The sequence below is a fragment of the Nelumbo nucifera genome, chromosome 4 (assembly GCF_055504915.1).
Source record: "Nelumbo nucifera cultivar China Antique chromosome 4, China Antique-T2T, whole genome shotgun sequence".
Classification (NCBI taxonomy): domain Eukaryota; kingdom Viridiplantae; phylum Streptophyta; class Magnoliopsida; order Proteales; family Nelumbonaceae; genus Nelumbo; species Nelumbo nucifera.
This window is the reverse complement of record NC_142652.1, coordinates 78,219,746-78,363,924: the sequence shown is the minus strand read 5'-3', so window position 1 is coordinate 78,363,924 and position 144,179 is coordinate 78,219,746. Positions and strand designations below refer to the sequence as shown.

General features: G+C 39.8%; 3 protein-coding genes across 5 annotated transcripts in view; 1 reads left to right on the top strand and 2 right to left on the bottom strand.

Moving 5' to 3' along the window:
• LOC104605105 (uncharacterized) overlaps positions 1–13,372 on the bottom strand; it is a 20,973-nt gene extending 7,601 nt beyond the window's left edge. Inside the window, exons 1-3 of the mRNA XM_010269724.3 lie at positions 12,918–13,372; positions 12,737–12,813; positions 8,939–9,006 (exon numbers count right to left, since the gene is read on the bottom strand). Of these exons, the coding sequence (XP_010268026.1) occupies positions 8,939–9,006; positions 12,737–12,791 (123 nt within the window). The 5' untranslated portion in view covers positions 12,792–12,813; positions 12,918–13,372. The remainder of the gene's footprint in view (positions 1–8,938; positions 9,007–12,736; positions 12,814–12,917) is intronic.
• A 26,533-nt stretch (positions 13,373–39,905) lies between these two features.
• LOC104605104 (calmodulin-binding transcription activator 5-like) lies at positions 39,906–124,616 on the top strand. Of its 3 annotated transcripts, none has more exons than XM_010269720.3 (15): positions 39,906–40,112; positions 40,256–40,354; positions 40,436–40,517; positions 41,528–41,653; positions 42,919–43,034; positions 76,012–76,100; positions 76,253–76,298; positions 116,813–116,933; positions 117,302–117,436; positions 117,515–117,573; positions 117,751–118,167; positions 121,364–122,061; positions 122,585–123,131; positions 123,895–124,206; positions 124,280–124,616. In XM_010269720.3, exons 2-15 carry the CDS (start codon positions 40,286–40,288, stop codon positions 124,334–124,336), a joined length of 2,874 nt encoding a protein of 957 aa, XP_010268022.1. In that variant the 5' UTR covers positions 39,906–40,112; positions 40,256–40,285; the 3' UTR covers positions 124,337–124,616. The 3 variants fall into 3 exon arrangements, with proteins under 3 accessions (XP_010268022.1, XP_088759331.1, XP_010268023.1); XM_010269721.3 differs by having other exon boundaries at positions 39,908–40,112; positions 124,289–124,616; XM_088903205.1 differs by lacking the exons at positions 76,012–76,100; positions 76,253–76,298.
• Positions 124,617–140,254: 15,638 nt separating this feature from the next.
• On the bottom strand, positions 140,255–143,748 carry LOC104605101 (small COPII coat GTPase SAR1A). Its single transcript, XM_010269717.3, has 3 exons — positions 143,305–143,748; positions 143,043–143,174; positions 140,255–141,012 (listed from the first exon to the last, which is right to left on the bottom strand). The coding sequence occupies exons 1-3, from the start codon at positions 143,431–143,433 to the stop codon at positions 140,692–140,694; spliced, it is 582 nt and encodes a 193-aa protein (XP_010268019.1). The 5' UTR covers positions 143,434–143,748; the 3' UTR covers positions 140,255–140,691.
• Positions 143,749–144,179: the final 431 nt, after the last annotated feature.

Sequence of the window (144,179 nt, the reverse complement as noted above, 5' to 3'; positions counted from 1 at the left end):
ATCAGCCAAAGTATTTGCCGACCTGCAAACCCATTTAACATCCACTCTCGTATTACTAGTTAGCCACTTCACTTTTTTGAGGTCTCTGTATCCTCAAATGACAGCATCCGGGTTTGAGAGCCAGCCTATTACCACCTGAGAATCCCCTTCAATTAGCAAATATTCCACCCCAAGCTGGTTGGCGATCTAGATACCTTGTACAGCCGCTAGTAGTTCTGCCCTTGTAGAATCTCCCACTCCCACTGGCCCTGAGAATAAGGATACAATGTTGCTTTCCTTATCCCTCAGCACACCTCCTATGCCTAAAGGCCCGGGGTTACCTTGGCTGCTCCCATCAAAGTTTAGTTTGATGACACCTTCCAGGGGAGGTTTCCATTCTATAACTCTTTTATTCTTCTTAGTAGAGGTATTAGCAACTGCTGACCAATTCTTCCATAGGTCATCAAAAGAAAAATCAGCAAACATATGAACATATCCAAGGTTTTCAACCAATGGATTGCTCTTGTCAAAACACAGTCCTTCGACTCAGCCAAGCTTCTTTCCTTTTCTAGGAATATTCTAGCATTCCTTTCCTCCCAAACAGTCCATAAGGTAGCTGCCTTAAGACATTTCCACATGATTTTACCTCTCCTCATATGCCACCCAAAAATAGAACGATTAAATAGCAACCTTACATCTGATGGCTGGACCCACCTATAACCAAATAAACTAAAGTTCCAATTCCATAACTCTGCAGCAAGAGAACAAGATATCAGTAAATGGAAGCAGTCCTCACTTTGGGCCTTACATAGGGAACACCAATTTAGGGCAAGACAAAGAAGAGGTCTCTTTTTTCTGCAGGTTTTCCAAAGTATTGATTTTCCCACAGTAAACTTCCCAACGGAAAACAATTTGGAGGGAATAGGTCTTGCCCAAACTTCTTTAACAGGAAATTCTCGGGGGTTTGGGCTAAAACTTAAGGATTTTAAAAATGAAGAACAAGTAAAGGTACCTTTAGGTAAGGGAGTCCAAACTCTTCCATCAGGTTTTGTGGGGTCCAAACAAACTAATTCAAGTAAATGAAGCAACTCAGTAACACAAGTAAACTCACCATCCCTTAGACCCCTTCGAACCCCAAAGTCCCAGTTTAAGGATAAGGGAACCAACGGTTCCAGTAGACACTTTGAAATTTGCTCATTTTTGTAAAGGGAAAGGGAGTATAAGGAAGGGAACCGATCCTTGAGGAGTTGGTTACCCACCCAAATATCCTCTAAGAACCGAATAGAATTACCAAAACAAGCATCATACTAACAAACCTGAAGAAACGAGGGAGAATACCATGTATGGCTTTCCAAGGTGTTGTGAGGGTAGCCCGACGAGATATCCCGGCATCCCAACCATTTCCTGAGTAGTCATGTGTTAATGTCGACTGTGTAGGGGTATTTTAGTCTTTATATTTATGTTTGAAGCTGCTGATGTGTAATGTTTCTGTTAGATGATGTGTCCCATACTTACGTGGGGACAAAGTAGTCTTTTGTTATTATGGATAGAAACATATAAATTTAATTTGGCCAACTAGAGAGTATTTTAGTTCTCTAGTTCGAACTAGAATTTTCTTCTCTATTCTCCCCTCTTCTTCTTCTACTTCTTCTAGACTCTCTAATATTTCTTCAACCCTAATTCTAACAGAATTGTAGTGCAGATTAGGTTTATAATATGGTATCAGGGCTACTGTGACAAAATCGAATCTGCCCAGAATTCTGGCTTTCTTGCATTCAGCCTAGGGTTTTTTTATTTTTTCTTCATCATCGGTTGAAGATAGGGGAAGGGGCTGAAAAGGAGTGGTCGCCCTCTTCCCTTGGAGGTTTCTATGCCTCCGGTCAGTAGGTTTGTGGGTGTTTGCAATGGTTTGTAGGAAGCCCCCCCAATCGATGGTGAGAAGTGTTAGACAGTGTATGCCCTTAGCTCCAATCAGAACGATGTACATTATGACATTTAATGTAAATGAATAAAGTACATATTTGATTCGTGTTATCATGGTGTGTTTCTGTGTAATACCCTTAAACTGGACACATATGAGACTCGTGTTAGTTTAGAATCTTCACAGTCATTTGATAGATCTGGGGAGATTTATCCTGCCAAGGCTGACACTAATGTGCCGCCAAGTTGGTTGGGGTGGCTTGTCTCAGCTGCCAGGGTGAGACCTGAGGTACATGCAGTGTGGGTTTTCTTGAAATCCTGAATCGGACAGAAATCCAGTATTGCCCTGGACCTTGGAGATAGATGGGCAAAACTAGAATGTTACACCTGACCCCTAGACTCGATTATGATACTGCACTAGGTGTCAGATTGGGATGTCTTTGATATGCCAATCAGTGAGATCCTTAGAGGGGGTCAAAACTTGGGTATGTTGAGACAGTCCGAGAATTCATCTGAGTGGGTGATCATAGTGACAGGATCAGCCCCTTTGTCGGACAAAGTGAATGATCGGGGATGCACTCTCTCTTATGGAAACCAAAACTGCCGGTAGTTGATTTCAACCGTTGAAATTTGTTTTGCAAAATATATTTATATAGAGATATACATATTATATATATATATATATATATATATATATTATGGTTTCAAAATGTTTGCAAAAGGTTTTAATTCCCGGGATCCATGTGAGTAGAGAGTGCAGCACTGTACCTTGCAGCCGATGGAGAGGTCCTCTCTTGTCGAGTAGTGTTTGATCATTATGGGCTGAGAGGTTAAGTGTAAGACCATTGAGGGTAATACCTGATGGGCTAATCTTGCATCTGCCCACAGTCCTTGGGTTTTTATAAGGTGGCTTGACCCAGGGACCATTTAGTGTAAATGTTGGGCCCATTAAGAGCCCATGGTGATGGACTCAGGGGTTCACTGTCTCCTACAGTGAATTCGGCCAAGCCTTGTAACAGAGGCTGGGCTAAACCCATGTGGCTGATGTGTAGATCAATGTTTGGGTCCCACGCCATACAAGGATATCCAACTGGGCAGCAGTTTGGAGGATAAGTGAGCACATGAACTTAATGGGCCTAAAGCCCAATTTGAACTGGCTTAATTAGATTAATTAAGGAGGGGCGGTTCTGAGATTTAGATCAGCAGATAAGATAAGGGATTGTCCCTATCCACTCAGAGAGTCCAGATCCAAATAAAGATCTGGATCAGGAAACTCCTAATTGGATTAGGAGGGCTGATCTTTATTTGCAGATAAGATAGGGGTTTATCCTTATCTCTTAAAGAGAGTCCAGATCCAAATACAAGATTTGGATTAGGAAACTCCTAATGGGATTAGGAGATGTTCTCTTTAAGGCTATAAATAGAGGAGCAGGGCGAACCTCCAGTTCATCCTTCAGTCTTACTGATTCAAGAGAGAAGACAGCATACAGTTGAACTGACGCCATCTTATGTTCTTGCCTTTTCCTGCTATTGCCGCCATTACCAGTTCGATCTCCACTTGTAGGAGCGATCAAGAAAGGGTTCTTGATATCACCTTTTGGCAGAAAAGGTGATCTAAAGTCATGCTCACTCACCCTCCATTAGATTCTTGGTGAAGAATCAGGTTCTTGTTGAAGAGCCATCCTACTGATTCTACTCCACCCTATGCTATGTCATCTTCAGTGGGAGCAGTCTTTGGTAATCTCCTTGGGCGTGAACACCTTCGTTGGGGGTTACTCCTACTCCGTATCAGGTATATCCCTCTCCTACCTTTTGATTTCAGATCTGGTCTGATTCTGGTTCAAGATTGATCCTTGAAAATGCAGTTTTCTAAAATAGGAAATGTGATTCCCACATGGGAGAGAGAAATTTTTTCAAATTTCGCCCAACCTACCTGTAGGGTTTGGCCATCCATATGATGGATCTCTCATCCTTTCAAGAAGAGGGCTGGTTCGAGTGATGCAGTGAACTGTCGAGTGCATGTCGATTGTTTGGTGATTAGATAGGTGGGTTTTGTGCAGATTTCAGTATGGATCAAATGGTTGGTGAGTTCCAAGTAGTGTGGTGAGAATTCAGGTAGTCGTGTAGTAGGGTTGTGGTGTGGAAAGTGAAGAATTCGCAACAAGTGGTGTTGAGTGTAGTGTGGTGTAGTGTGCAGTGTGGTGAGAGGTGAATTAGAAAGAAAAAAAAAATCAGATATGAGAGATAACAGTGAAAACAAAACTAGTGTGATGGTTCCCACCGACTACCTGAATGTTCAGATGACTTCTATCAAATTGAATGGGGAAAACTATGTGCCTTGGGCGAAATCTTTAGAGGTCTTTCTTAAAGCTAAGAAGAAAGTGAAGCATATAAAGGAAGAAAAACCCTCTACTGAGTCTCATGAGTATGGTGATTGGGAACAAGAAGATGCACAGATTATAACCTGGTTATGAAATAGTATGGAATCCAAGATCAATATGAATTTCATGTTCCCTGATACAGCCAAGGAGGTTTGGGACCATGCCAAGAAGCTGTGTTCGGGACAAAACAACACAACTAGAGTGTATCAGCTTTATCAGGAATACTTTAATCTACAACAGGGTAATCAGAGTCTTGAGGAGTATTATGCTAGCATGAGAAACCTTCACAATGAGCTGAATGTGTACCATCCCCTCACCTCTGATGTTAAAATTCAACAACAGTAGAGAGAACAACTACATGTGACCAAATATTTGGTAGGACTGAAACCTGAATATGAACCAGTGAGGGCACAGATACTAGGAGGGTCAGCTCTTCCATCTTTAGAAGAGGTGTTTGCTCGTCTTCGGAGGATCTCTATTGAACCTACAGAGAATTCTAGTATCTCTAACAGGTCAGCCTTTGCAGTGTCAAGAGGGGGAGGCCGTGGTGTTAAAGGTGGAGCTCGGAGAGCTCAATCTGGCCGTAGTGGTAGCAGTGGACCGGTGTATGGTCGTAGTGGTGGTGGTGGACTTATGTATAGTCGTGGTGGTGGACATATTGGAGGTCAAGATTCAGGAGGATTTCGTGGTAGAGGACGTATTTCTGGTCTAAGAAAATGTACGCACTGTGGTATGGAAGGACATACCATCAATTGTTGTTATGATTTGCATGGCCCACATTCAACTTGGGCAAATCATGCGGTGACCAGTGATAGTAGTTCTAGATAGGAGGGTCATCCAACTGATCAGATGCCCTCTATATCTACAGATGTTCCCATGAAGGAGATGATGAGTGTTCCATGTGATGAGTATGAGAGGTTTGTTCAGGCCACATCTCAACAGAATACAGTCACTCTTGCACACTCAAGTATGGCTTGTTTGGCATCCAAACCCAACCCCTAGATTATTGACTCTAGAGCCTCCGATCACATGACTAGAACTCCAATTGTTTTTTCCTCCCTTTCTCAGTGCCCAACATCACACTCTATTACCCTTGCTAATGTTTGTGGTGTTGGTAATGTTAACATAGACCCTTTATCTTTATCTTCAATTTTGTATGTACCCAACTTTCCTTTTAACCTTGTGTCTGTTAGCAAGTTAACCAAGTCCCTTAATTGCTCTATCACTTTTTACCCTTCTTCTTGTGTTTTTTAGGATCTCGAGACGATAATGAAGATTGGTGGAGGGCATGAAGCTAGTGGACTGTATTATCTTGATGGTGGTGGCAGTGCGTCAACAACTCTTCAGACATCTCTTTCTCCCCTTCAGTGAAATTGTAGATTTGGTCATCCATCACTTAAAGTTTTGAAGTCTCTTGTTTCGTCGTTGAGTCATCTTTCTGTTTTGGATTGTGAGTCATTTAGTTGGGGAAACATCATTGTGTTCCCTTTAGTCCTAGGGTTGATAATCGTATGTCGAGTCCTTTTTCTTTAGTCCATTTAGATGTTTAGGGTCCAAATAAAATAATGTCATACAATGGTTATAGATACTTTGTTATTTTTGTTGATGATTATTCAAGGATGACGTGGCTTTACCTAATGAAAGAAAGGAGTGAATTGTTTTCCATTTTCCATAAAATTTTGTGCTAAAATTCACAACCAATTTTGTGTACACATTAAGATTCTCCATACTAATAATGGCCGTGAATACTTTTATATACCATTTCAGGAGTATTTGGAACAACATGGCATTATCCATCAAACTTCATGTACCTACACCCCACAACAAAATGGGGTAGTTGAGAGAAAGAACCGTCACCTTTTGGAAACTACTTGATCCCTTATGCACCATATGAATGTACCCAAACCTTTTTTGGAGTGATATGCTTACATCTTGCTTTCTGATTAACCGGATGCCCACGCCCATCCTTGAAGGTCATTCTCCCTTCACCACTTTGTTTCCTACCTTGTCTCTATTTCCCCTTACTTGGGTTTTTGGGTGTGTCTGTCTTGCTCATAATCTTGGACCGATAAGGAACAAGTTAGATGCACGATCCATTAAGTGTATTTTCCTTGGCTATCCTTAGACATAGAAAGGGTATAAGTGTTATAACCCTAGCTCATGATGTTCCTTTGTATGTGTTGATGTTACTTTCTTTGAGTCCACTCCGTTTTTCTCGAGGTTAGGTGATGTTTCTTCTTCCTCACCACCTCCTCCTCTTCCAATCCTAGTTGAGGACCCCATTCCACTTGTTCCGGTTGTGACCAAGTCTTTGCCTCCAGTGCAACTTCCTGTTGAACGGCCACCTATTCGTCAAGTGTATACACATCAACAACATGTACCGGCTCCTCCTCCATCTCCATCACCATCGATAGATCGGCAATTGTTCCCACACCAGCTATAACCCCAGTTTCTAATCTTGATCTTTCGATTGCCTTGCGGAGAGGTAAACTCAGTTGCACTCTTCATCCTATTTCTAATTATGTTTTTGTCACTCATCTTTCTGCTTCCCATCGCCAATTTATCTCTTTGTTATCTTCTATTTCTGTTCCTACGGATGTCTAGGAAGCCCTTGCCTCTCCAGGGTGGTGCCATGCAATGGAAGAAGAACTCTCTGCCTTAACTCATAATCATATGTGGGATCTCACCACACTTCCTCTTAGTAAGCAAGTTGTCAGTTGTAAGTGGATGGATATGCACTATTAAGTATTTACCTAATGGTAGTGTAGAGTAATTAAAAGCTAGACTGGTTGCCAAAGGGTATTCCCAGACATATGGTATTGACTACACGGAGACCTTCTCTCCTGTTACTAAAATTGGTTCAGTTCGTGTTGTGATATCTCCTCTCTAGTTGTTATGTATGATTGGCCTCTCTTTTAGGTTGACATCAAAAATACTTTCTTACATGGTGATCTACTCGAGGAAGTCTATATGGAGCAACCACTGGGGTTTGTTGCTTAGGGGGAGGATGGTAAGGTGTGCAAACTAAAGAAGTCCATTTATGGACTTAAACAGTCTCCTCGTGCATGGTTTGGTAGGTTCAATGAAGTGGTAAAGAAGTTTGGTATGAAACAGTGTTAGGTTGACCACTCAGTCTTCAGTCATGATTCGCAAGATGGAAAGATCTTATTGGTGGTATATGTAGATGATATTGTCATTACCAGGAGTGATAGATTGGGAATTGATAGGTTGAAGATCTTTCTGTAGGAATACTTTCAAACAAAGGACCTTGGTAAACTAAAATACTTCTTGGGAATAGAAGTAGAAAGGTCTAAACATGGCATTAATTTGTGTCAAAAGAAATATGTTCTTGATTTGTTGGAAGAAACAAGATTATTAGGTGTCAAACCAGCTGAAACACCTATGGAATCAAATACCAAGATGAGCAGTGATATGGGTGAAGAGTTTGAAGATCCTGGAAGGTACAGGCGGTTGGTGGGTAAACTAAACTACCTAACCATTACCCGGCCAGATATTTCATTTGTAGTTAGTGGCATGAAATAGTGTAAAAGCCGAATATAGAGCTATGGCACATACCACTTGTGAATTAGTGTGGCTGAGAAATCTTCTACATGAGATGGGATATTTGATTGACACTCCAATGGAGCTTTATTGTGACAACCAACTGCAATCCACATCTCTTCTAATTTGGTGTTTCATGAGAGAACAAAGCATATAGAAGTTGATTGTCACTTTGTGAGAGAGAAGGTGCTGAGTGGAGTGATAGATACTGCACATGTTAACACAGGAAATCGATGGGTAGACCCGTTCACCAAAGGGTTGAGTCGGGGGAGAGCGGACTACATATGTAACAAGCTGGGACTATATGATATATACTCACCAGCTTGAGGGGGAGTGTTAATGTCAACTGTGTAGGGGTATTTTAGTCTTTATATTTATGTTTAGAGCTACTGATGGGTAATGTTTCTGTTAGATGATGCGTTCCATACTTAAGTGGGGACAAAGTAGTCTTCTGTTATTATGGATAAACATATAAATTCAATCTAGCTAACTAAAGAGTATTTTAGTTCTCTAGTTCGAACCAGAATTTTCTTCTTCTCTATTCTCCTCTCTTCTTCTACTTCTTCTAGCCTCTCTATTATTTCTTCAACCCTAATTCTAATAGAGCTCTAGTGCAGATTAGGTTTATAATACCATGAATACTTGACACCACCTTATGCCAAAGCATCTCTCCCGAAGCCATCTCCATAACCACTTTCCTAGGAAGGCTTCATTCTTTTGCACTAAGTTTCCTATCCCTAGGCCCCCTTCTTCCTTAGATTTGGTCACTATCTCCCATCTAATTATGTGATCCTTCTTCACCTCCCCTGGTTGCCACAGGAAATCCCTCATGATCTTCTCTAGTTTCTTAGCTTCCCATAACACAACCCAATGAATTTCTTCACTTCTTTTTGTTTTTACTGTTTAAAAACAGAACTCTCAATTCTTAGATGTAGGATCAGTCCAGTAGGACCAACAAGCCTTTGTTTTAGACTTTTGGGTTTGGTTCAGACTGCTCAGTCTGACCTAGCCCAAGTTACACCCTAAAATCTAGGATGATAAGGTATCTGTATGAAAATAAACATATCTATTCAATCAGGGAGAAAAGAACAGCTAACCAGAGGCTGCATATGACGACTGCATGGTCCTTGCAAATACGCTGTTCTAGTTACAGATGTGTATTGACCTGGCAAAAGAAAATCCTTGGTGTTAAAGAAAACAAATAAGTCAAAATGTCTACATTACACATTGGTAGCAAATTCATTAAGTTTCTTTCTAAAGCACAAACAACATGGATGAGCTGGCTTCAAGTTTCTTTTTACTTGGTCTTATCCCCTCCTTGGGTTGTAGATAGGGATGTAAACAGGTTTGGTTAAAAAGCAAGCCTTCCTTGATCCAACCTTATCAGATGGGTTCAGGTCAGTCTTATTTGGGTTCAGGTTGGGTAAACCTGCACCCAATCAGTGCTGAACCTGATCTATTGAACTCACTAAATCATAGTTTTTTCTTTCCTTTCCATACTGTTCTAGGTATTCTGGTGTTGTTGATTTACTTAGTAAGAGTCACAGAGATAATTTGGTGATGTTATGTAACTCGATATAAATCTCTCTCCCTCCCTCTTGTTAGAAGATGACTTGAAATTATGTTTTTTCTTTAAATGAAACCTGAATCTGTTTATCATATTGACGAGTACAGAACAAGTGACATATTCACAATGAAATATTCACAAAACTCTTATAACAGGCAACATAATTGTATTGAAATCTTGTAAATATAATTATAGCCTTCACTTCACTAAGAGTCATTTTTGCCCAGGGCCCCCAATAGGGTTTGGTTGGGTTCAGCAATTTTATTCTATTTAGTTTGATTGTTTTCAGGTTGAGGCAAATCTGTACTAAACCCAACCCATTGACATCCCTATTTGCAGATGACATGTACCTTCTTTCTTCATTCTTCTCCTTTTGTTCAAATAAAACTTTTTTAAGTCATTAATCCAAAAAATAAAATAAAATAAAATCCTTCCAAAGCCGTTGGAAATATGGGTTAAAAACACTATAATTGCAAGCCCATGATAATTACATTAAAAAAAAGAATGGGAACCTAAAAAATATGAGACTTTTCTCTCCAAGGCCACAATAAATACATGTTATTAGAAAACATCTTCCCAAATAGAATCCAGATTACCATATCTTATAAAACAAAAAATCATATAACCACCCACTTCCCATGGATACAATGAACAAGGCCTTCAAAAGAATACGGCATGATATTTTAGCTTCAGGACTCAAAAATAAGTTCAGACCCTCCTGCAAAAGAACATCTGAAAGCCTTGGTCCTCACCCTCTTCCTCCTAATTTCTGTCAGACAGAGAAAGTTTGAAGAATGGTGGTTAAATGGATGAGCAACAACCAGAGGCATGTGAGGCTTCAGTGACTTGAATGATTGATGACTCTACAGCAATGATGGAGAGGGGTGAATAGAGGGTGGAGGGTTTGGAGCCTCTAAATATTGTTACCACTGCTGCTTGTTGTTTGATGCATGGTATGGGTTTTTGAGGGCTCAGTTGGGTTCTGAATCCTCCCTTGGTGTATACCATTTCTTATTTAGTTATCATTTACAAGTAAAACAAAATGTAATATAAAATTATGAGTCAACACCAAACCAATGCTTGGGCATCAAAAAGTATGGGCAATTTTAATAAAGCATTTATTGCCAAAGTTAACTTGGAAATTATTTGAGGGCAAAAACACCCTCTAGGTATAGGTTCTACAAGCTACTTATTATGCAACAAAAAAAAGAAAAGAAACTTTTGGGGAAGCCACATGTTCTCCTTCAACCTCATGGTGATGGAAAGTATAGCCTAAATGAAGAGTTCTAACTAATCATCTGCTGGCTAATTGATAATGAAGCAAGGCATCTAGACTCAACCATGGGTTCCCAATTCAGCCATAAAACTCTATTTCCTAGAACAACAGACCTGAAACTATTTCTGCCCTTCCAACAAATCAACTTCTGCAATTCCAGCTATAAAGTCACTAGAAAAACCAAGTCAACTCTCAAGATCTTCCCTTCCAACAAATTATCATCTTCTCTCAGCCTTCTATAGTTGCTCCTTCTAATGTCTTTGAATGCACAAAAGGCCAGCCAGATCTCATAAGAATTAAACTTGCCTCCAAACATCACAAGTAAATCAGAGACACTCCATAGTCGAGTCATAAAGAATGCCATCAGCACGTATCCACTCTATTATTGAAAATGTGTCCAAAAGGTGAAAAGTTTTTTTTTTTTTATCAGTAAAAAAGATGAAAAGATTGAGAACATAACTTAATAATCTTTTGCTAGCTTATCTATTCTGATAAAATCTGTCGTTTCCTAACTCTGCCTAGCACCATGCAGACCATTGGATATTCCTAAAAGCCTTTTGAAATAACGGAGTTAGACCAATAAGAACAAATGCCAGAAAATGCAAAGGGTGAACTGCAAAACCCTGCATTGCATTCTTGGTTTCTTACTAAATTTTCTTGGAGAAATTCTCCTAATCCTGAATCTCTTTCCACCACAAATTCTCCAAGCCATCCATTATATTAACACCAGTCTAATTGTATAGTTGATTGTTCATAAGAATGTAAAAGTCTTCTGAAAGGCAGGCTCTGACGCTCTGTCATATTAAAGGAGTCCAATGGTGTCTTGAAAAAAAGAAACCAAGTTGAGGAGAGGGGGAAAAAAGACGGGCAGTGGGTAGGGGTGTCAACGGTATTTGAAAATCCGATTTCGAATTCGATATTCGACATAATCGAATCAAATTCAGATAATTCAAATATCTAATCGGTCGAATTCGGATATCCTATTCTTACCGAATAGTTAATCGGATTCGAATTCAGATATGACCTGATTCGATTCGATAAATATCCAAATTCGACCGATTATTTAATTCTTATATAGAATATTTTATATAATATATAATAATTAAGTTATATAAATAATTTATATACTTTATATCAATAAAATATTTATTTTATATATTTATTAATTATCTAAAACAATTAATTAATTGAATCGAATATTTAATCGGATTCGAATTCGGATACTAATTTTCAATATCCGTCGGATATCAAATCGAATTCGGGTATCGGATTTTCTAATTGGATTCGAATTTGGATATTGCCTGATCCGATTTGAATTCGATCCGTTTACACACCTAGCAGTGGGGAAGGGCTCCTCACATAGACTTCAATTACCTTTGGCAACCCATAATCCCTGCAGGCTGTACCCTAACAAAAAAGATCAAGTTGCGTAGGAGACTAATCACTCTATTAAGTATTTCATGAAACCTGAAAAACATGTCCTCACTCATCAGATGTTTGTCCTTACAACCCTATAGTTAATTTGCCCGTAAACTTTCCAAAAAACAATTTAGTGTAAACTCACTTTCTATGCCGTGTTCTTGCAAGCCTATGGTTATTACGTCCAACTCAGCTCAAACTCAAACTTAATCCGAAGTACTATTTGGAATCGGATGTATAGTTGCTAAACCCAAATGCTGAAAAGACGATCCAGTCTGCACTACCTAAATTGGAAGCTTGTTTTGCTTACTAGCATAGAATCACTTCATAATACAATGAAGAGGTAAGGGCATCTCTACCACCTCTCTGCCATGTGAACGGCGTTCCGGTCGGGGATGCCACTCTGCAAGTTTTCTAGTTTAATAAAACGAATTGTCTTTTATCTTTCACCGTAAAACATATCGATGACTCTTCATTTGGCGTCAAAATGAAGAAGGGTTCATTCATTGACAGAAAGCTTGTAATAATTCCGCAAATGTTGGCATCAGTAGTTGACCGAATTTTCAATTTTCAAAACAAAAAAGGGGAAAACAAGAACAAAGATTGAAGAAATAAAGAATAACAGTACCATACCTCTTCTGAGCTCCTTAACTATCCATCCAAGCTGTGAGACTTTAGATATGAACATGATTGTCGCAGCTGCCTGATACCTGATACGTATACAAGCATTGCTTACAAGTTACAGCATTAAAATAAAGCTTACAATTTAAAAAGAGAAAAGGGAGAATAATAATCAAGTCCAAAGACTCCTCACCTAACTGTTCTTTTTACCGATTAACAGTACAGGGTTTTCTTCCTAGCGAGAGAGAGAGAGAGAGAGAGAGGGAGCCGAGGAGGGAGACTCAGAGAGACTGAGAGAGTGGGGGCAGCGGAACCCTTCCTAACTTCCAAGTTTCAACCTAAGTGGGTCAGGGCCGCCGGCCGGCACGGCCCGTTTACCGTAGAAAGCGGACAGTCAAAGGCCCGGCCCCAACCCCTGTAGCTTGGCCCAGCACGGCACGGGCCCACTAGGGTTCGGGCCTTGGGCTATGGCTGGCTCTGTGGGGGATTTGTGATGAACAAACACAGCCCGCTAAGACCTACATTCTGACACAGCACAGCCAGCTTACACCTCCACTTCAATCCTTTAATCCTTTATAAAGGAAGAGATGCAAATTGGTTGGATCCAGATCAAATCTACATAAAATTGAACATCTTTATCACAGAATAAGACACTAATAAGAGGTGGATGGAGTACATGGCTTATATCGACTCGAGGATAGAATAGAAAGCTCTCTACTTGGCCTGATTGAAGAATTGAAGAATCTTTTTCCTAGCTTTAAAGATTTAATCAACATTGAAATTCATTTTCTTGCAAAAAAAAAGGCTGCATTTGGCATTCCTTATTTTAAGGACTTCATTTTCTTTTTGCAGTTAAAATGCCCCTATGAACATTGAGTTTTTAATGCAAAAAGGAGATAAATCCTTAAAATAAGGAATGTCAAATGCAGCTTAAGAAATGAATCAATAGAGATTTGTCATGTTTCTCAAATAAAAAAATTATTAATAATTAAGGTCCTGTTTGGTTCATGGGAATAGGGGTCTAGAATCAGAATCGGAATGGATTATTCCAATTCCAACTGTTTGGATGGCCAGAATCAGAATCCCATTCCCATTCCTTCTGGAATGGCATTCCTCATTTGAGGGAATGACCATTCTCTGCCCCTTCTTTGGGAATGAAGCTTCATTCCTTCTGATTCCAATTCACATTCTCATTCCTGTTTGAACTAAACAGACTGTGGGAATAAACCATTCCAATTCTGATTCCGATTCCAACTGTGAACCAAATAGACCCTAAATTCAAACTAGAAAGAAAACCTGCATTAGCAAAGCATAATAGTGAAAAGGAGGAAGAAATGGACGATGATATGAAGAACTTCATCAAGGTATATTGATATCACTTTACAACCCTACCCCAAATAATAGTTTTCTTGATGTTTCCACCGGTATAATCGGTGCAAAATGTGCAAAATATGGTGTGGTCATATTCAATTAAATCAACGATGGTGATGTGCCCATATCAGATTAGGTAGGTATTTGGCATCCCTGCTGGGAACATGGCACCATTTTTCTCAAAAAACAGTGTTGCGCATGTGAAGTTGTAAACATTATTTTTTGCTTGGAATCGGTGCTGCCACATAGGTTTTTTCTGAAAAAAAAAAAAAAAAAAAAAAAAAAAACAGCACTGATTTGTTTGGTATTAGTGTTGGTAGCAATGTTTTCAACATGATTTATATTATCCAACACCCAAGATGATGCCACATCATTGTACCACTGTCAGCAATTCACCGTTTTCTCAAAAAATACTGAATCTGGTGTTGCTCCAGACCACACATTCCCGATTTCTAAGGCATGATTTGACGCAACATTTTTTTCTAGAAAAATGGTCCCAAACAAGAAGGCAATATTTGAAGCACTGCTTTCTCCAATGCAATGCCTACATGGTGCCATTTTCTCAAAAAACAACATCAATGCCAAACACCCACTAGATCAGCCATGGTGGTATGTCCATATCAAATTAGATGAACTGTAATGTGTCTCATTCAAGGTTCAAAATATCAAAACAGGCCATACCGGCGTATCAAGTATCAACCTATATCGGTACTGTTTTTTATGTTTTTTTTATTTTTTCCGAAACTGATTCAGAGGGGCCAGTTTAAGGCCGGTCTACGCCTTGAACCACTCACTGACCCGAAATACCCCCTATAGGAGTGTATCAAGAAGACTCTCTGATACAATACGTATTGAACAATACAAACCGATACATAACGAAATTTGGATCCTTGATCTCATGGTTAAGCAACAAATCCCCCACTTTCTAACTTTCTAGGTAGATTACTTTATTCGGCCACAACAGCATCAGAATCTACCCCAATCACCATGAAGTTGGGATTCAATCCCTACTTCCCAAGTCTCTAAACCAACCAGCTAGAGAACTTGCGAGCAAATTAACTGGTAACTTCTATGATGCCAGAAGGATATATGAATTATGGCAACTGGACCCAAGAGAAGCTCTAGCTAAAGGACTATCCTTTTCTTTTATCTCTTCATGGGGCTACACAGGGTAGCCCATCCTCTATACCCATAATCTCCCCAACTATCATGACAAGTTAGGGTCCATTATTTAGAGTTGGTCTTGGCCACTTGAATTGGTCCTTAGCCTAACCTAATCCATCTAGCTTATACCAATACTTTATTATTGAGAGCGAAAAAGGGTTAAAACTGATTTAAAAGGAAAGGATGGCACTTCAAAAAAAAAAAAAGATTTAAGAGGAAAGGATAAATTTAATGAGAAAACAAACCGTCAATGATTAATAAAAGGGATTATAGCTGAGGGGCAACTTTTGGGCCCTAATATCAATAAAAGTAATATTTTTAATACTTTTTTTTAAATATATTAACTTTTAAAAATAATATCAAATAAGGGCAAAAATATTGTTCATCTTCTTCCTCTTGCAAGCCATTCATTAGCATCGCCGCCTCCGACAATGCCTCCGCCCACCTCTGGCTCTACCTCTGCCCAACGCCGCCACATCCGCCTTCGTCAAAAGCTATGTTGGATGGTGGAGTTGCGGTGGTGCTAAATGGTGGTAGAGTGGCGGTGGTGGTGGAACAAGTCAACCCAATCATGAAGGTCTTCCCAAAAGCCCAGGTATGCAATAGAACCACCTAGAGGGACAAGCCAACCCAAACTGTCTCCGACCACATAAGTTACTAGTGATCTGGAAGGGGTGGGAGCCGGAGCCGTAGCGGCAGTGACGTTAATGGCTAACTTTTGGCGAAATGCACAGTGCTGGATGAAGGTGCAGATGTAGAAGTACTCGCTTGTGGAGTTGAGGATGATTCTCATAGGGCTGGTCGATTGAACGAAGCCGATACGGCTGCTGCTATTGCAGGAATTGAATGCTTCCTTTGTCACTTGGGCCACGTCGTGCACTCCAATGGTGAAGTTGAATTCTACAACAAATGATTGCAGAAGATTTTAAGTACAGAGTCAAAAACGTATTTGATCAAACGTTGCCGAAGGTGGGCAGAGGTAGGCGTGTTGCTGGAGGCGGCGGCGCTGATGAATGGTTTGCAAGAGGAAGAAGGTGAGTAGTGTTTGTGCCCTTATTTGATATTAATTTTAAAAAAGTTAACATATTTTAGAAATTTTATTAAAAGTATTACTGTTATTGATATTAAGGCCCAAAAGTTGCCCTTATCAGCTAGAATCCCTTAATAAAACCACGAAATATAATGGTCATTTACTAGGACACCCTTTATAGTTTCATAGATTTACTTAAACCTTCTATATATAGTTTGCATTTTAATTACTAAAACACCCCTCATAGTTTTCAATGTACTTAATTAATTGATCTTTCATTAAGAAATACTTTTTTTGCCATCTAAAAATAGTAATATGATCATCTAAACTAAGTGGATAATGTTTAAGGGTATGGATACATGGTTATTTATTCCAAAAAGTACCCCTAAACTGAGTGGAAAATGTTCAAGGGCATGGACCCATGGTTGTTTATTACAAAAATATCCCTACATTGAGTGGAAAATGTTCAAGGGTATGGATCCATGGTTGTTTAATCCAGAAGTACCCCTAACACTTTTTTGTATAGAAAACAAAATTGACCAAATAGAAAAATAAAAAATAAAATAGAGTGGTTGTCCATGTTTTACTAGGGGAAAATGACATTTTTGTTTTTAGTTTCTTTTCATTAAATTTATTTAAATGGATGCTAGGGTTAAAACTGCCATTTTCCACTTTCATTTAGGCAGTGTTTAGTTTGAAGGAAAAGGTAGGGAAAGGAAGAGAAAGGTAAGGAAACCTTTACAAACCTTGTATAGGTTTCTTTGTCTTTCCCTTCCGGTCCTTATCTTTTCCTTCAAACCAAACATTACCTTAATGGAAGGCATGTTAAGTAAATTGATTACAAGCTGTAGGGGATGTTTTAGTAAAACACAAACTATAGGATAGGTTTTAGTAAATTCATGAAACTATGGGTGTTTTAGTAAATGGCCCTTATTAATTTAGTAAAACCACATGATATATTTAAGTAATTAATTTGTTTTTATCATACTCATATTCGATACAATTATGTATCTCTCTCTCAAAAGAAGCAAAGATAAACCTTGTGACATGTACCATTTAATGTCAAAAATAAAATAGTTGACATCACTGATGACATCATCTTACTTCATTTTATTTGCATAAAACCTTGTGTGAAATAATGGATATAGCAGTAGACAGGAATTCGATCCATTTGTCTAGACTAGTAAGTGTGCACATGCTTTTGCATGTGACAATTTTTTTATGATGATGATTATAGTAAATATTATATTTGCAAAATTTTCTACATTTTTTTATACTTATATATCTATAAAAATCATTCTTATTTGTCACACTTTTTTTGTTTAATATGATAAATGTATGATACTAGAGATGTGTCTAAATGCTTTTAACATTTTTTTATATTTTTTATACTTTTGTGTGCTTTCATCTTTTTTAAATTTTATTATAGTTTAACTATGATATCAATGGTTGACACTTTTTGACCTAAAAGGTTGAATTGTTGACTTGTTACCAAACATGGAAACAATTTCATTTTTTCGATCTGTTTTACATTTGTATTTTATTTATATCATCAATAAAAATAATTATTCTTTCTCATACTTATTTTTCTTTAATATGGATAATTAATATAGGGTTTAATGAAAGAATGAGAGTTAATACCCTAAATATAAAACTTAATGAAAGGGAAATGAATGAGGATATTAAAATACATTTAGTGTCCTCAATTAGAGAGGAATCAAATTCAAATAGGGTATTCTAATGAAGAGTAGGATTCAATGAATTTTAATAGGAATCAAAGATAAGGATAAATTCTCTTTAATACCAAGAGAGGGAGAAATAAAGATAAATTTTGATGCTCCACGTAACGACTTAGGGAATTGCTCAATTTGCAGTATTGCAAGGAATCATCTTGGTCATTTTCTTGATGTTAAAGCCTTTAATGTGGGGATGACAACTATTAACATGGCCAAGGCCTGGGCTGCTTTAGAAGCCCATAACATGGCTCTTAATTTTAGGAGTTCTCCCATCACTATTGAGGGAGACTCCAAACTAGTTATTCTTTGCCTTCAACAGGTTTTAGACCTACCTTGGAGATTGAAGAAACATCATTAAGATGTGCAAGGTTGGAGTCATCTACAACTAAGATTATCAAGAAGCCAGTTCACGAGCTGGGCTTTGGGCCTAACTTTCCATTATGTTGGGCTCGGGCTGAGCCCATTCAAATTTTGATAAAAGCCAAGCCCAAGTCCATGCCTGAACAAGTCTAATCAAGATGCAGACTAGCTAGCAAACGAGGTGCAAAGGAGCGAGGACAGTCTTGTTGTTTATGGGGTTCTCCCTTAAGACCTTAGTGTTATTCTTTTCGGAGACCTTTGGGGACATGCTACCCCCTGTCGTGTGTAGCCCCTTTAAACCTTATAAAAAAAGAATTAATACCTTAAATAAAAGATTTAATTAGGATTTGAACGAGGAGTAAAGTGGTTGCTCAAACTACATTTCTGTCCTTATAATTAGAGAGGGACCAAATTAAACAAAAAAAAATAGGGTATTTTAGTCAAACAAAAGTTTCACACTTTTAATAACAGTATATATTTTCTTTTTTTTTTTAGTATTAATCAACTCTTGGTGTTTACTCATAACTTTGCTTTCAAAGACAATTGTAGGACGACTCAAAACTGCATCTCCACTAGGATAAATCATCCAAAATACCAATTGAGCTACTCGTCATTTGTTAGACTAACTTGCATTGGAGAGCCCCTCAAACTACATTGACTGGACTTACCGTGCCCCTCGAACTACATGACTACAATCCCCTTCATTCTATAAAATCATAAAATAAAGAAACATGATTGTACCTAGGGATGCAATTGGATCAGATCCCGATCTGAATTATAATCCGATCTTATTTTACCATATTTACACATCCTCTATCGAATTTTGAATTGTATCAAATTGGATAATAGGATCGTAAAAATTGCATCAAATTTGAATCATCCCCATCCTCTCTCTCTATTATTTATTTATATATAAACATGTGTATATTATATTTTTATAAGTTTTTATATTATTTGTTTTTTTATAAAAAGATATATATATATATCATAAAAATAATAGAAAATGCTTGTATTTTTATTTTTCTTTATTTAGACCGTTGTGTTTTTCTTTTAATAATTTATTAAAATTTTCAGAAATTGACTTTTATGATATTCGATAAAATCATTGAACCCGATTAGATATAAAATTTAGGGTAAAATATAAAAACCTCCCTTGAGATTTAACTTTAACAAAAACCTCCATTGCATTAGACCTGTTCACAAGCCGGGTCGGGCTGGGTTTGGTCTGGGCTTTGCCTCTACATTAATAGAAGCCTGACCCGACCATCGGGCCTAGGTCTTGAGCCCGAGCCTGACCCTCATATAAAGCCCGAAGCCTAGGCTTGAACCTGATCACAGTTAGAAATTTGGAAAAAAAAGATTTTTTCCTTTTTAATTCAATTAAAAGCTGTTTTATTTATACTAAAAGACCTCAAAACCCAAAAAAATAATGAAAAGTCTCATTATTACTTGAAAAAAGAGAAGAAAAATAATATATATATATGCTTCTTTATTATATAAAATATATTTTTATTAATATAATACATTATCAAGTTTGACTCGGGCTCGGGCCGGGTTTTTTTGAGAAAGCCCGAACCCAACCCAAAAAAAAGTTGGGCCCGATATTTTAGGCCCAAGCCCGAGCCCGCGAGCCTGAAATCTTGTCCAATCTCGACTTAGATCAGATTAGACCGGGTCAGCCCGTCAGACTACCCCGGCCCATGAACATGTCTACCTTGCATTTTTTAAAAACCCTACACCACTTAAAATGCCCATTATACCCTTTTGTATATTGTTTTACATATGGAATTTTATTAAAATAATCCGAAAAGCAATTTTACCTTGAATCACGCATTCAACAGCATATTTGACTTTAGTCATTCACTCGATCATTATTGACATATTCCCACATTTTTAAGTTACAAGCTCTTTTCAGGAGGTGTCCCGGCATGGATGCCGGCAAGAACCATTGCTTTGTCGTCTGTTTCCTCGAGTTAAAAGAGAAAGTGAAGGGGATACTAGAAGTTGGAGAAGAGATGAAGTCGGTACCATCGGTGGTGTATCATCAGTCAACCCCAGAATAACACATAAAGGGGAGGACAGGTCAGTACTGTGCGAATGTACAAGATGAGCATTATTCGGTTAAAATTGAAATATGGAATCAAAAATTTTGATTTCATTTTTTTTTTTGTTTTTGGGTAATTCAATTTTTAAGAATTTTACTTTTCAGTTTCGGTTTTCAGAGTTAGAAATTTGATTAATCGAAAAAAATTGAATTCACTGAAATTCATTATATAATATATAATATACAATATATAACATTTAATATGTAATATGCTATATATTTATATATTAATATATTATATATAATGTATTATAATGAAATTTAATTTCATAATATATATAAGTTGTAATATAATATTTTATATATTAATTAAATTTGGTTTTTAACCGAAAATCAAATAAAAAATTTTGGTTTCAATTATTTTGATTTTTTTATAATTTAATTTAAGTTCAGTTTTTATTTTTTATTTTAAATTTTAAAATTTCGATTTATTCAACTCGATTTTTAATCGAATAAACTGAATGTTTACCCGTAATTGGAAGATGTGGTGGAAGAACCAGTTTAGCAACAATAAATACAATGTGAAAATCCATGACGCAGGATGATGATGTACATCTCCACGCCTAAGCGCTCATGTACATGGATGATGTATATAGATGTGGATGAGTTTGTCTTCTCTCCATCAAGACTGACGTCGTTGTATCCATTGAACCATATACTAAGGTCTCTCCCTGCCAAGACCATCATCATTAGAGGTGGCAGACCATCATCATTAGAGGTTTGTATTGCATCGGAGTCAACTCTCCGGTTGGAGTACGTCGTCGATTGGACACAAGAGGTGAACCCTATGCCCAAGAATAGAACCCCAGACTACGGTTTGCAACCACCGAGCTGAAAGGGTGAGTTAAGAAGTTCTGTGAGGTGATTCAATTCTCCAGCTGTCAGGTGGTTGCAAACCAGTTGGAGAATTGATGGTTTGATTTCGATTCTCCAACTGGATACAAGATGATTTGGCAAGATCATTGATGAAAGTAGTTCAGTACAGTACAGCGATAGGAAGGTGATTCTTAATTATGGTTCAAAGTTGAACCGATATGGAGGCCATTCGTTGCGGCACACATCAGCTCTAGATATTGGATGAACATAGATTAATAGATTAATGTGACAATAGAACGACCTGCGGATGCCTCGGAAGGTATACAACGTGGCAGGCAACCTACTTTACGAGCCCGCGGAATCCGCTTTTGGGCGTGAAACTATCAGACATCTTGGATGCTATATAAAGGTGTTTCATTCCTCATAAAAGATACACGCAATTTAATTCTAAAGTACATAAGCTATCTCACTTTTTAGCTATTCAAGAACTTATTGCTGATTTAAGCATAGGAATGCCCACCCCGGGTATAGCAACATGGATATTATAATCTTTCTCTCTCTCACTCTTGCGATCTCACCAGTTCAGCGTCCAAACTTACCACCAATAGGAAGCACCAGATCGTGCATCATTAGATATAAAAATGATGAATTGTAGAAATAAAATTTTGATTTTTTTGTTTGGTTGGTAGATGCCTTTTAGTTAACTTTAAAATTACATTCTTTTCTTGTAATTTGTAAAGGAAAATGATACATTATTTGAGTGAATGACTAAAGTCGAATACGTTGTTTAGTACTCAGGATTTACTACCCACTCTCTATCAGCCATGAATTAAAGCCACACATCTCTATTACGAATTGAGAGATGTGTGGCTCTAATTCATGGCAAAGAGTGGGGAGGAAAAGTGAGTAGGAAATTTGGACTAGTTGTTTAATGGGTAATTCAAGTTAAAATTGCTTTCCGGATTAGTTTAATACAACTGTGTATATAAAATAATATACAAAAGGGTAGAATAGGCATTTTAAATAAATTAATTCATTAGCCCAGCGTTTTCCGTCCGGAACAATGACTGAAGGGAGATAAGTGTAAGTTTTTCAAAAAATTCAGGAGAGGTGTTTGTTAAAGTTAAACCAAAGAGACTTTTATGATTATCAAAAACCTTAGGCTCAGTTTGGAAGGAGTATAAATACAAATTTATAAAATATAAAACCTTATATTTTATATTATTTTCTATATATTTATACTGTATACATTTATATTTATACAATACAAATACAAATATGTACAATAAAAATACATACAAAACAATACAATATATAAAGTTTTACACTCTACGTAATCTTGCCTTAGGAAAGTTTTTATATTTTACTCTAAAATTTATATTAGTGAATCATATTCAAATATTATCCTAATTAAAATTCGATCCAATCTGTTTGCATTATTAAGCATAGCTGCCGCCAAATGACAAAATGAGGTTCATTGCAATAATGCAGTCATCCTGGGTACTTATGTATTTGGTAGTTTGTACGTGTAAGGCAGGTATTAATATATGTCGGGAGCATTCTTATCTTGCTCAATTCCACGTGGACGGGACCACCCTTTCAAATGCCATCATTTGATGGATGATGGTTAGTACGAGGAAAGACTCGTGTACATGTTGGCAACCAAATTATCGAATCGAGATGCTGCTGCTCAAAGAGCACACCTCACATCATTTGAATTGGAAATATCTCTGTATTTATGTGTTTTATTTCATGGGAAGACATTTCCAATTGTAAAAGGCTGTTCGAATGGTATGAGCACGGATGTGCATTGATTAAAACCGAACTTGTATTGGGAACATCTTCGTATGAATAACAATACAAATTATGAGAGATGTTCCTGATGTGTGGCAGGGAGGTATTATGAGACTGGTGTAAGGAGCACTCTGTGAGCACTCCTAATCGAGCCAGAATCTGCTGCACAATTGTGTGAGAAGAGTGTAACCATTTCTTGAGCAAACAATGTTTCGCATATATGACTGTTGGAACAAAACGTGTTTTTATTCATGATTGATTATGACACAGTGTGGTGAACAACAAATCCCAAGTTTAAGTCACGTGCCCAATTTGGTAGAGGTGTTTATTATAAGGCCCAGACTGCAAAGATAAATTGAACCAATTTGAAATTTGAGGTTTGGTTCGGTTTGTACATAGAAATGATTTGGTTTCATTTGGGATTCTTATACAAGCATATATGTTGTTTGGGCTTTCTAATTGAGTTAAGCCCAATGAACCGATCATATTAGAAATTGCACCAAATTATAATAAAATGGTTTTGGTTTGATTTGATTTGATTTGAGAAATTCTTATATTAGACCGTATTTTACTAGTTTGGTTTAAAATTTTCTCCAAACCACATCAAATTGAACTATAAATACCCCTACTAATTGGATTACTAGAAAAAGTTGGATACCCAATTTGAAGAATTTATACTACATTAGGCTGGGCCATTGAAACTTTAGGCTCAATTTAAAGAAAGTGCAATACAAATATGTACAGTACATTGCCTTATAATTTGTATTTCTAAATCTGTTTTTACACCAAACATATTTGTATTTGTATTCTTTCCTAACTGAGCCAATAATTTATCAATACGAGTCCATCCAAGTTGCACCCTATCTCTAATATGATTTGTTTTTCTTGTTGCCAGATTCAGAAATAAAACAAAACTAAATCAACGAGTTGCAGAAATAAAACAAAACTAACTGATTTGAAGACAGATTGATTCTCAAAACAAAATCCCATAAAACATGTTATGGATGTGTCCTTTAAAAAATCTGAAACAAAAATGTGCTATTAAATTTCAGGTTTGAAGAAAATGTTCTCATCCGATCATTTAATATCGTTTTCATAAATCATATAGCCTGTTTACGAAAATTTTGTGTTTTTTAAACCATTATTTTGGGGGTTTAAAAACATGTGTTTTTTAAAAGAAAGCCAACTTCTTTTGTGGACAATTCCATAACTCATTTTTGCTGATGTGACAATCACATAAATAATGTAATTCTATATTTATTAATTTAGGTTTGAGTCTCATAAAAAGTTATTTTCAAGACATTTTACTTTTGATGTACAATTTCAAATTCATTTTGGTTTATTTTATTAATGACATTTTATACCCAAATTCAATCTCATGGATAAGATTTAATTCAAATCCATATATATATATATATATATATATATATATATATATATATATATATATATATATATATATATACTTATCCCATTTGATCTATTTATGTATGGCCAGCTAGAGAGAATTGATAATGTCCCATGGCCAAAAAGATTAACCTTTGAGGTTGAGAGGACAAGTTATGTATTTACACTATTGTAGCTAGTGGAAAGGTTCAAAATATCAGTATTGTATATTATATCGAGAAGCTTGGATAAGGATACAAATACATTTGGATGCATTAGAAAAATTTTTACAAATCTTACAATTATATCAATAATAATAAATTTAAATTTGAAATAACTATTAATAAATGTAAAACACATAAAAATGTATATTTTAATAGTCTATACAATATTAGGAGGTTATAACATGTAGATATCATACAATAATTTTATTAGTAAACATCAAATAACGTTTGAGCTTTCAATCTATTAAAAACTGATTACACATGATACATCAAATTATTTTAATATGTTAGATCAACGAATTTGATAAATCATTGATATTTGATAGACCCATCCTATAGTTCTCTCTTACCATAACAATCATTTAGAATATATATTGCTACAAGTCTTTTGCATTGTGACATTACCCATGTCATATTCCCAAACCTTTAGATATAGATACAATATGCCAAAAATGAAGTGTTATGTGTAATACAATGTTTTTGAACTACTGTTGATTCAAATGGTTGGACTGTTCGGCCCAGGAACTGTTTAGACAATGGTTCCGCTTTATCTCAAACCTGGTCCTTGGACAAAAATCATTGAATTGGTCAATGATCCATTGACTCGGGCAGTTGAATCGTCGACCCGTTTAATGTTTTTTTGGCCATTTTTATTTTTATTTTTTTGTCAAAAATGACCATCCATTCGAATTGGACGATCGAACCTTCAACCCGAAAACCAGTGGCCAAAACAGTTACAATTTCAAGTCATTTTTTAAAATATTGGCTCAACATATGGACTCTATCAAATTGATCAATTGTATAGAGAAAGGATTAACTAAACTTGATAGCAATTTTATAGTCTATGAGACCAAATTATTTTGCTCCATACCAACCATAAAGTGCATACGACCCACAACCACTCATTTGCATTTATAGCTGTCATGAAGCAAAATGATTGGTCCCACGACAAGTAATACAACTATTAAGTTCAACTAATCTGATCTTATGTTTATATCGCCCATGTGTTGGACCCTAACATTTCACATATTTTTTAGGGTGTGGTATTTCTATATAATCACTAGACATAAATGAATAGTTCATTATCATCTTCTAATGGACTTGGCTATAAGAATCCTGTTTAATTTTGAAATCATACTAATTTGATGCAACCCTCTCTCCATTATCTGGGCTTGGAAGTGGGGATCACTTTGGCTATTTGGAAGAAACGGTCTGGGCTGTTTAGGGAGACTCTGCTTAGTTCTCATTTGTTTTTTCAATTAAAAAAATATTGAGTGTAAATAATATTTTACCCATACTTATTATAAGATGTCATTCACATAGGCTACCAGAACAGCCCAGGCTATTTTTTACAAACAACTAATGATATTCTTCAAAATCCATGAGTTCTAATTAAAAAAAAAGTTTTTTTAGACACCAAACATTTTAGGCATCATAGAAATTGTCAATATATAATTTTAAAATTAAAGAGGAGTGATGGTGTGCGATATAGATACTCCTAGCTGGAAGACGACCCGAACTCCAGTTGTGCGGCGAGTTGGATCAATCTGTAAAATAGTAGATCAAAGAACCCAGGGTAGCTAACCCGACGAGGTCGCTCCGATGCTTAAGTTAGTACTATACTGTGGATGTGAGCTGAATACTTGAGTTCTTGAATGCTAGTGAGTAAAATAATCACGCGTACCTTTGCCTTGGGGTTTTATGTCCTTATATAATGGAGTAGTCGTGGGCCTTACAAAAGAGTTCCAGAATCTCCGAGCTGTGCGGATAAGATCTGTTCCGTTTTTTAAGGAGAGAAATGTGTTAATAAGGTTTATCATCTACCTCCGATTCAGGCGGAGATAGGATGAGTCTCGTCGTGATTCGGGAAATTCGGGGTCCGTTGGGGAGGCCTTTTGAGTCGATTACGTGGCGTTTCAACTCTTTAGCTCTAAACTGGTACTTTGGTTCTTTAGTCCCGAACCAAATTGGATGTCGAGGTGTCTCTACGCCGAGGTGGTTTTTGGGCAGAGGTGGTTGAACATCCGAGCTCCGAATGCTACGGGCCGGGTTCGTTTGGTTGAGTTATCACCCCTCGAGCAGATCGCATTTACGTGTCCCCTTCTTACTAGGTCATGCCAAATCACCCTTCATCAATTGCCCCCACTTCCCGTACCAGGGATCCTGACCCGGTGCGGGGAGTCCGTGACGAGTCCAGGTGGGCTTGGCACGAAGTCTAGGCAACTTGAAGGGCAAACCGCTGGTCGGACCTGTTCAATCATCTGACTCAACCACAAAATGACTCAGATCGCGTCTCGGTCACGCGCGGATGTCACACTATTTATAAATTCCGCGGACGTCAAAGGGCGTGCTCAATCGATTTCGTCCTTGGGTAGCGTGCAACCAGTTTTCATGGGATCCGTCGGATTGTATAGATCTCAACCGTTGATTGCCGAATGTGGTGGACTATAAATAGGGGCCAAAGGTCCCATTTCCTTCGCCATAAGTCGTATAACTAAGCTCTCTTGAGATCGCGTTGGAGTCTTTCAGCTTGCCATTCTTTCCCTTGTGTCCGAGGTCGTTATCGTCTTCTTTGGTGAGTTCGTCTTCTTTCACTAGTTGTTCCCTTTTCCTTTTCCTGTCCAATATGTCTAGTGCTAGCATAGATAGGTTACTTAGTGACTCTAGTGAGCCCGGGGGTGCCGAGCTGCGGTCCTCAGCTCCCATCGGTGAGGCTAGCTCTTCGCTAGAGAGCTCCTCTTTAAACCTTTTAGGAGAAATGCCTTTAACCGTCGTCGGGCCATCTTGGCTTGAGGAACCCGAACCCCAGGTAGAGCGGCCGACCGTCGGAGAGGGGGTCTCATCTTCTACTCGAGGTCGAGATCCAGACAACTTTGGCCCTTCCACGATGACCTCAGACAGGTTGTTGTCCTTGATAGCTCATTACCGTCTCCTCGACACTTTTGTTTTCAGCATTCCTTTGGGTCAGTACCCTTGGGTTCACGATCATTACGCGATTTTTGAGGAGCAGCTTGTAGCTGGGCTGCACTTCCCGCTCCACCCCTTCATCGTAGAAATCATTAAGTTTTTTAACGTCACCATTGACCAGCTACACCCGAACTCCATTCGTACCATTGTTGGTACGATCTCACTTTTCCACGAGTATAACCGACCACTTACTTTAGACATCTTTAGCTCGATTTGTTCCATTAAAAAGAACTCTTCTTGCCTGCATGGGGACACTCGGCAAAACTACTATATCTCACCTCGCCCCAGGTACAAGGTCCTGTTCGGTAACCCGAACAAGGTATCGGCCTGGAAGAGAAGGTACTTCTTTGTTTGGAACCTTGAAGGATGGCCATTCCCGACTCACTAGCGAGTGGCCATTAAGGACCCTAGGGTGAGGCTGGATGCAGAGACTAGGGCGATCATCCACTCTTGAAGGGACCTCGGCCTTGAGATGGAAGATTTCCTAGCCAAGGAGAATCTTGTACGAGCTGGGCTGAGTCCTCCTAGTAGGCCTCCACCTCGACACACACATTACCTCTCATTTTTCCTTTCCACACTTACTTCAGTTCGCAACTAACTCTTTTTCTTGTCTCTTGTAGAAGCTATGACAGGTTTTGATGCCGCTAACCTTTTGAGAAGTGTTCAAAGGGGGAAGAAGAGAAAGGCTTCAAAGAGGTCCCGTCGAGAGGAGGCCACCTCTTCGGTTCCTGCCGATCCCGAGGTCACAACACTAGAGCCACCCTCTACCAAGCTCCTAGGGGAGGAGGTCCGTCCCAAGCCCCCGGTTGTTGAATTGGACAAGGATCAGGATGAGGGGACCCCACTTCGCGAGCCTGAAGGTACTTCGGTGCCCAAGCCTCAGCCCCCTTCAACAAAGGAAAGCATAATGACTCTGAGGCTCGGACTCCTTAAGAGCAAGGATGTCGTGTTTCCTGCGGAGGTCGCGGAGTGGGCAGACATGCCAACAAGCCAGCTCGGAGGGAGGGCAGCCTCCTACTATATGGTGGTAAGTAATCTGCCCCTTCATTTACTTTTTTATTTTTTGGTCAATGACACTTACACTTGCTTTCTATTTTTTAGGTGAACTCTGCTATCCACTCGCTCGTCTACCAATCTGAGATCCGCTTGAAGCGAGCTCGGGAAGCCGAAGAGAATGCTCAGAAGCTTTACCGCGAGTTGGATTTAGCTCGGGGTGAAGTTCTTAGAGTCAAGAATGGAGCTTGGAGCTAGGAGGAGCTGATCCTAGTGCTAACGGAGGAGAAGAAGAAGCTCAAGGGGGAGAAGGAAGCTCTCCTCTGGGAGAATGAAAACCTTGAGGCGATAATCAAGGAGCGCACTGAGATCTTCGACACCGCCATTTAGGAGGCAAGGGTTCAAGAAAGAGATCGCGCCATCAAGGAGTTCAAGGAGTCCCCTGAGTTTCACAACCTCCAGATCGAGTATAGCTCTGGCTCATACCGGTTGGGCTTCAAGCACTGCAAGTGGTTGATGCGGCAGAAGTTTCCCAAGCTCGACTTTGGATCTATCTCCTTGTCCACCATTACTCCTGAGATAGCGGAGGAGGCTGACAAGGAACCTGACTCCTCCGAGGAAGAAAGCGATAACGAACTTCTCGAGGTGAGACCGTCAGAAGAGGCAGGCTGAGATGACATAGAGGAGGACCACATGGAGACTGACCTACCTGCTGGAGGGGATTCTAGCAGCTAATGTTTAAACATGCCTCTTTTCTTGGACCCCCCAATATAGTGTATGTTCCAAGCCTGGTTATAGTAAGCATGTACTCGGAACCTTTATATTAATGAAATATAATTATTCAAAAGATCTTGTGCAAAAATTTTTCTACAAATTTTCTAAGTGTTGGTTATCCCGAAGTGCCAGACTAACGAGCTGGACTCCACGTGGGATTAACCTTACGTTGTTGTACGCCGAGGCGGATAGACACTGTAGGGTATGCACCCGACCTGTCTATGCACGGGCAACTTAAAGGCAATTGGTTATCCCGAAGTACCAGTCTAGCAAGCTGGACTCTAGGTAGGAACATTCCTTGTGTTTGTTGTACGCCGAGGTGGATAGACACTGTAGGGTATATACACAGTGTCTATGCACAGGCTACGTACCTGCTCAAGCTGAGGAGGCGATTGGGGATCATTGCGCCTATTCCCAGGAGGCGACTAGGACTTGTTTGCCTATGCCGAACAGGCGACTAGGACTTGTCTGCTTATGCTGAAGAGGTAACTAGGACTTTCTGCCTATGCCGAAGAGGCGATTAGGACTTGTCTGCCTATGCCAAAGAGACGACTAGGACTTATTGTAGTGTCAAGATCTTTTGTCAACTCGGTGCCATAGCCCTTAGGCTTTTGGGAGTGACTCCCAGTCCTCTCTCCAGTCAGTCATCTTTTTTTATCAGTTCGGGGTCGCATAGACTTAGAGAAATTTTGCCTTGGAGTCACGGGCTCATAAGTAGTACATTCTTAGGTTATTGATATTCCATGCTCGAGGTACCTGCTTCCCTTCTAAAGTCTCGAGCTCATATGTACCCTCCCCGAATACTCAATTTACATGGTATGAACCTTCCCAATTTGGTCCGAGCTTACATACGCTGGGGTCAAGTACCATAATTTTTTGAAGAACCAGGTCGCCGATACAGAACTATCGCTTTCTGACCAGGGCGTTATAGTACCGAGCTACTCTCTGCTAGTAGGTTGCGGTCTGAATATAGGCCAGGTTTCACACCTCCTCTACCAGGTCCAGGTTGGTATGGAGCTCGTCACTGTTTGTTTCCTCATCATAAGCCTCCAATCGTAACGTGGGTACCTCGATTTTGCCGGAGTCACTGTCTTTGTGCCATACATGAGGTTGAAGGGGGTCTCACCTGTCGCAGTCTTGATAGTAGTTCGGTAGACCCAAAGGACACTGGGCAGTTCGTCTACCCACAGTTCCTTGGCTCGAGTTAAGTGAGCTTTCAGTCCGCAAAGTATCGCCTTGTTAGTGACTTCTGCTTGTCCATTCGCTTGGGTGTGTGCCACCAAGGTAAAGTTTTGCTGAATTCTCATCTCGACACACCAGTTTTGAAACTTAACATCTTCGAATTGTTTCCCATTGTTGGAAATCAGCACTCGGGGTAGTCCAAAGCGGCATACTATGCTTTTCTAGAAGAAATTCTGTATGTTACGGGCTATGATCGTTACCAAGGGTTCGGCTTCCACCCACTTCGTAAAATAATCTATTGCTACAACCAAGAACCTCTTCTACCATGTTGCTGGCGGGAAAGGACCAAGGATGTCGATTCCCCACTACGCAAAGGGCCATGGTTAGTGAGGTATTTCAAATCAACAACAGGTTGGTGGTGGATGTTGGCATGCCTCTAACACCTGTCACACATTTTGACGAGCTCGATTGCATCTGCCTTCATTGTTGGCCAACAATAGTTTTGCCTTAACACTTTCTGTGTGAGGGCTCTGCCCCCCAAGTGTCCACCGCATAAGCCTTCATGGGTGTCGTGAAGTATATGCTTAGCTTTTGAGGGTCGCAAGCAGCGTAGGTAAGGGAGCGTGAAGGATTTTCTGTACAGCTACCCGTCTATGAGGACGTACTTGGCTGACTGGCGCTCTACCCTTTGAGCCGCATTGCGTTCTGTAGGTAGGGTCTCGTGGAGCATATAACTCACGAGTGGGTCGATCCAGCTCGGTTCCGCTTGTGACATAGGAGCGACCTCTTCTGCCCCCCCGAGAATGTTGGGCCGAGGTAAGTCCTCTATGTACACAGTTTGCATAGTGTTGCTACTCGTGCTAGCTAGACGTGACAAGGTGTTGGCCTCAGCGTTCTCGGACATCGGAATTTGTCTGATAAAGCAGGAGACGAAGCTGCATAGGATCTCCCTAACTTTGGCCAAGTAAGCTGCCATAGTGGGTCACGGGCATCGTACTCACCAGTGACATAGTGACATGGTTGACCACTACTTGTGAGTCGCTGCATACGATGATGTGCTTTGCTTTCATTTCCCTTGCTAAGGTTAACCCTACGATCAACACTTCATATTCTGCCTCGTTGTTCGATGCCTCGAATCCAAACCGGAGAGCAAATTCCAGCTTCACCTCGCTTGAGCCGCACAGTATCAGTCCTGCATCGCTTCCCTGCTAGTTGGACGAGTTGTCGACGTAGAGGATCTAGGGCTCCTCGTCCCAGGTCAGTTCCACTTTGACTGGGCTGGCGCCACACCGGTTGATGCTCCCGCCGTGTGAGCGAGCTCGGTCAACTCAAGGGTCGCTACGCCGAACGTGCACTCTGCTACAAAATCTGCCAATACCTGAGCTTTAACTGCTGGTCGAGGCTCATACCGAATATCGTATTCGCTCAGCTCGATGGACCACTTCGTTAATCTTCCAGACACCTCGGGCTTGAGCAGAATCTGCTTCAAGGGTTTATTGGTGAGAACAACGATAGTATGGGCCTGGAAGTACGGGCGAAGTTTTTGGGCTGATATGATCAGTGCGCATGCTAGTTTCTCGATCTCCAGATATCTAGTATCTGCATCCTGCAAAATTTTTCTAACATAGTAGATGTCGGGTTGAGTTAAAACTGGGGCGGTACCTAAGTACCTTTTCAGCTTGTCCAAAGCGAGCTGGCATTCTTTAGTCCACTCGAAGTCCTTACTCTTTTTTATAGCTTTAAAAAGGGTAGGCACTGGTCTGCCGATTTAGACATGAAGCGACTCAGGGAAGCTATCCGGACGGTCAGCCTCTGGACCTCTTTTATTTTTTGGGGTGGTCTCATATCTAGAATCGCTTTTATTTTGTCCGGGTTGGCCTCGATGCCGCATTGGTTGACTATATAGCCTAGAAATTTCCCCGAAGCGACTCCGAAGACACATTTATTCGGATTTAACTTCATGTTGTATCTTCATAAAATTTGAAAAACATCTTTTAAATCATTCAACAAAGAAATTGAAAATTGGGTCTTCACGACCATGTCATCAACATAGCATTCTATTTTGTTGCCGATTAATGGCTCAAAAATTTTATTTACAAGGCGCTAGAATGTTGCCCCATCATTTTTAAATCCGAAGGGTATGACCTTGTAACAAAATAACCCAAGCTCAATTATGAAAGCGATCTTATTTTCGTTAGCGGGATCCATCCTAATCGGGTTGTAACCGGAATAGGCATCTAGGAAGCTCAACAACTCATGCCCTGAGGTTGCGTCCACTGGGCGGTCAATGTTGGGCAGCGGGAAGTAATTTTTCGGGCAAGCTCTGTTCAGGTCGGTGTATTCGACGCGCATGCGCCATTTTCCATTGTCTTTTTTCACCAGAACTGGGTTAGCCACCCAGTTTGGGTAATGGACTTCCCCAATGAAGTCTGCCGCGAGGAGCTTCCCAACCTCTTCATCGACTACCCTCCAACGTTCTGGGGCGAGGTTGCGCTTATTTTGCCTTACTGACCTGACTAAAGGGTCGGTATTAAGTTTGCGAGTTATAATTTTTGGATCAATCCCGGGCATCTCTACTGCGTACCAAGAAAAAATATCTAAATTTTCAAGTAAAAAGGTTATTAGCTGGGTTCGAAGTAGTTCGTTGATCAAGGCACCGATCTGAAGAGTTTTGGCCGGTTCGATGGCAGAGACTGGTATGTGGACCGTCTCTTCTTTTGGGGCAGCTTGTTCGTTGGTATACTCCACTGGTCGCTCGAGCTCGACATCCTCTGCCAATTTTGCTTTTCCTTTTAAGGCAGCCACGTAGCATTTGCGGGATTCGAGCTAGTCACCTCGCACGACTCCCACTCTGTAATCAGTTGGGAATTTCATTTGCTAAGTAGTAGGTGGATACTATCGCACATAAAACATGCGTGATAGGCCGACCCATTATTGTGTTGTAGGGGGAGGGAGTCAAGACTACCAGGAACGTGTGCTCAAATCGCACAATGTTTGGCCACATGCCGGCTTCCATGGGTACTGTGATTCGACCGAAGGTCTGACCTCCTCGCCGCTGAACCCTTTCAAAGGCGTATCTACCGGTTTCAGTTCGCTTTTCTGTAATTGTAATTTGTCAAAAGTCTCCTTGAAGAGTATGTTAGTTGAGCTGCCTGAGTCCACCAATATGCGTTTTACCTCGAAGTCGTTAATCCTTAGCTTCACCACTAAAGCATCATCGTGAGGGTACTGGATCCCGCGCGCATCATCCTCAGTGAAGTAGATCGGTTCTTTGAGCTGAGGTCGCTTTGGCGAGTTTTCATCTTTGTTCTCTAATTCGCGGACTGAGGTCCTCCCAGTTGCCGATGTACATCCGGCGATGATAGACTCGCCGATGATCATGTTAATCACCCCGCAGATTGGTCTTTCCTCTGGCAAATGTCGTGATGGTTGCTCATTCTGCTTTCTAACCTCGGGACCATTCCTCCTGTGGTCTCCCTGTCGATCTGCCTGTCGGCCTGTCGGTCTACTTGCCTCCTCTCTCCTCGCAATATTTAATTCTTCAGGTACCCGCGGCGAATAAGTTCCTCATCTCGTCGTGGAGATTCTTGCAATTCTTCGTGTTGTGTCCATGGTCTCAATGGAAATGGCAGTAGACATTCGGGTTTCTTGTTGCCGGATACCCCCTTAACCTAGGAGGCCATTTGATGAAGGAGGAATCCTTAATATCCATTAAGATCTCTCCTCGCTTAGCATTCAAAGTCGTATACCTCGTTCTCTCCACAAGTGAGGTCTTGGAGCACCAACCTAGCTTGTGGGTGCGCGATGGGGACTAGCTTCTTGACTTTCTTCTTCCCCTACTCAGGGATTTGCTTTTCTTTCTTTTTTTTTTCCTACCATTGCTCGTTCCTTCATTCTCTCTCTTCCTCTTTTCCGGCGGTGGGTTGTCAATCTTTTGGTTGATCTCCTCCTCGGTATCGATGAATTGATCTGCCAACTTGAGGAATTCGGTGATATCTTTTGGTTTGCTAGCTATCACGTGCCACTTGAACTCTTTATGGGTGATTCCTTTCTTCGCCGCAGTGAGTCGCACCGCTGGATCGATGTCCGATATCTGCAAGCAAGTATTATTGAAGCGCTTCATATAGATTCTAATTGATTCTCCTTCCCTCTAAACCACGTTCAGAAGGCTTTCTTGCGACTTCAGGCACTTCTTGCTGGTAATGAAGTGCGTAGTAAACAGGTCGGCAAATTGGGACCTGCTTTTGATGGAGCTCGACGTGAGGTTCCGATACCAAGTTTGGATTACCCCCCTAAACGCAGTGGAGAAGGCCACACACATGTAGGACTCGTCAGCCCCAGCTAGGTGCATCTGAGACTGGAAGGAATCCACATGATCGTTGAGGTCAAACGACTCGTCATACTTGTCTAATGGGGGCACCTTGAAATCTTTCGGCATCAGAGTTGCCAAGAGCTCGGGAGACAGAGGAGATGATCGACAAAGTAATGGAGGCACCTTGAAATCTTTCGGCATCTAATGGGGGCACCTTGAAATCTTTCGGCACCTTGAAATCTTTCGTAGCCACTGAGCTCACTTCTTCCTTTTCTTTGGCTTGCTCTGCTTGCTGGCCTGGCTTCGTCGGCAGATTGTTTTTGGACGAGGTGCGGCGTGTCTTACGACGTAGCCGCTGTTGCTTCTTCACCGGCTTGACATTGGTACTGCTGATTTCAGTCTGGTCTGGTATTTCGGCATCACTATGGACATTATCACGAGGTAGATTCTGGTTCCTTCTTGCTAGGTTCTCTTGGTTGTGGGGTTCGCACTGCCTATCGCGAGGGACGGAGGGGTCCTGCCTCGAGTTCGCACCTCGAACTTTGGGCTGGTTATTATCTCCTCGCGAGCCATCATTTTCCTGCTGGGAGTGCCAAGGCAGATTGGCCCTGTTGAGTTGACTATCCCCAGACTTGTTTCTAAAATTTCCTTGCGAGACTGAAGGGTGTGTGCTGATCGCCTCTCCTCCCACAAGGCGAAACCTGACCCCTGGGAGGAATCGGTACTTGCGAGGTCCCCTCACCCCGGTGGGGGGATCGATTGACGTTTTGGCTGGTTCCAGGCTGATTCGGGTTCTGGCCCTGATGCAACCCTGGGTGCCGAGGTGGAATCGGCTGCTGGTTCGGCTATAGTGGTGGGAACTGCTGTTGATACTGCTGGTATAGATAGTACTATTGATACTGTTGGAATTGTTGGACCTACTGCATGTGGATCTGTATTGTCCGGACGCATTGAACGAGGTCATGGAATTGGGAGTGCCCAATTCTAGGAGGGACCACAACTGGCTCGGAGAAAGTTGTGCCCACTGGGGGAAGCGAGACGCTCACTTGCGTAGTGCCCTGCGGTACGGGCAGTGACGGGACTCCTGACACTGTAAGAGGAATAGTAAACTAGCCAATGCATACCATAGGACCTTGGGGGAAGGTTGATTGTTGATCTTGCCCCCCAGTGACGTTCATCTCGACACTTTTTCCGGTGCTGCTGGAAGAGTCCATTGGGATAATTTGAAAAATAAAATCGCAACTAAAGTTGGGATAACCTTTCGATTGTTACCACAGACGGTGCCAATTGATGGTGTGCAATATAGATACTCCTAGCTAGAAGACGACCCGAACTCCAGTTGCACGGCGAGCTGGATCAATCTGCAAAATAGTAGATCAGAGAACCCGGGGTAGCTAACCCAGCGAGGTCGCTCCGATGCTTAAGTCAGTACTATACTGTGGATGCGAGTTGAATACTTGAGTTCTTGAATGCTAGTGAGTAAAATAATCACGCGTACCTTTGCCTTGAGGTTTTATGTCCTTATATAATGGAGTAGTCATGGGCCTTACGAAAGAGCTCTGGGATCTCCGGTCTGTGCGGATAAGATTTATTCCGTTTTTTAAGGAGAGCAATGTGTTGATAAGGTTTATCGTCTACCTCCGATTCAGGCAGAGCTAGGATGAGTCTCGTCGTGATCCGAGAAATTTGGGGTCCATCGGGGAGGCTTTTTGAGTCGATTATATGGCATTTCGGCTCTTTAACTCCAAACTAGTACTTCGGTTCTTTAGTCCCGAACCGGATTGGATGTCGAGGTGTCTCTACGCCGGGGTGGTTTTTGGGCGAAGGTGGCTGAACATCTGAGCTTTGAATGCTACAGGCCGGGTTTGTTTGGCTGAGTTATCACCCATCGCGCAGATCACGTTTACGTATCCCCTTCTTACTACGTCATGCCAAATCATCAAGGAGTGAATTATTTTAATAATTTATACTTTTCCTGTCCATTAACCATTGTCTTTAAAATCAAAATCTGTGTGATCTACTGAGCCATATGCTTACAACGCTGGCTCCGACCCACAGTTTTGTTGTCACTGTTTCTGCTTTCAACGTCCTCATGCACAAACCAGCGGTCGCTAGTTCCTCCGTTATGCGCATACCACATGTGAGGAAATCGAATTCAATTAATGCAAAACCATTGAAAATATTTCCCCATCAAATAAAGCACAAAGCACAGAAATACGGAAATATTTCCGATTCAAGGCGCCGCAAAGGCTGTTCGAACAGTATGCGGACGGGAGAAAGGGTGGCGGGGGGGCATTATGTTCGATTGTATCCCATCTTATCATATCAGTGTAAATTCGAAGGCGACCGAGCAAAAGCGATGTCAGACAGAAATATTGTGTTTAGTCGTCTCCAAAGAAAAGGACTTGGCAGTAAAGCGCTGCTGGTGGGTTGGTTGGAAGGACCGAAGGAGTAGTATTCAGACTTTGTGGATAAATGATGCTCTCTTGAGAGCTCAAACGTGGCCGAGGGGTAGTCGAGTTGGTGAGCGTCAGCAGTTTATTGATCAAAATCAACGGTTTTTATGGAAAATTCGGTTTTGGGGAAAACTGGAATCCGGTTTTTTTAGTCCGATCGTTTGGTCTGATCCAGTTTTAAAAACGATAATATACATAATACATGCTTCATGAACCAACAAAACAATATTTTTTAAAATAAAATTACAAATTTAGAAATATATGATTCATAGAACATGCCAGATAAAAACATGTTTTTAAAACCAAAAATTCAAAAGCATGGTTTTGGTTTCAGTTTTAAAAACAAAAAGTACATCCACAATCAAAATTCAAAAACATGTTTTTTTTTTGTGTTCTTGTTTTATATGTTTTCAAAAACAAATGATTTTGATTTATTTTGAACCAGCAATAAGAAAAAATTATTCATGTAATAATAACAGCATGGATATCCACGATCAGTCAAATAAAAAAAGTTAAAAAAAATAACAATATTGGTTTCATCAGGCCAAATTTGAATGAGGAGAAGATAATCAAAAATAGAGTTCACCTTGCTTCCTTTGCCATATATTCTCACTTGAAAGTGAACAACACAACTCAAGTGATATACAGGAATACAGAAATAGATCACAATATATTTTGAATTTTAATAAAGGGCAAATCTGTCCATGCTTGATTGGGGGTTGCAAGTAAGTTATGTGACCGTGGTCAATTTTGTCTTTTAAAGAAATAAACCAAGTATAATAACCCCAAATGGAATGGTCAAAATTGTCTTTAAAATAGAAGATGCAACTTTTTATCTCATCCAACAAGGCTATGATTGGTGTATATAAAGCATATACCCGATGGAAAGAAGAGCGCACACATAAAAATCTAAACATACCTGATCTTTTATCTTTTTCCGTCCATCATTAGCATTATCATATGAGTTGCACACGGTTTACTTCTTTTGTTATTGGAAAATTGCATATTAGTATCCTATATTTTGAGTTTAATCTCATTTTGGTCCTTGAACTTTAAAATATGTCAATTCGTTATTTAAATTTTCAAAATGTATCAATTTAGTGCCTACCATCAACTAGTTGCCTACCAATAACCAGCCATTAAATGGTGTGTAAAAGGACATAAATGTCATTCGGTGTCATCTAATATTCTTTATAAACCAGTTCTTAGTGCTCGTTCTAAAATGCGGAATATGATACTAAAAAAGGAAATATCGCTGAAAAATTGTCCAAATAATGTTGTACTCAAAATTATTATAAAAGGCAGCTTTGCCATTTTGTAAATATTTAAGTTGCACATTATGTCACATGATACACATAACCGGCAGTTGGTTAACAATAGGTACTAATTAGCATGTTTTGAAATTTTGGTTACTAAATTAATATGTTTTAAAGTTTGGGGACCAAAGTGAGACTAGCCCAAAAGTATAAAATATTGATTTGCAATTTTTCCTTTCTTTTATATTGACATTGTTTGAGATTTACTATTCACATTATAAGTTTAAAAACATTTAGTTAGCTTTTATTTGAGTTAGAAAAATTAAGATTTAGGGGAGTGCTCAACAAAGTGAATATTTTGTTTTTTAAAACAAAAATAATTGCCATGTCAGCAAAAAACAATACATTTTTCTGATATTTTCATTATAAAAAGCAAAATTATTTGCATCGTTAAAACCCCTACCCTAACCCTTTGAATTAAAATTCATGTAACCAATCCTATATAGTTGAGAGAGAACACTTGCTCAAATAAGTTCCATAGTGTTCATGTGTGATATAAATTACCTAGGTAATATAAATTATCTAGGTAGAGAGATGAGAGAGAGATATTGCCCCACTAAATACCAACAAACAGACAAGGCCTTAAAGGATCATAATGACAATAGTGAAAATATGAAACTTTATTTTGAAAGGTATTTGTAAGGACTGAATGTTTATTTATACTATTATTTACTTTAATCTATACTTGCATTTGGTGTTGGTTGTAAAAATTAAAATGATTTTATAATGTCAACTTATATTTTTATCCTTTAATTGTATTTCCTCGTCACAAGATTGGTTCATAGCACTTGATAACTTGGACTGGCCATGTCATAACTTCCACGTGGCAAATGAATGTGAATATTTGGAAAACACGTTAATAAGTTCACATAACCTGTAGGCTGTAACTATCAGCTCAAGATACATAAATGAAAGGCCCCACTTACCGGTTTGGATGAACTATTAAGAGATGGCGATGGCCGTGGGCCCAACCCAAATTTAGGTATTAATTATAAATGCAACATGCTCTATCAACGGTCGAGTTCAAGTTTGTTTTTTGTTAAGCTCCAGCGGCACGGTAAATGATCATTTTATCCCTGTTATAGTGTTATTGCATAAAGGCAAATCTTAATCTTCGAACATTTTCAGAGGTCAAAGTCGTCAGAAAGATATTTCACCAAACGTTCCCGTTCTTTTTTGTTTAGTTTAGACATTCTATTAGAGCTATCCGACGTCCGATCTGAACTGTGAAGACGGCGAAGACCTGTCTGCAGAAAAAAGAAAAAAGAAACTGAAAAGAAATTCCCGGTCGAATTCAAGCCTAAACACAGAGAGAGAGAGAGAGAGAGAGAGAGTTTCTTGGTTTCGTCTTTGACCGGGTACGCCTCTTTGGTCTAACCTTTTGATGGACCTTCATGTCGTAGGTACGAAACTATCTTTGGAGTTCTGCTTCGTACATGCTTATTCACTGGTTTCTTCTAAGTTTTCAAGCTTCTTGGAATTGTTTCTTTTGAATTGAAGCTACAACGAATTGTGTGTATTACGAGTATTGCTGATTACTCTGCAGATGATAAACATAGTTCCATGAAGGACATCAATGATGAAGACTTCAGATGATATTAGGACTCTTTTGTTACCGGAATCAGAGATGTATTCTTATCAATCGGTTGTAACCTGTATACCTACATATAAATACAAAGTTCTGTAGAGTTCTGTTTGAGAGCTCTGATAGTTAGGTTTCTTAAAGGTTGAAGAGGCATCCGCGATGGACGGCAGTGCCTGCGGCCGACTTTCAGGGTCAGAAATTCATGGGTTTCATACAATGGAAGGTAAAAATCTCAGGTTTCTCTTCTTTGGATCTATCTTTCTCTTTTTGTCTCTATTTCTTTCTGTTTGGACTTGATTAATTTGGGATGAGTTTCTTGTTTATTTCTGTGGTGTTTCTTGGATTGCTTTTTTTTTTTTTTTTCCATGGGAAAGCAGTAATCGAGTTTGTATTTTGGTCTTATTTTCCTTTAACCTATCGGGTTTAGCTTGGATTCATGCATTATAGAGATGAGAGTAGCACTGATGGGTTCAGACTGTATTATGTTAATGCTCCTTTTTGATAGTTTCGTCCATAAAGTATATTTCAATTTGAATTGGTTGTTCCCAAATGTGTGTTATATTTTGCTCTTTATGATTGATCTATGTTTAGTGCCATTGGCTGTTCACTGACGTAAAGTTTTTTTTCTTCAATACCGGATTTTATTTGGTTTCTCCCTTCAATAGATCCTCAACGAAGTATAGCATCTCTGTCAGAGAATAAAAACCTATTCAGGAACCTCACCTAAGAGCTTAAGCTTTTAAGTTGAATGGTTCTTTGAGATGGTATGAGAGGCTGTTTGACCATATAGTCTAGTGTTCAATCCTTGCCATCCCCATTATAATTAATTAAATTTCAGCACAAGGTACGGGTGGGCCTGTGGCTGTGCTTCTCCATGCTTCAAGCCCAGGGGGTGTAGAATAAAAACCTGTTCAGGAATCTCACCTAACAGCTTAAGCTTTTAAGTTAAACGTTTATTTGAGAACCTCTAGTCCACCTCCACCACTTGAGTTGTTTGTGAATTCATGTGAGTTGCTTTATCTTTTTTTTTTTTTTTTTAATTTCCTTGAAGAAGCACTTTGTTTGGTTCTTCTTGTCATCTCAAGTCTAATTTCTTTTCTTCATCCTTTTATAAATCATTGCTTGGTAATGCATCTTCAATATAGATCTAACTTTGATAAGCAGGTATTATCTTGGATTCATGTAATCTCAAATCGTGATGTTTAATAATTCTTTGCTTCCCTGACTATGCAGATTTGGATGTCCCAACTATAATGGAGGAAGCCGGGACGAGATGGTTGCGTCCAAATGAAATTCATGCCATACTCTGTAACTACATGTATTTCCCTGTCAGTGTCAAGCCAGTCAACTTGCCCCAGAGTAATATAGCCTTCTTAAATATTTTTCTTTATCCTGAAATCTGTATTTTTGTGTAAAGAACTTTGATATTCATAAAAAAAAAGAACTTCAATAATGTTTTTGATTATATAATAATGTAAAGGTTATGCTTATACCATGAATCCTTTACATTTTAATACAATACTTTACTATTTCTAAAAGAAAATCCTTGTACAACCCTTCTCTTTTGCTTTTTTTTCTTATGATATTTTGATTGAGTGTGGAATCTCCATTTGTTATCCTACCAGATAACTGGTCTCCAATACTACCTGTGTAGACTAAGCGATCCATAACATACTTGAAAAAATCTGTGACACAATTTTAACTACCTTTTTGCATTTATACTGAAATTGGTGTAAAATGAACTTAAAGTGTCTTATTGTGTGGGAATAATTAAAGCTTTCATCTCTAATAAAGGAGAAGAAGATAGAAATTGGTATTTCCTTCATGATTCAGTACAATTTGGTTAGAAGAAAAAGAAGCCACCTCTTTTTGTCATGGTCAAACCAAGAAAAGAAGCCACCCCTCTCTCTCTCCCTTCCCCCACCCACAAACTGCACACATGAAAACCCAACTCATTAAAACAGAACTTCACATAATGAACCACAAGCACTTCAATAATCGTACTCTATTAACAAACTCATAAATCCTATACCATAGAAATTTTGGCATCAGATGTTTAAGTAACCTAACCGACAGATTGATGAAATTATAGCTAACTTTGAGGTGTAAAATCTATGTGGTCATGGAATCTGCATGCCCTCTCACAAGGATGATTCTTCCTCACGTACTGATCTTACAACATATTGCTTCTTTCGACCTCAACTCAGTTCAACAAAGCCTTATGCCCTTATCTCAACTGTTCTATGTAAGTTCTGTCATGCTATTCCTTTTTAGTGTGTCAGCCTGGAATATTCATTCTCAATCTCCTTCTTCATTCCACTCACAAGTAAACATGATGAAATCAGTGCTAATGATCAGAGGATTGAGAACAAAAATCTAAAGGTTTTCTTTTGAATGCAATGTTCTGTGAAGTTGCTGTTTCTTTTATGTGTCAGGAAATAACTGCTGTGTATGTGCTTTTGGTAATGGAAATGATCTTGTGATTCTTGTTCCTTGCTTTTTAAGGTGGATTAAAATGACATTTTGAGGTCTGGAAATTATGCAGTTTATTACTGCTTTTCAACAAAAGCATTTTTTTATAATGCTTTTATTGTTCTGACTTTTGCTTTTGGAATTTCACCCAGGTGGCACAATTGTCTTGTTTGACCGAAAAATGTTGAGGAACTTTCGGAAAGATGGGCACAACTGGAAGAAGAAAAAGGATGGGAAGACTGTTAAAGAAGCACATGAACACTTAAAAGTGAGATGCTTCCCTTTGGTCAACATGTTAATTTGTGTTATTCCATACACCTTGTGAAGTTTTAAATTTTGTTAGTCAAATGAACTAATGCTACTGCAGACTATGCACTTCAGACTTTCATTTTAGAATACAATTCGGATGGGAGTAAGTGTTGTTTATCTCTAAATTTATGTCAAGCATGTAAAGCTACCCAATGCCTAGTTCACAACAGTTGAAAACAGTTCACTTGATGTATGGAACTGTTTGAGATTAAATGCAAAACAGAAACTAAACAAACAAGAGAGGAAGAGAAGAGAGAGAGCTGGCGGCAATGAGTGTTAGAGAGTGAGAGTTTCGAACTTAACCTCACTCTAACACTCTAAACATTTTATTAAGGTGTTAATCTTTGATAAATTACAGAGAGGCCCTTGAGTGGGCAGAAAAATACAAAAAACAGAACATTACAGAGTATGGGCCCAGAATAAGGCCCATAACAAAGAGAAACATAACATAACATGAAATGACAGTCTATGGACCATTCGGCCCATCTCCTCTACACTCCCTGTTAATCATGCCCAGCTTGCCAGTGTCATGTTGAAACCTTGCCTTGGAAATGCCCTTGGTGAGAAAATCTGCCAATTGTCCTTCAGAAGTAATGAATGGAAGACACACTTCACCGGAGGAGACTCTTTCTCGAATAAAGTGTCGATCAACCTCAATATGTTTGATTCGACCATGTTGTACCGGGTTGTGAGCAATGTTGATGGCACCTGATTATCACAGTACAACATCATGGGTTTGTCATGATCAATCCCAAGTTCTTCCATTAAGGACCTTAGCCACAACAATTCTGAGACTTCATGTGACATGGCTCTATACTCTGCTTCTGTGGAGGATCGGGCCACAACAGATTGTTTCTTACTCCTCCAAGAGACAACATTACCAGCCACCAGATTGCAATACCCTGAAGTAGATCTTCTATCATCAATATTTTCAGCCCAATCAGCATTAGTATAGGCTTCAAGTTTTAGGTGACCATGCTTGGTAAATAGAATTCCTTTTCCTGGAGAACCTTTCAGATAGCACAAAATCCGTTATGCTGCTGCCATATGAGTATCTCTAGGAGCATGCATGAACTAGCTAATGCAACTGACAACATACACAATATCTGGCCTAGTCATGCACAGATACAGAAGCTTCCCAAGAAGTCTCTGAAAGACCCCTTTGTCTTCCAACAAAGTTCCATCCGAAGCTGAAAGTTTGTGACTCATATCAATGGGAGTTGCAGCTGGTCTTGCACCCAGTTTTCCAATTTCAGACAACAAATCAAGGACATATTTCCTTTGGGAAATAAAAATCCCATCCTTGGATCTGGCAACTTCTATGCCAAGGAAGTATCTCAACTCCCCCAGATCCTTAATCTCAAATTCTGTACGGAGGAAAGACTTAAGAGCCAGAATGCCTGAGGCATCATCACCAGTCACTATAATGTCATCAACATACACAATGAGATACACTGCTAGAGATCCACTTTTCTTTACAAACAGAGTATGATCTGACTGTGTTTGAACATAGCCGAATTTAACAAGTGCAGCTCTAAATCTCTCAAACCAGGCTCTAGGAGATTGTTTAAGACCATAAAGTGATTTCTTCAATTTCATACCTTTCCTTGCATATCTTTCCCATACATTCCTGGAGAAAGACACATGTAGACCTCCTCATGTAAGTCACCATTTAGAAATGCATTTTTTACATCAAATTGATAGAGAGGCCAATCAAAGTGAACTGCTAGAGATAAAAGAACCCTCCCAGATGTCATCTTGGCAATAGGGGGAAAAGTCTCCAGGTAGTCAATCCCATATGTCTGTGTGTAGCCTTTTGCAACAAGTCTGGCCTTGTACCTCTCAATAGTTCCATCAGCCCTGTATTTAATGGTAAAGACCCACTTGTACCCAACTGGATTCTTCCCTTCAGGCAAATCTACCACCTCCCAAGTACCATTTGCATGTAGAGCATCAATTTCAGTCTTCATGGCATCTCTCCATTCTGGAATCCCAAGAGCTTCTGAGACAGACCTAGGAATGGGGTTAGAAGCAACAGTAGAGAGGTAGGCAAAGTATGAAGGAGAAAGCAGGTCATAAGAAAGGTGTTTGGAAATGCAATGTGTAGTCACTTCTGCTTCCCTTTCCTAATAGCAATGGGGACATCAAGGTCTGGGAAGGATGATTCCAAAAGAGCTGAAGCTTTCCTAAAGCAGGTCATCTGTGATTGGGAATGTATGAGCCTCATCTGTTGTAAGGGAAACTACTTGCTCGATCTCTGCCTTTGATACACTTTGGGATTGTTAGAATTCAGGTCTGCCTTAGAGTTCGGCCTGATTGAGTTCAGTTATGTAGAAGAAGAAAAAGTGATACAGAAAGAGAGAAAGAGAGAAAGAGAGAAGAGAGAATTCTGGTTCGAACTGAAAGAGTCAACTTGACTTCTCCCAGTCGGCCAATAAGTATTTATACTATTATTAAAACATAACTGAAAAGACCTATGTGCCCTTACTTAAGTTAAGAGCACATGTTCCAACACAACATTACAGATCAACAACATCAATCAAGGTATAAAGACAAAAATACCCCTACGCTAACACTCATCATATACTCCCAGCTTGTTACATATGTAGTCCACTCTTCCCCGACTCAAGCCTTTTGTAAATAAGTCAGCCCATTGATTTCCTGTATTAACACGTGTAGTGTCTAGCTCTCCATTCAGCACCTTCTCCCTCACAAAGTGACAGTCAACCTCAATGTGCTTGCTTCTTTCATGAAACACTGGATTAGAGGAGATATGAACTGCAGCCTGATTATCACAAGCTTCATTGGAGTGTTAATGTTGTACCCTACTTCCTGTAGAAGGTTCCTTAGCCATACTAATTCACAAGCGGTATGCGCCATAGCCCTATATTCTGCTTCTGCACTGCTTCTTGCCACAACCGTCCGCTTCTTACTTTTCGACGTCACCAGGTTACCTCCCAGAAACGTGCAATAGCTTGTAGTAGACCGCCTATCAGACATAGAACCGGCCCAATCAGCATCAGAATACCCTTCTATTTCAAGTTTTCCCCCACTCTTGTATATCAGACCTCGACCCGGGGCCCCTTTTAGATGCTTCACAATTCTCAGAACCGCATTCCAATGAGGAATCAGAGGTTTTTGCATGAACTGGCTTACCACACTAACTGCAAATGAGATGTCTGGTCTGGTAATGGTTAGGTAGTTCAGTTTGCCCACAAGCCGTCGGTTTCTGCCAGGGTCTTCAAACACTTCACCCATATCACTGCTTAGCTTGGCATTTGTGTCCATGGGTGTTTCAGCTGGTTTGGCACCCAACAAGCCTGTTTCTTCCAGCAAATCAAGCACATACTTCCTCTGGCACAGGTTAATCCCATACTTGGATCTCGTTACCTCTATCCCCAAGAAGTATTTCAGTTTACCCAGATCCTTTGTCTGAAAGTGATTCTGCAGATAAGTCTTCAGCCTGTCAATACCAATGTTATCATTCCCAGTAATAACAATATCATCTACATACACCACCAACAATATTTTTCCTCCCGGAGAGTCATGACTAAATACAGAATGGTCAGCTTTGCACTGTTTCATGCCAAACTTCTTTACCACCTCACTGAACCTACCAAACCATGCTCGAGGAGACTGTTTAAGCCCATATATAGCCTTCCTTAGTCTGCACACCTTACTATCCTCCCCCTAAGCAACAAACCCTGGAGGTTGCTCCATGTAGACCTTCTCGAGTAAGTCACCATGCAAAAAGGCATTCTTGATATCAAGCTGATATAGTGGCCACTCATACATGGCTGCAAGAGAGATCACAACACGAACATACCCTATCTTAGCAACCGGTGAGGTGGTCTCTATGTAGTCAATGCCATAGGTTTGGGAGTACCCTTTTGCAACTAATCGCGCTTTCAGGCATTCAACACTACCATCAGGCAGATACTTAACCGTATAAACCCACTTACAACCAACAGCTTGCTTCCCAGGAGGAAGAGCAGTGAGGTCCCAAGTATGATTATGATGAAGGGCTGAGAGTTCTTCTTCCATGGCACGGCACCACCCTGGAGAGGCAAGGGCTTCCTGGACATCTTTAGGAACAATAACTGATGATAACAAGGTAACAAACTGGCGATGGGAAGCGGAAAGGTGAGTAAGAGAAACATAATTAGAAATGGGATGAAGGGTGCAAGTACGTTTACATTTCCGCAAAGCAATGGGTAGATCAATCTCAGATGCTAAGTGGGGGTCTGGTGCCGGATCCGTCGACGGAGATGTAGCCGGAGGAGTAGGTAGTGCACGTGGGCGATGTGTATACACATGACGGATAGGTGGGCGTTCAACAGGTGGTGGCACCGGAGGCAAGGATTTGGTCACGACTGGAACAAAGGGAGGAGGATTGACAACGGGAAGTGGAAGAGGAGGAGGTGATGAGGAGGAATAAGCATCACCAGACCCCAAAAAGAACGGAGTAGACTCAAAGAAACTGACATCAGCACACACAAAGGACCGTCGAGAACCATGATGGTAACATCTATACCCTTTCTGGGTCCGAGAATAGCCAAGGAAGATGCACTTGAGAGAACGGGCATCAAACTTGTCGTTCCCGGGACCCAGATTATGGACAAAACAGACACACCCAAAAACTCTCGGCGTAGGAGGAAACAGAGACAAAGTGGGAAACAAGACCTGAAACGGAGACTGACCATCAAGGATGAACGTGGGCATCCGATTAATCAGAAAACAAGAGGTAAGCACTACATCACTCCAAAAAGGTTTGGGAACATGCATGTGATGCATTAGGGATCTTGCTGTTTCAAGGAGATGGCGATTCTTTCTCTCAGCCACCCTGTTTTGTTGTGGGGTGTAGGTACACGAGGTCTGATGTATAATGCCGTGTTGGTCCAGGTATTCCTGAAATGATGAGGATAAATATTCGCGGCCATTATCAGAACGGAAAACTTTGATGTGGGTACCAAATTGGTTACGAATCTCGGCATAAAATTTCTGAAAAATGGTAAACAATTCACTTCTTTCTTTCATTAGATAGAGCCACATCATCTTTGAAAAATCATCTTCAAAAATGACAAAATATCTGTATCCATTATATGACATCACTTTATAAGGACCCCAAACATCTGAATGAATTAAAGAAAAAGGACTCGACACACGGTTATCAACCCTAGAACTAAAGGGAACACGATGGTGTTTCCCAAACTGACACGACTCAATCCAAAACAGAAAGCTGACTCAAAGATGGGACCAAAGACTTCAAGACTTGTAGCGACGGATGACCAAATCGGAAGTGCCACTGGAGAGGAGAAAGGGATGACTGGAGAGATGTTGAAGTTCTACCACCAACACCGTCAAGATAATACAGTCCACCTGCTTCATGCCCTCCACCAATCTTCATCCCCATCTTGAGATCCTGAAAAACACACATAGAGAAGGAAAAAAGGTAATGGAGCAGTTAAGTGATTTGGTCAGCTTACTAACATACATAAGATTAAAAGGCAATTTAAGAACATACAAAACTGAGGAGAGGGATACAGGGTCTAGGTCAACATTACCAACACCACAAATTGAGGATGTGGAACCATTAGCAAGGGTGACAGCTTGTGATGTTGAGCAATGAGATAAGGAAGAAAACACACTTGAAGTTCCAGTCATTTGATCGAAGGCTCCAGAGTCAATGATCTAGGGATTGGGTGTGGATTTCAGACAAGCCATACCTGAGTGAGCGAAAGTCGCCGTGTTCTGCTGTGATTGGATAAACCTCTCATATTCATCATGGGGAACACTCACCATCTCCTTCACGGGACCATCTGTGGATGTAGGAGTTATCTGATCAGATGAATGATTCTCCTGTCTAAAGCTGGAATTTGAGTCACTGGTCGCGACATGATTGGCCCAGGTTGAGGGTGGACCAAGTAGATCATAACAATAGTTAATGGTATGTCCATCCATACCACAATGAGTGCACTTCCTCGGGCCTGAGCCATGTCCTCTACCACGGGCTCCCCCTGAATCTCTGCTCCCAGTACGACCACCACCACGATTATAAGTAGACCCACCATTGCCACTTCGGCCATATGCAGAACCACTACCAACACCACGGCCTCTCGATGCAGCAAAGGCAGATCTATTTGAGATATTAGAGTTCTCTGTAGATCCGATAGAAATCCTCCGAAGTCTAGCAAATACCTCTTCTAGGGACGGAAGTGCTGATCCCCCTAATATCTGAGCCCGTACTGGTTCATATTCATATTCAAGCTGCTCTCTCTGTTGTTGCTGAATCTTGACATCAGAAGTGAGAGGATGATAGACATTCAACTCATTACGTATGTTCCTCATGTTGGCATAGTACTCTTCAAGACTCTGATTGCCCTGTTGCAGATTAAAGTACTCTTGATAAAGCTGATAAACTCTGGTTGTATTGTCTTGCCCCGAATACAATTTCTTCGCATGGTCCCACACATCTTTGGCAGTATCAAGGTACATGAAGTTCACACTAATCCTGGGTTCCATACTGTTCCACAACCATGTGATGATCTGAGCATCCTCTTGCTCCCAGTCTTCATACTCGTGAGAGTCTGAGGAGGGTTTCTCCTCTCTGATGTGTTTTACCTTCTTCTTTGCCTTCAGAAAGATTTCAACGGATTTAGCCCAAGGCACATAATTCTCTCCATTTAACTTAATGGAGGTCATCTGAACATTCAGGTAGTCTGTAGGCACCATCACACTAGGTTTATAATCATTATTGTCTCCCATTATGTTATCACCAATTCTGCACACTTGCTGAATTTTATTATCACTGAGATCTGCACACTCCACACCACTAGGTCACACCTGTCACACTGATTGCAGCACTAATTGTTCCTGGAATGTGTGCTCTTTACACCACAAACCCTACTCCTACAACTACCTGAAATCTCACCACTATATGATCATACATCTTCCTTCAAAATGCACAAAGAAACCAGCATAAACCCTAGCCCTTACTGGCCGAAACCCTAGCAAATGGTCTGAAACACACCTCCTATTTAATCCATAACAGATATCATGCACTGAAATCTCTTACCTTATCATTGAAGTAACACCCATGCGAGCAGGAGAGCAGTCCACACACAACAGCCGCTTCACACACAACAGCTACACACAGTTCGGCCCTCTATTCTTCCTCTACTAGGAGAGGGCGATCTCAGAAATCACAGCAATCGACCACATACGACCTGACTGTAGGCATAGAGACCCCCAAGGGAAGAGGGCGATCACTCCTTTTCAGCCCTTAACCTTATCTCTAATCGAACACAGAAAAAAAAAAAGAAAACCCTAGATAGGGTGCGCAGAGAATGAACCCTAGGCAAGCAGAAATCTAGGCAGATTTAACCTAGCTCTGATACCATGTTAGAATTCAGGTCTGCCTTAGAGTTCAGCCTGACTGAGTTTAGTTATGTAGAAGAAGAAAAAGTGATACAGAAAGAGAGAAAGAGAGAAAAAGAGAAGAGAGAATTCTGGTTCGAACTGAAAGAGTCAACTTGACTTTTCCCAGTCGGCCAATAAGTATTTATACTATTATTAAAACATAACTGAAAAGACCTATGTGCCCTTACTTAAGTTAAGAGCACATGTTTCAACACAACATTACAGATCAACAACATCAATCAAGGTATAAAGATAGAAATACCCCTACGCTAACAGGGATTATGGGTAGGACGAGGAGGTAAAGAAATAGGGGCACTAGGACAAGAGGTATGAAGTGATTGATCCTCCTTTGATTCATTTGGTGAGGATACAGGTTTGTCAAGAGGCTCAACTGGGACAGGAAGAGGAAGAGCAAAAACTTGTGACAGACTCTCCCCCTGTGGACAATGTCCTTCCTGAGAGGAACCATAAAAAGGAGAAAGTTCATCAAAGGTAACATCCATAGAAACATGTCGGGTGCCAGTCTTTGGATCAAAACAATAATAACCCTTTTGTGTGGGGGAGTAACCAAGGAAGATACATTTGTGGGCTTTCGGTTCAAACTTATGTCTCTGCACACTTGGAATGTGAACATAGCAGGTACAACCAAACACACGAAGAGGAATTGGGAAGAGATCCTTGTCTGGATGAAGAAGACAGAAGGGGGATTTAAACCCTAAAACCCTGGATGACATACATGTTTATGAGATAGGTAGCAGTAAGTACAACATCACCCCAAAATCTTGTGGGAACATGTGAGGCAAACAAAAGGCTCCTTGCAACTTCAACAATATGCCTATTTTTCCTCTCAGCAACTCCATTTTGTTCAGGGGTTCTAACACAGGAGCTTTGATGGATAACCCCCATGTCAGAGAGATACAAGGATAAACTCTTCTCAAAATACTCTTTTGCATTGTCAAATCTGAAAACCTTAATTTTGGTATCAAATTGAGTTAAAACAAGCTCATGAAATTGCCTCACAAGTCTTGGGACTTTATCCCGGGATTTCATTAAGTATATCCATGTGAATCTAGAAAAGTCATCAATAAACAGGATAAAATATCTGTAACCCCCCATAGAGGATAAGTGGTAAGGCCCCCACACATCAGAGTGCATAATATGAAAAGGAAAAGAGGATCTTTTATTGCTCACATGATAATTTTTTCTACAATGCTTTGACAACTGACAGGACTCACAATTGAGACTGGACACACTGACTCCCATAAACAGTTTGGGAAACAAATGACTCAAAGCAGAAAAAGGTAAATGACCCAACCGACAATGACTTAACATAATTTGACTGACAGACTCTGGAAAAGTAGAACCAAAAGCAACATTCTTGGGATGATCAAAGCATTGGCCAGGGGTGTTGAGCAAGTATATTCCATTCGCTTCATGGCCACTCCCAATCACCTTCTGAGACTTCAGGTCCTGAAACACACAGTGAGAAGGGAAAAAGGTTACACAACAATTCAATGACTTGGTCAAACTACTTACAGATAATAAGTTGGTATTTAATTTAGGTACATGAAGAATGGAAGATAAGAGTAAGGAGTCTGTAGCCTTGACAGTTCCCTTGACAGTTCCCTTGCCAGAAATAGGGGCAAGAGAACCATCAGCTAAGGTGATTTTGTCACGACCAGGAAGTAAATCATATGAAACAAACAAAGTGGAAAGGTTGGTCATGTGATCAGAAGCACCTGAGTCTATGATCCATGGGGTTTTGAGATTACCTGAGGTGGATGCATGGTTAGCAGAAGCCCTTATACTTGAGTGAGCAAATGCGGTGGTGGTTGGTCTTTCAGAAGGGTTGGATGATGAAGTTACACCTTCAAGCTGGCTGATCATCTTTCCAAACTTTTCATATTCAGCTTTCATGGCTGCCAATTGTGCACTGGTAGATTCAACCTCTGTATCTGTGCTTGTGGCTGCATGTGCACTTCCTGTCTTTCTACTATCATTCTTTTTCTGGAATCTGATAGGAACAAGATTGGGATGCAATTTCCAGCACTTGTCCTTTGTGTGTTTCGGCTTCTTATAATATTCACACACCACCTCCTTCTTTCCTGTGCCACTGTGAGCTCCTGTAACCCCTTTGTGTTTAATTCCCATATTTGCAAAATGATCATTGATACTGACTCTTTGAACCTGCACTTGCCTCCTACTTTCTTCACTGCTGACCAAAGCATATGCTTGTGACAATGAAGCATCTTCCTTGGACAAGATGTTTTGCTTTGTAATATCATATTCAGAGTTCAGCCCTGTCAAGAACTCAAAGACCCTATTCCTTTCAACCAATTTCCTGTATGTTTCAGCATCCTTGAGGGTATCCCATGTCACAGCCTCTATCAAATCAATCTCTTGCCATAGAGATTTTAGGGTTGAGAAGTATGTTGCAAGTGACTTCTCCCTCTGCCATAGATTCTTCACATCACTTCTCAGTTTGTAGGCTCTGGCAACATTCAACTTCTAGGAGTAAGTTTCTGCAACACTATCAAAGATTTCTTTAGCCGAGTTCATCCACAGATAATGTTGGCTAATCTGTGGCTGCATTGAGTTCACAAGCCACCCAATCACTGTGTAATTCTCCTGCACCCATTTCTCATAAGAGGGATCCTCCTCTGGGGGAGCTTTCTTGCTCCCAGAGATAAACCCCCACTTTCCTCTACTGCAAATATGAATTTTTACGGATTGTGACCAGGCCAAATAATTGGTTCCATCCAGTTTAACTATAGTTACAGCCAACAAGGAATCAGTTGTAGTTCCTGAATTATGTCCATATTCAACAATGCTCTTGTTCTCAATTTCTGAGAAGTCCATTATGTAATAGCTTCAATTAGGGTTTCGGCAAGCCTTCCAAAAGTGACCTGATTTCAAAGAACTCAGATTGGGTTGAAACAATAGCAAATACAGCAACACACAAACTCAGTTCAGATCTGACAGCCGTAAGAACCAAGTTCAGTGGCAGCACTTTCAAGGAAAAGAAACCCTGATTCAGCCTTCAAGGAACAATCAGCAGGCCTCCAAACAGTATGTATCCTTGGTTCCCAACAATAATTTCCCAAAGAGAACAAAAAATACAGTCCACAGTACCTAAGAGAACTTTTTACAAACACTATGTATGCAACAGTCAACACTTCACTGTTAACCCAACAGAAATCACTTCAAGAACACTCCGTCTAGGTCCAAGAAGTAGCTGAACTAAAGTAGAAGCTTGTACCACTTAGTTTAGATCAGTTTTGGAAGTCCAATAACAGCTGAACCACACTTCCAGAATAACCCAGAAATTTCTGAGTAGAATCAGTCCAGCAACAGTGGGCCGAATGGAGGTGTGCTTTGAATGCTTTAACAGTCCTCCCAAATAACAAAATAACTCAGCAAAGAACTGAGAAAACAACTTACAGTATCTCTGGTTTGAACTTCAAACCAGGCCGAACACTTTGCTCTCTGAGCTAGCTTCGAAATCCCCTTTTTCTGATTTCAAATCAGGCTAAAAACTTGCTCTCAGATTCTTCCTGGTCACCGAACCCTTCTCCAAGTGTATAGAAACTTGGGCACCCTCCAATGACCTCCAAGAACTAGGCGAATGACTGTAAACATTCAGCCCTAGAACCTCCTCATGCAGTTGGCTGAACTAGAACCACATGAGGGACACACCAAGCAATGACCCGCTCTGATACCAAGTTGAAAACAGTTCACTTGATGTATGGAACTGTTTGAGATTAAATGCAAAACAGAAACTAAACAAACAAGAGAGAGAGAAAAGAGAGAGCTGGCGGCAATGAGTGTTAGAGAGTGAGAGTTTCGAACTTAACCTCACTCTAACACTCTAAACATTTTATTAAGGTGTTAATCTTTGATAAATTACAGAGAGGCCCTTGAGTGGGCAGAAAAATACAAAAAATAGAACATTACAGAGTATGGGCCCAGAATAAGGCCCATAACAAAGAGAAACATAACATAACATGAAATGACAGTCTATGGGCCATTCGGCCCATCTCCTCTACAACAACATATATCTTTTTAGGATCGCGGTACTCCATTTGCTACAACCTTATCATAGCAGAATGAATTTTTACACCTTTTCGTAGGTCAATGACAAATAGATTCTCACATGTGAATGACTTTCTTGCAATGTAGAATAATCTCAAAAGGGGAAATGAATATCTACAACTCCAAACGAGAACGAACAAAGAACATTAATCATAGACCAATAAAAGAAGAGTGTTAATCATGTCATGAACTAAAATTGAAAGAATTAGCATGGATGTTTGTTAAGGGCCCGGGAATAGGATCTCGTCACGGGTTGGTCCACGGGAAAACCCTCTTATTTCCCCTTGTCCCTTCCTTTTCTTGAGGTACCTATCTTGGCGCTTTGATGGTGATTTGTTCAAGAGATCACCAACTCTCCTTACTCTCTTCTTGACTGAATATTCAATGCCTTTATTGAATAATAGCAGCTCCTTAAATAGGAGATTACAAGAGGTAAGAGTCCTGCTCTTAGGGAGACTCTATCTTGATAAGATAAGACTGATAAGATAAGATAAGCTAAGCCTCTCTTAATTCTAATCTAATAGGATAAGACAATCTATTCTATCTTGATAAGATAAGTCTCTCTTAATTCTAATTTAATAAGATAAGGCAATCTAATCTACTAAACTAATAAGAAAAGATAATAATCTGCCGAATTGATAAGAATACTGTTGCTGCCGAATTGGATAGGATGAGAACACCGGATCACTGTTGCTGCCGGCGGTGGTATTTCCTCCCGATAAACGCGTCCATATCATTACTCCCCTCCTGGACTAAGAGCTTGTCCTCAAGCTCGAACTCAGGATATGTGGCTTGGAACTCGGTCAAGGGGATCCAGGTGGCTTCGGTTGACGGTAGACTGTCCCATTCTACCAGAACTTCAAGAATACCTCGATTGATACGGGAGCGAACAAGAGTCCTAGGTTGGGGAATGAGTTTGCCCTCTTTCAAGGGTGGCAGGGAGGCAACTTGTTCCGGGGGAGCATCCGTAAATGGTTTTAGCAAGGAGATGTGAAAAGCATCATGAATCTGACTGCTCTCCGACAATTCCAGCTGGTATGCAATTGTGCCGATCCGCCGCAAAACCCTGAAGGGGCCATAGAATTTAGGGGCAGCCCTGTGGCGCAAGGAGCGTTGCTGGTAGGGCTGAAGCTTCAACCAAACAAACTGGCTCGGTTCGAACGACAATTCTTGATGGTGCTGGTCATAGGTATGCTTCATGCGGAGCTGGGCCTGCTGTAAGCGAAGGTATATGTCAGCTAGAAGGGCATCGCGCTCTTGTAAGGAACGATCAATCTCCTCCAAACGAGTAGAATGGGTTCATAGGATAACAAGCGGGGAGGGTCTCGGCCATAGACGACACGAAAAGGGGTCATGTCGAGGGAAGAATGATAGGCAGTGTTGTAACAGTACTTGACCCAAGGAAGCCAATCCACCCACCGTCGCGGTTGGTCACCCACAAAACAACGAAGATACATCTCGATCGTGCGGTTGACCACCTCCGTTTGACCATCGAACTGAGGATGATACGCGGAGGAAAAAGCTAAGGTGGTGCCATGGAGCCGAAACAGTTCCTTCCAGAAGGCACTAGTGAAAACCGGGTCTCTGTCGCTGACAATGGATTCCGGTAACCCATGTAAGCGGAAAACATGTGTAAAGAAGGCGTGGGCAACTGAAATGGCGTTGTACGAGTGCGATAGAGGAATGAAGTGGGCATATTTAGAGAAGTGATTCACCACCACGAACAGAACTGATTTGCCGCCTACCTTGGGTAGTCCCTCGATGAAGTCCATGGAGATGTCGGCCCAGATTTGTGTTGGGATCGAAAGGGGCTGAAGGAGGCCAGCCGGGTGCAGGTTTTCCCATTTATGCTGTTGGCATGTGGAGCAATTTTGGACAAAGTCCCGAATAGAAGCCTTCATACCTTGCCAATGGAAATCAGCCCGGACGCGATGCAGCGTTTCTGAATGCCTTCGTGGGTGGAGTTATGAATACCGGAGATGATGGAGGGAATCAAAGAGGAGTCTGGTGGGAGATGTACTTGACCCTTATACAGTACCAACCCGTCATGAAGGGACCAATTGGAGTCGGCGGCCCGAGACTGAATTTTTTGTACAAGGAGCGACCAGTCTGGTGATTGCGGTATTGCCTTCCTGATGTCGTCTAATAGAGTGATCCGGGGTTGGGAAATTCCGCACAGAAGCATAGTGTCCTCATCGCGTCTAGACAGAGCATCAGCGGCGCGATTCAAGGATCCCACCTTGTAATCCACCCGAAAATCGAAGCCAAGAAGTTTGCTAACCCAATGCTGCTGAGGAGGAGTGGTGAGTCGTTGCTCCAACAAGTACTTGAGGCTGTAGTGATCGGTTTTGACGACGAATGACCGCCCCCACAAGTACGGTCTCCAGTGTTGGACGGCTCTAGCTAGCCCGATTAGTTCGCGCTCATAGGCTGGTAGTTTTAAATGGCGGTCGGCCAGTTTGCGGCTGAAGAAGGCAATCGGGTGCCCTTGCTGCTGTAGTACGGCCCCGATACCCATTCCGGATGTATCACACTCGACTGTAAACTCGAGAGCGAAGTTCGGTAATTGCAGAACTGGGGTGGAGGACAGGACATCTCTTAAATTCGCAAAAGCTGTATCGGCTGCGTCGTCCCAACGGAAGGAATTTTTCTTTAGTAGGTTGGTTAACGGGGCAGCCGACAGACCATAATTCTGCACAAATTTGCGGTAGTAACCTGTTAAACCTAGGAACCCGCGTAAAGCCTTGGCGGATTGAGGCTTGGGCCATTCCTTGATAGCTTGAATTTTGGAACTATCTACCGTCACACCCTGCCCGTGGATGACGTGACCCAAATAAAGAACCTGTCGCTCCCCAAAGGAGCACTTGGATCGTTTAAGGGAAGAGTTTGTGTTGGCGCAGGAGCTCGAAAACGGTCCACAGATGGTGCATATGTTCTACCCATGATTTACTGTAAACTAAAATGTCGTCAAAGAACACCAAAACAAATTTGCGCAGATGGGACTGAAATACCTCATTCATCAGAGACTGGAATGTGGATGGGGCTTTTGTGAGACCGAACGACATGACTAAAAATTCAAAGTGGTCGTGGTGAGTTCGAAAGGTAGTTTTCTCAACGTCCCCGGGAGCCATTCAGACCTGGAAATACCTGGACCTGAGGTCTAGCTTGGAGAAGTACTAGGCACCATGCAGTTTGTCCAACAGCTCGTCCACAACGGGAATGGGAAACTTATCCTTGATAGCTTGAATTTTGGAACTGTCTACCGTCACACCCTGCCCGTGGATGACGTGACCCAAATAAAGAACCTGTCGCTCCCCAAAGGAGCACTTGGATCGTTTAAGGAAGAGTTTGTGTTGGCGCAGGAGCTTGAAAACGGTCCGCAGATGGTGCATATGTTCTACCCATGATTTACTGTAAACTAAAATGTCGTCAAAGAACACCAAAACAAATTTGCGCAGATGGGACTGAAATACCTCATTCATCAGAGATTGGAATGTGGATGGGGCGTTTGTGAGACCGAACGGCATGACTAAAAATTCAAAGTGGCCGTGGTGAGTTCGAAAGGCAGTTTTCTCAACGTCTCCGGGAGCCATTCGGACCTGGAAATACCTGGACCTGAGGTCTAGCTTGGAGAAGTACTGGGCACCATGCAGTTCGTCCAACAGCTCGTCCACAACGGGAATGGGAAACTTATCCTTGATCGTCCGGCTATTGAGCTCTCTGTAGTCGACACAGAACCTCCAAGTTCCATCCTGTTTTGCTACCAACAGGACTGGTGAAGAGAAGGGGGAGCGGCTATTACGTATGATCCCCTGTTTCAGCATTTCAGCACATTGCTTTTCTATTTCGTCCTTCTGTAGATGCGGGTAGCGGTAAGGCCGGACGGTGACTGGTTCTGAACCCGTCACCAGAGGGATTCGATGATCGCATGCTCGGGGAGGAGGGAGTCCCTTGGGTTCCTTGAACACATCTGAAAATTCGGCGAGGAGTCTTTCCATGGCTGCCGTATGCATCGTTTCTCCCTGGAGTGCAAGAACCTGTGGTTTTCTCGCTTTTACCCGGCTACCCTGCCAAGAGACTTGCTTTCCATTCAAGTGGAATGTCATTGTTAGGGCGCTGAAATCCCATAAAATTGGGCCTAGGGTGATCAACCATTTAACCCCAAGAACAATATCGAATCCATCCAAGGAAAGTACGAATAAATCAACAAAAAATAGTTCAGATTCGACCTGTATCTGGACGTCCTTACAGATTCCCGGACTGTGAACCCTCTCACCGTTTGCGACGGCTACCTGTAGTCGTGGCCTGAATTTCATTGGAAGTTTTAACTGAAGGGCAGCTTGCTCACTTATGAAGTTGTGTGTGCTTCCTGAATCAACGAGTATGGGCACCGGTCTTCCTGCTATTCGTGCCTGCAACTGCATGGTCTGAGTGGTTTTTATCCCGGTGATTGCGTGGAGAGAGATCTCCGGCTCGAACACTGAGGGTTCTTCTTCGTCCTCCTCTTGCTCATCCACTAGGAGGCAGAAAAGCCTCTTGCACCGATGTCATGCCGAGTAGAGATCGTCGTAGTTGAAACATTGGCCCTGCGCTTGGCGTTCTGCCATCTTGGCTCTAGTCAAACGCTTAATGGGGGGAGCCACTACGCTGCTCCCTACACTCACTGTCGATCTAGGAATGTAGCTCGTATGAGACTTCTATTCTCGGCTCATTGCAGAAGGAGTCGCTACAGATGATTTCGGGGGTACCCATGATGACGACGGTCGTCCCATATTGAAGGTCCTGCGACTGAGTTGCAGTTTGCGTTCAAACGCGCGGGCTAGGTTCATGGCCGTAACCAGGTTTGGGGGATTCTGCATTTCCACGTCCACCCTCAGGGGTTTTGCTAACCTTGCGGTGAACATGCCTACCTGTTGATCCGGTCGCACTAATGATGCCCTGGCGAGGAGGGTCTGAAACTGGCGTTGATATTCTGCCACCGTTCTAGTTTGTTTAAGTTTGATCAGCTCGCCTAAGGGGTTGCTTGTTAGTGGGGGCCCAAACCTAAGAAGGCAGTAGGATTTGAACTAGGTTCAACTGAGCCCGGGTTCTTCTTGTTCCAATCGATAGAACCAGAGTTGTGCTTCCTCCGTCAGGTGAAAAGCGGCTAGGCTTACCTTGTCTCGGTCGTCCGTCCGTTGATTGCGAAAAAACTGCTCGCATCGGTACAGCCAACCCAAGGGATCTCCGGTGCCGTTGTACGACGGAAATTCCAACCTGCTGTACTTGGGAATGACCGCGGCCCCCTGGGTGACGATTTGTTGCTCACCGGATGACTCTGACAAATCCGGTCGGCGGCTGCTAGTGGCTGCCGCTTCTTCTGTGTTACTCTCCTTGCTAGAAAGGAATAACTCCATCAGACGCTGTAACTCCCTGACTTCGTCCTTGATTTCCCGTACTTCCGAGCTGGACTCAACGAGCCGGTGCTCTAGTTCGTGGACCCTGGACGGCAGCTGCTCCAGATCACCCATGACGCCTTGCTCTGATACCAAATTGTTAAGGGCCCGGGAATAGGATCTCGTCATGGGTCGGTCCACGGGAAAACCCTCTTGTTTCCCCTTGTCCCTTCCTTTTCTTGAGGTACCTATCTTGGCACCTTGATGGTGATTTGTTCAAGAGATCACCAACTCTCCTTACTCTCTTCTTGACTGAATATTCGATGCCTTTATTGAATAATAGCAGCTCATTAAATAGGAGATTACAAGAGGTAAGAGTCCTGCTCTTAGGGAAACTCCTTGCTGATTAGGGAGACTCTATCTTGATAAGATAAGACTGATAAGATAAGATAAGCTAAGCTTCTTTTAATTCTAATCTAATAGGATAAGGAAATCTATTCTATCTTGATAAGATAAGTCTCTCTTAATTCTAATCTAATAAGATAAGGCAATCTAATCTACTAAACTAATAAGATAAGATAATAATCTGCCGAATTGATAAGAATACTGTTGCTGCCGAATTGGATAGGATGAGAACACTGGATCACTGTTGCTGCTGGCGGTGGTATTTCCTCCCGATAAACGCGTCCATATCAATGTTTCATTCTGCTGGTTTGGATGACAACCTACTATGTGACAGATAACTTGACTAGAGGAGGGGTGGAGAGAGATTGCTAGTACTCTTATGCTAGATCATTTTTCTAACTAAAAAGAAAAAGAAAAGAAGAAGATGATGATAGACAAAACAATAAGAAATTTGGAGAGCAGGATATTCAGGGCCAATTGACAATACAAACTTTGTGAAGGCTGAATTGTTGGCATTACTACATGGGCTCCGATTGACAAAGCAACTGGGCTTTAGACAGGTGGAGGAGGAAGGGGATTCAAGAGTAGTTATTACATGGGCTACTTGTAAGAGACATATTCCTTGGACTCTCAAACATATTTTCAGGGAAGTTGAAAGGGTAGAAAACGATTTAATGCTGACTTAAAGTGGGTTAGAAGGAGTGCAAATGGGCTAGCTGACGCCTTAGCAAAACAAGGGGTAGCAAAGCAACAATTCTATTGGAGAGATTGATGAGATTTCCTTTGGGAGCCGGGAGAGGAGAAGAGGGATCATAGGGTTAGCTGGAAGGTGGTGACTAGAAGTAAAAACTATGGGGGTTTGGGGCTTGGGAACATTGGGATAAGGAATTCGGCCCTTCTAGGGAAATGGTTGTGGAGGTTCCCTCTGGAGCAGGAGAAGCTATGGGCTAGAATAGTGGCAAGCATACATGGGTTGGAGCAAGATGGATGGGATGCTGGAATCAGAGCAAGGACCACAAGCACTTCACCTTGGAAAGCCATTCATGATTTGCTTCCAGTCTTCTCCCCTCATGTCAGGTATGATTTGAATTCAGGTAATTCCATAAAATTCTGGGAACATATTTGGGTGGGGAATGTTCCTCTTAAGGAATAGTTTCCTTCTTTGTTTGCTCTTTCTGAATTTAAAAATGAGCCAGTTTCTTCTTTCATCACCCCTTCTTCTTCCAGTTCGGGGTTTGGGTGGAACCTAGGTTTGAGGAGGGCTGTGAGGGATTCAGACCTTGATAGTATTTCAAGCCTCTTTGAACTTCTTGATAATGTTTTCTTGGACCCTTCTAAGGTGGACTCTAGAATTTGGACCCCTACCCCCACGGGCTCTTTTTCTTGCGCTTCCTTCTTCAAAGTCCTTTGCCAGTCCACCAGTCCTGCAACCTCCCCTTTCCCGGTTAGCGAGGTTTGATGCAGATCGATTCCTCCTAGGGCTAGTAGTTTTTGTTGGGAAGCCTATTTGGAAAGATTCAACACTGAGGATTTGCTCAAAAAGAAGAGACCCAATACTTGTTTGTCACCTCATTGGTGTGTTCTTTGCAAAGCAGACGGGGAGACTGGTTTTCACTTACTGGTGTCTTGCCAATTTGCAAAGTCAATCTGGGAGTGGGCTTTTTCTCTCTTTGGGTGTAGGTGGAACCCTCCATCAAACTTGCAGAGCCTATTTTCCCCTTCCTTTTTCAGGTGGCACATGAAAAGGGGAAGGACTATGTGGAGAGGTCTGAGGGCTGCAGTATGCTGGACATTATGGGAAGAAAGAAATACTAGGATCTTCTTAGAAAATGAGAGAGGGGCTGAAGAATTGAGGGCTGTATTCATAAAAAAAAAAAGAATTGAGGGCTGTGATCCACATAAGGGTAGTACAGTGGCTGAAATCACTAGAACTATTTATAGATTACACAGTGGAAGACATGTTGAGAAAGTGGGGTGAGATTGCAAACTGCACTCAGGTCAAACCAATAATAAGGGTGTCCTGGACTCCCCCACCTGCTGGCTTCTTAAAGTTAAATTTTGATGGGAGTTGTAGGGGGAAGCCGGGACAATTAGGGATTGGAGGTGTTTTTAGGGATGAGAACGGGGTCATTTATGCCTTGTTCTTAGGCCCAATTGGTGTGGGGGGATTCCCTTAGAGCTGAGATGAGCTGAGATCTTGGCAGTTATGGAAGGAGTTCAGAAAGCCAAGGAGATGAATGTCAGGAAACTCATAATTGAAGGGGACTTGGAGGTGGTGATAGGGTGGCTGATTAAAGACGACTACGGTTTATGGAAATACAGAAATGAGAAGAGGAAATTCAGGTGGCTGGTGCGGGAGATGGAAATCAGGATGAGTTGGGTTAAGAGACCAGCTTACTCTTTAGCTGATGGATTAACAATCAGTAAAGATTCATGTTTGTAGTAGAGGAAAGTGGGGATTCATTTCCGGGAGTAAGAAGGCTCCCCCAGAAGATGATCCATCCTACGAGAAGTGGATGCAAGAAAATTACACTATCATTGAGTGGCTTGTGAACTCAATGCAGCCGCAAATCAGCCAACACTACCTATGGATGAATTCAGCAAATGAAATTTGGGACAGTGTTGCGGAAACCTATTCATAAAAGCTCAATGTGGCCCGGGCATATAAATTGAGAAGTGATGTAAAGAATTTAAGACAAGGGGAGAAACCTCTTGCTGTATATTTCTCAACCCTGAAGTCCTTATGGCAAGAGATTGACCTAATAGAAGCTGTACCTTGGGACATCACCAATGATGTAGAGACCTACAGAAAATTGGTTGAAAGGAACAGGGTATTTGAGTTCTTAACTGGACTAAACCCAGAATATGACATCACAAAACAGAATATTCTTTCCAAGGAGTGTGTCTCTTTGTCACAAGCCTATGCATTGGTGAGTAGTGAAGAGAGCAGAAGGGCTGTTCAGGTTCAAGGGGCTGATATGAATGATCACTTTGCCAATATGGGGATTAAACCCAAAGGGAATGCTGGAACTTCTGGTGGCATAGGAAAGAAAGAAATATGTGAGTACTGCAAGAAGTCAAAGCACACCAAAGATAAGTGCTGGAAACTACATCCTAATCTTGTTTCCAGTCGGTTTCAGAAAAAAGTATGATAGTAAAAGATCAGGAAGTGCAAATGTAGCTGCCGGGCTAGATAGTGAAGAAATGTCTGCTTCTGCACAGTTGGCAGCCATGAGAGCAGAATATGAAAAGTTTGGGAAGATGATCAGTCAGCTGAGTGATGTGACCTCTTCTTCCAACCCTTCAGGCAATTCTTCTACTGCTTCAGCATTTGCTCATTTAGGTATAAGGACTTTTGCCAATCATGCTACCACTTCAGGTAATCTCAAGATCCCTTGGATTATTGACTCAGGTGCTTCTGACCATATGACCAATCTTTCTACCCTATTTGTTTCATATGACTTGCTCCCTGGACGTGATAAAATCACTTTAGCTGATGGTTCACTTGCCCCTATCTCTGGTAAGGGAACCAACAAGGCTACGGATTCCTTGTTCCTACCTTCTGCCCTTCATGTACCTAAACTAAATACAAATTTGTTGTCTGTAAGCAGTTTAACCAAGTCATTAAATTGTTGTGTAACCTTCTTTCCTTCCTACTGTGTTTTTCAGGATCTGGAGTCTCAGAAGGTGATTGGGAGTGGCCATGAGGCGAACGGAATATACCTGCTTGATACCTCGAAACAATGCACTGATCATCTTGGGAATGCTGCTCTTGGATCTGTTTCTTCAGAGTCTGTTAGTCGGATTATGTTGTGTCATCGTCGTTTTGGTCATCTGTCTTTTTCTGCCTTGAGTCATCTTTTCCCTGAACTGTTTAAGGGAATTAGTTTGTCTAGTCTTCATTGTGAGTCTTGTGAATTGTCAAAGCATTGTAGAAACAATTATCCTTTGAGTAATAAAAGATCTTCTTTTCCTTTTAATATTGTGCACTCTGATGTGTGGGGGCCTTACCACTTACCTTCCATGGGTGGCTATAAATATTTTATCCTGTTTATTGATGATTTTTCTCGGTTCACTTGGATATTCCTGATGAAATCCCGTGATGAAGTTCCAAGACTTGTAAGACGATTCCATGAATTTGTTTTAACCCAATTTGGTACCAGGATTAAAATCTTCAGATCTGACAATGCAAAAGAATACTTTGAGAAAAACCTATCCTGCTATCTCTCTGACATGGGGGTTATTCATCAAAGCTCATGTGCTAGGACCCCAGAACAGAATGGGGTTGCTGAGAGGAAAAATAGGCATATTGTTGAAGTTGCAAGAAGCATCTTATTTGCCTCGCATGTTCCTACCAGGTTTTGGGGTGATGCTGTTCTTACTGCTACCTATCTTATAAACCGTATGCCATCCAGGGTTTTGGGGTTTAAGTCTCCCTTCAATTTTCTTCATCCAGACAAGGACCTTTTTCCTGTTCCTATTCGTGTCTTTGGCTGCACCTGTTATGTACATGTTCCAAGTGTCCAAAGGCATAAATTTGAACCCAAAGCTCAAAAGTGTATCTTCCTTGGTTATTCCCCCACACAGAAGGGTTATTGTTGTTTTGATCCAAAGTCTGGCAATCTGTATGTCTCAATGGATGTCACATTTGATGAGCTTTCCCCCTTTTATGGTTCCTCTCCAGAAGGACATTGTCCACAGGGGGAGGATTTGTCACAGGTGTTTGCCCTTCCTCTTCCTGTCCCTGTTGAGTCTCTTGATGTGTCTGCTTCTCCTTCCAATGCATCAAGGGTGGATCAATCGTTCCTTTCTCCTTGTCCCAGTACTCTACCTCCTCGTCCTATCCTCAATCCCAAGGTGTACCAAAGGCAAAGATCCAGAAATGTGCAGGTTGTTTCTCCTACAACACATGGGCCTCATACACTTCCAATCACAGAAGAGACAACAGGTACTGTTTCAGCATCTTTGGATTCATCCTCCCCTGACCTTGATATTCCCATTGCTGTTAGGAAAGGAAAACGGAAGTGCACTGCACACTGCATTTCCAAGCACCTTTCTTACAGTTTGCTTTCACCTCCATACTTTGCCTATTTATCTTCTGTTGCTTCTCATCCTATTCCCAGGTCTGTGTCAGAAGCTCTTAAGATTCCAGAGTGGAGGGATGTTATGAGATCTGAAATCGATGCCCTATACAAGAATGACACATGGGAAGTGGTGGATTTGCCTGAAGGGAAGGATCTAGTCGGTTGCAAGTGGGTCTTTACTATCAAATACCAAGCTGATGGCACTATTGAAAGGTACAAGGCCAGGCTGGTTGCAAAAGGCTATACACAGACATATGGGATTGATTATTTAGAGACCTTTGCACTTGTTGCCAAGATGACATCTGTGAGGGTTCTTCTATCTTTAGCTGCTCACTTTGACTGGCCCCTTGATCAATTGGATGTGAAGAATGCATTTCTGAATGGTGAATTACATGAGGAGGTTTATATGTCTCTTCCTCCAGGGATGTATGGAACTGATATGAAAGGGAAGGTATGCAGGCTGAAGAAATCTCTTTATGGACTAAAACAGTTCCCTAGAGCATGGTTTGAGAGATTTAGAACAACACTTGTTAACTTTGGTTATGTGCAGACACAGTCCGATCATACTCTTTTTGTGAAGAGGAGTGGACCTCTGGCAGTATACCTCATTGTGTATGTAGATGATATTGTAGTGACTGGTAATGATGTTTTAGGAATTCATGATTTAAAATCTTTTCTCCATACAGAGTTTGAGATTAAAGATTTGGGGGACTTGAGATACTTTCTTGGTATAGAAGTGGCTCGATCCAAGGATGAGATTCTTATCTCCCAAAGGAAGTATGTTCTTGACTTGCTCTCCGAGACTGGAAAGATGGGTGCTAGACCAGTTGCTACTCCTATTGATATGAGTCATAAACTCTCAGCCTCAGAAGGGACATTGTTAGAAGACAAAGGAATCTTTCAGAGATTTCTTGGGAAACTTTTGTATCTATGCATGACTCGGCCAGATATTGCATATGCAGTCAGTTGCATTAGCCAATTCATGCATGCTCCCCGAGACACTCATATGGCAGCAGCAGAGAGAATCCTATGTTATTTGAAGGGCTCCCTAGGAAAAGGTATTCCGTTTTCCAAGCATGGTCATATGAAACTTGAAGCCTACACCGATGCTGATTGGGCCGAAAACATTGATGATAGAAGATCTACTTCTGGGTATTGCAGCTTGGTGGCTAGTAATGTTGTTTCTTGGAGAAGCAAGAAACAATCGGTTGTTGCTCGGCCCTCTGTTGAAGCAGAATACAGGGCCATGGCACATGGAGTTTCTGAATTATTATGGCTAAAATCATTGATGGAAGAACTTGGAGTTGAATATGACAAGCCAATGATGTTGTACTGTGATAATCAGGCTGCCATCAACATTGCTCACAACCCAGTGCAACATGATAGAACCAAGCATATTGAAGTTGATCGACACTTCATTAGGGAAAGGATCTCTTCGGGTGAAGTGTGTCTTCCTTTCATCACATCTGAAGGACAGTTGGCAGATTTTCTCACTAAAGGCATTCACAAGGCAAAACTTCAGCATGATATAGGTTATTTATTCTTTCTTGTTATTTATGTTTCTTTTCTGTAATGGGCCTTATTCTGGGCTCATCCTGTCTATATTAAGTTCTTTGTAAATTCTTGCCCACCTAAGGGCCTCCTTGTAATTATTCAAATATATCTTAATAAAAGAATGTTAGGGTGCTGAGAGAAGGTAGGTTCGAAACTCTCATTCTCAGACCCTCATTGCTGAACTCTCAAGCTCTCCTCTCTTCAGTTTTCTTCAGCATGGAACCTAAAATCAGTGTGAATTTTATGTTCTTGGATACAACTAAGGAAATTTGGGACCATGCTAAGAAATTTTATTCCGACTAAGATGATACCACCAAGGTATATCAGCTTTACAAAGAGTACTTTAATCTGAAGCAGGGTAACCAAAGCTTGGAGGAATACTATGCAAGCATGAGAAATATCCGTAATGAGCTTAATGTATATCATTCTCTGACACTAGATGTTCATATTCAGCAACAACAGCGAGAGCAACTTTATGTGACAAGGTTTCTAGTGGGTCTGAAGGCTGAATATGAACCTGTTCGAGCACAAATACTGGGGGGGTCTGCTCTCCCCTCTCTTGAAGAAGTGTTTGCCCGTCTTCGGAGATATCTATTGATTCTACAGAGTCTTCTTCTCTCCCAGATAGATCTGATTTTATGGTGACTAGAGGGGGAGGTCATGGAAATAGAGGTGGTGGAAGTGGTGACCGTGGGTTTCCAGGAAACCGAGGTGGTCTTACGTTTAATCGTTCTAGTGGCCGCAGTGGAGGTCGAGAGTCAGGGGGAGGTCGTGGTAGAGGAAGAAGTAATGGAACTAGAAAATGCACATACTATGGATTAGAGGGAGATACTGTTAATTTTTGTTATGATTTACATGGTCCACCCAACACTTGGGCTAACCATGCTGTGACTAGTAGCAGTGGTACAGTTAGTGAAAACCAATAGATTGATTAGACCCCCTCCACATCTACTGGTGCTTATGGGAAGGAGATGGTGAGTGTACCATGTGAGGTATATGAGAATTTCATTTAGACATCCTTTCAGCAGAATACAACTACTCTTGCCCATTTAGGTATGGCTTGCTTGGCTTCCAAACCCTCACACTAGATCATTGACTCTGGAGCCTCGGATCATATGTTTGGGACTCCAAATATGTTTTCTTCACTTTCTCAATCTTCTACATCCCAAATAGTTACCCTTGCTAATGGTTCTACCTCTCCCATTTGTGGTGTTGGTGATGTTGATCTTTACCTCCTTATCTTTATCCTCTGCTTTATATGTACCCAAGTTCTCTTTTAACCTTATGTCTGTTAGTAGATTAACCAAGTCACTTAATTGTTCTATAACCTTTTATCCCTCTTCTTGTGTGTTTTAGGATCTCAAGACGGGGATGAAGATTGATGGAGGGCATGAGGCACGTGGATTGTATTACCTTGATGGTGGTGGCTTACCAATAGCCTTTCAGTCATCCCTTACTCCTCTCCAGTGGCACTGCAGACTTGGTCATCCATCTCTCAAGGCTCTGAAGTTGCTGGTTCCGTCCTTGAGTCATCTTCCATCATTGGATTGTGAGTCGCGTCAGCTTGGGAAACACCATAGAGTCTCTTTTAGTCCAAGAGTTGATAGTCGTGTCTTGAGTCCTTGTTCTTTAGTTCATTCAGATGTTTGGGGTCCAAATAAAGTGGTGTCATACAATGAGTAAAGTATTTTGTAATTTTTGTTGATGACTTTTCAAGGATGACATGGCTCTATCTTATGAAAGATCGAAGTCAATTGTTCTCTATTTTTCAAAAAATTTATGCTGAAATGCGTACCCAATTTGGAGTTCATATTAAAATTCTCCGCTTCGACAATGCAAAAGAGTACACCTCAACACCATTTTAACAATACTTAGAGCACCATGGGATAATTCATTAAACTTCTTGTTCCTATACCCCACAACAGAATGATGTCGCTGAACTGAAAAACTAACACTTATTTGAAACTGCTCGGCCCATTATGCTTAATATGAATGTCCCAAAGATTTTTTGGAGTGATGCTGTCCTGACATCATGTTTCCTCATCAACTGGATGCCCATGTCCATCCTTGGAAGTCAATCCCCTTTCTCAGTCTTGTTTCCCACTCTGTCTCCGTTTCTTCTTACCCCTAGAGTCTTTGGGTGTGTTTGTTTTGTTCATAATTTAGGGCCTGATTTAGACAAGTTAAATGCATGTGCTACTAAATGCATCTTCCTTGGATACTCCAGAACCTAAAAAGGGTACAAGTGCTATAACCCTAACCCTAATCGGTCCTTTGTGTGTTCGGATGTCACTTTCTTTGAGTTAGTCCCATTTTTCTCGAGTACTGAGGTTCCTTCTCCTGCTCTTGTGGTTCCACTTCCTGTTCCAGTTGAGGACCCCCTTCCCGTGGTTCCTGTTCCATCCCCTCCCTCTCTAGTGCAGGTTACTACTGAGAGGCCACCAGTCAAACAAGTGTATACTTACAGAAGAGCACCGGCCCCTCCTCTAGTTTAGTCCTCGTTGACAGATCCTATGGTTGCACCTCCTCCTTCGGACCTTGATCTTCTTATTGCATTGGGAAAAGGTAAACGTAGTTATACATCTTATCCTATTTCTCATTATGTTTCAGTCAAGGTTCAAAGTATCGGAAACACCAAGTGTATTGGAAAGGCAATTTTAAGAGACGTATTGGGATACGCCTTGGATACGCATGCGTATTGGAGAAAAACTAAGATATGCATAGATACGCTCGGAAACACTATAAATACTTTAATAAATCATAAAAATACATCAATACACTGGCTGGTGGCGCCAGCTTATATAATATATATAGGGCGACCATAATTAAAAGGGAAAGGACCCTTATGCCCCTACTTAAGTTATAGTACATAAAAGAAAGAAAAAAACTACTTTAACTAGTCCAAACGAACCCTAACATAGTAGAATACAAACTCCATTTTGTTGAGGAGTTCCCGGACAAGATCTTTGGGATAGAATACCATGTTTCTTTAAATAGGTCTAAAATTCTCCATTTTCCCCATCAAAATATTCTCCTCCTGAGTCAGAATGCAGAATACGAATGGTGACATTATGTTGGGTCATTTCATGGTGTGAAAGTTCTGAAAGGTGGGAAGTACTTCTGATTTCTTCCGAAGGAAATAAATCCAGGTATATCTAATGCAATCATCAATAAATAAAACAAAGTATTTGTATCCAAGTCTAGATATAATAGGAGACAACCAAACATCACTATATGTTACTTGGAAAGGAACAATAGCATGCACAGATGAAGATGGAAATGGTAAAATATGACTTTTACTAAGACCACAAGTTATGCAAGACTTATCAATATTCTTAGAAGCGGAATTAACAGTAGGTAAACAACCAGAAGAAATTGAATGATCCAAAGTTCTTAGCATGTGTGTGGCCTAAACATCTATGCCATAAATGCCACACATTATTACAACAAGAATATAAAACATCAGTAGTAGTAGAAAGAGAACAAGAAGTTTAGGACGAAGGTCTCTTCTCGAATTCAAGAGCAAACAACCTCCCAAGCCTACTCCCCTTGCCCTTCACCTCCCCAGTGCGTTGATCCTGTATAACACAATTATCACGAGAAAATAGAACCAAATTACCATCATCAACAAGTTGGCCGACATAAATAAGGTTGGTAGTTAATTGAGGAATAAAGAAGGTTTTTGGGAGATGAAAAGAAGATGATTGAGAGGTAGAAAGATATAAATCATCACAACCAACAATTTTTAACGACTCACCACTACCAGTAATAATCTAGTCATTAGAAGAGTAGGGTTTAGGAGTTTGACCAAAGGAGGCCCCAGTCATATGATTTGAGGCTCCAGAATCTATAATCCACATATGGCTAGGAGAGGAGCAAGTGGTAGAAGATTTACCAAATAAGCAGATAGCAGAGAAGGCAGATGAAATAGCTGAGGACACAAGCTGTCGTATCTTATCCTCAGTGAGAGTACTGGAAGGCTCCCCCTTTGAGTCTGAGTTAGAGGAGATAGTAATATCAGATGAAGACTTTGTAACTGTTTGAAGTGCCTTGTATTGACCCTTCTTGGGAGGTCGGGTGGGGCATTCAGTAATAATGTGACCCTGTTGTTTGCAGTAGGTACAAAAATTCCTTTTCTTATAGTGAGAGGCCACATGTTCGAACTCCTTGCAGTAGGTACAAAACTGTATCATGTCCATATTCTTTCTTGCTGTCAAGGGAGGACTGTGTGTATAGTCTAGTCTCCTCCCTTAATAGTTCACCCAATATGGTGTCCAAGTCAAGCACATTTTCCTTGCTGAGTGTGTTGGATCTTATCAACTCATAGTCGGGTCTAAGATACCCCAAGATGAACAAGTTCATATCCTGTCCATAGATTAACAAAACCAGCATAATATTCCTGTATTCTTCTCTCCCCTGGGTGTATGAGAATATGCCCATTTCAATATGATATTGTTTGGACACATTTGATTGTTGATACACCTTCTCAAGGTAGTCATACATCTCCTTAGCAGTTTTCAGGCCCCTCATAGGAATAGCTACATTGACAGTGATTGAACTTAATATCTAGGAAACTATTTGGGCATTACTGTTTTCCACTGTTTCATCCCTTTAGCATCTGTAGCATCAGGAATGGTTGTGGTACCATCCAGATAGCCACACATACCCTTCCCTTCAACAAAAAATTGGAAATGGAATTTCCAAAGAGCCTAGTTTGTTCCATCGAATTTCACAGGTATGATGCCACCCCTTTCAGATCCCATATTCAGTCAAGAAGCCAAAGAAAGACTATAGAAAAGTTGGTAACAATCACCATAAGTCAAGAGGAATACCTTAAGGAGGAGATAATAATCACCGGAAATCACTGAGACCCTTAGAGTAAGTAAACGAAATCTGAAACCTTAGTCGAAAAATTAACAGTCCAAAAAAGGAAACTGTAAGTAGCAGCCACCCAAGGAAGAGGATCAAAACCCCTTTAAAACTTCACCAAATCAAGAGAGATTTGTACAGCAGATAGATCTGGTCTAGGTGACACCAGATATGAAGTTTGGCCCTGATCTGAGATCTCCCAAGAGAGATCTAATGAAATCTCTCTTGCAGAGATCAAACTCTGTCTGTACAGCAGGTAGGGTTGATAAAAAACAGCCCTATACACTCCACCAGTTGAAGGGTGCAGTAGATCTCAGTAGAGAGATGGGATTACTGCCCACAAAAAGTGACAAAGAAGCAAGAATAAGATCAATGAGCAACCTCTTCTGATACCATTGTCAGTTCAGTCGAAGAAGAGAAGAGACAAGAGAGTCACACGAAAATGGATGCGTGTGTATATATTAATGTGATAATGGACAGTTCTGTCCTTATAAGAATAAAATATGTACAGTAATGTACAAAGACATATACAAAAGAGCCAAATAAAAGAAAGTAAAATTACAAAGTTACCCCTCATCCTCTCTACACAGGGCGGGGTGGGGAATTCACTCTCCATCCCCGTCCCTGCCAAGGCAATCTCCATCCCCAACCCTATCGGGTCAGGGATGTTGGGTACCCAACAGGAAATGGGGAAAATTGCCATCCCTAACATTCAGGTTATGGGGAAACTGGAAAGTTTTATAAAGAAGTTATAAGGCCACCAATTTTGTATGGATCAGAGTGTTGGGCAATCAAGAAATGGCATGCCCAAAAGCTGAATGTAGCAGAAATGTGAATGAGATGGGTGGGTGGAAAACCAGAAATGATAGAATAAGAGTGAAAGAATGGTAGGATCCATCTAATGGACGCCATAAAGGTTGCGGAATGGGTGGGCGAATTTCAAAAATTTCCTACCTTCTCCCAACTGGGAATCATATTCCCTAAATTTAGAATACAATATTCAAGGATCTACTTGAACCCTAATCAAACCAGATCTGTACCAAAAGATAAATGGGAGGATTATACCTGATCCGGAGAAGCAGTATCTCCCAAAGTTGGTGTTCACGCCCAAAGAATGCTCCAAGATCTGTCCCTGCTGAAGATGACACAGCTGTGGATGGAACAGAACCAGCAGGGTGCGTCCTACACACTGGATCCTTCACAAGAATCCCCTGGATGTACTAAACACTGAATTCTTTCAGTCTTTCTTGCAAGACTGATGTCAAGAACTGGTTTCTTGACTTTCTTTTCTGCAAAGATCGAATCTTGCAATATTGCAGATGGCGGCAGCAGGAGGAGATCTCCAGAAACGAAAAAGGCTGAACTGTTTTTCTTTTCTGGAGAGTATGAGATCTAATCTCAAATCGCAGGAACCCTTCTTGCGATCTTGCTTTTGTTCGAAATCTGATATTTCTCCCTCTTAGTTGGTTCAAAATCTCCTCCTTTCTTCTTGATTAAGAAATCTCCTCCTTAGGAGTTATCCCAATCCAAATCAGTATTTGGATAGGGGATGATCTTAATCCCTTTCCCAGATAGAGTTAGCTTACTCCTGATCTTATCAGGAGGTTACCAGATTCAAATCTGATTTGAATTTGGTCTCTAAGAGTGGATAGAGCTAAGAGCCCAATCCTTTTACTAACTTCAATCTAAAATTCGCCCCCTGGATGGGTGATCATATCAGCCCACCTCGAAATGGGCTTTTGGCCCATTAAGTGTTCAGTGTTTAATTAGCTTCCAATCTGCTGCCCAGTTGGGCTTCTTTGTATGGCGTGGGACCCAAGCATTGATCTACACACCAGCCACATGGGTTCGGCCTAGCCTTTAATACAAGGCCCAGCCGAATTCACTGAAAAACTCAATGAACCCCTTGAGTCCATCGTATGGACCCTATGGGCCCAACACTTACATTAAGTGGTCCCTAGGCCAAGCCATCTTATAAAAACCCAGGGACTGTGGGCAGGTGCAAGATTAGCCCATCAGGTATTATCCTAAATGGTCTTACACTTAACCTCTCAGCCCTTAATGATCAAGCACTGCCCGACAAGAGAGGACCTCTCCCTCGGCTGCAAGGAACAGTGTCGCACTCTCTTCTCACATGGATCCCAGGAATTAAAACCATTTGCAAACATTTTGAAACCGTACATATATATGTAAATATATTAATTTTGCAAAACAAAATTCCAACGATCGAAATCAACTGCCGGCAGTTTGGTTTCCATCAGAGAGAGTGCATTCCCGATCATTACCCTTTGTCCGACAAAGTGGCTGATTCTGTCACTATGACCACCCACTCAGATGAATTCTCAAACTGCCCCAACATACCCAGGTTTTGATCCCCACTAAGGATCTCACTGATTGGCATATCAAAGGCAGCCTGATCCAGCACCTAGTGAAGTGTCATAATCGAGTCTAGGGGTCAGGTGTAACTTTCCAGTTTTGCCTATCTATCTCCAAGGTCCAGGGCAAGACTGGAAATCTGGTCCGGTTCAAGGATTCAAGTAATCCCATAATGCATGTGCCTCGGGTCTTACCCTGATGGCTGAGACAGGCCATCCCAACACTTGGTGGCACACCAGCATCAGCCTTGGCAGGATAAATCTCCCCAGACTTATCCAACGGCTGTGAACATTTAAAACTAACATGAGTCTCTACAAATGTCCAGTTTTAGGGTTTTACACAGAATTAAACCAAACAACATGAATCAAACATGCACTTTATTTATTTCCACTAAATAACAAAAGTACATCAAATTAGATTGAAGCTAAGGGCATACATAAACTGTCTAACAAAGAGACAAATATATTTTTAAGAATCTAGAAGTAGGCCCAATGGGTGACAAAATGTGGGAAAGTAGATTATGGTTTGGTTATGTGCAGAGAAATGATTTTGAGAGCCTATAATTTGAGATGGATATGTCACTGAATAGAGTGTGGAATGATGAAACAGGAATCATGTAGCTGACCCCATATAGTTGGTACAAGGCTTGGTTGGGTATACCCTAACTTACATTCTCATTAGAAAATGATTTTATTTCTTGTACACTATGGGAAATCAAGAACTAAGTTTTTTTTCCTTTGTTATGGTTATTTTGTTCTTTGGCTCTGAAACTTCCTTGCAAGATTTTAAAAGGCTAAAGGCTTAGTTGAGGCGCAATGACCCAAAAAGGTGAGGCGCAAGCCTAAAAAATTACGAAAAAAATACTAATTAAAGTTTATAAATGATAAAAAAAGATGTAATACACCAAGTCAGAATGGTGGAAGGTACAAATGTCCTTAAAGTAGAAGTTTATAAGCAATAAGTTTTAACTTTTAAACATTAAATAAAATAATAATTAATCATCAAACTGTTATAATCATTTTACATTTTATGTTTCAAAATGCAATCTTATGAAATTATTCATATGAAGAATCATCTATATAATGGACATTAGATTTATGGTCATCCAATAGTTGGGAAGAAAAGAACCAAATTGTAATTATTGTAATTGATTTGATCTATGCAAAAACAAAAAAAATCAATAAAAAGAAAAATAAATCATTAGGAAAAGAAATGATAAAAACAACAAACTTGGGATGTTAAATTAGAATATTAAGAAAAATACCTACTTGATTTATCTGTGAGAAACTATTAACTTGATTGGCCCTTTTTTGCATTGAACTCTCTTAGGCTAAAATACTAAGAGAAACTAATAGAATTTGACTTTCCCTATTGGCTTTTCATTTTTACTCGTTTTTATTTGGCCCATAATTATTGAAGTGCTTTTTCTATATATTTTGAACCATAAAAAATGCATAAAAATATGATTTTTTTTTAAATGAAATCACTAAATAATGGTGAAAGTTGAGGCTTACGCCTTTTTACGCCTCACACCTTGTGGCTTGAGGCTTACGCCTCATTCTGACAAAGGCTTAAGCCTCAAACCAAAGTTGTGAGGCCTAATCCTTGAGAGGCAAAATTTGTGCACCTCACCTCAAGGTGTTTGCCTCACGCCTCAAGGTTTAAGCCTTTTAAAACAATGCTTCCTTGAATATCTACTCCTGATAAAAAGCTTCGTTTACCTGGAATTGCCTTTGATTGATTTTTTGATTTCATGCCACAGGTTGGTGATGAAGAAAGGATTCATGTGTATTATGCACATGGCCAGGATAATCCCAATTTTGTCCGTAGGTGTTACTGGCTTCTTGATAAGTATGTTACAGTTCATGTTTGTTATGATACACATGGAAGTTGTAACTACCCATGTCTATATGATTTTTGGCTCATGTAAACAACAATATTTACCATTTGGCATGTTATGGAATTTTCTATATTATTGAAACTTTGATTTTCTTTTTGTTCAGGAAACAAGAGCACATAGTCCTTGTGCATTACCGTGAAACATTAGAGGTTGTTTTCTTATGCCACAAGTTATTACATTATAGTTAATTGCTTAACATACTTTTCAACCCTGTTGGATTAACCTAGGCTGACCCTTAAATAGAACCATATTAACCAAGCCAAGGCTATTTTCTTGTCTCTAATAATTAAGAAATTAAATGGTATTTGTTTTAAATTTTACATTTTTAAGGCCAAACAAGCTTATTATCATGTTTATATATGTTTCTTTTACATTTGGTAGCTGAGTGCCAACTCAAATTGGGTCTACATGTTTCTTTGGGTCACTATCTTGCCATGTGACAAACCTTGTCCTAATAGCGTTATACCAGGTGGGAAAAGGGAAACATTATCTCACCAAAAAAATTCAAGAACATCTGATAATGTCTTAGCTGTGAAATTATGAATCAGATGTGGACTAGGATGCTATTACAAGTGGCTAATCCAAGAATGTCCCTTATCATATGAATAGTTTAGATTTGCCTTCTAAATCCCTTTATGTGGCGAATTGTAAGCTTCAAAGGCCAATAGAATGCATTTAACACTTTCAGATGTGAATCTGTCCTCTAAATCTGATATTAATTTCTGATTACAGCAACAAAAAAAGGAAGAAATCAGATTGGATTCGGATTCAGATAATATGATCCGATCAGAAATCAGATTGGATTCGGATCACCCCACCCCCTATCCGATCTGAGAAGAACTGATCCGATGTATATTGTAGAGAACACTGATGTGGGCCCCACAGCTATGGTCCCACTGTGTTCGTAGGGTAGATGTGTTCTAGTCATCCTAGGGTTAGCTGGTGGTCAATCTGTTATTTCAGTTGTTATTTATTTCAGCTTTATTTTGTTCTATTTATGTAAATACTAAGGGCAGATCTGTCCTTTCCGTGTAATTAGCTTAACCTATAAATACTAAATAGAAGTGGTGGCGGCAAAACATTCAGATTCTGTCATTCCTTTCAATTCTTGTGTTCTACTACTCTCTCTCTACTCTTTATCCTCTCTCCTCTATACCTTTTCTCCTATTTTCGAACCGGAAATCTATTAGGGTTCAAGACTGATTGTAGTCTTGAACATCTACTTGGTATCAGAGCAAGGTTAGGGTTTCTCATGTGAGTTTAGTCCAGCCGACCACATGAGAATCTCCTAGGGCTGGAAGCTGAGAAAGTGGAGTTCGTGGACTGATTCTTGGAGATCGCCAGAGGGTTTAGCAGCTGTTGAAGACTTTTCACGGTTGCAGTGTTGGTGATTAGGAAGAATCAGAGAAGGCTAGGGTTCGGGTAACCTTGGAAGGCAGCGAACAGCTTTTTCTTGTAAGTTTTTTAGTTTCTAAGAGAAGTACTATCAGAGAGGATAGGCTGGACCTATCTGGAAAGGGCGGCCGAACCATTCTAGGGTTTTCTCTCTTCTATTCTCTAGGGTTTTACAACAAACCCTACTGTTGGGCCGAACTGCCTTAGGGTTCTTTTCTCCTACTCTAGGGTTTGAAAGTGATCTTGAGGCAAACCCTAATAAGCTTGCGGCAAGCCCTAATGTTAGGGAACCTTGCGATTTACCTGGAGCTCTCCTCAAGTTTTTTTCAGCATTGATCAGCTTTTAGGGTTTCATATTAACCCTACTGCAAGTCTATCTGTTCGGTACTGATTGGAATGTGCAACTGAAATGTTTTCTTTAAGGACTGATTAAAACCCTAATTCTGCTAAGCATATCAGACCTGCTTCCAAGTTGTTTTCAGATTTTTTTTTGGGGTCTTCGAACTCTCTTAAGGGGTGAGAACTGTACGGACTGTTACTGTTGTGCTTGCTAGTTGGTTTCAGATCATTAGCTATACCTGTTTCATGCACATATACCGTGAATACAGATTGGTTCTATACTGATTTTTGGTTGTGATTGATAGTCTAAGTGTTGTTCTTTGACTGTAGTAACCCTAATTTTGAGACTACTGGTTCTTGATCGAAATGGAGTTTAAAAATCAGGCCGAAGGCAGTTTTGGGAACAACAGTTATGTGGTATGTGAGCATTGTAAGAAACCCAAACACACAAAAGAAACATGTTGGAAGCTGCATCCTCATTTGGTCCCGGCAAAGTTGAGAAGCAAGAAGGGTAATGCTCATGTGGCCGTGAATACTGATTCAACATCCTCGTCTGGCACAAGAGGCACATTCTTAGAGACCTTAGCTGCAGTTCGGGCGGCTTTTATATAGCTGGAAAAGGAAGTTGGGAACTCAGCTCAGCCACCGCAGTCACCATTAGCCCCTGCCACATCTGCTTTCGCACATTCAGGTACTCGAGCCTCAGCCTACCATGCCTTAGCTCCAGGTACTACTGAACCCTGTTGGGTAATAGATTTAGGTGCATCCGACCATATGACTAACTTGCCTTCATTGTTTACCACTTATCATTTATCTTCTGGTAGGGATAAAGTATCTATTGCTGATGGCTCTCTTGTCCCCATTTCTGGCAAGGGTTATATCAAGCTATCGGATACTATCTCCTTGTCTTCTGTCTTACATGTTCCTAAGCTTGATACTAACCTTCTTTCAGTCAGTAGTATTACCAAACACATGAACTGCTCAGTAACTTTCTTCCTTGACCGGTGTGTTTTTCAGGACCTGAAGACGAAGAAGGTGATTGGGACTGGTCGTGAGACGAATGGGATCTATCTGCTCGGGGAGAGTTCTCGCCGGGAAGAGTCAGTGGATAAGAAGTCACTTGTTTCCCAGAGTGTGAGTTTGGTTATGCTTTGGCATAACCGATTGGGTCATTTGTCTTTTTGGTCCTTAAAGAGTCTGTTTCCTAATTTGTTTGAGTCTGTTGAGTTGTCCCAGTTGCAATGTGAAAGCTGTGAGTTTGCTAAACATTGTAAAAACTCTTATTCATTGAGTAATAAAAGGAGTAATCGTCCTTTTGATCTTGTGCATACGGATGTTTGGGGGCCATATCACATCCCTTCTATGGGTGGGTACATATATTTTTTGTTATTTGTTGATGACCATACTCGGTTTTCTTGGGTTTATCTTATGCGTTCACGAGATGAGGTTCCCGCCCTGACCCAAACCTTTCACCAAATGATCCTAACCCAGTTCGATGCCAAGATCAAAGTTCTTAGATTTGATAATGCAAAGGAATACTTTGCTAAGCCATTGGCATCTTACCTTCTTAATCATGGGGTTATCCACCAGAGCACTTGCCCTCATATACCTCAGCAGAATGGGGTTGTAGAAAGGAAGAATAGGCACATCTTGGAGGTGGCTAGAAGTATTATGTTTACCTCCAATGTCCCTATTCGCTTCTGGGGTGATGCTATCCTCACGGTGGTATATCTTATTAATCGGGTACCTTCCTGGGTTCTTGATATGTCATCTCCTTTTTCCCTTCTATACCCAGATGAGGAGTTGTTCACTGTTCCCCTTAAAACATTTGGTTGTACCTGTTTTGTTCAGCTTTTCGGACCCCATCACTCCAAGTTCGAACCAAAAGCCTCCAAATGCATTTTTCTTGGTTATGCACAAACTCAAAAGGGTTATTGCTGCTATGATCCTGTCTCAGGGAAAAGATTTGTCTCCATGGATGTCACTTTCTTTGAGGAGACACCCTATTATTCTCGGGTTTCTCCTCAGGGGGAGAGCAATGCGAGTTAGGATTTGGGTCACTTTCTTCAGGGGGAGAGCAGTGCGAGTCGGGATTTGGGTCACTTTCTTCAGGGGGAGCGCAGTGAGGGTAGGGTTCATACTTTTGGGGCTGTTCCCTTACCTATTCCGTTGGGTGATGAGGGCTACCATAGTGAGGGTGGTTAGAGGGATCAGGAGTTGAGGGTCTATCACAGGCGATGTAGGCAGGTTGATCCCGGTCATCAACAGTCCAGGCCAGGTCCAATCTCTTCTACGGCTCCAAGTCCAGGTATTACAGTCCCAGGGCCCACAGAGACTTCTTCCACTGTTGTCACTTCACCTCCTCCATATGACCTTGGCCTTCCCATTGCCGTCCGTAAGGGGAAACGGCATTGTACCACATCTACAACCCACTGTATTTCCCAGTTTTTATCCTATGATCACCTATCTCCCACCTACAGGTCCTATCTTACTTCCATTGCCAATGTCCCTATTCCAAGAACAGTGCAAGAAGCCCTATCCGTCCCAGAGTGGAAAGATGCAGTGCAGGGTTAAATGGATGCCCTATTAAAAAATAACACCTGGGAGCTAGTTGATCTGCCCAAAGGAAAGAAACCAATTGGTTGCAGATGGGTATTTACTGTGAAGTACAATGCAGACGGCTCCATTGAGAGGTATAAAGCTCGGCTAGTTGCAAAAGGGTTCACCCAGACTTATGGTATAGATTACTTGGAGACTTTTGCCCCGGTAGCCAAGATGACCACCATTCGAGTTCTATTATCTCTTGCAGCAAGCCACACTTGGTCTTTGTACCAAATGGACGTTAAAAATGCTTTTCTGAATGGAGACCTGCAGGAAGAGGTTTACATGCGGTTGCCTCCTGGATTCTATGATACAGAGACAGGTAAGAAGGTCTGTCGGCTCAATAAGGCATTGTACGGTTTGAAACAGTCACTTAAAGCTTGGTTCGATAGATTCAGACTAGGCCTTGGGAAGTTCGGTTATGTACAGGCCCAGTCAGATTATACCCTATTCATCAAGAGGGTGGAGTCTTCTCTGACACTACTTGCAGTATACGTTGATGATATTGTGGTGACAGGAAATGATAGCCATGAGATTGAGTCCCTCAAACAGCTCCTTCATCAAGAGTTTGAGGTGAAAGATCTTGGTGCACTTCGGTATTTTTTGGGTATTGAGGTTGCTAGATCTAAACAGGGGATATTTGTCTCTCAGAGGAAATATGTCATAGATCTGTTGGCGGAAACTGGAAAGTTAGGAGTCAAGCCTGCGGATACACCCATCGAACAGAACCTCAGGATTAGTGCAGAGAGTGGGGAGCCTCTTGAAGACAAGGTTATGTTCCAGCGATTAGTGGGAAAGCTGCTATATCTCTGCCTCACTCAGCCAGATATCAGTTATGTAGTTAGTGTTGTCAGCCAGTACATGCATTCTCCTAGGACCACACATCTTCTTGCAGTAGAAAGAATATTAGCATACTTGAAGAGATGCCCGGGTAGAGGTATACTTGTTGGAAAACGTGGGGTTATTGGTTCAGATCTGAAAATAGAATTGTATATATTCCTAGGATTGTGGAAGGATTGATTTAGAAAGTTTTTTCTTTCTATTTCTTTCTTTCTATTTTTGTACTTTCTATTTTCTCTTCTTTCTATTTTTTCTTCTTTCTATTTTCTTTTCTTTCTATTTTTCTTTCTTTCTATTTATTGCAGCAGCTTACTGTATAAATATGCCCATTGGCAATAGAATGAAACATATCAGTATTCTACCATTCCAAAACATGGTATCAGAGCTCTAGGTTTGTCAACCTTGAGATTTTTTCGGCCTTCATTGCCAGTTTTTTGTGTTTTTCTCTTCTGGCCTTCAATGTTGATCTGTAACCAGAAGTGTTCCTTTATTCTCCTTTCTTGCTGGCCTTATTTTTCCTTCATTATCAATGTCTGACATGACTGCAACAAGTGCTCCCGTCCAAACCGATGAAGGAGCAACAAACTCTCATCCTCACACTGGTGATTTGCAGAATATTCAGGCAACCTATAGACTAAATGGCCAGAATTACTTGAAGTGGTCACAACTAGTGCGTACCTATTTGAAGGGAAAAGGAAAAATTAGTCACCTCCTTGGAATAGGACCAAGGTTGGGCGAACCAAATTTTGATGCTTGGGACAAAGAGGACTCCATGATTATGTCATGGTTGTGGAGTTCAATGACACCCGAGATCAGTGATATTTGTATGTTTCTTCCCTCTGCAAAGGCTATTTGGGATGCTGTCCGACAAACCTATTCCAAAGCCCATGACACTGCTCGTGTCTATGAGGTCAAAGTGAAGATTGTGGCGGCCAAACAAGGGAGCAGGAGTGTTACAGAGTATGCAAATCTGCTACAAAATTTATGGCATGAGCTTGATCATTATCGGGTTCTTGAGACAAAGTGTGCAGATGATGCTGTGATCTTGAAGAATTTTATTGAAAGAGATAGGGTGTATGATTTTTTAGTCAGACTGAATGCTGAATTTGATCAGGTCCGAATACAAATTCTTGGCAAAGAAGAAGTGCCTCCATTGAATGAAGTCATAGCCCTTGTCAGAGCTGAGGAAAGCCGCCGTGGAATCATGCTTGAGCCTAAAGATCCCGAAGGCTCAGCCATGGTGGCAAGGAGAGGAAGTAACAGTGGTTCAAAGGGTGAGAACAATCACAACTTGGCTTGTGACACAACCACCTGTGACTCTAACGATAACCTCTGGTGCACCTATTGCAAGAAGCCCAGACACACGAAAGATCGGTGCTGAAAACTTCATGGGAAACCTCTCACATCCAGCAAGGAATGGGGAAATCGAGGAGTTTCAAAAGGAGTTCAACAAGCCCATAATGTCTCCACAACCCCGCAGCAAGAACACTCAAGTCAGGGACCATTTAATGATGAAGAAATTGAAAGGCTAAGGTGCTTCCTGAAATCCTTGAAACCAGGAAGTGGTTCTACCTCTCTTGCTCTCTCGGGTGAGTCTTTATCTCTAGGATTACATGCCTCGGCTAGTGTTTTTCCATGGATTCTTGATTCTGGAGCTACTGACCACATGACACCCTCTTCACTACATTTTCTCACCTATACACCTTGTCCTAGTAATAGAAAAATTTCTGTTGCTGATGGTTCTTTCACCACAGTGGCAGGGATTGGGAATATTCAAATTACTCCATCCTTATTACTTAAAAATGTGCTTCATGTTCCCAAGTTATCCACTAGCCTTATCTCTATACATAAACTCACCCAGGATGTGAACTGCAATGTTGTGTTCTTTCCTTCTTACTGTGTATTTCAGGACCAGGTTTCGGGGAAGAAGATTGGACTTGCTAAGGAAAGAGATGAACTCTACTACCTTGAAGCAACCAGCAAATCATCTCACACTGTTATGCATGTCACACACGAGTCATTCTTATCTACCTCCAATAAAGATTTAATTTGGCGTCATCATTTCCGTTTTGGTCATCCTTCATTTCCTGTTTTAAAAACAATGCTTCCTTCCTTGTTTAAAGGAATTGATGTTGAAACCTTTCATTGTGATGTTTGTGAACTTGCTAAGCACAAAAGGGTTTCTTTCCCAATCAGCAATAAAAGATCTTCAACTCCTTTTTATTTGATTCATTCGGATATATGGGGCCCTTCTCAAATTCCCAACATTACTGGTTCCAGATGGTTCGTCACCTTTATTGATGATTGCACTAGGGTCACATGGATTTTTCTTCTTAAGTCTAAATCTGATGTGGGTACGATTCTTCCCAACTTTCATAACATGGTCCAAACTCAGTTTGGTGTGAGAATTAAAAGGTTTCGATCTGATAATGCTACAAATTATTTTAATAAGAATTTGTCCCCATTTTTTCAGAAAGAAGGCATTGTGCATGAATCCTCCTGTGTTAACACTCCCCAACAGAATTGGGTAGCTGAGAGGAAAAATGGCCATCTTTTGCAAACCACCCGAGCCTTTCTCTTTCAAAATCAGGTGCCAAAACAATATTGGGGGGAAGCTGTCCTTACCGCTGCCTACACCATAAATAGACTACCATCTAAAGTTCTTGACAACCGAAGCCCAATACAAGTCCTTTCTCAATTTTACCCTGATATGCGAGCCTCAAATAATCTCACACCAAGAATTTTTGGTTGCACTGCCTTTGTTCATGTCCATAATAAGGGAAAATTAGACCCACGAGCAATCAGGTGTGTCTTCTTGGGATATTCCCCAACTCAGAAAGGTTATAAATGTTATCATCCAGCCACTAAAAAATTCTACACCTCCATCGATGTCACATTTGAGGAAGGAAAATCTTTTTTCACTCAACCTTATCTTCAGGGGGAGCCCTCATTAATGGAAGATAAGGCATCAGATCTACTCTCCCTAGATGTTTTACCCTCCTCACAGACATTCAATCGTCAAGAATCACATCCCTCTGAGTCACATTCCTCTGAGCCCCACATTCCCGAGTCTCAACAAGAGTCAAACAACCCGACCATTGAACCAAATTCGGACACTGTTAACCCCACGAATGATGTGCATGATAATGTGAGATATATGCAGGTTTACTCTAGGAGGAAAAATCTAGATCCTCAACCTGTGCAAGTCCAAGATTCAACTCCTAATCCTAGAACTGAGGAATGCTTAGATCCTAAACCTACACCTTCACAGTCTGAGTATGAGTATGACCTACCTATTGCACTGAGAAAAGGAACCAGAGAATGTACTAAACGCCCATTGTACCCTTTAGCCAAATATGTATCCTTCCAAAGATTCTCTAAATCCCATAAAAGTTTTCTAGTCAGCCTTAACACCATTCCAATTCTTAATACTCTAGCCGAGGCACTTTCTAATAAGGAGTGGAGAAAAGCCATGAGAGTGGAAATGGAGGCATTAGAAAAAAACAACACATGGGAAGTTGTGGATCTACCAAGAAACAAGAAGACAGTAGGTTGTAAATGGGTGTTCACAATTAAGTACAAATCTGATGGGTCATTAGAAAGGTACAAAGCACGCCTGGTAGCCAAGGGATATACACAGACTTATGGGGTAGATTATCAGGAGACTTTTGCCCCAGTAGGTAAAATGAATATAGTAAGGGTGTTACTGTCGTTGGCTGCTAACTATAATTGGGATTTGCAACAGTTTGATGTAAAAAAATGCGTTTCTCCATGGTGATCTAGAAGAGGAGATATACATGGACATTCCACCGGGTTTTGGAGAAGGCATTAAAGGGAACAAAGTTTGTTGGTTGAAGAAAGCACTATACGGTCTCAAACAATCTCCAAGAGCATGGTTTGGAAGGTTTACGAAGGTAATGCTGAGTACAGGTTACAAGCAAAGTCAAGGTGACCACACATTGTTTATCAAACACACAGCCTTAGGGGGAGTTACTGCACTATTAGTCTACTGGGAATGATAAAAAGGAGAAGGAAGCATTGAAAAACTGTCTTGCCAGAGAATTTGAGATAAAAGACTTGGGGAGACTAAAGTGTTTTCTTGGAATTGAAGTTGCACATTCTAAACAAGGCATCTTTATCTCTCAACAAAAGTATGTTGTTGATCTTTTGAGAGAAACAGGAAATATGGCATGTAAACCAACTTCCACGCCTATAGATCCCAATCATAAACTTGGAGAAGCCCACGAGAATGCAAGTGTAGACAAGGAGATGTTCCAAAGACTAGTTGGAAAACTCATTTATCTTGCACATACACGACCGGATATTGCATATGCTGTAAGTGTAATAAGTCAGTTTATCATTAATCCTAAAGAAGTTCATCTGCTGCTCATCGAATTCTGCACTATTTGAAAGCCAATCCAGGAAAAGGAATTTTATTCAAAAGAAATGGAGGACTGACTCTTGAAGCATATACAAATGCTGATTATGCAGGATCTCCAGTAGATAGATGGTCCACTTCTGGTTATTGTACCTTCTTAGGAGGAAACTTAGTCACTTGGAGGAGTAAGAAGCAAAATGTAGTGGCTCGGTCAAGTGCAGAGGCAGAATTCAGGGCTATGGCACAAGGAGTGTGTGAATTACTCTGGTTGAAGATAATTTTAGAAGACCTGAAGATTCCACGAGAAGAGCCTATGAAACTATATTGTGACAACAAGTCAGCCATCAATATTGCTCACAATCCTGTTCAACATGACAGGACGAAGCACATCGAAATTGGCCGACACTTTATAAAAGAGAAACTGGACAGCAAGTTGATTTGCACTCCCTATGCGTCTACAGAAGGACAACTAGCCGATGTACTTACTAAAGGGCTCAATAGTACAGACTTTCGGAGAATTATAGCCAAGTTGGGAATGGAGGACCTCTATTCACCAGCTTGAGGGGGAGTGTTGGAAAACGTGGGGTTATTGGTTCAGATCTGAAAATAGAATTGTATATATTCCTAGGATTGTGGAAAGATTGATTTAGAAAGTTTTTTCTTTCTATTTTTGTACTTTCTATTTTCTCTTCTTTCTATTTTTTCTTCTTTCTGTTTTCTTTTCTTTCTATTTTTCTTTCTTTCTATTTGTTGCAGCAGCTTACTGTATAAATATGCCCATTGGCAATAGAATGAAACATATCAGTATTCTACCATTCCAAAACAATACTGTTCAAGAACAATAATCACATGAAGGTGGAGGTCTATACAGATGCCGATTGGGCTGGGAGTGTTGATGACAGAAGGTTTACCTCTGGATATTGTGCCCTTGTGGGAGGTAACCTTGTCTCTTGGAGGAGTAAAAAACAGAGTTGTCTCCCGATCCAGTGCTGAAGCTGAATACAGGCCAATGGCTAACGGAGTGGCTGAAATCCTATGGCTGAGATCACTACTTGAGGAGTTGGGTATTGAGTATGAGAAGCCCCTGATGCTGTATTGTGATAATCAAGCGGCTATTAATATAGCACACAACCCGGTGCAGCATGACAGAACTAAACATATTGAAGTTGATCGACATTTTGTACGAGAGAGGGTTTCATCACAAGAAGTGTGTCTCCCGTACATCACATCCAACATGCAGCTCGCAGATATCCTCACCAAAGCTGTACCAAGGAAGAAGTTAGAGGCGGACCTATCCAAGTTGGGAATGATAAACATTTATTCCCAACTTGAGGGGGATTGTAGAGAACATTTATTCCCAAGGAAGAATGTGTTCTACTCATCCTAGGGTTAGCTGGTGGTCAATCTGTTATTTCAGTTGTTATTTATTTCAGCTTTATTTTGTTTTATTTGTTATGTAAATACTAAGGGCAGATCTGTCCTTTCCGTGTAATTAGCATAACCTATAAATACTAAATAGAAGTGGTGGCGGCAAAACATTCAGATTCTGTCCTTCCTTTCAATTCTTGTGTTCTACTGCTCTCTCTCTACTCTTTCTCCTCTCTCCTCTACCTTTTCTCCTACTTTTGAACCTGAAATCTATTAGGGTTCAAGGCTGATAGCAGTCTTGAACGCCTACTTATATTATATATATTTATAAATATAAATATAAATATATATAATATATCTTATTTATTTATAAATATATTTTTATAAATTTGTTATATTATTTATTTTTTATAAAAAACATGTATATATATGATAAAAATAATTAAAAAATACTTATATTTTTTGTTTTTTACTTTTGTTAGAGTTAGCCGAATAAGGGTAGATTAGTCAACTCACCTTGGTTAAGTTATGAGATTATGTGGCAGTCTTATTAGAGGTTCTCTATCCCATACTTAAGTAGGGGTAGTTTAGTCCTTGTACATTTAATTATAAGCCTAATCACTATTAAGAGGTCGACTGATAGGGTTTAGCTATCAGGTTCGACAGTTCTTTCATCTTCTTCTTCTTCTCCTTCTCTTTCTTCTTCTCCTTACTGGTTCGGACTACTGTAGCTACAGTAGAAACAACTTTATTTAAATTAGTATGTTTTATTTTTCTCTTAATAATTTATTAATTTTTAAAGAAAACAAGTCGAATCGGATCAGATCTGAAGATCCGACTTACCGATAGGATTCGAATTTAAATCAAGTCCTATAAGATAGGATTGGATCTTCGGTCGGATCAGATCCAATCTGAACAATGTCGGATTGGATTCGAATATACCCTGATTTGAATCCGATCTAATCCGTTTGCATCCCTGCTCATGCTAACAACTTGGACTATTTGTTTTCTTTTGGTTGTTTGCCTATGACTGTTGCTTCATTTAAGAATGTTGATAAATCTTTCTTAACTTGCTGCTATAGTGAAGTCATGTTTTGCCTTTTCCATCCTCTACTGAACATGCTTCTACACCTTTTTACCTTATTCACAATGATGTTTGGTCGTCTCTCATTATTTGACACATGGGTTACAGATACTTTGTATTGTTTATTGATGATTGCACTAGATACACATGGGTTTACTTTCATTGAAAGAAATCAGAAGTCTTTCCCACATTTACGAACTTTCATGCTATGGTTATGCCCCAATTTAAAAGTACTATAAGCATCTTGAGGTCAGATTCAGGGGGAGAGTACTTTGATGGTGAGAATGGTGAGTTTCAAACCTATCTCAAACAACATGACATTTAGTCCCAGAGGTCTTGTCCAAATATACCTCAACAAAATGGGGTATTTGAGCGCTAGAATCGTCAATATTCACATTGCTAGTATGGTGAGATCCTTATTACAAGACTCCCATGTTCCCATTACCTTTTGGATGGAGGCGACCTGCACTGCTGTACACCTCGTTAACATTCTTCCCACTTCTGTCCTTGGAAATTCCTCTCCATATCAGTCATTGTTTCATTGTCCCCAAACCTGTCCATGCTTCATGTCTTTGGTTGTGTCTACTTTGTCCATCTTCCTCCCCATGAACGCACAAAGCTAACAGCCAAATCAGCTATATGTGCATTCATGGAATATAGTATGGAACACAAAGGATTTCTCTGTTTTGATCCCAAAGTCCATAGATTGTGCATATTTCATAATGTCATTTTTCTTGAGAACCTTTCCTTCTTTGAACATATTAGTAAATTGCTTGCACCATCCTTTTCTATTTTGCATCATTTTGGCTCTGCAAGTGATCCTCCTCCTCTCAGTCCTCAGCAACTTCAGGTTTATTTCAGGAAGCATCCAGCTCACTCATTGCCTATGCCTCCTCCACCTCTAGCACCGGTGACTGGTCACTCTTCTCCATCCATCACTACTGTGTTCTCCTCTTCTCATCCTGTTGATTTGCCTTCACCCGTTCCTTTGCGTCAATCTTTGCGTATTTCTTGTCCTAACCATTATGGCTTCTTTTCCAGTCATAGCTCTTTTTCTGTTGTTTTTTCCTCCACAAACATTCCTAAGTCTTACAACCAAGCCGTAGCAGTTAAGCATTGGAAAGATGCCATGGACTCAAAGGTTCAAGCCTTATTGAAGAATGATACCTGGGGACTTGTCTCTCCTCCCCCATATGCCTCCATCATCGGTAGCCGATGGGTTTACTCAGTGAAACTCAAATCAGATGGTATTCTTGACAGATATAAGGCCCACTTGTTTGCTCAAGGCTACAAGCAAGAATATGGGATTGACTATGATGAAACCTTTGCTCCAGTGGCTAAAATGACAACTGACCATTTACTTTTGGCCATCACTGCTCTTAACAATGAACAATTCATCAGATGGATGTCAAGAATGCCTTCCTCCATGGGCATTTACAAGAGACAGTCTATATGAAACCACCTCCTGGATACTGTGATAATCCTCTTTTGGTGTATAAACTGAAGAAATCATTATACGGTCTTAAACAAGCTCCACAAGCTTGATTTGACTGCTTCCATACAGTGGTGTTGGAGGCTAGTTTTCAGCAAAGTGCCTTCATATTACTCTCTTTTTACCCTCAAGTGAGCACAAGGGTTGACTCTCCAACTGGTATATGTTGATGATATCCTTATCACCAGAGATGATGTGGGCGGTATTAATAACTTAAGCTCCTTCTTAGAAACTCCTTCAAAATGAAAGATCTTGGGCCGGTCACCTATTTTCTTGGCCTTGAAATCCAACGATGTCCTCAAGGTTATTTTGCCAACCAACAGAAATATGTCTTTGATTTAGTTGCACTAGCTCGCTTAACTAATTCCAAACAAGTGGATACACCTCTAGAGCTTAACCGTAAGTTGAGTAAGGATGAGGGTGAGCTCCTTCCTAATGCTACTTTATATTGACAATTTGTAGGTATTCTTATCTACCTGACTATGGATATCTCTTATGCTGTCCAGCTCATGAGTCAATTTGTATCTACTCCATGTCAGCCCCATTTTTCAGCAGTTCTCTAGATCATTTGTTATGTCAAGGGAATGATGTCTCATGGCTTATTTTTCTCATCTTCTTCCTCTACTCAGCTCCGAGCTTATGTAGATGTTGATTGGGCAAGTTGCCCTTACACTCGTCATTCTACTACTGGCTGGTGTATCTTTCTTAGTGATTCTCTGATTTATTAGAAATGCAAGAAACAACAAACGGTTTCCAAGTCATTCACTGAAATAGAGTATAGAGCAATGTCCTCTGTATGTAGTGAAATTGTTTGTCTCAAGGCTCTACTTCATGATATGGACATTGATCATTCATCCGCCATCCCTCTGTTTGCTAACAACATGAGTGCTATCAAGATTGCATCCAACCTGGTATTTCATGAGCATACTAAACATATTGAGGTGGATTGTCACTTCATTCGTGACCTTATTCTTGCGGGTTACATCTCTCTCATATGTCTCCTCGGGCTTGCAGCTTGTAGATCTCTTCACCAAAGCTATGACCAAAGCTTGGCATAATTTTCTTATGGACAAACTGATGCTTGTTCCAACATCATTTTGAGGGGGGTGTAGAGAAGATGGAGGGTAGTTTCATAATTTTACTCTCTTTATTGTAAACTAGTAGGCGCACTGTATATTTATTTCTTTTGTAAGGACAATCTTGTCCATTTACTTAATATAAATTCTTTTTCTGGGTTGGTCCAATCATACTGATCAACCCTAACCGATTTGAAATCTCTTGGCTTTCTCCCTGTCTTCTCTCTCTCTCTCTCTCTCAGATTAACAAAGGTGTGTAGGCCGAAGGAGTTGGGGGCTGGGAGCCAAGAGAAGTGTCAAGTTCTTATGGAGTGTGTGTATGGAAAGGCATTGTGAGGTTTAACCAGGAATTCAGGAGTTTAGTGAGCTTTAGGGTGGGAGCGGGGACTAGCGTGAGGTTTTGGAGGATGATTGGAGTGGGGTTGGGAAACTGTGTGCTATCTATCCAAGACTCTACAAACTAGCAGAACATCAGGTGGTGATTGCACAATGTTACAAGATGAGAGGTGATCAGTTGGTGTGGTGTCCCAACCTCAGAAGACCTTTGTTGGATCAAGAAGTGGAGTGCATGTTGTTGTTGGATTAGTTAGAACACCCCAAGCTATCTTTGTCTTCTAGTGATGGATTGTGGTGGAAGGAATGCAAGGATGGGAGGTTTTCGATGAAATCTTTCTATCTATCTCTAATGAAGGAGGAATTAACTGCAGTTCAAGTAGATGGAGTATGGGGGAACCCCGTCCCACCAAGAGTGGAAGCCTTTGCTTGGCTGGTAGCACTAGACAGTATACTAACAACAGAGCATCTGAAGAGAAGGGGTTTCTCTATGGCCAATTACTGCTACCTGTGCAGTAAAGAGGAGTTATCAATATGGCACTTGTTCTTCTCTTGTGAAGTGGAAAATTTCATCTAGAAATTTTGTTCCTTTCTTTTCAGCATGCCGGTGTTCCAGCCTTCCTCACCTGCAGAGGTATTCTCAGCCTGGCCGAGGTTTAAAGGAAGCAAGAAAGCAAATATATTGTGGAGCTGCATCCCTTTTGCAATATGTTGGACTTTTTGGAAGGAAAGAAACAAATGGATGTTCGAAGACAAGTCCAAAAGCATTGAAGTTGTGGTGGCCTCAGTAGGAAAGCTTGTTTCAAGTTGGGTCTTGATTCTACCAAAATTTGAGTGGTTTAATAGTGCAGACCTAGAAGAAAATTTTTGGGGTATTCTTGAGATCCCAAATTGCAATGTAAACATGTTTTCATAGTTTCAGTTGTTCGGGTGTTATCTTGACACCTACTAAAGTTTTATCTTTCTTTTAATTTAATAAAATTTTCTTTCATACTCTTCAAAAAAAAAATGAAAAAGAAGAGTGTAGGTTTGAAATAAATTGGACTTACCAGTCATATGATTAGATGCTCCCGAGTCAATGATCCAAGGGGAATGTGGAACTAAGGAAGACACATGAAATGCAGAAGCACCTTTACCTGATGTAGACGCAAAGGTGGTAGAGGGGGCAGGAGCCGACCTATTCATCTATCCTAGGGTCCTACTATATAGTTCCAAGTGATCTCTAAAGGAGTTAATGATGTCTTCCTTGGGGTCTGAACCAACAGAATGCTCTTGGGAAGTACTAGCAGTTGAGTTGACTGAGAATCTTGAGTAACCAGATTTGTAGAGGTAAATTTCTTCTGAGTAGGCTTCTTTGAAGTATCCTGATTCTTGGTTGCCCACTTGGGTTTCCAAACTAACTCCCAACAAGTCTCCCGGGTGTGTTTAGACTTTTGGTAGTGAATACACCACAGTTTATCCTGATTCTTGAGTCACCTTTTTTTATTCTAGTGTTTCCCCCTCATGTAGCTAGGGCAACCAGTTGTTCCCCCTCGGAAGCATTCATCAGATTTCCTCTACTCTCTTCAGATTGAACTAAGGCATATACCTCCTATACAAAGGAAAGTTCACTAGTTCCCAAAATCTGCACCCGAAGAGGTTCATAAACAAGGTTCAGCCCCAACAAGAATGCAAACACTTGTTGTTGAGAGACAAGTTTCTTATAAGCTTTAGCATCCTCATCAATTTTCCATTCAATGGTCTGGTAGTGGTCCAGCTCCTTCCACACAAAGGTAAGATCTTGTAGAGAGACTGAGCCGAATGGGCCCTAGTATTTGTTTTATGTTTAAGCAGTGTTTTATTTACTTTTTGTGTTAATGGGCCTTTTCTTTATGGGCCTGTTAACTCCTTTTTTAATTTCTTTTAAGTTATTGCTTAGTTGGCCGCCCACTTAAGGGCAGACATGTAATTAGCCTAATTAATTCAGATTAATAAAAGATATAGTGAAGGGAGAGAGAAAACTATAGAACTCTCTTCTCCTTTCTCTTCTTCTCCATCTTCTCCTTCTATTCTGCTGTAATCTTCTTTTCTCTCTCATTCTTTTCTGCTATAATCAGTATTTTCTATCAGATTTGAAGGACATATTTATATCTAATCTGAATGGTAAGTAGATAGGCTATAGTTCCCCTGCTTACAAGTAGATGATTCTGCTTGAAGTTGGTATATCTTAGCATAATGTCTTTGTTTTGAGTAGGTGCCTTGGCCTGTTCCCAAATCTCACAAGTTGTATTAGCCCATATGAAGTTTTTCTTTACATGCGGCAATATAGAACCCAATAGCCATGACATAACCATATTGTTCTCTTGATCCCATCTATCATGTTCACCTATGCCAGATTTTGGTTCTTTTACTCTCCCTTTTTTATAACTAGTCTTTCCCCTAGTCGTCACATACAGTTTGATGCCTTTGGACTATTCCAAGTAATTTAGTTCACCACAGGGAGTGATAGACATTGAGAAATTTATGCGGTCCATCCCTCCATTCAGAGTTCCTTGAGGAGAAATAATATTGAAAGATGCCTGTTCGTACTATTCAGCCGAACTGAGAAAAGAGAAATAAAAGAGAGAAGAAGAAGAATAGTGTCGAACTGAGAAGACAGAGTCTAACCCAGTTAATCATATATTTAAAATTGACAAATAAGTATACAAAGATAGAAATGCCCCTACATATGTAGGAGGCATATAACTAACACATTACTTTGATGGAAAAGACTAAAATACCCCTATTTAGTCGACTATAACACTCCCCCTCAAGTTGGAGAGTATATATCACTCTTCCCGAACTCAACCCTTTTGTGAACAAATCTGCCCATTGATCACTTGTTCTCACATACTCAGTGCTTAACTCACCATTGATGACTTTTTCCCTTAGAAAATGGCAATCTACCTCTATGTGTTTAGTTTTCTTGTGAAAAACTGGGTTGGATGAGATGTGAATTGCAATCTGGTTGTCACAGTATAGCGTCATGGGTTTGCTTATTGAGAACCCGATTTCCTGCAACAGATTCTTCAACCACACTAGGTCACATGTAGTGTGTGCCATGGCCCTGTATTCTGCTTCTACGCTGCTGCTCCTTGCTACTACAGTCTGCTTCTTGCTCTTCCATTTTACTAGATATCCTCCAAGAAAGGTGCAATAACTTGTAGTGGATCTTCTGTCTGATACAAATCCAGTCCAGTTTGCATTGATGTATCCAACTATTTTAAGATCACCTCCTGGCTTGTACAGTAACCCACGACCTGGAGCCCCCTTTAAATACCGCACAATCCTAAGAACTGCATCCCAGTGAGGCACCAGAGGACTTTGCATAAATTGGCTTACCACGCTGATAGTAGGTTGAAGCTTGTTTGATATGCTCACAGGCCTAGCAGAACCGCTCTGATACCATATTAACAGCCAAACAGAGGAGAAGAGAGGTAGGAGAAGAGAAGAGGAAGAGAGGAGAGAAGAGAGAAGAGAGGAGAGAAGAGGAGAGAGATTTGGAGTCTGCTACAATGCCGCTACAATGCTGGTGGCGCCGGCTTATATTAATATATATAGGGCGGCCATAATTAGAAGGGAAAGGACCCTTATGCCCCTACTTAAGTTACAACATAAAAAACAAAAGAAAAAACTGCTTTAATTTGTCCAAACGGACCCTAACTCAGCAGAATACAAACATAATAAATAAAGTTAACATTCCAATACTCCCCCTCAAGTTGGGACATGGATGTCAATCATGCCCAAGTTGTCACACAAATTATTATGCCGCATGTGTTGATGGCCCTTGGTGAAGATGTCTGCAAATTGTTCCTCTGAACTAACATAAGGAGTGCACACTTCTCCGCTCACAAGTTTTTCTCTAATAAAATGCTTGTCCACTTCAATATGTTTTGTTCTATCATGGAGGAATGGGTTAGCAACAATGTTGATAGCAGCCTTGTTGTCACAGTAGAGTGACATAGGTTTGTTAACTGCAAAACCCAACTCTCCTAACAAATTTTTTATCCACATCATTTCAGCAACTCCATGAGACATGGCTCTGTATTCTGCCTCAGCACTGGATCTAGCCACCACACTTTGCTTCTTCTCCAGGTGACTAGGTTTCCTCTCACAAAGGTACAATACCCACTAGTAGATTTTCTGTCATCGATTGCCTCTGCCCAATCAACATCTGTATACACCTCCACTTTCAAATGCCCATGTTTCTGGAAAAGCAAACCAGCTCCTGGGAACTTCTTGAGGTATCTAAGGATTTTTTCTGCAGCTTCAAAGTGATTTGTCTTAGGATTATGCATGAACTGACTAAGAACACCCACTACATAGGCAATATCAGGTCTGGTCATAGACAAATATAAGAGTCTCCCTACAAGTCTCTGGAACTTCTTTACATCTTTCAAACACTCCCCCTAACTGTCTCCTAGCTGATGGTTGGGTTCAATGGGTGAATCAATTGGTTGGCTAGGAATTTTCTTTGGGAAATAAAGATGCCCCTTTTTGAGCGGGCAACTTCAATTCCAAGAAAATAACGTAAGGGGCCTAGATCTTTCACCTCAAATTGATTGGCTAGGAATTTCATCAGCTACTGTATTTCAGTCTTCTAGTCTCCTGTGATTACTATGTCATCAACATAGACAATTAAAGCTGCAATTTTCCCTTCACCTTTTTTTACAAATAAAGTATGATCTGACTGGCATTGTTTGAATCCCTTTTGTTGCACTGCTAAATGAAACCTACTAAACCAGGCCCGAGGTGATTGCTTCAACCCATATAAAGATTTTTTTAACTTGCACACCTTCTGCTCACTACCTTTGGCACAAAAACCTGGAGGTTGAGTCATGTAAACCTCTTCCTCTAGGTCACCATTCAAGAATGCATTCTTGATATCCAACTGATGAAGTTCCCAATCAAGGTTAGTTGCCAGTGAGAGGAGGATTCTGATTGAATTCATCTTGGCTACTAGAGCAAAGGTCTCTGCATAGTCTACTCCATACACTTGTGTAAACCCTTTGGCCACCAATCTAGCTTTGTATCTTTCTACTGAACCATCAGCTCTATGCTTTACTGTGAATACTCACTTGCAACCCACTGGTTCCTTTCCTTTAGGAAGATCCACTAACTCCCAGGTGCCACTTTTGTATAAGGCATTAATTTCTTCCTCCATTGCATCTGTCCATTCAGGTTTGGATAAAGCTTCTGCCACATTCTTAGGAACAGAGACACTGTCAATAGAGGAAAGGAATGCACGGTATGAAGGTGAAATATGATCATAGGACACAAAGTGAGAGATATAATGATTAGTAGTACAAGACCTAAGACCCTTTCTCTTAGCAATAGGAACATCAAGATCATTAACAATAGGAGGATCAATGTTAAGAGATTCAGGCATATCAATGGGAAGAAGTGTACCTGGCTGATGAGGAGGATCTACCTCTGGAGAGTCCGATGATATCGGTTGCATAGTTTTAGGTTCCACAACTCTTAAACTTTGTGGCTCTTATGGCGGCGAAGAAAGACCCAAAATGGAGAAGGGTCAGGAAGAGGAGGTAGTTGAACCTGAGTGTGTTTCTCCTCAGCCCTACTCTCTCCCTGAGGAGAAACCGAGAAGAAGGGTTGACTCTCAAAGAATGATACATCCATGGAGACAGTACTTGCGTGAAGCAGGACCATAGCAGCGGTAACCCTTTTGAGATAACGGATAACCAAGAAAAACATAAGGAGTGGCACGGGGATTGAGTTTTCTGCGAGTAGGAGACAAGTCATGAACGAAGCAACGACACCCAAAGACACGCATTGGAATGGGGGACAACGGAGCTATAGGAAGCAGGAGTTGATGCCGAGATGGCATACAGTTGATGATATATGCAACACACATAATAGCATCCATCCAAAAACGTTTCAAAACATTCATATGAAGTAATAAACCATGAGCTACCTCAAGTAGATGACGATTTTTCCTTTCAGCAGCACCGTTTTGTTGAGGTGTCCTGGCACAAGAGCTTCGATGAAGAGATCCACACGAAGCAAAGAACTCCGTGAGATCACTATGGAAGTACTCTTTTGCATTGTCCGACTGGAAAATGTGAATTTCAGTTTGAAATTGAGTGAAAACCATTCGTTGAAAGTTTTTCACAATCTTTGGCACTTCATCTCTAGATCGCATAGGATACACCCAAGTATATCTAGAGTAGTCATCGATCAAAGTAATGAAATATTTATATCCAGTCTCAGTAGGTAGAGAAATAGGGCCCCAAACATCAGGATAGACAATATGAAAAGGAAATTCAGATCTTTTATTTCTTAAAGGAAAGGAATTTCTACAATATTTGCTCAATTGGCATGTATGACACTGCAATTTACTAACTAACAAAGACTTAAACAACTCAGGAAACATAAGTTTTAAAGACTCAAACGAAAGGTGACCAAGACGATTATGCCACAAATAGGCATGACTCTCACTAGAAGAACTTAAAGACTCTGTAGCCACAGGACCAACTTTATTCTCCAACACGTAGAGGCCATCCACCATGCTTCCTCTACCAATCGTCTTCCCCGAGGTTAAATCCTGAAATACACACGAAGGAAAGGTCACTGAACAATTCAAGGAATGAGTAATACTGCTAATGGAAAGTAAATTGATAGATAATTTAGGAACATGCAACACATTAGAGAGGGTAAGACCAAGAGGAAGGGAGATGGTTCCTTGATCGGCTATGGTGGAATAAGACCCATAAGCCAATCTCACCTTATCTCTCCCAGAGAGGAGGTTATATGCCTGAAATAAATTTGATTTACCAGTCATGTGGTTTGAGGCTCTCGAGTCAATTATCCAAGGGGAATCAGATGTATGAGATGACACATGGAAGGCAGTGGCAGTGTTACCTGATGTAGATGCAAAGGAGTAGGGCCAGAATCCATCTGGCGAAGTGTCCTACCATATAATTCCAAGTGGTCTCAAAGGAGTTGATGATCTCTTCCTTGGGGTCAGAACCAAAGTGTTGCTCTTGGGGTACCATGGGACTAGTCTCTTGAGATGCCACATTTGCTGAGTTATATTTCTTCTTACTCTGCTGGGTTGGCTTCTTACTCGGATCAGACTTCTTACTCAATTCCTGAGCCCATTTCGGCTTGCCATGAAGATCCCAACATGTGTCTCTAGTGTGCTTGGACTTTTGACAGTGAGTGCACCAAAGTTTGTCTTTGTCATCCACTCTCTTCTATGAATCTCCCTTTTTAAAAGAACCTCCAACATTTGAACTTGTACCCCCTCGGACAGGTAGTGCAATCGGTTCCCCTTCTGTACAATTCATCACACTTCTTCTGCTCTCTTCAGACTGAACTAGGGCATAAACTTCTTGGACTGAAGGTAGGTTCTTACTTCCTAAGATTTGTACCCTCATGGATTCATATGTAGGATTCATCCCCAAAAGAAAGGCAAACACCCGTTGCTGGGAAACAAGTGATTTGTAGGCCTTTGCATCCTCATTGCACTTCCAATTCACATTTTGATAATGATCAAGGTCCTTCCAAATTGATGCCAAGTCTGAATAGTACACCGAGAGACTCCTCTCCCCTTGCTTGCAAGTGGAGGATTCTGCTTGTAATTGATATATCTTTGCATAGTGTCTCTGTTCTGAATAGGTAGATTTTTCTTGTTCCCATATTTCACAAGCTATTTCAGCCCACATAAAGGTCTTCCTTACTTGTGGTAGCATGAAAACCAAGAGACATGACATCACCATGCTATTTTCTTGGTCCCATCTGTCATATTCAGCACTACCAATCTTTGGTTCCTTGATTTTACCATTAATATACCCAATTTTTCCTCTAGCAGTAATATAAAGTTTAATTCCCCTAGACCATTCAAGATAGTTCAGTCCATCAAAGGGGATTACAGCCATGGGGAAACTCATATCCATCCCCCCACTCATTCCATTTTGACCTCCTGAAATTCCTGAAGTTGCAGAATTCTCAGAGGACATGATTCAAACAACTTTCAGACCTTACACACACCTTATGATCCCTCCTATCACCAAACAAACAGTCCTAGAAACACCAAGGATGAAGCCCACATGAACACACTGCAATCTATACACAATCTGACCACAAACCAGCCTAGATTGTCCAAAAAAGACAAGATTTTAGGGTGATCTCAGAGCTGATCTGACCTAGCAATCACACTCCACCAACTTCCAGACACCCCAAACACATCGACTGCTAGGAGGGGTCATAAACCAGTATGGTTACACCACAAGGGTTAAAAGATCAGGTCATCCACGACCTACAGATCTGAATTCTCAGACATGGGATCACAAGATCCATAAAAAAAAGAGGTTCGAACCTCACAACTTCTCAGAAAACATTCAGCAGTCTGGAGTCATATAGTTTCTTCTTGGTACACGACCAAGGAAAAGGAAAAAAACACTAAAAAAAATCTGTACCAGTCGTAGGTCTACACCTTTTTTATCTCAATTGAAGAAGACAACAGGTTGAAGCTTGTTCGATCTGCTCACAGGCCTAGCAGAACCGCTCTGATACCATATTAACAGCCGAACAGAGAAGAGAGGTAGGAGAAGAGAAGAGGAAGAGAGGAGAGAAGAGAGAAGAGAGGAGAGAAGAGAGAGATTTGGAGTCTGCTACAGTGCCGCTACAGTGCTGGCGGCGCCAGCTTATATTAATATATATAGGGCAACCATAATTAGAAGGGAAAGGACCCTTATGCCCCTACTTAAGTTACAGCATAAAAAACAAAAGAAAAAACTGCTTTAATTTGTCCAAACGGACCCTTACTCAGCAGAATACAAACATAATAAATAAAGTTAACATTCCAACAGGAACCACCTTGAGTGCCAACAAGTGCTGATCTGTCGGAAGGTATGTTACTCTCTGTGGGGCTAAGAGATATCCTACATGTTAGAGTCAGATCGAAAAACTGAGAAAGAGAAAGAGAGAGAGACAACACAGCTGAATGGTGGGTGTGACACCTTGTGTCAGTTGACACCCTAAAAGAAATATTTATATTGAGTTGTAAAAGGACAGATCTGCCCTTAATGTACAGGAGAGATATAATACAAAGAGAGATATAGAAAGAAAAATAAAAGTACAAAAATAGCCCTATGGCTAGATTTCACTGTCTCTACACTCCCCCTTAAACTGATGCCTAGGAATAAGCATCAGTTTGTCCATGAGAAATAGATGTCGAGCCCGTGTCATTGCTTTAGTTAACAAGTCTGCCAGTTGGAGCCCAGAAGAGACATGAGGAAGAGATATAGTACCCTTAAGAAGGAGATTGCGAATGAAGTGGCAATCAACTTCTATGTGTTTGGTGCGCTCATGGAAGACGGGGTTGGATGCAATTTTGATTGCATTGGTGTTGTCTGCATAAAGAGGAATAGACAATGATGGCTCATTTAGTATTTCAAATGGAAGAGCTTGAAGCCATATGATCTCACTACACACGGAAGACAGCCCTATATTTAGCTTCAGTGGAAGATTTGGACACAGTAGCTTGTTTCTTGCAATTCCATGAGATTGTGGACCGTCGGGTGTCAGGGCATCCAACCCAATCAGCATCCGCATAGGCCATAAGATGGATGGGAGATGATGAGGAGAAGAATATCCCACGTGACAGTGTGCCTTGTACATATCTTATAATCCGATGAACTGCAGATAAATGTGGTTGTCTCGGAGAAGACACAAAGTGACTTACTATCTGAACTGCATAAGATATGTTTGGCCGAGTCATGGTGAGATAGATTAAACTGCCCACTAGCTGACATAAAGGATAGGATCTTCAAGGGGAGACCCATCATCTTTGCTGAGTTTCAGGTTCAGTTCTAGTGGAGTGTCCACAATCTTAGAATCACTAAGATTTGCTAGTTTAACCAGATCAGCCGTATACTTTTGTTGATTAACAAAGTAGCCTCAAGAATTTTTGCTCACTTCAAGACCCAAGAAATATGTCAACAGCCCCAAGTCCTTCATCTTGAAGGATTCACTGAGTAACTGTTGTAGCCTAGAAATTCCTACTATGTCACCCCTTGTAATGAGTATATCATCAGCATAAAGGAGTAATATCGTTACTCCTTGCTTCCGCCTTAGGGTGAACAAAGAGTAATCAGAAGAACTATGAATAAAGCCAGCATCAGTGATGACAGATCCGAACTTCTCAAACCAAGCCCTAGGAGCTTGCTTCAGGCCATAAAGTCTTCTTCAGATGACAAACAATCTGCAGATCTGTGCAATATCCCGGAGGAGGCTTCATGTAAACTGTCTCTTTCAATTCCCCATGGAGAAAAAGTCTCCTCATAGTCTACTTAGCTATAGGAGCAAAAGTCTCCTCATAGTCTCTTCAGATGACAAACAATCGTACAGTGGTCATCTTAGCTATAGGAGCAAGTCTCCTCATAGTCTATCCCATATTCCTATTTGTAACCTTGTGCGACAAGCCTAGTTTTGTATTTGTCTAGGCTTCCGTCAGATTTTAGTTTCACGGAATAGACCCATCGACTTCCTATGAGAGATGTCTCAGGTGGAGCTTTGACTAGGTCCCAGGTGTCATTCTCCAGAAGAGCTCGAATCTCAGAATCCATTGCATCTTTCCAGTGTGGTTTTGCTACAGCCTGCTGATAAGATCTGGGAATGTCTGTGGTAGATAAAATGGTAGAAAAGGAGCTATGGTTTGGTGAATAACCATAACGGTTAGGTGGACGAGAAATTGTAGAGGAACGGTGTAAAGTAGGAGCAATAGGTTCAGAGGGAAGGTCTTGAACACTTACTGAGGCAGCTGGAGTGACCGGACCAACAACTGGAGGCGGAGCAAAGGGGGGGATGGAGACTGAAGGAAGGTCGTTGCTTCCTGAAGTAGGTCAGAAGTTGTTGCGGAGGTGACAATGGAGTATCCGATGTACTTGTAGAATCAAAACTATGCAACAAGGAAACAGAAGGAGCTGGGAACTTAACAATATGTTCAAAAAATGACACACTTTCAAGAAAAACTACATTATGAGAAATTCGAAGATGACGAACCAAAGGGTCATAGCAAAGATACCCTTTATGTTCAGAGCTATACCCCATAAAGGCGCACAAAGATGCTTGTGTAGTTAACTTTGTGCGTTCATGGGGTGGAAGGTGGACAAAACAAGCACATCCGAATACTCTAAGCATGGATAGGTATGGGGATTTGTGGAAGAGGGATTGAAAAGGAGAGGAGTTGTTCAAAACTGATGACGGAAGACGATTTATGAGATACATAGCAATGCTGGCCGCCTCCACCCAAAACCAAGAGGGTACGTGGAATCCTGTAGAAGAGTTCTGACTACACTCAAGATATGCCCATTCTTCCTTTTTGCAACCCCGTTTTGTTGTGGGGTGCCTGGACAAGACTTTTGGGTTTGAATTCCATGTTGTTTTAAGTAGTTTTGGAAATCCCCATCAATATACTCTCCCCCTGAATTTGATCGTAGCACACGAATTCAGGCATCAAACTGAGTGGCAACATAGGTGTGAAAGTGCTGAAATACGGAGTACACTTCATATTTCTTTTGAAGAAAATTGGCTTAAGTGGAACGAGTGCAGTCATCAATAAAGGTTACAAAATATTTAAAACCCATCCGTGAGACAACTGGAGACAACCAAACATCACTATGTATTAAATAAAAAGGGACTGTTGCATGTTCAAAATGAGAAGGAAAAGGCAAAATATGACTCTTACGTAAGCTACAAGTGATGCGGTCTTCATTCACATTTTTAAGAGAAACATTAGAAACAGGTAAACTACCAGAGGAAAACAACTAATCAAGTTTCTTAGAAAAAGGATGGCCCAGTCGTTTATGCCACAACTGCCAATCTTTATTACAATTAAAAGATTCAAAACTAGAAGTAGTAGAAATCAAACATGAAGTAGAAATAGACACGGTTTTATTCTTCTCAAATTCTAGAGCAGAGAGTCTTCCTAGTCTACGCCCCTTCCCCTTTACCTCCCCAGTTTGCTAGTCCTATATCAAACAACCATCAGAAGTAAATGAGACATTGTTACCTTCCTGTACAAGTTGGTCAATAGAAATTAAATTAGTGGTAAGCTTAGGTACAAATAGGGTTTTGGACAAATGAAATGGAGATGACTTAAGAAGTAGATAAATATAAATCATCACATCCAAGTACATCTAATTTCTCACCATTAGCAATAGCAATGTGTTTATCGGGGAGATGGGGTTTAGGACACTGACCAAGAGTGGCCCCTGTCATATGGTTAGAGGCTCCTGAGTCAATGTACCATAGGTGGTTTGGTGAGGGACAGTAGGTAGGAGACTTACCAAACAGGCCCATAGCAGAGAAGGCTGAAGAGATAATAGAGGACTTGAGCTGTCAAATTTGTTCTTCAGACATGCTACCTGAGGTGTCATTTTGCCCAGTCATAGAAGTAATGGAGGATGCTGCATCTGATCCGTCTACACCCGTCTGATAAGCCTTGTAGCTTCCTTTCTTCTGATTTGATCCACTACTTTTCTGAGGCTGAGTGGGGCATTCAGTGATAATATGGCGAACCTGCTTACAGTAGGTGCATGTATTCTTTTTCTTGTAGTGAGAAACAACATGCCCGAACTCCTTACATTCATATCACTGTATTTTAGAGAAGTCCTTCCCTTTCGGTTTTGTTGCTAGAAAGACAGTATCAATGTTAGACTCCTTCCTTCCATCCAGAGTAGTTTGTGTGGCAAATCTGGTTTCGGCCCTCAGAATTTCCCCAAGAATAGTATCCAAGCTAGGAAGTGTTCATCGACTTAGGATATTAGATCTAACAACTTTGAGTTCAGGTCTGAGATGTATTAGGAAGTGCATAATCTTTCTTCTATCAAAATGTTCCTTCATGTACTTCACACAACATTCTGAAGTGTTTGGTTGCTGATATACTCTCTCGAGATATTCATACATATCACATGCAGTCTTGTATCCTCTCATAGGAATCGCAGTGTCAGTTTCAACGGATCCTAAGATCCATGATGCAATTTTTGCATTATCAATTCTCCACTAATTAAGACCCTTGATGTCCGAATCATCAGGTTTAGCTACTGATCCATCCAAATATCCCTAGAGACCTTTTGCCTCCACATGAAATTGGAAATTGAATTTCCAAAGTGCATAGTTCGTACCATTAAACTTGATGGGGAGAATTTCCATTCTTTCTGATGCCATTGAATCACAAAAGCAAGAAAAATCACATAGAGAAGTGTTCAAAACAGTAGAATAATGAAGTACCTTTTAGCCAATGTCCAGAAAAGGAAACTATAAAGGTCTGTCGAACTCTGAAGTGGCTCAAAACCCTTCTAGATCACATTTGATTCAAACCAAACCAATTGGAAACAATAGATCTGCCCTGGGAGACACTAGATCTAAAGTTTCAGCCTGATTCGATGCTTCTAGAATAAGATCCAATCTAAAAGAGAAATCTGGTGGCGCAGCAGTCCAAGAACAGAGTCTGTTGAGTTCTAATTGAATGCAGCTTCAGAAATCAGATTCAAGAACACTCAAGAGCCTCCCAAATACTGTTAGGGAGTACTCTAGATAACAGATAAGAAAGAGGTGAGGATGTAGTCACTTGCAGATCAGATCGTGACCTGCTCTGAAACCATGTCAGAGTCAGATTGAAAAACTGAACAAGAGAAAGAGAGAGAGACAACACAGCCGAGTGGTGGGTGTGACACATTGTGTAAGTTGACACCCTAAAAGAAATAATTATATTGAGTTGTAAAAGGACAGATCTGCCCTTAATGTATAGGAGAGATAACATACAAAGAGAGATATACAGAAAAGAAAAGTAAAAGTACAAAAATAGCCCTATGGCTAGATTCCATTGTCTCTACACTACGGAGACAGGCAAACACTTCTTCTAGAGTAGGGAGAGCAGACCCTCCCAATATTTGTGCTCTAACAGGTTCATACTCTGCTTTCAGTCCCACCAAGAACCGTGTAACATCTAGTTGTTCCCTTTGTTGCTGCTGGATTTTGACGTCCGAAGTTAAGGGATGATAGACATTAAGTTCATTCCGAAGATTTTTCATACTGGCATAATATTCTTCAAGAGTCTGATTTCCCTGTTGCAAACTAAAGTATTCCTGATAAAGTTGATAAACCCTTGTAGTGTTGTCTTGTCCATAATAGGGTTGAAGGGATGAGAGATCCATCTTATGGACACCCAAATCTCGCGGAATAAAGGGGCGAATTTCAAAAATTTTTCTCTCCCTTCAACTGGGAATCGCATTCCCTATTTAGAAAATCATATTTTCAAGGATCATTCTTGAACCCTAAACTGAACCAGATCTGAACCAAAAGGAGTAGGAGAGGATTATACCTGATACGGAGAAATAGTATCCCCCAACGAAGGTGTTCATGCCCAAGGAAGGATCCAAAGACTGCTCCCACTGAAGATGGCGCAATGCAGGATGGAGCAGAATCAGCAGTGTTCTTCTCCAAGAACTCTGTCATTTGCAAGAAACAGTAGGATGGCACGTGAGCACAGCTTCCTATCAATTCTTCCTCAAAGAACTGATGTCAAGATCGAATCTTGACTTCTCCCACAACTGGAGATCGAACTGGCAAACAGGGCGGCAAGAATCAAGGAGGCGGCAAGAAAGAATTCTGCAGGGTTGCTTAATTCTTTCTTCTGTGTTTTTCAGCACTAAAGAGGATCTGAATATCTCTGTCTCCTAAAGCCTGCCGCCCCCTCCTTCTTTTGTTAACCTAAAAGATCAGCTCCTAATCCAATTAGGAGCTGCTTATCCAAATCATATTTGGATCAGCCCTCTCTTTAGGTGATAAGGATAAACCCTTATCTTGTCTGCAGATTAGGTTAGCTTTCTCCTAATCTCATTAGGAGGTTTCTAGATCTGAATCACATTCAGATCTGGACTCTTTGAGTGGATAGGGTCAAGACCCTATCTTATCTGCTAATCCATCTCAGAATTCGCCCCATAATTAACTAATTAAATAGCCCAGTTCGAAATGGGCTTTAGGCCCATTAAGTATATGTACTCACTTAACCTTCCTAACTGCTGCCCAGTTGGGCTTCCTTGTATGGCGTGGGACCCAAGCATTGATCTACACATCAGCCACATGGGTTCGGCCCAGCCTTTGTCACAAGGCCTGGCCGAATACACTGTTATGGACAGTGCACCCCCTGAAACCCATCAAATGGGCTCTATGGGCCCAACACTTACCCTAAGTGGTCCCTGGGCCAAGCCACCTTGTAATACCTAGGGACTGTGGGCAGATGCAAGATCAGCCCATCAGGTATTACCCTCAATGGTCTTACACATAACCTCTCAGCCCATAATGATCAAACACTGCCCGACAAGAGAGGACCTCTTCCTTGGCTGCAAGGAACAGTGTTGCACTCTCTACTTGTATGGATCCCGGGAATTAAAACCTTCTTGCAAACACTTTAGAAACCATAATATATATACTTAAATATATTTTGCAAAACAAATCTCAATGATTGAAATCGGTTGCCGGCAATCTTGGTTTCCATCAGTGAGAGTGCATCCCCGATCATTACCTTTGTTCGACAAAGGGGCTGATCCTGTCACTATGATCACCCATCAGATGAATTCTCAGACTGTCCCAACATACACAGGTTTTGACCCCCGCTAAGGATCTCACTGAATGGTATATCAAAGACAGCCCAATCCGACACCTAGTGCAGTATCATAATCGAGTCTAGGGGTCGGGTGTAACTTTCCAGTTTTGCCCATCAATCTCCAAGGTCCAGGGCAATACTGGAAATCTGGTCCAGTTCATAGATTCAATTAATGCTACACTGTATGTGCCTAGGGTCTCACCCTGGCAGCTTAGACAGGCCACCCCAACCGACTTGGTGGCACCACAGTGTCAGCCTTATCAGGATAGGTCTCCCCAGACCGACCCACTAGCTGTGAACATTCTAAACTAACACGAGTCTCATTAAGTGTCCAGTTTAAGGGTATTACACAGAAACATACCTACCGAGGGAACATGAATCAAATATGCACTTTTATTCATTTACAATAAACTCATAAAGTACATCATTCTGATTGAAGCTAAGGGCATACAAAACTGTCTAACAAGAGTTTCTTGGCATGTTCCCATATACCCCTTGTGGTATCTAAAAACATGAAGTTAACACTGATTTTAGGCTCCATACTGTTCCACAACCACGTCATAATTTGAGCATCCTCTTGCTCCCAATCACTAAAACCCGAGGATTCAGCATTAGGTTTCTCCTCCCGTACATGTTTCACTTTTTTCTTAGCCTTCAGAAACACTTCCACCGACTTGGCCCACGGAACATAGTTCTCACCATTGAGTTTGATGGATGTCATCTAGACACTTAAAAAATCAGAGGAGATCATCACACTCGATTTCTGGTCACCACTCGCATCACCCATCGATGCCATTTCAGTCTACAAAATTGGTTCTGCCCGTCACACACAAAAAAATCAGTTCCAACCACTAAACTACTGTTCTTCAACTACCACACCAGCACACTTGTAATCACCACGAACTTGCCCTAGCATACATTCGGCCACTTTAAACACCACTGTACTGCAAATAAGCAGATTTAAAAACACAGAGAATCCCTCTTGAAACTGCTCATTAAAGGGTTCAGACCACCACGACTTCACCTACTCAACTACCACAGCTGCCACACATAGTGACAGCAGTCCACACAAAAAAAGGGTTTTTTTCTGTTCACTCGAACTGTTGTACTCATCCCCTGTCACCAGAAGTCAAGCCACCGAAACCCTAGAGGTTGCCACAGAAATCTGGGTTTTGTCAGTCTTCTACCCCAGATTTCTCACACCAGAAAAAAACGAAAATAAAAAAGAAGAAAGGGAGAGAGGAGATCAATAGAAAGCTGTAATCGACTTCTATCAGTGGCACTCTGATACCATGTTAGTACTATTCAGCCGAACTGAGAAAAGAGAAAGAAAAGAGAGAAGAGAGAGAAGAAGAAGAAGAATAGTGTCGAACTGAGAAGACAAAGAGTCTAACCCAGTCGACCATATATTTAAATTTGACAGATAAGTATACAAAGACAGAAATGCCCCTGCATATGTAGGAGGCATATAACTAACACATTACTTAGACGGAAAAGACTAAAGTACCCCTCTTTAGTCGACTCTAACAATGTCGAATCTTCAATAGACATTAGGCTCACTGTATTGCTGCTGATTTCCCAAAGACAGGACTGAGAAAACTAAGGTTTTGTACCTCTACAGCACTGTTATTATAACAAAAAAAAAGGTCTAGCAAGCCAACTAGACAAAGGACAACACTTCCATTCATCAAAAAAAAAAAAAGAACAACACTTCAAACAAGGAGAACAGTAGAACTTCATCCACCTATGAATAAAGAGAGGCTTTAATAAACCAGTTCAGTAGGACTGAGGTCAGAAAGCCCTAGCCGAATAGCTATCAGCTTATAGCAACAAAGAGAACTGTAGAGAAGATGGGCCAAATGGCCCATAGGCTGTTTATCTTTTTTATCTTTTATGTTCTTTGCTGTAATGGGCCTTAATCTGGGCTTTATTCTTTCTTATGTTATGTTTTTTAATTTTCTGCTCAACTAGGGGCCTCTCTGTAAATTACTAAAGTTTAACTTAATGAAATGGAATTAGGGGTGTAAGAGAGGAGGTTATGTTCGAAAATATCTCTCTTTGAACCCTAGTTTCCGCCACCTTCTTCTTCTTCTTCTTCTCTCTTCTTGAAATCTGATTTCTGCTACTTCCTTTTGATTTTCTACAACTTTTTAAACAATCATTTCTTTTCAAAAGGCTGTTTTTCTGGTATTAGAGCAAGCTCAACTTTTTCTTTTTCAGCCCAGTTGTTAGTGGTTTTTGGAGAGAAGGGGACTAGTTTTGTTGTCCTCCTGACAGACTCAAGTGTGTTGCTCGAAACCCTAATTTTCTGGAGAAATCTGATTGCAGGCCCCACAGGGAGTTTGACCTGGGCGCTCTGTGACTGAAAGTGTTCTTATCCTTCATCTTGAAGATCGATTCAAGTGGGTTGGTGTTCTGTGAAGTCAAAAAGAGAGGCTGAGAGGCTGCGATTTCTCTGTTTCTCCTGGGTTCCGAGTGTGACGCAAGTAGCAGGTACGACTGCATAGAGGTTGACTCACAACATAGTTTTTATTCTGTCTTCATTTGTTGTTATTCGAAGTTGTTAGAAGTTATTTTCGAAGTATTTTAAGAAGATGAACCCTTCAGAAGTTGAAAACAATCATGTTGCTGAATCTAGACAGGTTCCGAGAGCCTATGTAGACTATCTATTGGCTGTGACCACAGTCAAGCTAGATGGAACTAATTATCTGGCTTGTTTACAATCAGTAAAAATTCATATTTGCAGTAGAGGCAAATGGGGCTTTATCTTCGGGAGCAAAAAGGCTCCCTCAGAAGATGATTCATCATATGAGAAATGGATGCAAGAAAATTATATTGTTATTGGATGGCTTGTGAACTCAATGCAACCGCAAATTAGTCAACACTATTTGTGGATGAATTCAACAAAGGAAATTTGGGATAGTGTTGTTGAAACCTATTCCCAGAAATTAAATGTGGCCAGGGCTTACAAGCTGAGGAATGATGTGAAGAATTTGAGACAGGGGGAGAAACCTTTAGCTATTTATTTCTCAATACTGAAGTCTCTATGGCAAGAATTTGATTTGATAGAAGCTGTAGCCTGGGACACCACTAATGATACTAAGACCTATAGGAAACTTGTTGAGAGAAACAAGGTGTTTGAGTTTTTGACAGGGTTGAATCCAGAGTATGACATCACAAAGCAAAATATTTTATCCAAGGATAGTGTTTTATTTTCTCAAGTCTATGCCTTGGAAAGTAGTGAAGAAAGCAGGAGACTTGTCTAGGTTCAATGGGCTGGTCTAAATGATCACTTTGCTAATATGGGAGTGAAACCAAGGGAGTTATAGGGACTCCAAGTAGCTCAGGGAAGAAAGAAATTATTTGTCAGTACTGTAAGAAGCTGAAACACACTAAAGACAAGTGTTGGAAATTGCATCTTGAGCTTCTTCCTCTTCGGTTTCAAAAGAAGTCTGATAATATGAATGCAGGGAGTGCCAATATTGCTGTTGGTCCAAATAGTGACAAATGCCTAACTGAAGAGATGACTGCTAGTGAGCAGTTAGCAGCTATTGAAGGTAGAGTATGAGAAGTTTGGAAGGATGATCAGTCACCTAGAGGGTGTGGCCTCTTCTTCCAACCCTTCAGGAAATTCAACCTCTTCTGCATTTTCTCATTCAGGTATACGGGCTTCTGCCAATCATGCAACTATTTCAGGTAATCGTAGGATCCCTTGGATTATTGATTCTGGTGCTTTTGATCATATGTCCAGCCTTTCCACTTTGTTTGTTTCTTATGATTTACTTCCTGGCCGTGACAAAATCACCCTAGCCGATGGCTCTCTTGCCCCTATCTCCGGCAAGGGAACCATCAAGGCTACAGATTCCTTGGTACTTCCTTCTGCTCTTCATGTACCCAAGCTAAATACAAATTTGTTATCTGTAAGTAGCCTAACTAAGTCATTGAACTACTGTGTAACCTTCTTTCCTTCCTACTGTGTTTTTCAGGATCTAGAGTCTTAGAAAGTGACTGGGAGTGGCCATGAGGCGAATGGAATATATCTGCTAGACACTCCCGGACAGAGCCATGGACAACCTGGAAAAGTTGCTTTGGGGTCTACATCTACAGAGTCCATCAGTCGAGTCATGTTATGTCATCTTCGTTTGGGTCATCTTTCTTTTTCTGCATTAAGTCATTTATTCCCAGAATTGTTTAAGGGAACTAGTCTGTCTAGTCTTCATTGTGAGTCATGTGAATTGTCAAAACATTGTAGAAACAGTTATCCTTTGAGTAATAAAAGATCTTCTTCTCCATTTCATATTGTGCACTCTGATGTGTGGGGGCCTTACCATTTTACCTTCTATGGGTGGCTACAAATATTTTATTCTATTCATTGATGACTTTTCACGGTTCACTTGGATATTTTTGATGAAGTTCTCAAACTTGTGAGGCAATTCCATGAATTTGTTCTAACCCAGTTTGATTCCAGAATTAAAATTTTTAGATCTGATAATGCAAAAGAATACTTTGAGAAAAACTTGACCTGCTATCTCATTGATTTGGGGGTTATTCACCAAAGCTCCTATGTTAGGACCCTAGAACAGAATAGAGTTGTTGAAAGAAAAAATTAGCATATTGTTGAAGTTGCAAGAAGTATCCTATTTGCCTCACATGTCCCTACAAAATTTTGGGGTGATGTTCTCACTACAACCTACCTAATCAACTGTATGCCATCCGGGGTTTTGGGGTTTAAGTCTTCCTTCAGTCTTCTTCATCCGGGCAAGGATCTTTTGCCTATTCCTTTCTGTGTCTTTGGCTACACTTGTTATGTACATATCCCAAGTGTCCAGAGACATAAATTTGAGCCAAAAGCCCACAAGTGTATCTTCCTTGGTTATTCCCCCACACAAAAGGGTATTGTTGTTTTGATCCAAAGATTGGCACTTGGTATGTCTCAATGGATGCCACCTTTGATGAGCTCTCTTCCTTTTATGATTCTTCTCAGGAGAGGCATTGTCCAAAGGGGGAGAATTTGTTATAGTTGTTTGCTCTCCCCCTTCCTGTCCCAATTGAATCTTCTATTGAGACCCTTCCTCCTTCAAATGAGTCAAGGGAGGATCAGTCATTTCACTCTCATTTCAGTATTCTTATCCCACCTTTACCTCCTCATCCTTTTTTTAATCCCAGGTTGTACCAATGGCAGAGAACCAGAAGTGAGAAGATTGTTTCCCCTACACCACATGAGCCTCTTACACTTCCAATCACAAAAGAGACAACAAGTACTAATATAGCCCCCTTGGAGTCATCCTTTACAGACCTTGATATCCCTATTGCTATTAGGAAAGAAAAAAGGAAGTGTACTACACATTGCAGTTCCAAACACCTTTCTTATAGTTTGCTCTCTCCTTCATATTTTGGCTACCTTTCTTCTATTGCTTCTAACCCAATTCCTAGGTTTGTGTCAGAAGCTCTTACTATTCCAGAATGGAGGGATGCTATGAGAACATAAGTTGATGCCTTGCACAAGAATGACACTTGGGAAGTGGTTGATTTGCTTGAAGGGAAGGATCCAGTAGGCTGTAAGTGGGTTTTTACCATCAAATATCATGCTGATGGCACCATTGAAAGGTACAAGGCTAGGCTGGTTGCAAAATCTTATACACAAACATATGGGATTGATTATCTGGGGACCTTTGCTCCTGTTGCCAAGATGACTTCTATGAGAGGTCTGCTATCTCTAGCTGCACACTCAAACTGGCCACTTTATCAGCTGGATGTGAAGAATGCATTTCTGAATGGAGAGTTACATGAGGTCTATATGTCTCTTCCTCTAGGGGTGTATGAAACAGATATGAAAGGGAAGGTTTGTAGGCTGAAGAAATCTCTTTATGGACTTAAATAGTCCCCTAGGGCATGGTTTGAAAGGTTTAGGGCCGCCCTTGTTAGTTTTGGCTATGTACAGACATAGTCTGATCATACCCCCTTTGTGAAGAGGAGAGGATCCTTGGCCGTTTACCTGATTGTGTATGTTGATGATATTGTCGTGACTGGTAATGATGTATCAGGAATTAATGATCTCAAATCTTTCCTTCATACAGAGTTTGAGATCAAAGATCTGGGGGAATTGAGATACTTTCTTGGCATAAAGGTTGTTAGATCCAAAGATGGGATCTCAGAGAAAGTATGTACTTGATTTGCTCTCTGAAACAAGGAAGATGGGTGCTAAACCAGTTGCTACTCCTATTGATATGAGTCATAAACTCTCTGATTCAGATGGAATATTGTTGAAAGATAAGGGAGTCTTCCAGAGGCTACTTGGAAAACTTCTCTATCTATGCATGATTCGACCAGACATTGTATATGTTGTCAGTTGCATTAGTCAGTTCATGCATGCTCCCAGGGATACTCACATGGCAGCAGCAGAGCAGATTCTATGTTATTTGAAGGGTTCCCCTGGAAATTGAGATACTTTCTTGGCATAGAAGTTGCTAGATCCAAAGATGGGATCTCAGAGAAAGTATGTACTTGATTTGCTCTCTGAAACAGGGAAGATGGGTGCTAAACCAGTTGCTACTCCTATTGATATGAGTCATAAACTCTCTGCTTCAGATGGAATATTGTTGAAAGATAAGGGAGTCTTCCAGATGCTACTTGGAAAACTTCTCTATCTATGCATGACTCGACCAGACATTGCATATGCTGTCAGTTGCATTAGTCAGTTCATGCATGCTCCCAGGGATACTCACATGGCAGCAACAGAGCAGATTCTATCTTATTTGAAGGGTTCCCCTGGAAATTGAGATACTTTCTTGGCATAGAAGTTGCTAGATCCAAAGATGGGATCTCAGAGAAAGTATGTACTTGATTTGCTCTCTGAAATAGGGAAGATGGGTGCTAAACCAGTTGTTACTCCTATTGATACGAGTCATAAACTCTCTGCTTTAGATGGAATATTGTTGAAAGATAAGGGAGTCTTCCAGAGGCTACTTGGAAAACTTCTCTATCTATGCATGACTCGACCAGACATTGCATATGCTGTCAGTTGCATTAGTCAGTTCATGCATGCTCCCAGGGATATTCACATGGCAGCAGCAGAGCGGATTAGTTGTTGCTTGAAGCCTACACAGATGCTGATTGGGCCGGAAACATTGATGACAGAAGATCTACCTCTGGGTACTGTAGCTTGGTGGTAGGTAATATCTCTTGGAGAAGCAAGAAACAATTAGTTTTTGCTTGATCTTCAGCCGAAGCTGAATATAGAGCCATGGCTCATGGAGTTTCTAAACTTCGGCATGATACTAGCAAGCTTGGCATGATTGACATCTATGCTCAACTTGAGGGGGAGTGTAGAGAAGATGGGCCAAATGGCCCATTGGCTGTTTATCTTTTTTATCTTTTATGTTCTTTGCTGTAATGGGCCTTAATCTGGGCTTTATTCTTTCATATGTTATGTTTTTTAATTTTCTGCCCAACTAGGGGCCTCTCTGTAAATTACTAAAGTTTAACTTAATGAAATGGAATTAGGGGTGTAAGAGAGGAGGTTATGTTCGAAAATCTCTCTCTGAACCCTAGTTGCCGCCACCTTCTTCTTCTTCTCTCTTCTTGAAATCTGATTTCTGCTACTTCCTTTTGATTTTCTGCAACTTTTTAAACAGTCCTTTCTTTTCAAAAGGCTGTTTTTCTTCTAGAACCAATCTCTACAACTCCAAACTGTAACATTCACAGCTATAACACACTGAAACATGAATGTAAAAGTACATAAAAAACAGGGCAAACCCTAAAGAATTCTATTCATTGCATTCGGCTGCCACCAAAAGCTCCACAAAAACTCCTCTTAGTACAATGACCAAAGAGAAAAGAAAAAAACAACATAGAAGCACGGGCCTAGTTCAATCCGATGAGGCTTTGATTCTTCTACTAGTCGAAAAAGGAGATTTCAGATGAAAAACTCAATTTGAGAAGCTTGAGCCTAGATCAGTGCTTTGATACAATGTAGTCCAGCAAGAGGAAAGAAGAAAAAAGTAGAAAGGAATAAGAAAGGAGGAGAAGAGAAAGGAGAAAAAGAAAAGAGTTCTATTCCAAAGGTTAAGTAGCTGGTGGCACCTTAGTATTTATATTTAGGGTACAATAAAAAGATAAGAAAAGACAAAAATACCCCTACGACTATGCATAACACATTTCAACAGTTCCTTAATTCTGAATTTGAGATCAAAGACTTAGGAAAGTTGAGGTATTTCCTGGGCATTGAAGTTGCTAAATCCAAAGAAGGTATCTTCATTTCTCAACAGTATATTGGATCTTCTAACTAAGACTGGGAAGTTTGATGCTAAACCTGCCTCCACCCCTATTGATGTGAATCATAAACTCTCAACTGATGATGAAGAACTTTTGGCTGACAGGGGAGTGTTTCAAAGATTGTTGGGGAAACTTCTTTACCTATGTCGTGAGTGTAACCAGACAGTTCATGCATGCCCCCAGAGACACACATATGGCTACTATAGAAAGGGCGCTATGTTATCTTAAGAGAACTCCCGAGAAGGGCATACTATTTGTTAAACATGGTCATATGAAGGTATAAGCATATATAGATGTTGATTAGGCAGGTAATATAAATGACAGGAGATCTACATCAAGCTATTATGCTATGGTAGTTGGGAATATTGTTTCCTTGAGAAGTAAAAAGCAATTAGTGGTTGCTAGATCTTCAGCTGAAGTAGAGTATAGGGCTATGGCCCATGGGGTTTCTGAGTTGTTATGGCTTAGATCTCTCTATATCATGTGATAAGCCTTTGATGTTATATTGTGATAATCAAGCTGCTATTAACATTGCCCATAACCCGATTCAACATGATAGAACTAAGCACGTTGAGGTAGGTAGACACCTTATATGAGAGAGAGTGAACCTCAGGGGAGATGTGCCTTATTTTCCTTTCATTGCTTCAGAAGAGCAACTAGCAGATTTTCTGACTAAGATCCTAAAGTATGCAAGCAAGTTGGGCATGATTGACATCTATGCTCAGCTTGAGGGGGGGGGGGGGGGGGGGGGGGGTGTAGAGAGATTGGGCCGAATGGGCCTTAAGTCTCTTTCCTTTTATTTAAGTTATGTTTATGTTTATGTTTGTCTTAAGTAGTGGGCCTTAGTTATGGACCTGTTTTCTGTCTTTTTATTATTGCTTAAGTGCTGACCACCCTATTAAGGGTATTCATGGAATTGTACTCAGATTACAATTAAAGAACAAAAGATATCTTTGGGGGCTGGAGAGAGGGATCAAACTCTTCTCTTCTCTCTTCCCTTCTCTACATTCTCTCATCTGCTTTCACAAGCTTCTGCTGAAACTTCTCTTCCTTTCTTTCTTTTTCTATTTTTGTTTTATCTTTTGAAATATTACAGGTCTGTTCTGCAACTCCTTGCAAATAAATTATAAATAAAAATAAAAGATGAGTTCTGGTAGAATATACCTAGAACCTTTGCATAAACCATTTAATTGGAATCAATTGTTTGGGATTAGTAGGGCCATAAACATATCAGATTTGGAGTAGATCTTGGTATATATCCTAATTCTACCCAATTAGATATTTAAAATATCCAGATCCATTCTGTCGGATTTGGATAAGGGTCAGATTGAATATTTTATTTTTAATAGAATCATCAAAAAATATATATTGTGAGACTTGAACCAACAACCCATTACAATATTAAACATATCTGACTAATAAATAGTAATTGAATCAGATCTAGATGGATTCAAATTCACTCCGATCTTGAAGGACCTTCTGTTTAAGATCAATTGGAAGTTCTAGGGAGTTGGAACTAGTTCATTGCACTGAGGTTCTACTGCCTCTAGAAAAAAAAAAATGTAAAAGAACAGATGGATTGGAAGCCTTTATCTCAGGCAGACAGGTTATACCATCTGCCTAGGTTGAATCCCATCTTTTGATTGGTAACGAGAAATTTTATTAAAAATAATAGAGTATAGAAATGATGCATCACAGCCATATAAGGACAGTGCACTTACATTGAAACATCAAATAATACACAAGAACTCCATGAACCTCATTTACCGCAAAATCAAATTAACAGTGTGATCTAATATTTCCTTTGATCTATGGTTGGTGTATGTTACAGCCACAGGGTTCTCCAGTCACTCTTGTTAATTCAAATTCCAGTTCAGCCTACTCGGATCCATCTGTTTCTCGGGTTTCATCAGAAGAAAACAGTTCTGGAGCTAATCATGCGTTCCACACAGGTAACAATTATCTACAGAGTTGTCTAGTTAATCTTTTGATGATATTTGTAAAGAAACTATTTTGTTTTCTCGAAACGATGATCACTGTGACTATTTATTTTCTCAAAATGATGAATACTATTTAACTATATTTATGGATGCTGTGGCAATTATTCATCATGTTAATAGATCAATTTTGATGCAATTTGTAAAGAAACTATTTTCTTTTCTTTAAATGATGATCACTGTTTAACTTTGTTCATGGATAGTGTTAATTATTGATTATGTTAATAGTTTAGTTTATGGGTTTACAGAGTTCCTAATCCAAAAGATGTCTCAACTGTTCTCTGAAAAGTAATCGCCTAATTGTATGAAAATGGATTTGTTAGGTTCTGGCTCTCCTGCTGTTAGTGGATCTGCAGAGGTTGATGATCATTTGACTGTACTGCATGAGATTAACACACTTGAGTGGGAAGATCTGTTGGGGAAACAAGAATCCATTGATCCTAATATGCCTAAAAATGGTAATACCACGTACCTGTTTCTGATAAAGCTACTAGCCAACTTAGGAAACCATTAACTGTAATAATCTTGATTGGCAGATGAAATTTTACACCTGGAGCGACAAAAGTTGTTTGAACCAAGAGGCTCCATTCAGGATGTAAGTAAACTTACATGTCTATGTAGATAACTCTCTTAGGCCCTTCCCATGTTAACAACTATTGGCAATATAAGGAAATTAATATCCAAAATAAGTGGATCCACTGAATGCTTTTATCTCTTCATGTTTCTGCTGACGTATTCGCTTTATTGATCAACCAATTGTTTATTGTATCAGGGTAGCTTTCTCCCAACCAATAATCTATCTATGGAACTATCTTCTTTTGGGCATCCAACTGAACCAATGCCTAACAGTGATCCAGTTGACATCAGACCATCAAACAGTCATTACCTTCAGACATTGGGACAGCTATCAGATAACAAGAGAAAAGACTTTGAAAGAACAGTTGAATCCTTCAACTTTACTTCTAGAGACACTTCACAAACTCAGGATAATTTTGGAAGATGGATGAACTGCATTATGGCCGACTCCCCAGGATCACTAGATGGCCCACCAATTGAATCACCAATTTCAATTGGTCATGATTCAACTCTCTCTGCAACAACTAATCACCATCAATCTTCCACACAGGGTCAAGTTTTTAATATAACTGATGTTTCACCTGCATGGTCTTTCTCAACAGAAGAAACAAAGGTTATTTTCTTATACTATCCTATATTTTGATGGTGTTTGGTTATGGGTACAAGTATATTCGGAATAGGTGTTATCATTAGGGGTGCAACTTGGACAGGCCTGGTTGGACATTTGTTGAACTTTGAAGGGGCCCAGCCTGATTGCAGTGGAAATTTTTCAGATTGGGTATCCAATTTGTACCCCTACTTGTCATTTGGCTGGCTATCTTTTTAACCTGCTTACATGTCTTATTCAAGATGAACATTTTTATACCACAAAAATGTTTTTGAAGGCCCTTCCAGGAGTCAAAACGACTAAAGAGTTTTCCCAGGATAATTACTTAGAATTCTTTTGTCAAGTCGAAATTCATTTAGGAATTTAAGCATTGGCCTTCACTTAGAATTCTTCTGAACTGGATGATGTTAAATACAACCAGGGAATTATCTGACATGACAGGAAAGCTTTGTTGGAAGGCAATTATAAATATTGTCATGTGATGGGCTGGGAAGAGAAACAATTGAGAATTTGAAGGTAGTAGTGCCCCCTTTGAAGCTTCACATTTTTCTTCTGATCAATTCTCGGTATCAGCCAAGAAGGAGATAAAGGGAATTTCCCTCAAAGATCTGAAAAGAATTCTAACACATGTTCTTCATTTGATCCTCCACACTTGGCCATGGATTCCTCTCCCTCCATAGGTATCTGGACAATAAGACTTTATTTTGATAGCATCTCTCTTGGTAATCGAGGTCCACCTGGGACTGGAGGGGTCTGTGAGGATTTCAAATGGAATTAAAACTATATATATAGATAGAGAGAGAGAGGAAGGGAGGGAGAGAGATTGGAAACAGTAACTTTCATTAAAACAACAATTAAACAATGTCAACCACTCATAGCATGAGTGTTGACCCCATATTTTATTTCAAGGTTTGCAATACAGCCCAAAAAAGATTCTCTCCAAGGTCCCCTACTTTGCCAAAGTATCGGCCTAACCATTGGCCAACTTCCTTGTCCAATTGAAAAGTACTCCAGCTTCCCTTGCTAAGCAAAAAATCTCCCTTATTTGTTGTCCAACAGTCCAAACCCCCAAGATTTTTGTCTGTATCCATCCTATTGACAATTTAGAGTCTCCCTCCACCTCAAAATCTTGAAGTCCCCAATGCTAAACTAAGGGCCTCTCTGTAAATTACTAAAATTTAAGTTAATGAAATAGGATTAGGGGTGTAAGAGGAGATTATGTTCGAAATCTCTCTCTGAACCCTTATTGCCACCACCTTCTTCCTCCTCTCTCTTCTTGAAACCTGATTTCTGCTATTCTCAATCAATTCTCTGCAATATTTTGAGTACAATAAAGGAGTTTAAGGTATCTTAATGTTTGCAATTCTAAGAGGTGGCAGACTGTTTTTAGCCACTCCACTATAACTATAAAGCAGTCAGTGACCCAAGGTCGCATTACTCTTGAGGTTGGGCAGCTAAAATTAGATTTTGAATGGATTCGCCTAAGGGAACCTAAAGCCATCTGGAATAGGTGGAATTTTCAGAGATATACAGGCTATATTAGATTTTTCTATAATGGACCAGCTGGCATGGGTAATTCTCTAAAGGTGGAGTTCATAGTCCTGCAGGATCTTAAATTTGCCTTGACTAGGGAATGGAAGGATTTAATAGTGGAAGGTGATCGCAATAAAGTGTCTCACATCAGGAGACAATAGGCTGGAGTATCAACAAAAAAATCAGGATATGATGAGTCGTCTTCTCTGAGGTCCATGCTGAGGGAAGGGAAATCTCTAGAGATTAATCAAATTTGCATGACTCTTGAGGCAGGACAGCTAAAATTAAATTTTGATGGATTCACCTAAGGGAACCTAAAGCCAACTGGAATAGGTGGAATTTTCAGAGATATACAGGCTATATTAGATTTTTATACAATGGACCAGTTGGCATGGGTAATTCTCTAATGGTGGAGCTGATAGTCCTGCTGGGTCTTAAATTTTCCTTGACTAGGGAATGGAAGGAATTAAGGGTGGAAGGCGATTGTCTAATAGCAATAAAGTGTTTAACATCAGGAGACAATGGTCTGGAGTATCAAAATAAATCAGGATATGATGGGCCATGGCCTCTGAGATCCAGGCTGAGGGAAGCAAAATCTCTAGAGATTAATCAATTTTGCTTATACAGATTAATTCCTGAATCAGAAAAATGAAAAGGCATTAGTAGAGGAGCCTTTTATATATATATTGTCTTTTTTGTATCTTTTTTCGACAGCTTATATTGCTTGTAGACTCCTTTTGGACACTATTTCAAAATCCTTGAAATGATTCAAACTGTTTTTTCTTTTCATTTTTAATAAAAGTTGAACACAGTTGCTGTTCAAAAAAAAAATGTTTATTGGTATAGGATAGTCCATTTCCTGAAAATTTGCCATCTTGGAAACTCTGTTGTATTTACATGTAATATGCATGCAGCATGCCACCACTTCCCATTTCTATAATATGTGTCATATACTTCTTTCTCACTATTATGCTATTTATATCTCGTGCAAACTAACTTAGTAACCTATTCTAGGTTAATCAGTTGATGTTATAAACATAGTTAAACTTTATTATTTCAAAAATTAAGTGAAATGTACTGCTAACATCTGACTTTCATGTTTTCAGAAGTTACTGCTTTAGACTCCTTGTGTCATGTCAGAACTTACATGCCATCCATCCTTACGGATCTTTGCATATCAATCATTTTCTATATTCTTAATTCAAGTTTGTAGGGTTGCATTGAAAGAAACAATTTTTAAGCAATAAAATTTCTATGACCTTTAAATTTATTTCTCTTTAATAAAACCTGACTCCAGTTAAAGCTCCTGGAAGGAATATATGTTATCCACTAGGGGCAGGTGATGCCAAGATCTGGATTGATCTGTAATATACCAATATGTTTTTTTCTTTATTGTATGATCAACTCAAGGCTATTTTTTTGTATGGTCCCTGCTGTCTAGCCTGGACAGATCAAGGTCCATGTTTTTTATGGCAATTAATATAATGTATCTCTGTTAATTAAAAAAAAACTAGGAGCTTCAGGTGATGAAATGGACACTTTTGAATAGCTAAAAGTTCAGTTATATCCATGTAATTTTGCATCAAGAAAAGTACATGGTATCATATAACTAAGATTAGTATTAGAATGTTTACTGTTGGAAGTTGACATTGGCTAATCTGTTTTGCAGGTTATTGTGATTGGTTTTTTCCATGTTGAATATTCTCATCTTGTAGAGTCCAATTTATTTTGTGTTTTTGGTGATGCATGTGTTCCTGTGGAAGTAGTTCAAGGTGGGGTGTTTCGCTGTATGGCATCACCACATAACCCTGGCTTTGTAAATCTCTATTTGAGTCTTGATGGTCATACACCTATTAGCCAAGTTCTGACTTTTGAGTATCGCTCCCCTTCAATGGATGGTCAAGGGACTTCACCAGAATACAAGTGTAAGTTGGAGGAGTTTCAAATTCAATTGCGACTTTCTAGGTTGCTTTTCTCTACAAACAACAGCCTTAACATTCTATCTAATAAGGTATCACCAAATGCCTTGAAGGAAGCAAAAAAGTTTGCACACATAACCTCTGCCATTGAGAAAGATTGGGCATATTTAATTAAGTCAATTGAGAACAGTTGGATATCAATTCTACAAGCCAAAGATACTTTGTTTGAGCTTACTTTGAAGAACAAGTTACAGGAGTGGCTCTTGGAAAAGGTATCTGAAGGGAGTAAAACCACCCTTCGCGATACTAAAGGTCAAGGTGTGATCCATTTGTGTGCTATCCTAGGGTATACATGGGCTGTTTACCCATATTCATGTTCGGGTCTCTCGTTAGACTTTCGGGATGCATTTGGATGGACTGCACTTCATTGGGCTGCCTACTATGGGAGGTATCATTCTTCACTTTCTGTTGCAGATTATTTCAGGAGTATCTATCATGAGTGAGGTTTTGTGTGGGCTATTTTACTTGCAAATATTTTGCACTAGAGTTGGTTTAGTTTTTCCTCTTTCCCAATTGAGATCCTATATGATATTTGTCCTGTTTTGTTTCTCCTTGTGGACTCTATTTTCTATTAATGCTTATCGTACTCACATGAATGAAAAAGCAACTTGCATCCCTCCCATTCCATAGGAGTCCAGATGAGCTGAAGGTGTTTTGAATTTTTGATAATTCAAAAGTTAGGTGTTTATTGAAAACCTTTACAATTTACCAGGGCACATTATCTTGAAAGGAATCCAACAAAGATCTGATGTGGAACTAATAAAGCATTTCTCAACAATTCTTGGTTCTACAATGTATTTCAGTAGTGTGTTTGGTGAATTATATCTGGAAGTAATGAAAGTGGAAACCTGTTTTTCTGTCTTAGAGAGATCTCTTTTAAATATCTTCTCTTGTACATTTTCCGCATGCAGGGAGCAAATGGTTGCAGTCCTTTTATCTGCAGGGGCAAAGCCAAACTTGGTAACAGATCCCACTCCACAATTCCCTGGTGGACGCACTGCAGCTGATCTCGCCTCCGAGAATGGTTTTGAAGGCTTAGCTGCTTATCTTGCAGAAAAGGGATTAATAAATCAATTTAATGAGATGAAAATATCTGGAAATGCTAGTGGATCCCTGCAAACTAGCAGAACCACTTCAATCAACCATGAAGTATCAAATGAGGATGAGTTGTGCTTGAAGGATACATTAGCAGCATACCGGAGAGCTGCTGATGCAGCAGCACATATTCACGCTGCATTCAGACAGCACTCGCTAAAGCTAAAGGAGAAAGCAGTTCAGCTTGCAAATCCAGAGGATGAAGCGCGTACTATAATCGCGGCAATGAAGATTCAGCATGCCTTCCGAAACTATGATACACGAAAGAAGATGACAGCTGCAGCACGAATCCAGTACAGATTTCGTACTTGGAAGATCCGAAAAGATTTTCTTAATATGCGCCGACAAGCTATCAAAATTCAAGTAAGACCCTTCACATATTGGCTTCCTAATCTGTCTATTTATTACCAAAGAGTTTGAGCCATGGGGGTTTTGGAATTAGAAAAGTCATAAGAAATGTTTATACTTGTGGCAATGATCCTCAATCCAAAGTCTGCAGAGTCAGAATTAAATATATTAATGCCAAAATCCATCGAAAAATGTGTTAGTGCCAAGTCAGCCCAAAGAAATCCAAGTTAAATATTAGGTGCATGGTTTTAGGATGTAGGTTTTGCTAAAATTTCGTGAAATTAGGTTATTGAAAGAAACAAAGTCCGTTAAAACTTTAGTTGAATTTATTTCAGCTGGAATTTCAGTATTTCATTCATTTGTTTTAACATGACTCCATACTTGATGATTCAAGAGTAGTATAAAACTTAGAGGCATTGTACTCTAGTCCCCTCATTCTAACGCAGTGTTGGAGCTCTAGTATATCAATAAAATTATCTGATTTGCTGTTGCTGATAAAATTTAAACAGCGACTCTAAGTTTATAAAATATAGCAAAATGAAGAAAAAGTAAGGCTTTTTGCATCAAGTGTCAAAATATCACCAAAAGAAAAAGAGGAACTAGGATCCAAAATGGAAAGCTTTGGGACTTTAAAGCCATTTCTGGGTTGTTTATCATCAAAGTTCAACATGATTTGAACATTGGAACATTATACCACATTGTAGTTCTGTTATATGTTGTTCTCAATGCAAAATCTAGATGAAAGAATATTGTTTGTTATTTATGGTTCCCAATTTAGGCTGTTTTCCGAGGTTACCAAGTACGGAGGCAGTATGGCAAAATTCTTTGGTCGGTTGGAATACTTGAAAAGGCAATTCTTCGCTGGCGTTTGAAGAGAAAGGGCTTCCGTGGGCTTCAGGTCAAACCAATTCAAGAAATATCAGCAGATGAAAAGCAAGAAAATGATGCAGAGGAGGACTTCTTCCGAGTTGGCAGAAAGCAAGCTGAAAAGCGTGTTGAGAGATCTGTTATACGGGTCCAAGCCATGTTCCGATCAAAGCGAGCACAACAAGAATATAGGAGGATGAAGATGTCCTATGATCAAGCAGCGGTAAGTAGTTTTCTACCAAAAACCCTAAAGTTGCAATTTAGGTATGTAGGTCAGATAACTAACTAAATCGTAGTTTGTCCAGCTGGAATACCAAGGTCTTCTTGATCCCGAAGTTGAAAACCAAAGGTGAAGGAACAAGAGTTGCTCCAGGAATACAAAGGTCTTCTGGAAATTGCAGTGGCACAAGCCAACAAAAAACCTGGACGATATAGGTTTGTGTTCTTAATTGTAAACATACCCAAACTAAAAGTTTGATCATTTTGGACTGATTTCTGTAATTTGAATAGTCTGATTTAGAAAGTAAAATGCAGTATATCGGTGATCTACAATGACGTCAGTAAACTTCTTGAGAGCTGCTGTTTATTTTTCATGAATTTTATGTCATCAATTTCAGCTGTTTGAAAGTACAATTAGAGAGAGAGAGATGCATGATCTAAACACTAAACTATAGAAGTTGGTTTAACTGCTCCAATGGAGTCTGGATATCCTACACACAACGCCCTATACTCAAGCGTACATCAACCAGAAAGAACTTTGACCCATCAAAACCCCTTAATGAATATTTGTAACAATGTAAATCAAGATTTCAATCAATCAGGTTAAAGATACATGGTCTATTTACTTCTCATATGTTTATGATAATCAGATGTAGTCCTCAGATAGTGGGCCTCGCACTAATCTCACAGAACATCACAGCCCTGCATAGGGAGCATCTTCCCATGAATAACAAAATCAAGTGCAATAGATGTTCTTAATGCACAGTTGAAAATGCTGTGAGGTTTGGTGTGAGGCGCTCTCTGAGGAACAGATTTGGACTCGTGTTCATGTTTGAGAGGGTGTGATTTCATGTTTTACAAGATGTATATATTATCAAAACTTATTTTATGCAAAAGAATGGACAATTTTCATCATTGGATACAACAGAGATTCCAACCACATACAGGGGGAGCATCAGAGAACTGCTTCTCCACATGGTTTAATCATTTTTTTAAAGCCTATATTGGTTAATCACTGGTTCGTGTTCTTTGCTTCATGTTGCATGAAACCATAGATTTTTCCTTTAATGAAATATATTTTACGGAGAAGTAAAGGCAGCCCAATGATGATTTCTGATTTCCACCGCAGAGCTATAAACATTCACTCTTGGCATGTACTTTGAGCCTACAAACTCTACTCTGACGCTGAGCTGAATCGTCATTCTCCCTATATTTTATAGGGAAAAGTACGGAGACTGTAGTCCAAATAACTAACGGTAAACTGTCAAATTTAGTTACTGATAATCTTCTGTTGATGGAACCCTGATATTGCTAATGATAAAATGTAGTGTTCTACATCCATGATCCATGTGCTAGTTCTGTGTCTATACTCTACAAGAAGTGGAAAATATGTAATGTTGTCAAATAACCATCATTCGTGTTCGAATCCAAATAAAGTTTTCTATTCCTCTTTCCTACAACTGAACTGAAGAAGCTGCGAGCATTTTGAATCTCTTTCGCGAATGGGCTGAAGAACAGGCCTCCACCGGCGATGATGCCCAAGGCAACGGTGTTGACGCAAACCGGCGCCGGTCTGACCCTCTCCCGAGAGCCCAATGGTGACCATCTTTCCTCCTTTCTCACCCTCCCCTTCTGCCATCACCGTTGCCGGATAAACCTTCGGTCTGTATCCCTTCTGACACTTGGTATCGATGAGCGCCATCTCTGAATCAAGAACTCTACCGTTCACCCTGACTGCAGGACAAAGCAGGTAAAGCTTTCCCCCCTGTAATTCCTCATCCGCTCTCAACGCCGAGATCCGTCGAATTCGTCGGAGCACGTCTACCGGGGACACAACGGACCCTGGGGCTTCCAGCATCAGCTCGGCGGCTTTGAGTGGCAGGGCGATACGCCGGAGATTTCCCTCGTTGTCGATTAGCTTCGCCATTCGGGAATTCGAATTTACAAGAACGCATGACGCATAGTTTCCCATTGATGTTTTCGTTGTATGTGAGAAGAGTTGAGACTTTTTTTTTCCGAAAGAAAGAGTTGAAAGTTGAGACACCCTTGAGAGGAGAATTGGGGGATGTTATTCTTTATATACACGAGGATGCAGGCAGAGATGGGTAGAAGTAGGAGGTGTTCCTGGAAACTGGAATCGGTCCGTAAGAGTCAAAACTCAAGAGTGTGAATCACTGGACAAGAGTCAACTACCAGACAAAAACCCAGTAGTGTTGACTGATCCGTGTTTTTGGATGAATCGCGTTGTGACATGTCGTGCCGTGTGAGGGCGTGTTGTCTTCTCCTATGAGTATGACTGTCCACCACACGGTTTTATCAGGGTTGTCGACACCCGCGAGGGGTGTTCATTATACGGTCCAGATCGCCAAATCGAATCGAACCAATTCGAAATTTGCGGTTGGGACTTTGGCATTCTTGTAAACTATGGTTTATGGTTCGGTTTGATTCCTATGTTTCATAAATCAAATCAAACGGTGAATTGAATCTGCTCAGTTTAAGCTTAATAATGGCGTAAACTGTATTAAAAATCGTATCAAACGGTAATAAAACATTTATAACTTCTATGCCCATGGCTTTTAAAATTGGATCGGACCGAACGGTTAAACTGGAAAACCTTAACCTGCTGACCTGGTGGTTAAAACATTGACTCAGACAATGATTTTTGATCATTTTTTTATTTTTATATTTTATTTTATACATTAAAATGGTCCCAGACTGTTTTAGGGACCGATTCCCGAATTGACTGATCCAATCATCTAGTTCAAATGAATGGCTTATTCTGACTTAAAAATAAAAGCCAAAAACCATTATCCATGTCAACATTTCGATAGTTCAACCACGCAAATAAACAGGTTATTAACCAAATCAACGTTGTTTGGACAAAAAGTGATTTTAGGTGAAACTGAACAGATTACCTAACCAATTGCCATGTTTTCAATCCAGTCCGATCTAGTTTTGAAAATCATGGATTTTAATGTTCTCTAAAATCCATGAAATCGAAGTATCTCATATATTATTGTAAGGCTGTATTTAGCATTCCTTATTTTTAGTACTCATTTCCTTTTCTGTATTTAAAATCTCGGTATTCATAGAAACATCTTACTGTGCAAAAGGGATAAAATGGTTAAAATAAGAAATGTCAAATGCAACCTAAACCCACCCTGAATCAGATGAAATGACAGCATTTACATCCATGAAATCAAAGCCGTTATATGTATTGCTCTGTCTGCACCTAAAATTAGATGAAATGATATTGTTATGGGTCAGAGCAAATACATGGAAAGCCAGAAATGGGGTTGGATGGCAACCGGTAGACGGGTCGGATCCTGGTCTTAGAATTGATGGCCGCTCCTCTGGAATCTGGATCCTTGGTCGACTGATGGCAACAATTATTTTCATTCCACGGCTGCTATTGAGTCCGCCCCATGTGCTACGTTTTTTACAATCCTGTGGCTAGTCAGAAACGAGGCTGTCTTTGATCATTCAAAACAGTAATTTCTTCTGGTCGTGCTCCATTCAAGATCCCACACACTCACATCACTACTGGTCTACGCCTACCATAAAGTCATCAACGTCAATTTTTTATGGTATTAGGATCTCCTACCACAAAACGCTATTACTGTACATCGGGATTCGGGAACATATCTCACTATGAATGATAATATATATTAAGTACACATCACTAGGGATTTCAATGAGTCGAGTTTGGCAAGGGTTTGTCTCAAGCCAAATCCAACCCGAAACCGACCCAACCTGACTTTAAAATATTTGATTCCTGAACCCGACCCAATCCTATAAGGTTTAATCCAACCTGGCTTAAAAATATTCTCAAATGTATTTTATTAACACATTTTGAAGACCTAAAATACATTAATTTAAGTAAAAAAATTGTTTTATAGATTCTAACGTATTATTATTTTTTTATTTAAAAAAAAAGAAGAAAATCAAAATCAACATATAAATAAATTATAAACTTTAAGATTATAAAATTAGAAGTCAAAAAAAATTGCAAGAATACTTGGTATATATGCAAGGTATCATGATGCAACTGGGCGGATCAGCTAAAACCTGAACCCGACTCGGGCCAAAGAATCAAAACCCTAACCTGACCCTAAACCAAATATACTTGACCCTAACCCGACCCTATAGGATTGGATCAAGCCGGGTTTACCATTTAACCCGACCCATTGACATCCCTAAACACCACCTTAGTGTGGATAAGTCAACACCATGCCACAGTTTGGAATTGTTCTATAATATAGACAAACTGTTTAGATTTGATTACACCACAGTCATGGAGGTGTTCTACAGGGTGTGGTGTGGTGCGATTCAATCCATACCTTGTGTTTCGCTTTCACGCATCTCACATATAATATGTGATATGATCTACATTGTTGATATGGTATAAAAAATGTAATGCTTTTATAAATAAGATAATAGTGAAAAATAACGCAAATTAACCATGATTGAAATAAAACTTGAACATGTAATTTACACTAAATATAAAAATTAAAGGAAAAATTCTAGTTATAAAATTAACTAATAAAAAATAGTGAAGTATGTAGCAAATTTATCTAATAATAATGAATAGAAATTAAAGTATACAAATATATAACATTGATAAATTTTAATAAAAAATAAAAATAAATATTTCAAATATTTTTTTAAATGATTCATTTGAAATTAATTATTAATTTATAAGTTATTTTAAAATAATAAAAATAGAATCAAGGGTTGTAACGTGAGAGAGTAACACTGAATCAATTTTTTTGTTATAAAGATTAATCATCCACACTATGGTGTAGACCAAACCACAATAAATAATCATGCAAGGTTTTAAAAGGCTAAAGACGTAGTCAAAACGTAATGGCCAAAAAGGTGAGGCATAAGTCTCAAAGCTTAAGAATATAATTAATTAAAGTTTATAAATTGATAAAATAACATATAATATATCAAGTTAGAATTATAGAAGGTATAAATGTCCATAAAATAAAAGTTTATTAGCAATAAGTTTCTAGCATTTACACATTAAATAAAATAATAATTAATCAAGTAACAATTATAAATATTGAGAAAATTCCCAATTAGTACCCTATACTTTGTGTCTAGTGTACTTTGGTTCTAGAACTTTAAAATGCGACGATTCAGTGTCCAAACTTTCAAAATGTGACAATTCAGTACCTTCCATTAATCAACAGTTAACTTGTCGTTAAGTGACATTTGAAAAGGCCACAAATGCCCTTCAAGTGTCATTTAATTTTCTTTATCAACCATCTAAATGTTGATAAAACATTAACAGTCACAAATCCTTGCTTCTTCCAAGAAAGTTGGGGTTACGTTTGAGTGGGTAATCTGGTGACCCCAACTTTATTGAATAGAAGAGGCAAGGATTTGGGACTATTAATTTTTTTGTCAATGTTTGTGTCTTTTTAAAATGTCACTTAACGGCTGATTAACAGCTAGTTAACAGCAGGTACTAGATTGTCACGATTTGAAGGTTCAGGCACTAAATTATCACATTTTAAAGTTCGATGACCAAAGTGACACTAGACCCAAAATACATGGTACTAATCGGGAATTACATTTCATGTTTCAAAAGGCAATGTTCTCAAATAATTCAAATAACCATTTTAAAAGAAAAAACATATGAAGAATCACCCGTATAATTTGATATTAGACATATGGTCATTCAATTGTTTAGAACAAAGAAAACAACTTAGTTAATTTGATTTATGCAAAAAAATAAATAAATCCATTAGGAAAAAGAAATTAGAAGACTAACAAACTTGAGGATGTTACATTTAGAATAATTAGGGAAAAAACTCACTTGTTATATTCAAGAGAACTTATGGACTTGATTGGCCCTTTTTGCATTGAATTCTCTTAAAACACCAAGGGAAACTAATAGAACTTGATTTCCCCTATTGGTTTTTCATTTTTATTCTTTTTATTTACTGACCTAGAATTACTAAAGTGCTTCTTTCATATATTTTGAACCATAAAAATGCGTAAAATATATATTTTTACATTAAATCTCTAAATAATCATTGAAACTTAAGGCTTACACCTTTTTACGCCTCAAGCTACTTCTCACCACCTTGGGGCTTGAGGCTTACACCTCATTCAGAAAAAAGCTTAAGGCTCACATCAAAGCTACGAGGCTTAAGCCTAGGCAAAATATGTACACCTCACCTCAAGGCATAAGCCTCACGCCTTTTAAAACAATGTACTCATGAAAGATATATATTGCAATATATTCAATTTGCAATGTGGATGCAAATGATCCACAAGCAACCAAAAGCCTATTTCAACTGTGGACACTCCATGATATTTTCATACAACTGAACACCGCCTAAAGCTTCAACTCTGCTGGAAAGCATCCAGTTAACCGATTTCCTGGGAATCTCTTCAGCCATGGAGGAAGGTGATGCGGAAATCCTTGTTAAACTCTTGTTGGAAGGTAACTCTCAATCTCTTTGATTATCTCACTTGCAGGGCTGTTCAGTTACCTTCATACCTAGGTCTTCGCCCACAAGGTTGTCAAATTTGCTCTCACTTGCTCTACCATTAACACCTAGTCTCTTCCTTGAGACTTTGTCGTTCATACTTTAAATATGAATATCATAAATCAAGATCCATAAAGGCCTATTCTCTTTCCATCCATGTTTTCTTATGGCTGAGTTTGGAAGGAGTACAAATGCAAAGTTGTAGAGTGCAAAACCTTATATTTTGTATTATTTTGTATGTATTTACGCTGTACATATTTGCATTTATACTCTTTTCAAACTGAGCATTTCCATAGTGTAGGAGATCCAGGTAATGCTTTTTTTTTCGGGATTTGATCCCAGATATCTGAGCCAGAGATCCTATCTATCGAGCCACCATCAATTGGTGATCCATGTACTACCTATAGACTCAAATGGTTTTCTGTATTCTTTTCATAGGACTAGTAAATATGTACACGTGTTGCACATGATAGTTTTAAATGATGATGACGATAATAATATTTTAGTGTTTTATTAGAATTCACGAAACAAAGAAAAGTGATCAAAGCATGATATACTAGTAGATATATCGTCTTTCAACTCAAAGACCTAACTTAAAATGTTCTTATAGTTTCTATCAATGTTTTAAACATGTGGTTGGATCATAGAGGATTTATTCGTTTGTCAATTGGACACAATTTTTTAATATGTTTTAATCTAAACCACTTTATTGCAATATATATATATATAGTCAACAACCAAATGATGTCCTTACTAGTTGAACCACTAACCTATTTAACCAGGAAAATGGGCTATGATTAAGACATTAATTCTTTTATTTTATTTTAACCATTTTTATCTTTACTAACAATAATTCTTGTTTTTTAAAACATATTTTTGTTTAATATGAAGAATATATAATATTAATGCATGTTTAAATTTTTTTATAAAAATTTCTATGTTTTTATTATTTATTATTTAATTTATGATATAATTAAAATAACTTATTTGCTAGGAGGAAATGCAATTCTAATATATTGCTTGATATTGGTTTTTAATATTATGGTCAAGTCAATTGATTGATCAACCACCCAATCCAAGATTGTAGGTCTATTTACCACCAAACAACTTGCCTATAGTGACTTAGAGAATTAAATCACTGAACCATTTGACATGGTTAGTGGGGTCATGTGTTAGACATTAATGCTTTTTACTTTTTCTCCTAACTTTTTCCATCATTAATGAAAATAATTTTCATTTATCACACTTTTTCTATATGATGAATATATAATATTATAGAATCTACCCAAATTTATCTACAATTTTCAATACTTTATAGAATTTTATGTATTTTGCTATTTAACTATAACACCATGTGTTGATCCATTTGATATGGACAGTTGAACCATTAACCCTCCACTTGGATGGAAAAACCATTTCACTTTTTCAGTTAATTTTAAATCATGTATTCCATTCTCATCATTAATAAAAATAATTCTTATGTAATGATTTTTAAATTATGATATATCATCCCACACATGTAGTGATTTTTAAAATCTTTTAACCAGACAAATTTAGATTGTGTTTGGCACCATTGTTATATCTACATGAAACATTTTGGAACACAAATCGGAATACAACTGTTATTTAAGGCTATTTATGTTTGAAACAGGCATACCATAAAAAGTTTTAGGTACAAACAGCAATGTTACCAAATACAACAACCCCTTAGGAGTGTGACATCCACTAATGGGCTATTTGATAATATCTGGAATAATTGAATTAAATCACTTATTGCGGATAAATCACAACAACATACAAATTGACTTATTCATTGAAAGACAAAACAATATGTCACTCAATTTCAGTTGTTATCAAACAGCGCTTAATTACCAACCGAACCAGCCCATAATTACATATAATAATTATGGGTGCAACTTGGGTGGGCCCAATTCAAGCCTAACCTCACCCAGTTTGAGTCTTTGCATGGATTGGGCCTGAGTTTGGGGTTATAGGCTGGACCTGGGTCTGACATAAATTTGGGTTGGTAAGGCATCAAGTAGCCCAAGCCCAACACTATCCAACCTGATCCCACCCAAACAATTACACACACATTAATACAACACATTAACTTTTCAACATAGGTGGTAATAGTGGGATTTGAATACTCGTCTCTACTGAGATTACCCAGCTAATATGCCAAGCAAGCCACCACTCAGTTGACATATTATATTTACATAAAAGTATCTTTTTTTTCTAATTTAAATATATGTATACAAGCATAAATATGTATATGAACATTTGAGATGAATCCAATCTCACCCAACCCAAGCCTGAGCCTAGCCTGAATTGTGTTGGACTATGCTTGGATTGGGCGGGCCTAGGTTGATAAACTAGGGCTTAACGTCAAGTTGGGTCAGCCTTGAGCAGTTGAGCCCGAGGTTTGCACCTTTAGGGTTGGTCCTAAGTTGGCCTTCAACCTGACCCAAACCACTTGAGTTGCACCCCTAATAATAATATTTGAACTTTTAGGTAAAGAAAATGCTAGTAACTAGCTGAGTTTTAGAATTTATGGGACTCAATACTTTTTTCACCCTATAAACAATACTAGCGGGGACCCGTGGAAATTGCAGTTTTTAGAAATTGGTACATTTTAATGTTGCATTCACCAGTCACTATATCAAATTGGATCGCACCTTCAGGTTGAGAACAAAATCCATTCACTTGTTATAAGTTCGACTCTTAACTGTTCTTAAATTCAACATTACTGTTGTAACTGGAAAACCAAAACCCTTATGAAACTAAAAGCATAAAAACCATAATACAGAAAAAATTAAATTAAAGTGAAATATTGTAACTTCTTTCAACATCACCTTAGCAGCCTTCTTCTTTGTATGCACAAAAACCACTTGATCTTGCATCAATCCAACCATATTGTTCTCATTCATTGTCTTCCCCTCTGCTTACCAAATTGCTTGTATGATTCCATACCAGAATTCACTATGGCAAGCTCACAAAGTTATCATATAGAATACAATAAGGGGGCGTTCATTTTTCAGATTTTGAGGGGGAAAAGTTACTCAATGGGATTTTGGTTCCCATTGACCAATAATCCCATGTTCTTTTTTCAGATTTATTCGGGGACCAGAGAAAGTTTATTTTCCTGAGTATCACTTACTCGGGTAAGTGATGCCCATCTCCTAGGTGGATAAATAATTTTCCCACCTAGGGGGAAGATTGTCAACACTTGAACAGGACAAAAATGCCCTTTTTAATAATGAATTTTTATGACTAAAATGGCCATTGCCTTATTTACATGAAAAATAAAAGAACATGGGTAAATGCACTTACCCAGATAAGTGTTTCCTATGAAAAACTTACCCAAATAACTGCATTTACCCGATAAATAACTTACCGAAAAACGAACAGAACCTAAATGAGAATAAAGCTAACAAAAAGGAGGGACAGTAACAACTAAAAAAGAACCCAAGTAATTTGTGGCTTGAAAAATCACATGAACTAAGTTCTGCATGAAAGTGGTGACATTGCTGAATTCGTTGTTATGTGAAAATGCATAACATATGAAACATGCTAATTTATATGCTACATTGATCGCTTTCTCCAATATGCATAATCAGCAACAAACCTACCACATTATATGATCTGGATATAAAAAGGAAAGGAGATTGATTGGCTAAAACTACTTTTGCCCTATTTAAGGCTGCAACTTGCGTGTGGTAGGATCAAACTTGATAATCCACTTATTAATAGGAGTCAACAAAAAAATCTCTATCATAAAAAGGTAAACTTATATGTTTATATGGCAATCAAAAAACCAACACCAAACCATATAAAAAGACGTCAGATTACCTATTTAAAAACATGAATAAAATTAATAAAATTGTTTTTTTATTTATATAATTAACTATGATATCTGTTTATACATCCAATAACCATGTTATAATGCCTATTTCTAACCTCATATAACCAAAGAATGGTGAGTAAAAATATATATTTGTATCTAGGGGTGTCGATTGGACTGGATTTTCTCTAATCCGATCCAGTCAATGTGAGTCCATTACAAATGGATCAAGTTCAATCGGATCCAATGAATAATTTGAATTATTTTGGATCAGTCCAATTTAATGTTCGGACCATTCAATTTGCTTAAATTCATTTTAATTTAGATTGGTTTCAACCCAAACCCGGTTCATTGACACCTATGTTCTTATCTTATATCAATGGACTGGATATTGGCTTAATCCAACCAAATCCAATATAAATTTATTGCAGACGAACCAGGTCCAGTCCAATCTAGTAAATATTTTGGATCGGATTGGTTTCAACCCAAACCCGGTCCATTGACACCTATGTTCTTATCTTATATCAATGGACCGGATATTGGCTTAATCCAACCAAATCCAATATAAATTTATTGCGGACGAACCAGGTCCATTCCAATCTAGTAAATATTTTGGATCGGATTGGTCCAATCCACTGTCTTTTTGGTCCGTCCAATCCATCCAAATTGATTTTGAACCGGGCGGGGTCTAGTCTAAAACCGGTTCATTCACACCCTTATTTGTATCAATAATGATAGTATATATAATGCAATGAAGTGAATGAGAAAGTATCAATAACCCAACTAAGCGAATGAGAGAGAGAGAGAGAGAGAGAGACCCGGTGGTTATGATGAAAGGCTTCAAGTCTGTTGTTTTCACTACAAAATCATGGTGGTTATGAATTTTCTCAAATATAAAATCTACTTATAGAGGTACCAGTCAAGGTTCAAAGTATCGACATGTATCGACCCGTATCTGCCGATATGTATCGTTTCGAGAGCTCCCCGATACGCCCCTACAAAGGGTGTATCGGGGTTCTGACCGGTTCAAGGGGTGGAGGAGCCTTAAAATGGCCCCCCTGAAATGATTTTGAAAAAAATAAAAAATAAATAAATAAACACTATCGATATTGCCCGATACGCCCCTACCAACGTATCGGGCGTATCGATGTTTAAAACCTTGGTACCACTAACTCAAGTCTAAAAGAAAGGATAAAAAAAAGGAAAAAGAAAGAGAAATTTACCTAATAATAGTAATTGATTGTAAGATTAACATGTATGGTCCCTATAGTCTAGAAATTTTGATCAATCCACAAAATTTGTAAGCTAAAATTCAAATATACCTTTAGAACATACATTTTCTATGTATTTATACATTAATTATGGCTATTTTAATCTTAAATATAATGTTATTAATATATTTATGAAATTTATATGCATTTTTTGGCATATCCATATTTTTCATCCATATCCATGCATTTTCAAAGCGTATTCATAACTATATCTATTCCAAGTGGTTCGATACAATACTCGATACCAAAACTTTAATCCTTGAATAGGTCAAACTTTTTATGTTTTGCACCGAACTTAGGAATGTTTTTCCTTATTGAGGCTTCAAAAGTTGAGTTCAATTAGAAATTACCTTTTCTTGAACATAGCTTCCGTTTAGAATATAGCTGAAAGGCCATCTCCTGGTTGATCAACTTCAATCAATTGGCCGACTCCTTGAATCCTTGAAACATACAGAGATGCCGAGTCGAAGTAATCACGTACTCCTCTTATCCTCCTGTCTACTTGCTATCTCTCCTCCCACTAACCTTCTTTAACCTTTTGTCTATGCAAATCAACGGAAAGGAAACTTCTAAAGGTTACCCTTGGAACAAACAATTGATCTCTCTCTATGCCTTTCTCCCCCACCCCTGTCGCTCTATTTCTCCCAAGACATGAGAAGTAAGAAGATAAGCGTGGAAGGAAGAGGTAGGAAGGAGAATGCCAGAGTAAGAGAGAGACATGGGGAGAGAGAGATCTATTGTTCTAGGTTCTTTCTCTCGAGACTTGGTAAAATACGAAAGGGAAGATGGAGGGTGGGAGTCCAAACGTCTCTACCTTTCATTGGTTCTTTTACAAATTACTTGAATTAAAAAGAAACAAAAAAATAGAATGGGGTTTCATGCAAGGAGAGACGTGCTGACATAGCATATTCGCTTTTAGTATGTACTAGCAGGGACCCGTGCGATGCATGGGATATATTAAGAGAAAGCTAAATAATAAAAAGGGTCATACACTAAAATACCCCTTATAGTTTTATGGACTTACTAAAATCTACCCTATAGTTAGCATTTTACTAAAACACCACTTATAATTTGCAATGGATTTAATCAATTAGGTGACAGTGGAAAATGACAATGTTGACCCTAATGTTCATTTAAATAAATATAATCAAAAGAAAATAAAAATAAAAATACCATTTTTGCCCTTAATAAGACATGGGCAACCACTCTATTGGCTACATTTGTTCAATTTTGTTTTTTATGCAAAAAAAGTGTTAGGGTATTTTTGGAATAAAAAAATCATGGGCCTAAGGGCAAAACAAACACTCCTTAATGAAATCGTGGGCCTAAGGCTCCGACCTCGATTATGAAATTAACCCCCATCCCTGATCCCTAACAAGGATGGGTTCCCCGTGGGGACCCGAATCCCCAAAATGTTTTGAGATAATAGTATTTTTTAAAATAAAAAAAAATTAAATTATAAATAATGTTTTAAATATGTTTTGATATATATATATATATATATTTATTTATTTATATATATATATAATATAAATAATATAATAGTATATTTAATATAAATAACATTTAATATATACACACACACACACACACACACACACATATGTATAATCGGGGCTGGGGTGGGGCAGGGACCTCAATCCCCATCCCCGACCCTGACCTCGACCGGTGATTCCTATTAATCCTCGTCCCCGCCCCTGCTCCGCCAAAACAATCCCCATCCCCAGCCCCATTGGGTTGGGGAAGTCAGGTTCCCATCGGGGATGGGAAAAATTGCCATCCCTAAAAGTGTGTTCTAATTAACAAATGACCTTAATAGAAACACATAAGAGTATACAATTGTTTTATATTTTTAACTTTTTAAATAATTAATAATTATTCATATTTTATATACAACTTTTAATAAAATTTTTATAATACAAAATAACAATAATTAATTTCAGTTAGGTTTATTTATCAAACTGATGAAACCAACCAACCCAATTAACTTGACCCGAGTTGGTCGGTTTCCTAGTATTTTAGGTTGGCTTTGGTTCAGAAATTTCTCAATTCAACCAAGTTGGATCAATTCCACTTTGGCCATTTGTAAATTGATCAAAATCGAACGACCTAACCATGGATATATATTAACATTTTATATTTTAAATATAATTTTTAATATAAAAAAGTGGGAATTTTCCCATATTTCTTAGTCTAAAATGTTTTATATCATAAATCTAATTTTTAAATTTATTATTTAATAATCACACTATAATTTTTAAAATTTAAAATTTTTAAATTTAAATCTTTTGAACAAACTGACCAAACCAAAAAATCGACCCAAACCAATACAACTTGAGCGTGTCGGTTTTCACAAAAGGTTAATCGGTTTCAATTGACCAACTCTCTAACCTGACTAAGTCAATTTGGTTGGCCAAATAGCCTACAACCGCACCAAACCAACTAATGAACACTCATAATTTCAGCTAAATTAATAGTCTTATCTCTAATAAATAACAATAGTTTAATCTCCCATAATTATTGAAAATTTATAGCAAAAATACACAATTATTGAAAATATATTGATAATGAAAACTACAATAATTACAAAAATATAATAAGTACTAAAAATATATTAACTTAGTCAATAAATAGTTTAATCTCTACTAAATATTAATCAATAACTTATAACAAAAACACAATAAATTAAACTTAAAAATTTCAATAATAGTAATTTAATATCCAATAATTATTGAAAGTTTTCTATTAAATAAATTAACAAAATAAATTTATACATACTTATTGAAAAAACATTTATCACAAAAGACAATAAATATTAATTTTAGTATATATAATTATATAATAAATATAGATTAAGAGTTTTAAATTATTATTAATAAAAATTATTATTTTTAATTTATTTTATCAAATTATTACTTGATATAAGTGAAATTAATTATTTACAATATTATGTAAAAATATTAAATTATTATTAATTTTAAAATCATTTTATAATTATTTTTCTACTTTTTAGAATTTTTAAATTTATTACATAATGTATTTATTTTAACTATTTAAAATCTACTTATGTTAAATATTTTGTTATTTAAAATTTTTAAATACTTAAATAATATGTAAAATATTTAAATTTTAATATATTAATTATTTATTGAATTTAATTATTCATAAAATCATAATTTATACTATCATTACACAATTTAAATATTATGTTAAATATAGGTTATTGGAAAAGTGGTTCTCATTGGTTGAATGTATCTACAGGCTCTCCGTTAGTCCTCACGTGCACCGTGGTCTGTCCCTTCCTCTAGTCCTCTTAATCCCTCTAAATAAATGAATAAATAAAGCAACGTATCTTGTCTTGTTTCTTTTTGTGAAGGATCCTAACTGCTTCTTGCCAAATGATTTGCTGGACCCTTCTCGTGGATGGAGATTCCTTGCGTAGTAGAGATGTTTGCTGTGATTATAGGTGTTGCCCATCTGACGACCGAACGGCAGAAAATCAGCGAGTTTGTGATTGACCGACCTATAACAGCAGGTATTGCCAAGTAGAAATACTGATTTTAGTGGGATACAAATTGACATCATTACCACTCTGCCTCTCCCCCTCTCGGAACTGGATCCTTTGCTTTTCTACCGTCCGTTTCGATGTCGATGTCCTCATCTCATAAGATTCCACTCCCAACATGTGGACTGGATCCCGCTTCTCTCTCCAAACCTACCCCACTGATTGCACCATCTCTCCCTCCCTAATACCACTGTCTTCTGAATCTCTCTCCGTCTCATTTCATTACGGTGGAAAATGGTTACGGGAAGAAGACATGTACCGAACATTCTATTACGAGATCACTTTGGCTGTTTGGAAAAAAACAGCCATCTTTTGATGACATCAATAGTATGTACTTTAAAAGAGCACCCATCACATAAGTTATATTTTGCTTTGGATCATTGAAACCATTTTATCGTTTTGATCAACTTTTTCATTTTTAAACTCATTTTTTCTCCTCGCTCAATTCACAATGTCAAAAGCCCCACAATATGTTTTTATTGTTTTCAAAGAAGCCGTACCGGATAAACTTCAGGTAGATCCCAGCAAACCTTATACAGAATCTCTGATAAAACCTAGAATAGAGAAGCAGACGAAGGCAGTAGAGAGGAGAGTAAAGAGCGGAGGGGGCATAGAGACAGGATGCAACCCACAGAAATTGTTAATGGTGCTTACTATTTCTATAGCAACACCCCATTGGCGGTGTGGAACCAAGCATGGACCACCCAAGCAAACCAATGGTGTGCTTTTATTTTCAGTTTCAGCTAAATGTACCAACCAAACTATACTTCTCATCACGCGCAGAGAACACCAATAACAACTGAACCATGAGAAGGGAGAAATCTATCTCGAGAGACGCTGAAAACAGTGGAGTGTGGAACCAGCTCAAGTCAAGGAAGCATTTACATGCACAGCAAAATCCATTGAAGATTCACAAAAGAAAATGGGGGACAGTCAAATATCTTGGGGTAAATACCAGTCACTACACTTCTAACCCCATTATTGATTTCTGCGAATCCTGATTTCCCAACAAATTTAGGAAATGACACATTTCTTCTACCCCACCCCTTGCCCCCAAAAAGAACAAAAAACGGTGAAAATGGAAGCAAAAAATGTCTTATAACAGAAACGAAGAAGCTACCAAACCAAGCTAAAATTTGCTATTACACATTCACTTTACATAGTAGTGATGATTAAATACCTCCTTTAACAGCAATCCAAATGGACAACACGTGCATGAGAATTTTAGGTCCAGTAAGAAACTGTAGCAGAGTGACGCGAAAATACCATCTGGGTAGAGCTTGAATTATCTACCTGGATTCCTTCCCTATTTAATGTATTGAGAAAGCCACTTGAATCCATCACCATACCCCATCTTGCGGACAATGCTACACATGAAGACCTCTAGAGGACGCACGTTTGAATCTGCAAGGTTCACTTTGCCCTTACCTGTGGTGAAGTTTGTCAGGCCCAGGTGGTAGCGCAACTCATCCTCTGAAGCTGCATACGGTATATCAATCTTGTTGCCCAGTACAAGGAAAGGAACATTGGCCAGTGCCTCATCTGAGAGGAGAGCATCTAGCTCTTTCTTTGACTCTGCAAATCTTTCTTTGTCATAGGCATCCACCAAGTACACCACAGCATCAACCTACAGCATATTGCACAAACTAATTATACCCTCAATAAACATAAGATTGAAAGAGAAAGGAAAGACTAGTAATAATCCACGAAAGGATTAAGAGGATATTAAATACGGACACATATGGGAATGACAAAGTAAAATGAAGACGCATGACTAATCTCTATTGCTACCTATCACAATCGAACTCTTGAGAGAGGAGGTGAGGGTGGGAATCTATTAACTGGTAAGCATGAGAAGGGAAAACCTAGTAAATACATACAACAAACACCTTATCAGCCCAAAAAGTACAACAAAATGGCATTTAAGGAAATATTAAATTGCCCAACGACTCCCATGAATTTATATCAATGACATGCACCTCTAGAATATGTTTCATAGAAATATAATCAGGTGGTTAGATGATACATGGTTGATCAAGTATCATCACTACAATTAAGTGCTTGAATATAACCCAGAGTTTTATAAAACCGGGGCCAGTTCACCAGTTAAACTGGCCTGTCATCCAGTTAGACTGATTTTTTATGAGTTACAGATTCCAGCATATGACAGAACCAGCCAATCCATCACCGCTTAGCACATTAAACATAAGTATAATATAGGAAATCCAAGTACTTTAACAAGGTGACAATGCCAAATAAAATAAGATAGAATAAAGAGAGCTTTCAAGCAGCATTTACAACTAAAAACAGAGTCTAAGACTCCAGAATATAAATGGATAGTTCCAATTTTCATATTTACAGCTGACAAGCAAAACTTGTTCAAATACAAAGCAAACCGAAACACATCATGCATACAAAGATGTGAATATGTAACAAATTTGTCACAACAATCTTAAACCATAAAACATAGAGACCGGATCTGTGCTCCTCACACATGACGCCTCACACCGACCTCACAGGCACATCCCATCGTACAATGGGAACATCCCCTGTACTTGTGTGTTATTATTTACGGGAGATGTTCCCAATGCACAGTAGGATGTGCCTGTGAGGTCGTTGTGAGGCACCCTATGTGAGGAACAGATCCCAATTCTAAAACATATAAATGCGGATCCAGAGGATTGACCTCAAAAGATGATTAGAACAGGCACAGAAATGACAAGTCCTTTCAGCTAATAATAAGAAGCAAGCAAGATTACAAATCTCAGACGGTTCAAAACGTTTAATGTGTGAAAGAAAGAATCATAACAAATTCAACCAGTCAATGCCAATATGTCAATAGAAGCAATAAATTTATGCCATTCGCAGGAATTTTAGATGAATTATTTTCAAATTTCAACAAGGCAAGAAAAACATGAGTTGACACTAATAAAAACAATTACAAATTTACAATAGCTACAACTTTATATCAGTTCCAGGGTCTTAAGTCAGATGTAATAGGGTCTTAATAAAAGCCACACAACAACAACAACATCAACAACAAATTAAAAAAAAAAAAAGATAATAAGCAATCTACAGCTCAATTGTATGTATAGGAAAGGATATAGCAAAATAATTTGTCACATGCAAACCATGTTTCGAATTATTTATAAACTAAGAAGCCCAGGTAATTCGGAAACCAGACACTAATGAAAAAATATACTTCAGGAATATGACCTGAAAATATCTGTACACAAACTTTTTCTCATACAAGGGTTAACCATTAAACAAGAAAACAGATGGTAAGATCGATCGACGATCAAGTCAGTCCTTTTTTATCCCCAAAATCTTAAAAACGAGGCCGGTATTTATAGAGCTCAGGTTGATGGGACTGCATCAATAACTATTTTGTGTATTATTAGTATTGCAGGCCAGATATTCTAATAAACAACGCGGATATTGAATCACATACATATAAAACCTAACTAATTAAAAGACCTCTTTCCTTTTCTCTACGAATTTATTTATCCGAATTTAACATTGTATTTTTTCAAAAAAATCGATTAAAATTCTCTTATACATGGAACATGGTTATCCCTCAAATTTATAATAGCATCTTTCTGATTGCAGAAGAACCAAAACAATAAAGCGGCTTGATTTTATGAAGTCCAAGTATACCTTTGCATAGTAATCTTTCCAGACTCTGCGAGCGATCTGATGCCCTCCCAAATCGAATGCCTTAAACTTGATTTTTCCAATACTTAATTCCTCTGATGTCGGATACTGTGTAGGCTGATGTTGAACCAATCTCTGCAAAGACCCAACAAGAACAATAAATCAACAAAAAAACGATAATAAAACATCGCGTATAAAAACATATAGAAAATAGAGAAATTCGGACATAAGAAAAAAGAACAACGAAAGAACGGAAGAGACAAACCTCATCTTTCAGCATGTGAAGCAGCGTCGTCTTTCCGGCATTATCGAGCCCTAGAAACAAGATCTTGGCCTCTTTCTGCCAAAGGCCGAGCGATGCAAGGACGCCATAGAACCAATCGAGAAGAAACATGATTACTGACGAGGATCAGACTCCGATTCGAACAAGCCACGGAATGATCCTACAAAATCTAATAGAATCTGGTCGGAAAAACAGTACAGATCGACCAATCGGAAAAACGTCAAGAGATCATATCCCCCGCTCGGTTAGCGGGAAAATCTCTGGAACGACGACGGATGGAGAAAGAGGGAGAAAATCAGGGATGGAAGGAAGAAAAAATGAGGAAGAGATGGACGAGCTGGAGAAATGAAGGCTTTGAAAAAAACGAAGAAATTAATGTATCAATATGAAGCCGAAATCCCTTTTCCTTTTATTTATCTTCGTTTGGGGCATTGTAATTTATTACTCGGCATTTATTGCACAACCAGTATGTATGAGGTTACTGGTTCCTCCGGTATTAATCGACCGGGTTGAATTCGTGGAGAATTTTATAACCGGGAGCATCCGGTTAAGAGTGAGTTGTCGGTTTGAAAGGCTGTAATTGGTTGGTTCGTCGTCATCGAATCTATTGTAACCGTGGATTTGGAAATCAGCGGCAATCATCATTGATTCCATTTCTCGAGAAAAACGCTTACGAGTAAGAACATTTGAACGTCGAACGGTGTAGAAAGGAAGAAAGCTCTGTCCTCTCTGTGTTTTTGTTGCACTGTGTTCGCTGTGTTAAGTACAGCTGCCTTCGCCTTGGGCGTTGTGGCCATTTTTTGGGTAGTTGAGACTCGAGAGGCTTTAGTGGAGACCGACCATCTCCTACTACTACT

Bases quoted from the DNA above. Each gene is read 5' to 3' on its own strand.
- LOC104605104 (XM_010269720.3), top strand. From the start codon at position 40,286: ATGATGAAGACTTCAGATGATATTAGGACTCTTTTGTTACCGGAATCA. The intron at 40,355-40,435 runs GTTGTAACCTGT...GGTTTCTTAAAG, and splicing joins AGATGTATTCTTATCAATCG to GTTGAAGAGGCATCCGCGAT. The intron at 76,299-116,812 runs GTTGTTTTCTTA...TGTATGTTACAG, and splicing joins ATTACCGTGAAACATTAGAG to CCACAGGGTTCTCCAGTCAC.
- LOC104605101 (XM_010269717.3), bottom strand. From the start codon at position 143,433: ATGTTTCTTCTCGATTGGTTCTATGGCGTCCTTGCATCGCTCGGCCTT. The intron at 143,175-143,304 runs GTTTGTCTCTTC...GGGTCTTTGCAG, and splicing joins TTCACATGCTGAAAGATGAG to AGATTGGTTCAACATCAGCC. The intron at 141,013-143,042 runs GTATACTTGGAC...AATATGCTGTAG, and splicing joins GGAAAGATTACTATGCAAAG to GTTGATGCTGTGGTGTACTT.